The sequence below is a fragment of the Saccopteryx bilineata genome, chromosome 1, assembly GCF_036850765.1.
Source record: "Saccopteryx bilineata isolate mSacBil1 chromosome 1, mSacBil1_pri_phased_curated, whole genome shotgun sequence".
Classification (NCBI taxonomy): domain Eukaryota; kingdom Metazoa; phylum Chordata; class Mammalia; order Chiroptera; family Emballonuridae; genus Saccopteryx; species Saccopteryx bilineata.
The window spans coordinates 398,690,650-398,812,545 of record NC_089490.1 but is presented as its reverse complement, the minus strand read 5'-3'; the positions used below and the strand labels follow the sequence as shown (position 1 = coordinate 398,812,545).

General features: G+C 50.4%; 3 protein-coding genes across 12 annotated transcripts; 1 reads left to right on the top strand and 2 right to left on the bottom strand.

Annotated features, from left to right (window-relative positions):
- Nucleotides 1–484: 484 nt before the first annotated feature.
- RCOR2 (REST corepressor 2) lies at nt 485–8,171 on the top strand. 2 transcript variants are annotated; one of them, XM_066251837.1, is made up of 12 exons: nt 485–1,264; nt 2,006–2,062; nt 2,369–2,449; nt 2,655–2,707; nt 2,795–2,956; nt 3,063–3,187; nt 3,282–3,351; nt 3,436–3,651; nt 4,027–4,104; nt 5,114–5,171; nt 5,317–5,546; nt 5,657–8,171. In XM_066251837.1, the coding sequence occupies exons 1-12, from the start codon at nt 1,138–1,140 to the stop codon at nt 5,969–5,971; spliced, it is 1,572 nt and encodes a 523-aa protein (XP_066107934.1). In that variant the 5' UTR covers nt 485–1,137; the 3' UTR covers nt 5,972–8,171. The 2 variants fall into 2 exon arrangements, with proteins under 2 accessions (XP_066107934.1, XP_066107935.1); XM_066251838.1 differs by lacking the exon at nt 3,436–3,651.
- Nucleotides 6,815–71,753, bottom strand: MARK2 (microtubule affinity regulating kinase 2). Of its 9 annotated transcripts, XM_066251829.1 has the most exons (20): nt 71,092–71,753; nt 38,702–38,833; nt 22,136–22,315; nt 21,829–21,882; nt 18,763–18,811; nt 18,380–18,445; nt 18,224–18,294; nt 17,968–18,024; nt 17,181–17,417; nt 16,616–16,735; nt 16,412–16,511; nt 16,223–16,335; nt 15,156–15,288; nt 14,727–14,908; nt 14,341–14,438; nt 13,364–13,525; nt 12,481–12,738; nt 11,413–11,439; nt 9,391–9,435; nt 6,815–8,865 (listed from the first exon to the last, which is right to left on the bottom strand). In XM_066251829.1, exons 2-20 carry the CDS (start codon nt 38,735–38,737, stop codon nt 8,505–8,507), a joined length of 2,349 nt encoding a protein of 782 aa, XP_066107926.1. In that variant the 5' UTR covers nt 38,738–38,833; nt 71,092–71,753; the 3' UTR covers nt 6,815–8,504. The 9 variants fall into 9 exon arrangements, with proteins under 9 accessions (XP_066107926.1, XP_066107924.1, XP_066107925.1 ...); XM_066251827.1 differs by lacking the exon at nt 38,702–38,833; XM_066251828.1 differs by lacking the exon at nt 38,702–38,833 and having other exon boundaries at nt 14,727–14,905; nt 71,092–71,750.
- An 11,600-nt stretch (nt 71,754–83,353) lies between these two features.
- Nucleotides 83,354–98,485, bottom strand: SPINDOC (spindlin interactor and repressor of chromatin binding). The gene is given in 8 exon segments (XM_066251826.1): nt 83,354–83,969; nt 83,972–84,066; nt 84,068–84,116; nt 89,329–89,526; nt 89,699–89,854; nt 90,008–90,157; nt 90,242–90,574; nt 98,124–98,485. Coding segments are annotated over 8 exon segments (1,167 nt in total). The 5' UTR covers nt 98,251–98,485; the 3' UTR covers nt 83,354–83,910.
- Between the last annotated feature and the right edge of the window lie 23,411 nt (nt 98,486–121,896).

Below are 121,896 nucleotides of genomic sequence, written 5' to 3'. Positions count from 1 at the left end.
GGCCCCCAAGGGCGCCTGAAGTGTGGGGGGGTCCCCTGCGGAAGGGGGGGGCGGGGAGTTCCTTGGCAGGAAGGGAAATGGAAGGAAAAGCTGGGCTCCACCCGGGCGGGCGGGCAGGCGGCCTCAGGGCCCCCGGGGCAGACGGCAGTAACCCGAGCCCACTGGTGTGCGCGTGGGTGGGACTGACCCCCAGCTACTGCTGGGGGACAGAGAGGTCTCCCCCAGGGGCAAGCCTGGGAGCCCTGGGGGCCCGCAGAGGGAAGCGCTCACCACTCCGGGGCTGACCCCACCCCCTGGAGGTCTAGCCCCGGCCCCCAGGCCCCGCCCCCCGGGCCCTGCCTCCCACCCCAGGGCCAGATGTTCAGCTGGCGGAGGCATCGGCTGGGGGAGGGGTGCTGAGGCCGCAGCCGGCACTACTTCCCTGCCAGCAGCTTCATTGTGTGCGCGAGGAGCTAGCGGCGGCGGAGAGCGAGCGGGCGGGCAGGCGAGCAGCAGCCCGAGCGCGCCGGGGCGAGGGAGAACGAGCGCGCCGGGGAGCGTGCGAGGCGGCGCCCGCGGCTGCGCTCCGCCCGCCTCCCGGCAACTCTGCCCCAGCGTCGCGCGCCGTGCGTGCCGTCCCGCCGCCTCCTCCGTAGCCCCGCCGGCTGCCGTTGCAGACAGGGGTCGACGTCGGGACAGGGGGACCAACCCGGGCATTGGGGCATCCCGGTGCAGCCGAGAGGCGCGGAGCCCGCGGGGGCGCCAGTTGCGCCGCAGCGCCCGCCTACTGTACTGCGTGGGCGGGCGGGCGGCGGGGCTCTGGGGCGCCCCGAGGGCAGGGCACCCTGACTTCTCCCAGGGAGCCCCAATTCCGGGGAGCGCACGGAGCGGACGCGCCCCGCAGCCGCACCGGACCTCGCGCTCATTACCCTGCGTACCCCACTTCTTCACAAACTTTTCCGACGTCCTCGCCCGTGGGGGTCGCGGAGAGCGCTGGGCTCCCGCTCCGCCAGACCCTAGCCACGCTGACCTCCTGCCTCTTGTAGCCTCAGTGGCGACCTCTCCAGGCCGGGCCGAGCACGGCACTCGAGGCGAGCGCGGCAACCCCCGATTGCTCTCCGAAGGCTCCCGCGTCCCCCGGGGCAGCTGGGCGGGGTAATGCCCTCGGTGATGGAGAAGCCGAGCGCGGGCTCCGGGATCCTGTCCCGCAGCCGAGCCAAGACGGCGCCCAACGGCGGACAGCCCCACTCGGAGGATGACAGCAGCGAGGAGGAGCACTCGCACGGTGAGCCCCGCGGCCTAGGGTTAAAGGCGCACCCCTCCCCCCGGGGGCGCGGAGTTGGGGACAGGGGCAGGGAGGCTGAGAGTTGCTGACCACGAGCGTATTATATTGATGGTTCCTGCCACCCCTGGATTGGAGCTTCTGCCTTGCTTCTCTTCAAAGCCTGGGGCTGTGGGCACAGGGAATCTGGAGCCTGGGCCCCTAGCTGCCGGGGAAATAGATGGTCCTGCCTGCTCGTGTCCTGCCTTCAGCCCCTGAGGGACGAGGGTGTCCTTCTCTTTTACGGATCGGGCCCCTCATACCTTGCCACCTTGCAGGGGACTGAGGTCTGGCTGGGGCAGGGGCTGGGAAGACACCTCCACAAGCTGCGAAGCTCATGTGGTGGGGAGGAGCCTTGGATTCCCTGCAGGGCTGTGGTCTAGGTCCAGGGGCAGCCCTTCAACCTCCCCCCACCCCCCAGCCAGAACAAAGAGCTCTGCCTGGTCTGGCCTCTGAAACTGGCCCCATGTCCTTTGCCCCCACCCCTCAGCCCCCCTTAGGCAATGATTAGGCAGGGTCTCTTCCTTTTCCAGTTGCTTCTATGGCTGAGGGTAGCTGAGGGGAAAGATGAGGGAAGAGTGAGCCTCCTGGAAGGTGGGGGCCCTGGGTGCTCAGGAAGAACTCCTGGCTGGCCACCTCCCCTGTCACCTCCTCCCATCCTCCCTCCATCCCTGGAGTCCTGACTGCCTCCCCCTGGCTCCACAGACAGTATGATCCGCGTTGGAACCAATTACCAGGCTGTAATTCCGGAGTGCAAGCCCGGTGAGTGGCAGGACAGGCTGCGCAGGGAGGGGAGTGGAGGGCCACGACTTGGCCCCGCGCCCCACCTGGGGGAGCCTTTTGGCTGGCGCCCACTGGAAGGACAAGCCAGGGGGTGGGCGGAGGTGGGTGGCCCCGTGGCATGGTTAGTTTTCCTGCTCTGCCTTCCTGTCTGGGTCTCTGCCCCTCCCTCCCTCTGGGCCTCATCTCACCTCCCAGGCCCTACTCCTCTGCGCCCTCTGGCCATGGGTTCAGGCTAGCGCCACCAGGCTAACCCGAGTGCCTTCCCTCCGCTCCTCTGCCTCTCAGAGAGCCCTGCACGCTATAGCAACAAGGAGCTGAAGGGAATGCTGGTGTGGTCGCCCAACCACTGTGTGTCAGATGCCAAGCGTGAGTGGGTGGGACCCTGGGTTCGGTCATGTCCCTGGGAACTGGGACCTGGGGTTCCCGAGTCTGCCTCAGAGTGGGCTGGAGGCTGAGGTGTGAGTTCAACCCTGCCCTGGGGCACAGGCTTGGGGGGTTTACCTCTGTCTGGGGGGCCTGGCCTAGGGGTTATAACCCCTCATCCAAGACCTGGCCCCTTCTGTCCCTGCAGTTGACAAGTACATTGCAATGGCCAAAGAAAAACATGGCTACAATATTGAGCAGGTGAGCCTTGGACCCACTGGGATTTGGGGTGGGTCCCAAGACAGTGCTGGGGATGGCTAAGCCTGATTGTCCCCTGTCCCGGGCCAGGCACTGGGCATGCTCTTGTGGCATAAGCACGATGTGGAGAAGTCGCTAGCTGACCTGGCCAACTTCACCCCATTCCCTGATGAGTGGACGGTAGAGGACAAGGTGCTGTTTGAACAGGCCTTTGGCTTCCATGGCAAGTGCTTCCAGCGGATCCAGCAGATGGTAAAGCCCTCTACCCCTGCCATCGCTCCTCAGCCCTTCCTTTCTGATGAGCCTGCCTGGGGCCCAGACTCTTGGGTGGCCCCAGACTCTGGCGTTGCCCCTCCAGCTGCCTGACAAGCTGATCCCCAGCCTGGTGAAGTATTATTATTCTTGGAAGAAGACCCGCAGCAGGACCAGTGTGATGGACAGACAGGCTCGGCGGCTGGGGGGCAGAAAGGACAAAGAAGAGAGGTGGGGTCCAGCGGTGAGCCAAGGGGGTGGGGGCAAGCTGAGCGCGTGGGGGCCCTACCCTGCCTCACTCCTTCCCTGGCCCCTGTGTCAGCAGTGATGAGCTTGAAGAGGGACGAGGAGGTGTGAGTGAGGGAGAGCCAGATGTTGGAGACACCAAGAGAGAGGTGAGGTCCCCGAGCAGGGCTGGGCCAGCTGTTTGCCCTCTCCATGGGCTCTTCACCACCTTCCCCCTCTCCTTCCTCTGGCAGCCTCTGCCCTCTCGGCCCCTGAATGCCCGCCCAGGTCCCGGGAAGAAGGAGACCCAGGGGTCTCAGTATCGCCACCACCCACTGAGAACCCGGCGGCGCCCACCCAAGGGCATGTACCTGAGCCCAGAGGGTCTTACTGCTGTGTCAGGAAGCCCGGACCTTGCCAACCTCACGCTTCGAGGCCTTGACTCCCAGCTCATCTCCCTCAAGCGCCAGGTGGGGGCCCCAGAAGAGGCCATGATGCAGAGGGAGCCGTTGGCAGCTGGGAATTATGACCAGGGCCGCTGAGGTGTAAGGGTGATGGTGCAGGTACCAAGCCTGCCTCTTGCCCCTGCCCTGCCTTCTAGGCTTCTGGGTAACTTGGCTTTTTATCTGAGCCTTTAAAAAAAATTTTTTGCTCTGTGAAAAGGATTGAAGCGCAGTAACTCCCCTACTGAGTGGTTGTGAAGGCGGAATGAGTTAGATGGTGGGCGGCAGAGAGCTGTTGGGAAGCGGCACTGGTGTCTGCAGAAGTAGGGCCCCAGCGAGGGCTGGTGTAGACAGGCTCCCTGGCACGAGGCTTGGTGTTCGTTCATTTCCTGGCTTTCCTAGGTGCAAAGCATGAAGCAGACCAATAGCAGCCTCCGCCAAGCCCTGGAAGGTGGCATCGATCCGCTCCGTCCCCCTGAGGTAAGGCTGCTCTCTGAGTTGGGGGTGCAGAAAGGGGTTCTTTTTTTTGTGTGGCAGAGACAAGAGTCAGAGAGAAGGACAGATAGAGATAGACAGGAAGGGAGAGAGATGAGAAACATCAATTCTTTTATTTATTTTTTACAGAGACAGAGAGGGGGATAGACAGGGACAGACAGATAGGAACACAGAGAGATGAGAAGCATCAATCATCAGTTTTTTGTTGCGATACCTTAGTTGTTCATTGATTGCTTTCTCATATGTGCCTTGACCACGAGCCTTCAACAGACTGAGTAACCCCTTGCTCGAGCCAGCGTCCTTGGGTCCAAGCTGGTGAACTTTATTCAAACCAGATGAGCCTGTGCTCAAGCTGGCGACCTTGGGGTCTCAAACCTGGGTCCTCTGCATCCCAGTCCAACGCTCTATCTACTGCGCCACCGCCTGGTCAGGCGAGAAACATCAGTTCTTCTTTGCGGCTCCTTAGTTGTTCATTGATTGATTTCTCATATGTGCCTTGATGGGGGGGGGTGTACTACAGCAGATGGAGTGACCCTTTGCTCAAGCCAGCGACCTTGGGCTCAAGCTGGTGAGCTTTGCTCAAACCAGATGAGCCCATGCTCAAGCTGGCGACCTTGGGGTCTCAAACCTGGGTCCTCTGCATCCCAGTCTGACGTTCTATCCACTGCGCCACTGCCTGGTCAGGCAGGAAGGGGTTCTTTCTGGAGGCAGAACAGAAAGGGCATTCTTGGCCTGACCTGTGGTGGCGCAGTGGATAAAGCGTCGACCTAGAAATGCTGAGGTCGCCGGTTCAAAACCCTGGGCTTGCCTGGTCAAGGCACATATGGGAGTTGATGCTTCCTGCTCCTCCCCCCTTCTCTCTCTCTCTCTCTCTCTCCTTTCTAAAATGAATAAAAAATAAAAAAATAAAAAAAACAGAAAGGGCATTCTGCTTGGAGAACAGGGCATCCATTTTTGTTTTCAAGTGTAAAAGGATATATTCCTTGCTCTCCAGGCCAACACCAAGTTCAATTCCCGCTGGACCACGGATGAGCAGCTTCTGGCGGTACAAGGTGAGTTAGACTAGAAGGAAAACAGAGGGCCCCAGGAATCTTCCCCACCCCCCAAGCAGCTGGGGCAGAGGGGAGGAATCAGGAAGTGACTAGTTCTAAGGGGTATTCACACTCTGCTGCTCTGCTGCCCTTTTGACCCTTGCAGCCATCCGTAGGTATGGCAAAGACTTTGGGGCTATTGCAGAGGTGATTGGGAACAAGACTCTGACCCAGGTGAAGACCTTCTTTGTGAGCTACCGGCGCCGCTTCAATCTGGAGGAGGTGCTTCAGGAATGGGAGGCCGAGCAGGATGGAGCTCCTGGGGCCCCTGTCCCCATGGAGGAGGCTAGGAGAGGGGCTCCCTTGCCAGCCCCAGCCCTAGAGGAAGATGATGAGGTGAGGAGCGAGAAACCCTTCTGAGAAGAGGGGAGGGGAATGGCCTCCATCCTTAGGCTGGGCTGAGGGTGCGCTGGGGCCTGGTTTCTCACGCCTTTCTCTTCTCTCAGGTCCAGATTACTTCTGTCTCAACATCTGCGCCTCGAACAGTGCCCCCGGCCCCGCCCCCGCCCCCGCCTCCCACCTCGCTGTCTCAGCCGCCCCCACTGCTGAGGCCACCTTTGCCCACGGCTCCTACCCTGCTTCGCCAGCCACCCCCCCTACAGCAGGGCCGCTTCCTCCAGCCCCGGTTGACACCCAACCAGCCCCCACCGCCTCTGATCCGCCCTGCCCTAGCTGCCTCCCGCCACAGTGCCCGCCCCGGTCCTCAGCCCCCACCCACTCTGATTGGAGCCCCCCTGGAGCCTCCAGCACCCTCACTCTGAACCCCGAAGCCCTCCACTAACCAGAGGCTCCAGAACACCTTTGCTGGATGTGTTTGGGTACCTCTGGCTTCACTGAGGACAGAAGGGACTAGAGCTCTTGTCAGGTCTTTCAAAGACCTAGAGCTGCTGACGGTCTTGGGCTGAAGACCAACTGTTCTGATCTGTTTCTGGCAGCTGAGCCCATCTCTTCTACCACCCCAGCCAGGGCTGGGACTCAGGGCCTTCTGAGCTGGCTTGAGGGCCCTTGCTCTTCCTGGATGGGATTGGAATGGCTGCCTCCTAGTCTGCTAGGGTTTGGCCTTTGGGCCTTAACCTTTGTGTAGAGGGGGTAGTGATTGTAGCTTGGTGGGTGGGGGAGAGGACATTTTGGCTGTTCTTCCTTCCTCTTTCCCTTTTAGCAATAAGTCAGGTGAGGTAGGGAGGGGACTGGAGACAGGAGGTGGGCAGAGGTGTCCCCTGGGGCTTGACAGCAGCCAAGGCTTAAGGTGCAGCACTCCCATCTTTTGGCCTTCCGGGAGGTGCTGAGGACCTCTGAGGGTTCCCACTGTGCCCACCACCCAAAGGCTTAGAGAAAGGAACATATGCAGACATGGGTTTATTTTTCAATGTTTTTAAAAAATAAATAAAATAAAACCTTCCAAGCTTGCTGAGTCCTCCTTCCCTTTTGGTGTAAGGACCCTGGGCTTTGCTTCCCGACCACCAGAGGATGAGAGGATGGAGGGCATGCAGGCCAGCCGCCAGCCCCAGACAGGAACCCATTCTCCTGCAAGGAGGGTGGCTGGGCTACATCTTGCCCACAGGGACTGAGTCCCTGCCCAGCTGGGAGGAAAAAGAGGAGGTAGCTCAGATTCCAAACATTCTCTTTATTACGTGTTTGATCCAGAGGAGAAACTAAGTGCAGGAGGGGGACGGTGGGAGGAGCCACCTTGCCTGGGAGCCCCCCAGCAACCACTCCCCCTGTGGGAGCCAAGCCACGCCCTCCCAGCCCCTCGAAGCACCCGGGCTGTTCCACAGGGCAGGAGGGGGGAGGGGAGAAAAGGGGGGGGGAGCCCTTGGTCGGAGCCGAGCCCAAAGTTGGGCTTGGGGCAGGAGGACTGAGGTTGGCAAGGCCCCTTCTTGGGACCCAAGGGCTCAACTTGCCATGAAGCCTGGCCTGGGAATGGGGGTGATGAGAAGGGGTGGAGTCATCATAAATCAAAAAAAAAAAAATAATAAAAAATAAAACCCATCACAAAAATAATGTACAACTCAGGTGAGGGCAGGGGTGGCCTGTGTGCAGGACCCCTTCCCCCAATTTCTCAAGAACAGAAACGGCAGAGAAATAAATTAAGGGATGCAGCGGCCGCCACCAGCCAAGCGCCCATAACCAGCCACTCCCACACTGGCACGGAGGTTAGCAAGCTGGGAGTCACCTGGTGGAGGGCAGAGGCTCCCGGCCCTGCTGCCCTGTCCAGCCTCCTGCCAGGTGGCCATGGAGGCTCTGGGCAGTGTCTCCTGAGAGGAGGGGCGACAGTGTCAGGAAGAAAAGGCAAGGCCGAGAGATGAGTGGTGAGGGAAGTCACTGCTATGGAACTAGCTGGTGCCCAGATTAATGCCAACAACAGGAGCAGTGTGTGGGGGGAAGGGCGAGGGGGCTGTGCTTTCAGACAAAGGCTCTCCCATAATGGAGATGCCCAGCGTCCCTGTTCAAAGACTAGCAGCCCAGGCAGCCCCCTGGGGGCCCAGGAGCCCATCTGCCTTGCAGTCGCCTCCCCTCTCCCAGCCCCAGGGTCAGCTCTGCCTTCTACCCAGGAGGGGTGGGAGAAGATGGCACAGACTTTTGAGGGGGAACAAAAGTTCCCACAGCAGCTTGTGGAGGGAAATGCCCAGCTCTGGGGAAGGAGGGCAGAGGGTACAGTGTGGAGGGAGGCCCGAGCCGCGCCTCACTGCCAGCCCACCCGCCCCAGCCCCGGCCCCCAGGCTCCCGCCCGGGGGGCTCTGAGGTCAGGGGAAGGCCACCTCTGGTGGTTTGCTTGGAGGGGAAAGGGGGGAAGGACAGGGGATGAGCCCAAAGTGGGCCTGGCGGAGGGCCTGACGGGGACCCCACCACTCTAGCCTGAGTGTTTCCAGCCCTGAGCCACCCTCCCATGACACCCCACAGATCCAGTCTCGACTGTCCCAATGGGGCAGGGAGGAAAGGTGGCCGCTGGGATTTTTTTTTTCTTTTTTCTTTTTGGTAATAAAAAATTTCTTGGTTTAGGCGAAATACTCTGTGCAACCGCAGTACCGAGGGGAGCCCTGCCCCCCGACCCCTCCTCCCCTCCTTTGCCTCCAGTGGGAGAGAGGGGAAGGGGAATGTCTGGGCGGGATAAACGCAGGAGGGGACGAATTGTCTCCCACCCCACAAACATGGAAGAGAAACAGCAGGGCAGGGAGGGAGAAGTGCCAGCAGGGGGAGACACCCAGTCCGTCTCTGCGGTCAGCACGGCGGGCGGAGCAGCGCCCAGCAGCTAGGTCCAAGGCCGCCCCCGTCGCCCCCCGCTCCGGCAGCCTGTTAAAGCTTCAGCTCATTGGCTATTTTGGAGGCAATGTTTTTGAAGGCCATGGAGGTGCCCGATATCCGCTTAAAGCGCACGCCGTTGAGAGACAGCCGAGGCAGCTTGCACACCTCCATCTCCCACTGCACGAAGTTCTCGTGGCCTGGCGTGCCATGCATGCACAGCAGCATGTACTTCTCGTGCAGCTCGTTCTGGCAGCTGTTCGCGTCCAGCACCTTGCGGATCTCCCGCATCATCTCGTTGGGCTCCATGGAGCTCGTCGTCTTCATGCTCCACGTGAAGCGGAGGGAGCGCGGCTTGGCCTCCCGGAACTCCTCCTTGTCCTTGTCGTTGCCTCCGCCGCCCACCACGTGAGGTCTGCAGAGAGGGCAGAGGCGGGTCAGCAGGGAGCCGAGCCACCCCACCCACGGGGACCCTGAGAGCAGAGAGGAAAGCAGGGGGGCGCCCAGGAGGCAACCGGGCTGGCAGAGGGTACATCAGCCCTGGTCCAGGGAGCAGAGGGCGGGGGAGAGGTGTGGGCAGTCCTGCCTGTCTCCGCAGGGAAGGTGAGGAGAAGTGGGCCCTGGGGGCAGGGGGGGGACAGTTCCCTGCTCTCCTCTGAAGAAGGGAGGGTCAGGGGAGGGGAGCACGTGCTCCGAAGCCCTGAGAAGTTCAGAGACTGGATGGAGGAAGCAGCGGAGGCAGTCAGGTGCCCAGAACTCTTCCTCCCAGAACACATCAGGTCTGAGAAGGGCCCACACCTGAGATGGGGTGTGGGTACTCTCTGAGGACAGGGGAGGCCCCACGAGGGTGGCGACAGGGCTGGCAGGAGGAGAGGAGCAGGAGGCAGGCGCGGCAAGCCTGGTGGCCTGGGTAGGGCCGGTGCTGGCTCCAGCCTCTCACCTTAGTGTCTCCACTCGTTCTTTGCTTTCAGGTTCATTCAGGTTCCTCAAAAAACAGAGCAAGGGAGAGTTTAGTGCTGGAACCTCTCACTCCTTCCACCGCGGCAGACCCAAGTGAGGGCAGTTCAAGGAGGTGCCCCCAGCAGACAGGCAGGACCCAAGACCAAAGGCCACTTTCCCCATCACCTGGCAGACCAACGTGGCTCTGCAGCACCTCACACTGGCAGCTCAACTGTCCCCTTCCAGCAGGGAGCCCGGCACATGGGGGCTGTCCCTCCCCACGCTCCCCCAGAGGTGTGCTGGGAGGAGCCTCCGCTGGGGGGAGGAGGGGCGTGGAGGCGCAGGCACACACACTGAGCACACAGTCACAGCACGAGGCTGAGTCCCCACCGGCCCACAGCCAGGGCTCCTGCTGTAAGTGGGTCTTCTGTTCCACTGTACTGGGTCTCAGAACTGCAGTCCTCTTGGAAGGAGGGGGCTGGGGGTAAACAGAGGCCTCTCTCAGGGAGCTCAAGGGGCCAGGCTCTGGGACTGCTGTCAGATGCTGAGATGGGGGGGGGGGGGAAGGTGCCCAGACAAGCCCCCTCCCCCATTCTTCGATAACACCCCTGCCTGTCAGGCTGCCAAGCCATCTGATTACACTGAAGGGAGGACGAGGGGCAGGGCAGGGCAGACACTTTGGGTAGGGAGGGGTGGGGAAAGAGGTCTGGCCCCGCTGAGCGGCTTATCCAGCTCCTGGCTGAAGATGGGTGCCCAGAGCTGGGAAATGGGGGATTGCAGAGGTGGGCAGGGGTAGGAGAAGAGAGAGAGCAGCAGCAGCACATGGAAAAGAAACACAAAGACATCACAGACACAAATGCAGACAAGCGCACTACCAGCCGGGCGCCTGGGCCGCGCAAGGGAAGCCTGGCTGCTCTCTCCAGCCCCACCTGACTCCTGCCCTGTCGGAGGTGCCCTGCAGGGCAGGCCCCCGCTGGGGCCCCGGGAGTCAGGAGCCAGCCATGCAGTGAAGAGCTGGGTGGGGACTGGTGGACAGAAGGGGAAAGCCTGAAGACCCTGTGATGGCTGTTTCTCTGTCAGTTGGGCCACCAATGTCCCAGCCTTAGCACAGGGCCAGGTTGATAACCTTAGGGAATCAGGGCTCTCAATCTGGCCCTTGATCTTCAATTTGGTATTTGACCTATCTGGTCCTCCAGAGAAGGTGGTGGCAGAGCCAGGATCCGGCCTAGGAAGGAAGATGCCTGAGTGAGGGAGGGGGTGTCTCCCATTGTTTCGCCAGGGCTCTAGAACATCCCAGCTCCTGGCTTTTTGGAAGCCACAGGCCATATCTGGGGAACACAGGAGGTGGCTTGGTTCATCCAGATATTGCTGGAGTCAGGAGGTGTGCCTGGGGTGGGGGTCGGCCTAGTTCTGCAGGAGCTGCCAGAAGAGGGTGCTGTCCCCCACCTGTGAGGCAAATGCTCCTCGGGCCTGGAGGCAGCAGACTGAAGCCTGGGGCCCCAGTGGCCCCTGCAGTAGTACCTCTAAAGTCCTGCCATCCCATAGGATAGGGGCCAGAGGTCACAGAGCCCTGAAGTTTTGCGGACCAAAGGGGAAGCCAGGAGGCCCAGAATGAGATACCATCCCAGATGCACTTTTTGACCTTGGCGGGGGAGCCTCTTCAGAGCGCATGCACAGACTGGGGGCCAGAAAAGAAACCCAATGTTTGTGACCAAAGACCAAAAACCCAGAGGTGGGGGAAGGGGCTGAGGCAGGGGAGGAGACAATCTTAAAGGGAGAATTCCCTGAGAAGATTCCCCTTCCTTGGGGATAGGCCCATAATCTTCAAAGCCATTTGGCCTGAGTGGACAAATGTGGCCTCATATGACTGCCTGGTCAGAGCAGTCTTCATCCCTTTAAGATGGCAGAGAAGGCCACACAGATGTGGTTAGCAGACAGAGGAGAAAGCAAAAGCCAGGAAAGGGGAGTTAGTGACAGAGGCAGGACACAGGACAGACACACACATAGCGGGCTCAACGCCTACCTTCTGGCAAACCTGAAAGACAGATTTCTAAAAAAAACAAACAAAAAAAAGACAAAATAAAAAAAGAAATAAAAAAACCCAACAAGACAGTATGTGGATAAGCAGGTAGGGAGTGGGCTCACAGGTTCCAGGGCCACCCCGTCCGTGGAAGAGCCGCTCAGCGAGACCAGAGTCCCAGACAGCTGGGTCTGCTCCGCCCACCCACAGCCCTGCACCTGCACTCTGGCCTGGGAGGGGCACAGTGGGGGTCCATTCCAGCTGAGCGGGGTGGCGCGGGAGGGAGGGCAGGCACACCTGCTCGCCCCAAGCCTCCTGCTGGCTCCTGAGCTACACTAAGGTAGGAGGACAGGGTGGGACAGAGACGGAACAGCCCAAGAGGCTGCACTGTTGGATGCTCCTCAAGAATCCAAACTCTCCCTTTGGGGTGGCGGGGAGCCAGGTATGAGAAACCTCATGAAGAGAATCCCCACTCTGGTTCCCACATAGGAAAGAAAACCAGTGCATCAGGCTGCAAGGGAGGAGACCGCCCTGCACCCCCACCAGCTGTTGCCTCTATGGCCTCCATCCTGACCACCCTGGGCCGAGGAACATGGCTGTCACAGAGGGGAGTGGCTGCAGCCAGAACCAACCCACTGGGTTGCGGGAAAGGAGGTCAGAGGTAGAGACAAGAGGCCAGGAAAAACTCTCCTTTTGCTGGCCTAGCCTGGCTCAGGCCTCATGACTTTGCAGCTGCATCACCAAATATAAGTTTCCATGGGAACCCAGGAGAAGAAGGGGCTTTTATTTTAGCATCTGAGTTCACACTCTCCTAGAGAGGAGGCGGTATCAGCATCCATCGGCCATCTGCTCAGGCCAGAGAGTGAGGGGTGTGTATAAGGAGTTGGGGAGACCTGAGAGGACAGGGAGGGTCTGGACACCTGAGGTGCTGACAAAAACCCAATTTCTCAGTCTTCCCAAAGCCTCTTCTAACTCCAGGACCCAAGTCCAGTTCTAGGTATCCCTGTCCCCACCCCCAGGCAGGAGAGAAGGCCTGGCCACATACTCTGCCACCCTAAGGCCCCTACTCACCTTCGTACAAACTTGGAGGTGAATTTGCTGAAAATGCTGCCTGACGCCCCCCGCCGTCCCTGGCTGTTGCCAGAGGGAGAGGCAGGGGTTACACCGTAGGGCAGATTCTGCTGGTCCCGCACCTGCCGGAGCTGCCCAGCGTGGAAGGTGCTTCGACTGGACACACCCCGGGGGAAATTGGTTCTGTCTGGGGCTCCACCACTGCTGCTGATGTTGTGGGCGGAGGGGGAGGCAACAGGGACACGCTGGGGGGCTGTGCTGTGGGAAAAGAGGTGGGGGTGGGGACAATGCATCAGGGGACAAGAAGCCATCACCAAGCACCTAGAGCTGGGGGTGGGAAGAGGGGAGGGACGCTAGGGCAGAGGCAGCCATCACAGAGGACACAGAAGGAAGGGCGTGACCATTGAAGACACCGGTGAAGAGGACATCCGGGAATGAGAGGAGAGGGTTTGGGAGGGAGGGAGGGAGGCAGGAGGGTCCCTGTGTGCAGAGCAGTACAGGCTGGAGAGAAGTGGCTCCTTGGGAGCGAGGCAGACTGGAACCTCAAGGGGACAATGTTGACCAACCCTCAAGGATTGAGTCCCTGTGATGCTGACTGTCCCTGGGGTCCTAAGGAAGTCCAGGAAGGCTCAGAACAAAAAAGCTTCCTTCTGGAGCCTCGGGACGGCTTCTGGCATATCTGTTCTGAGAGGGAACACTGGAGGAAAAGAGGGGCATTAAGCTACTTTTTGTTCCTTCCACTTCCTGGCTGCAGGGGACAAAGCCATTTCTTGTGGCTAAGATGACAAGAACAGAGCAGGACCCAGGTGGAAAGAGACTGCTGGGGGCAGGGGGTGGGACAGGCAGAGGGCAGCAGGTGCCCCAGCTGTCCCAGCACACTTGCCTGGGCCGCGGCACCTCACAGTTACTGTCCGTGGGGGGCAGCCCAGTGGCCTTGTTGGGGTGCACGGAGGCCGACATGGATTTCTGGTGCTGGCGGGGCCGGGCCGCAGAAACCGCGGCGGAAGCAGAAGCCGTGGAGGCCCGGGACCCTGGCATGGTTAGGCTAGGAGACAAAAGCAGCGGAGAGGCCTGGGTTAGGGGTGGGTGGGGGCAGGAGGCTCAGGTTAGGAAGCAAGGGCAGGGTAGGAAGGGCCAGAGCTGGGAGCCGGTAGGATGCAGACCAGCCCCAGGCAGCAGAAGAAGGGAGAGCAGTCGGAGCTGAGGAAGGCCGAGCTGGGAAGCAGAGCACAGGGTGTGGAGGGTGAGGTGGGCCACAGCCAGGGGAAGAAATCACACATGCAGGAAAGCCAACAGGAGCAACTGCCTCCAGGCTGCACTGGTCTCCTAGGAGTTCTAAGAACAAGGATGTTTCCTTGCCAGAAAGAGCCCGGTGTTGCTAAGGGGAATTTACATGAAGCTCAGAAGAGGTGGAGCTAGGAATGCAATGCAATAAGAGATGCTGATGGTCCAGGACGGGGGTGCTCTGCTCTCCTGGGCCCAGCTGGAGTCCCCTTAGTGTGTCTGCTCCTCAGGCGGGCACCTCAGTTCTGCCCTGCCCTGAGGGTGGGGCCTAGGAGGAAGCCCAGCACTGATGCCTCGAGGAGTGCAGCCGCCATGCCCTGGGGCAGGCAAGATGCGGAAGGCAGATGACCAGAGAGTCACACCTGGCACACCGCACACCGCAAGGAGCGCCACAGGAGCCAGGGAAAAGGAGGTGGGGTGGGGTGGGGAGTGGGGGAGGGCTGGGGTAGGGAAAGCTGGACTGGACAGAGCCAGGATGGAACTCTGGGGAACGGGGAGGGGAAGTGGTGCTGCTGACAGATGTCACTGCTGAGAGGTGGCTCCCAGAGAGCATGGCAGGGGCCCAGGCCTGCTCACCTGTCCTTGCCATTCTGGATGGAGGCCTGGCCAAGGCTGGCCCTCTCCAAAAGTGGGGAATTCCTGCTTCGATTTGTGCTGGTGGAGAGGACGCTATTCTGTGGGGAATAAAGGACAAGGTTGTGTCACAGAAAGCCAGAATGTTCTATACCAGCAGGATCATAACTCCTGTCCCCTCTACCTTCTACATGAACAGGCACAGGTAGGGAAAAGACAGGGTTTTGCTCTCACTTTAGGGGTTGGGATTCTGAGGATGCAAAAGCGGCCCCAAAGGGAAGGTCAGGGCCGCAGCCAATGGGAGTGTGTCTAAACCAAGAGAAGAGCTGCCTGGAGAGGGCAGGCCCTGCTGCAGGAGGGGATGGGGAGGGGAATGGGGCGGGGCTCACCGTGGAGGGGGTGGGCGTGGTCTTCTTCCTCTCCAGGCCAGGCAGGGGGCTGGCAGGCACTTTGGCTGTGCTGCTGGCCTTCCGCCCTGACTCCCGCTCCTCCTCAGGCCGCTTATTTTCTGCGTTGTTACTCTGAGTCTTCTTAGAGTAGGAATTTGAGGTGGGAATGGCAGGACCGGCTGCTGGGCCAGAGGCACAGTGGGGATGGGTAAGAACAGGGGTCCATGGAGTGCCCACACCACACACCGGGTTCTCCCACAGTCAGGCCGGCCACCCAGCACTCTACCTCACAGACCCGGAGGCAAGGGATTTGCCCAAGGCCATGCTACTAGTAAGTGGCTGAACAGGGAGTAAAACTCAAGCCCTTGGAACTTATGACCTCTCAGCAGAGGGGTGACCCCAACACCTGCAACTCCCAGAAGCACTCACCCTGGTCACTGAAGCGCCGCTGCTTGGGGTTGGCTGAGACGCTGCGCTGTACCTTGTGGGAGGGGGAGGGAGCGCTGCTATTGGTCATGTCAGCTGAAGGCCGGGGCTTCAAGGTGATGGCATCGCCCTCCAGCTATAAGAACAGAAAAGGGAGGGCAGAAATGAGGCAGAGATGCCGACAGACAACCACCCTGCCCAGTGCCCCCCTTCCCAGGCTCATGAGACCAGGCCCCACAAGACCAATGTGCAGTTGAACACTTGTGGAAACACATGTGCCCCAGCACAGACCCTAAAAGACACAGAGACACACCCCCTCCCACGAAGCCCCGCACTGAGGGACACACATGCCCATGGGAACACATATCTAGGTGCAAAGACCTCCTGTAACCCTCGGGAGCAGGCGAAGGCCAGAACCAAGAGAGGGAGCCCAATACCACCAGGGGAAAGCGGGGTAAAGAGGTCATGAGTACGCATGGGGACACACAGATGGTGACCAAGAACCCCATCCCGCAGATACCCAGGGCTCAGACATAAAACCTGATGACCCAGACGGACAGAATACCCATGAAGCCTCCAGATAAAGAGAGAATGGACAGACACACATATAGCTACACATACCCAGATACAAGCACTGGCAGAAGCAACACACAGACTTGAGACTCTCATAAGAAAAACACAGGGACCCATGCACCCACACAACCAGAGACTCCATTTCCAAAAACAGAGAAAGACGGACATGGAAACAAAAGTTCCAGATCAACACAGACCGACCCAGCCTGACTGACTGAGACCCAGTCTAACCAGCGCAGACTGAGCCAGATCTGCTCACTTACATGGGAACCCAGACCCAGGCTCAAGACCCTACCAGCTTCCCTACTCAGTCACTGACGGAGGTCAGTGAGAGCAAGACCAGAGGACCTTGGGCACCAGAGCTGAGGCTTAACATTCACCAGCAGAGATAGCACATCTCCTCCGAGATGAGTTTCCGCCCTCGGTGGGGGAGAGATGTGCGGGGTGCCACCACCAGCAGGGGTGGCCAGACCGGGGAACAGAGCAGGGGCACACACCTCAGAGCTCTTGTAGCCGAGGAGCAGATAGGTGGCCATCACCTCGTTGTACCTCTGGCCCACCAGTGAGTCCTGGATCTCTTCCCGTGTGTAACCCATGGACACCATCAACTCTGCACAGGGGGACACATAGTTAAGGCTGGTCCCAAGTCCCGGGCAGACTCGACCTCTCGGCCAGCCTGGCCTCACCTGTCCGCCGCGGGTCCTTATAGTCAGGGAGTGGCTCCACGTAAGGCTTTAATTCATCATCTTCATGACCCACATTCATCCATCGATCTTTCATGATTTGCTGAGGAGCAGAGCGAAGGGAAAGGGCAGAGGGGAGGGAGATTCAGCTGGAAGGGTTCCTCGGGAACCCAGGACCTTCCAGCTAGCTGAGCTCTCGGTGCTCACCTCTAAAGTGCCTCTCTTGCTGGGGTTGAGAATGAGAAATTTCTTAAGCAGGTTTTCACAGTCCGTGGACATGTAGAATGGAATGCGGTATTTTCCCCTTAGTACTCGCTCCCGCAGCTCCTGCAGGAGGAAAACTGAAATCACCCCAAGGCAAGAAGAAACCTAATATTCAGGCTCCTGAGTGCTTAAGACTGGCCAGGCAGAGATAAGTGAAATAGAGTAGGAGACAAGGAGCAAGGGACCCCCTGCCCCAGAGAAGCAGAGAAAAATACCGTGGGTCCTCTGGCCTGATCAAGCCCAAGGCCGGCGGCCCTGAGTGCCCCGAGGGATGAATGGACACACAACTCAAGAAAAAAACTGAGGTTATTACACTGGGTGCAGAAACCCTTCAACTGCTACCTTTCTACCTTTTCCAAGCCCTTCTATGAAGCTTTGGCATGGGAGAAATGCAGAGAGGTGGCAAAGGTGAGAGGTCGGGGGTAGGCCTGGAGGCTGAGAGGAAGTGAGAAGTAATAAAAAGGATCTCAAAAAAAAAAAAAGGATCTCAGCCTGCACTTCACTCCACCTTGAGGTTCTGTCCATCGAAAGGCAGGGATCCGCTGACCAGTGTGTACAGGATGACTCCCAGGCTCCACACATCCACCTCGGGCCCGTCGTACTTTTTGCCCTGGAAGAGCTCTGGGGCGGCGTACGGGGGACTGCCACAGAAGGTATCCAGCTTGTTCCCGAAGGTGAACTCGTTGCTGAAGCCAAAGTCTGCGATCTTGATATTCATATCAGCATCCAAGAGCAGGTTTTCTGCCTGTGAGGTAAGATGGAAAATGTCAGGGGAGCAAGCAGACCACACTGAGGCCTGGATAGGAGGGAGCTGACGGGGCTGGGACACAAACAGGAAACCGTCTCCAGTCTCAGCCCTCGCCGCAAGCTCAGGGCAGGCCTTCACTCAGTGTGCACAGGCTGGGCTGGACAAGGGCAGGGCAGGCCAGTCCGCACACAGGCGGCCGTGGGAGAGCTGCAATCTGAAGGCCCAGACACAATTGGAGCTGCCGACGCTTCTGTGTCAGGCCCGGTTTAATCGTGGTCATGTCTGTGAGGACTTGGGGGCCAGGAGACCATAGGCAGCCTCACACTCTAACATCTCAGTGCACGTGCACATCTGCAAAGCAGTGGCGCTGCAGCTGTGAGAGCAGTCAGTGTTCTCCCCTCAGTCAGCGCCAGTGTCTGAAGGCCCACCGAGCCCGCAGCGCCGCTTTGCACCCAGCGTCTCCTTGGATGCTCAAACCTGATGGTTACGTAATGGTGAGTCCCCTGGCCCTGGCTCCAAGGTGCAGGGAGGGAAGAGCATGCCTTACCTTCAAGTCTCTATGGACAATAAACTTCTGGTGGCAGTATTGCACAGCAGACACTATCTGAAAGGAAGGAAGAAGGGTCGGCCCAAAGTCACCTGGGGTGGGCCATAGGGGCTGGCAGAGCTGTGACCCTGTGACCTCGGTCTAAGCTGCCACATAAGTTCAAAGGACCCTTAGAAAGATAGAAAGCCCCTCCCTGTGTGCCAGACCCGAAAAGGCCAAGATTGGGCCCACACTCCAGGGAGGATGTCACACCCACCTGGCGGAATTTGGCTCGAGCCTCTTTCTCTTTCATCCTGCCATGAGCCACTAGGTAATCAAATACCTCCCCTGCGAGAGACAGGGACGGGTTAGGTCAGAGCTGGCTGGGGCTGGGCGGTGGGCACACAGTAGAAAGAGGCAGTTCCCTACCTACCTCCACTGGCATATTCCATGACAAGGTAGAGAGTTTTTTCGGTCTCGATCACTTCAAATAATTTAACTGTAGGAGAAAAGACCAAGCCATGAGTCAAAAAAGCAGGAGGGACCACAAGGCAAGACCCAACATGTACAGAGGCATACCAGGGACGCAAGCTCCCCCTTGCACACCCCACCTCCCCAGGCCAGGCTCCGCTCAGAGCAGCCACACTACGGAGGCCAGCCCTGTGTGCGCCGGAAGCAGAGCCGTTCGAGCTGGGCTTCCCAGAGGCGTTCCTGAAGCTGCGGCCACCCGAAGGCAGGGGTCTGGGGGACGGGACTAGTGGGGGAAGTGGAGCCCTGATGTGGGGGGGAAAGAAAGCAATGACAATGGGTTCTCACCTATGTTGGGATGATTCAAAACCTTCATTATTCTTACTTCCCGGAATAGCTGAAAAATCAAATACCAGGGGGTCATGTTTGCTTAATTTGTTCTCCTCGGGTCCCTGCCAGCAAAACCCCTGCTAGGGCTCTTTTTCCAAAAAGGAAAACAAGCAAGAAAAGGAAGAGGGCAGTTGTCTGCATTCTGCACGCTGTCTCTCACGGCTGAGGAGTGAGGGGAGGAGAGCAGGAGGGGACAGCGGGAGGAAAGCAGGGCTCTGGGGCTTGTCCCCCGATGTGCACTGGCCGCACCCTCTTCTGTGGCCTCCCCAAATCCTACCTCCGCAGAGCAGATTCTGGTAGGGTGTCTCTGAAGGAGGAATTGTGAGCCCATGTACATGAATATTCAGAACTAAAGTTCAGTAACAAGAGACTCCAGCTTGGTCTGTGTGAAGGGGTGGGGCTATGCTGAAGGGGGACCCCCCCCACCCATCCCCCCACCCACCCCATCACAGAAGTCAAGAGGGCTCTGCACTAGCAGCAGCCTTTCTCTCCTGGGCCCCTGGGGTGGGGACAGAAGAAGCCACTCCTATATATAGCTGATGCCAATTTTAATCAAATCCACCTCCTCACACTCATGCTCTCTTTGTGAAACAAAACCAGGGACTCTAAACCATACTTCCACAAAGGAAGATGACAGAGGTGAACTCCATTCCCTCTGCGGGGGCCTGAGAACTGGAGGTGGAGTTTTTGTAACTTCCAGGCTTCACCACCTGCACATAGAGCAAAGCTTGTTTTCTTGGGGAGTAGGGCTGGGGGTGAGGTCTGGAGTCTAGTTTATGAAATAAAGTAAACACATTTTTTTTTTCCTTTAATGAAATCTCAACCCTTTCATGAGCTGGAAAAAAGACAGGCTTTTCAATCATCGGGAACTTGATTCTGACCATGGTTCCCCTTTTTTGCTGGAGCCCCGGGTCCTCCGCTTTCTTCCTTGGCCTGGTAGTGTCTCGGATGAAGAAGCAAAAACTCCCAGATCCCACCCCAGGCAGTGATGGGAAGCAGCACCAAAAAGGGGGCCTTACAGGCAGCCGCAAGGGCTCCTCCCGAGTCCCCCCACCCCCTGTGCATTCATTCTCCTGGCAGAGAACTCTCCTGGAGTTTTCTGGGCTTGTCTAGTACCCTGAGGGGCTAGCTTCTTCAACATTCGTCCTGTAGGGATCATTCCTGGGATAAACGGAAACAGTAAAAAAAAAAACCCAAAAAACAAAAAAAAGGAAATAGTCACTGGGCCAGAATCAGTCTGGCCTTGGTAACAAGAGGATGTAAAAGGTTTTTTTTTTTTTTCATTTTTCTGAAGCTGGAAACGGGGAGAGACAGTCAGACAGACTCCCGCATGCGCCCGACCGGGATCCACCCGGCACGCCCACCAGGGGCGATGCTCTGCCCACCAGGGGGCGATACTCTGCTCATCCTGGGCGTCGCCATGTTGCGACCAGAGCCACTCTAGCACCTGAGGCAGAGGCCACAGAGCCATCCCCAGCGCCCGGGCCATCTTTGCTCCAATGGAGCCTTGGCTGCGGGAGGGGAAGAGAGAGACAGAGAGGAAAGCGAGGCGGAGGGGTGGAGAAGCAAATGGGCGCTTCTCCTGTGTGCCCTGGCCGGGAATCGAACCCGGGTCCTCCGCATGCTAGGCCGACGCTCTACCGCTGAGCCAACCGGCCAGGGCTCTGTAAAAGGTTTTGAAATGGCCCTGGTGGTGCCTTCCAGCCAGTTAGGAGGAGGCAGGGAGAAAAATGAGGTGGGAAATAAGGTCGCCTGGCCGACTCTGGCAATGTCAGTGGTGGCGGACTGGACTGCTCCAAAGATCAAATGGCCCACAGCAAGCTGGCTTCTACACTGTGGGGTCTGAGCCAACAAGTCAAGAGCAGCCCTCTTTCCCTTCTTTCTGGAAAGCTCCAAGCAGGGAAGCCCTGGTGATGACAGCAATGTTTCCTTTGAATCAAAGAACTTTGAAGGGATCCCACAGATAACAAAAAATAGGAAACACTTGGGTTTTGGCTGTCGGCATGTCAGGGCACCTCAACCCACACTCTTTGATTCTGAGAGCGTCTTTCTTAACGGCAGCCCCCAACTCCTAGTCTCAAGCTTCCCAATGTCACTGCAGCTGACTGTTAGCAAAAGGTTGTTATGCCCTCTCCTAACTCACCACAATGTACTTATGAAAAGAAAAATTCAATCTACCATGAGATGAAAAGGACTAGGTTAATCCAGGTCAGAAATCAGAACCAGGGTAGGCTGGAATGGGAGGGCACAAGGGCAATCTGACTTGACCTGGTCAGGGGCAGCTTTCTGGAGCCGTCTGGGAGAGTTCCTCTTTCTCCTAACCGTTGGAGCCCAGGCCATGAGGCGAGGGCACAGAGTCTCCAGTTCTCTAACAACCAGACACTGGCAAGCTGTCTCCCTTCTGCAAATGAAAACCTCCTTTTCTGCCTACCAACTTTTCATAATTTCTTGAGAAAGGGGTATATGTTCCCACAACCAGCTGAGTGAGATCTTAGTGCGAGAAGAACGGAGAACTTGTCCTTAGTCTGTACTCGCTGTCATAGGTGTGCAGCAACTTCAGCTACTGAACCCCGGTCTTCAATCCTCAGTCTCTACAATGCAGCTGGCATGGAATCCCGTGGCGGGTTCCTGCCTCCTCTCATCCCTGTACTTCCAGAGCGACTCACATTTCATCATTCCAGATCTTGGAATGTGTTTCTAGTAATGGCTACAAACATGTGTTTTTGCACAGGGCTGGCCACAGGCCAGAAGATAACAAGATGCAGGAAGTAGGTCAGATAGGTAGGCCAAGTGGCTGGGAAGGAGCAGAAAGACTTGTAAAGAGCCAGCGCCTGTGGCCAGGAAGCCCAATCAGGAGGATCCACACAGAGGATGCAGCCAAAGCCCTAAAGGTAGCAGACGCATGGTGAGGGAGAGTAGGGACAGGGACACGACCAGAGTTTAAACTAGAGATTCAAGAGAAGATCCAAATGGGGCCAACAGATCACTGACCCCTGAAGAGAGAGGGTAGAAAGAGAGGCTTACTTTCTGGAGGCTGGAGGAGTTCAGTTGTGTCTTGTCAATAATCTTCACAGCTACCTGAACATGAGACAAAAAGCCCAAGATTACTACTACCTCTTTGACTAAGCTAACCCAGGACACAGAACTCCCTCCTCCTTTCTCTTTCCATGTCCTTTGCGTCCCATCCTTCCTGGCGCTCCTGTTTGTTCAGATCAATTTCTGTCTGGTAAACAAGCGAGGGCTGTGGTAGCAATCCCACCACCACCTACAGGGCTGCCGACAGCTGGGAGGTGTTGCCACGCCCCCCCCCCCCCCCCCCCCCAGCGCTTACCTCTTTCCCAGTCAGGATATGCCGAGCCAGCTTCACCTTGGCAAAGTTACCCTTGCCAATGGTCTTGAGGAGTCGATAGTTGCCAATATGGGGCTGCTCGTCAGCAGAGGTGGCCGAATTGCGGCCCCGCAGCATGTTGGACTTACTGCTGGGCTTGGAGTCGAGGTGTCCCAGGGTGGGCTGTGGGGTAGAACACACACGTCCATAAGTCCAGCCCGGGGAGCTCCCTATACCCACCCTGCTGCCTGTTCACACTGTGAGAGGCTTCATCTCAAAGGCAGGAGTAGCGTCAGAACTACTTCTACACACTCGCTGCCACCAATACTTTACATTTACTTGTATTATTTCTCACGCTGCATTGATTTGTTGTCTAACCCAATGGAATGGAAGCTCGAGAAGCACGTATCATTTACTCATTGTTACATCCCAGCAACTAGACAGACTGGATTATGGTAGATGCTCATTGAATACTTGTGCAATGAATGAAGTGAATGACAGGGTCTGAGCAAGGCAACAGTCTGCCTTTCTTAGACACCCTATCACTCAAATAAGGGAGTAAGGAAGCAGAAATAATGGCAACGGCACTGAACAGGTTTATAAACGTAATGCAAAGAAGGTATGGTCCAGATGAAAACGAACAAAAACCCACATTCCTCAAAAGGCTAACTCGCCTCAGGCGGTAGTGCAGTAGATAGAGCGTTGGGCTGGGATGCGAAGGACCCAGGTTCGAGACCCCAAGGTCGCCAGCTTGAGCACAGGCTCATCTGGTTTGAACAAAAGCTCACCAGCTTGGACCCAAGGTCGCTGGCTCAAGTAAGGGGTCACTCGGTCTGCTGAAGGCCCGCAGTCAAGGCACATATGAGAAAGCAATCAATGAACTAAGGTGTCGCAACAAAAACCTGATGATTGATGCTTCTCATCTCTTTCTGTTCCTGTCTGTCTGTTCCTATGTATCCCCCCTCTGTCCTTGTATTAAAAAAAAAAAAAAGAAATGAAGGCTACACGAACTGAAAGACTAATTTTAAAAAAATAAATAAAAAACCTGTATACACATGTGCATTCATAATATCTCATATTCATAATAGGCAGAAAGTAGAAAGGACACCAATGTCCATCAACTGGTGAAAAGATACACAAACTGAGATAGCCACACAGTGATATATTCCTTGGCAATTAAAAAAAAGTTCTGACACAGGCAACAACATGAGTGAACTTTGAAAACATGATACTCTACATTAATAGAGCTAGTCACAAAGGCCTACCTACTGTATGATTCCATTTCTTTATTGACTTTATTGATTTGAGAGGAAGGGGGAGAGAGAAAGAAGGGGACAGGAAAGTAGATCTGTTCCTGTATGTTTCCTGATCAGGGATCAAACCAGGCCTCTGTGCTTCAGGATGACGCTCTAGCCCAGTGGTCCCCAACCTTTTTTGGGCCACGGACCGGTTTAATGTCAGAAAATATTTTCACTGACCGGCCTTTAGGGTGGGCCGGATAAATGTATCACATGACCGAGACAAGCGTCAAGAGTGAGTCTTAGATGGATGTAACAGAGGGAATCTGGTTATTTAAAAAAAATAAAACATCGCTCAGACTTAAATATAAATAAAATGAAAATAATGTAAGTTATTTATTCTTTCTCTGATGACTGGTACCAAATGGCCCATGGACCAGTACTGGTCTGCAGCCTGGGGGTTGGGGACCACTGCTCTAGCCAACTGAGCCATCCAGCCAGGGCTGGATAATTCCATTTCTATGAAATGTCCAGAATAGGCAAATCCATAAAGAAAGATTTATCCAGAGCGAAGGAGGGTGGGGGGACTGTGGTAACGGATACACACAGCTCTGTGAATTTACTAAAAAAGACTTAATTGTATGGGATGTGAATTATATCTCAGTAAAACTGTTCAAGAGTCTGGTTAAGATCAATCTCGCCTGATTTATCTCTTGAAGAACAGCTGATGCCATCACCCCAGCAGGCTGGAACAAAGCTGCTGCCAGAGCCTCATCCCAGAACCATCCACAGCTGCCTTAAAAAACTTCAAGGGGACAGATTAGATGGTAGCAGGGTGACCAGAGGAGTGTGAGTCAAAGTTCTTCCTTTCACAGCCCCTTCTGGCTGTAAGTGAAGCAAGCCCACAGAAACCACAGAGGAAAGGAATGACTTGCTGCCACCAAGGAACTGTCCAGGGTTCCTGAGCTTCCCCAACCAGATGCTTCTCAGGCAGAAAAACAACACAACGTGTCTGCTACTGATGTTTCCCCTTCTTCATTTTGTCAACGGAGGGCCTTCCATTCTCTCCACATGAAGCTGCTGGCTAGTTAGTTTGGGGTAAGCGGTTTAATTCAGAGCCCAGAAGCACATGGTGTTGAACCTTCGAGGAGAGAAGAGCTCCTGTGTATGAAAGACTCTGAAGGAGAGTCCTTCTCAGCAGAAAACCTTTTAACTTTCCAAATCCTCCAAGTTTGGACTAGGGATTTAGCACCTACCTGGGGATCTGGGCCCTTTGGCCCTCTGAAGCCAAATACTGGGGCAGTACAACCACTCTGCTCTGCCCATCCCTCTTGGTGTTTCTGGCCCCAGGGGCTGCTCTGCACGGTACATCAGGACATTTCCTGCCTAGCTCAGCTGCATACTGGGCTTCAACACAGAGGCTTAAGAGTATAGATGCCAGAGACAAACTGCCAAGATTCAAATCCTAAATCTGCCAGGCACTTGACACTTGTTAACTTTATTATTATCAACACCATCCTTAAGAGGGAGAAGAGATCATTACAAAGGGGGAAGGAAACCATCTAAAAGATGAATGGTGTGCAGTGATCCCATACATCTGTGCCAGGAGATAGTTCACATGTCAAAGAGCTCTGTGCCACAGAACTCACCCCACCCCCACACCCTCCAATGTTAGCTTCCTTACCTAGGAAGTGGTACCCTACTCCACATTAGGCCGGTGAGGGAATACACATAATCAGTCAAGAGCCATTCCTGCTATTACTTTTAGTTCCCAAATACTACTATCAGCAAAGCCAGAAGTCTTCTTGTCAACATGACTTCCATATCTCAGTCGAGTCCTCCTGAGCCAGCTGCAGCCCACATGGAGGCCGACAAGAGATGCTATGGCCCTTCCCACTGGAGAGAGGTCCAGGCTGTTGCCACCGTTCTGTCTGGGCCCTGGTGCTGGCCTATACCAGCACCCCTAGTCTCCACAGGAGGGGGCTGGACGGGCAGCTGAGTGTTCAGGACAGTGAAAGAGTGAAAATTCTGCTTGTCCAGGACGCACAGAAGCAGAGAGCACCAGCATGTGCTCGTTGACCCCCTGCCCGAAGTCACCCACTTCCCTCTCAGGACTGAACCACCCCACTCGCAGGACTCAAAGTATGCAGTCCTCTCATCCTCCGCGGCTGCTTCTAAGTTGTAGTTTGTCCCCACAGCAGGGATGTGGGGACAGGGTGAGGAGAGCCCATGGGGAGGAAGTAGACATGAGAAAAGCCTAAAAAAAAAAGTTTCCTGGACCAAGACCCAATGTGAGAGGCTTCTGGGAAGGCCAGAGAGAGGCAAGAGAGTCTGTTCCATGGCTCTGACTAGGCCCATTCAGCCTGGACCCAGATGTTAGCAACAGAGGGGGCATGTGGAGGACTAGCTGCTCTTGCAGGCCAACTGACCAGAATCTGGCTAAGTCCCCGCTCTCCTCTCCGCCTCCATCCTGACTGCTTATAGGAAGGTTCAAAACACCAGACATTCCCAAAGCTTTGGCCAACATCACACCCAGGCAGGCCCCAAGGCTGTGAGGAAGTTTGTTGGAAGCAGACCCCACGGCTCTCAGGTAACCTTTAGAAAGAACAAAGGGGCCATCTTTCAAGGAAGTATTTGGAACCAATGGCAGACCATGCAGATTACTAAGTGGCCTGCTTCTGAAGTAGGGCCTAAACGGCCCCGGAGTCCTCAACAGACAGGAGAGAAGGCTGCGTCTGGGGATGGAAGGAAAAGCATTCCATCTAGTGGGTCCTTCAAGCTGGGATCTCTGAACTTAGCCTAGGCGGCTGCCAGGCTCACCCAGAAGACAGCCTCCACTCCGAGAGGCCGGCGCTGACTCAGGTGGGCAGGGCCCTTCCCTAAAGCTGGAAGCTCCTACCACCAGGTCTTCCCTGGGAAGGTTCTGCTTTGGGGCTCTGCATTCAGGCTTGGCCTCAAGTATGCTGAGACCTCCCCAGGGCTGGGAAGGGGCCAAACTGGGAGGGGTGACAAGCAGGCACTCCCTGGCCAGGGGCAGAGTAAGCCTGGGCACTGTGGAGAGGAGGGAGAAAAGTGTCCCTTGGGCACTGGCCCTGGACGACCACCTTGGACCCCAGCTTCCCCTCACCGTAGTGGCCGAGAGCCGTCCTGGGCCTCTGCCTGTCACCCCTCCCTCTCACCAGGCTGGAGCCAGCCCTCTGGTCTAAAGGGAGACTCCTCTGCTGCTGGTTGTTCTGCCTTCCCTAGCCAATGCCTCTCCACCCTTCCCGTGAATTCTACTACCCGTTTCTTATGCCTGGCTCCATTTAGCAATTATTTAAAGATCTTGTGTTTGGGTGAGAGGGGAGAAAAAAGGGCAATCTCAGAGAGAAAAAGGGGGTAGGAGGGGGGACATACCTGGCCGTAGAAAAGGACAAGGACTACCAGCAACTTCCATTCAGCAGAGCCATAGCAGAACCTGTCAGGCAGCAAGGGCAAAGTACAGAGGCCGGGAAAGCCAGGCCCAGGGCGGGGGCTGCAGCTCCACCAGCCACCCTTACTCAGCCGAGCAGGCGACACCTTCTACCACCTCCTCAGTGAAAAGTAGTGAAGGCGCCAGGCCCAGCGGCTCCTGCATGGGAACCTGGACTGTGTCGCAACCGAAACCAGTAGTAGCAGAGAGACACCGGGCTGGGCGAAGAGAGCAACAGGGACAAAGCCCACAGCTTCTTGCCGGCCAGGCCCTGGTAGCCAGGAAATACATGCAGTTCAGGACACTACACCAGGAGCAAGGTGGGAAGAAAGGGGCAGGAGGGGAACAGGAAGGGAGGAAGACTGAGAGAGAAAGAGGCGGGTTTAAATCAACTTCCTTCTTCCTCCCCCTCCCCCTCCCCGGAAATGGGCTGCCCCACCCTCCCCAAGGTGCACTGCTGGGTAACAGCTGGAGAGAGTGAGGAGAGCACTCCAGCCAGGGCTGTCATAAAGTCCTTATCTCACCTGCAGCAGGTGGAACCTGAGTAAAGGCTCAAATCAGCGACAGGGTGGGGAGGAGTACCGCATGAATCAGAAGTGCTCACCCAGAGAGGGGCAAGACCAAACAGTAATCCACCCACCAACAGCATGGGGAGGGGGAAGCCGAAACCAGCCATCCAACAGTGGCAGATGGACCTCCTGCTCCACAAAACAGTGTTTAACCTTGGAAAAATGCATATCTGACTTACACTCACGATATTTTGGACATAATTTCAGGGAGTTTGGGGACCCAGTGAAGCCAGTTAGAGGTGTATGGGTTCTAGATTAAGAACCTTTGTCACTGATAGAGAATGAGATGGTTTTTTTTTTTTGTTTGTTTTTTTCTTTCATTTTTCTGAAGCTGGAAACAGGGAGAGACAGTCAGACAGACTCCCGTATGCGCCCGACCAGGATCCACCCGGCACGCCCACCAGGGGCGATGCTCTGCCCACCAGGGGGCGATGCTCTGCCCATCCTGGGCGTTGCCATGTTGCGACCAGAGCCACTCTAGCGCCTGAGGCAGAAGCCACAGAGCCATCCCCAGCGCCCGGGCCATCTTTGCTCCAATGGAGCCTTGGCTGCGGGAGGGGAAGAGAGAGACAGAGAGGAAAGCGCGGCGGAGGGGTGGAGAAGCAAATGGGCGCTTCTCCTGTGTGCCCTGGCCGGGAATTGAACCCGGGTCCTCCGCACGCTAGGCCGACGCTCTACCGCTGAGCCAACCGGCCAGGGCAAGAGAATGAGATGTTTTAATCCTTAATTTTGCCCAAAGCCTGGGAAACAAATGTCCCTCTAAATCCTTTTCATCCCCGATGCTGAGAGTCTGTCCCCAGGTTCCCGCCTAACTCCAGTGTCCATCAACCCTCACCGCTGTTCTCTTTAGAAATTCTGAGGACCTGGGGCAGCAGAGGCAGCCATTCATCACATCTGCCTCCTGCAAAGCCCCTGAGGACCTCATCTGTGCTGTGTTCTGGTCCTGGCCTTTCTCTGGTTCCATGGCCTCCTTCCCACTCGTTCCCTACTTCAGACTAGGCTCTTTCCCACAAAGCCACTCTTTAAAGCTGTAATACTTTTCAGGGAAGGGCAAAGCCCTTCCAGCACCTGAGCACAGACACATGGAGATCATGCCTTACATGGGAGATTCGGCATTTCCGAGCCACCGCCTGCCAGCGTGCACTGCTGGTGTTCACCACACCAGGGGTCAATGAAGCCGGGAGCATCCTCATCTTACAGATGAGAAACTGAAGCACAGAGGTGAGGAGATTTGCCCAAGGTCCCACAGCTTCCCATGCAGAGCTGGGACTGGAGCCCAGGGCTTTTGTGCCCACTTAAGTACTCTGATGTCCCCTTTACCAGGTCATCAACTCTTCTTGATGCATAATCTGCTCTTCTCCCAAAAGAAGGTAAGTCCCTGGTTCTTCCTCCAGACTAGAAGGGTCAAGATGTGAAGACACAGGAAAGGTGCCTGAAATCACAGGAGTGCCAATGTCCGGCTAAGGTCAGTAGTGGAGGGCTATTTTAAAGGCCATCCGAGGTTCCTGTAGAGATTGTCCCTCCCACTCCTTCCCAGAGTGGGCCTTGATCTCAGCGGAAGAGGTCCAGATTTATTCTGGACACTGGGCTCAGGATGGCCTGGGACTGTCCACATCTACTCAGAAGCCAGAGCAGGATCCAAGGGCTTGATTCTTCCAGGCCATAAGGCTCTGGAGTGCAACTGAAAAGACTGTTTCTTCCATCCTACTTACAGGAGGCAGTAAGGGGTTTTCTACACTGAGGAAGTACTAAGTACTGACCTCAGAGAGAGGCTGGGAGAGCTGGGCTAGAATTGAACTGCAGTCACATGACCCTGGCAAGACACTAGTTCTTTAACCCTTCACATCCTTTCTTTGAATCCTTTGATCCTGAGTAACTGTCACTCTCAACTGCCAAGAGGCAATAAAACAGTGGAGCATTCTGGGTAGGAGAGATCTTGCAAAGCTGTGGCAAGCACCGGCCAGTGGAGATGTTAGATGTACCCCCTGACACCCCTAAGATTAACTGATGGCTCCACCTGGGGACCCCACCTTTCCTTAATACCTGGTTGCAGAAAGCAGGTAGAACTGTGACAAACTGTCAAAGGGCTATTTCCTTTTTCCAGCCAGGGTAGGTGCCTCACTGACAGTGAAGACCAGCAGAGACTGCAACTAAAGCGCAAAGTCAAAATCAAGAGCAGGGGCTTTATTTACCTTTTAGCTGTCTGAGCTACAAACCTCACCCCAAGGCAGTGTGACCAGCACTGCAGCTTGGGCCATGACGAGAGCAGCCTGTGGGCCTCAAAGCAGCCAGTATACAAGCCAGAGCCTGCCTGGAAGACCAGCAGGCGAGCACTGACCTGGCCCGTGAGCAGGACTGAGCCACCCAGCCCCCGCCCTGGAGTGTACTGAGCTACAACATCACTCTCCTGTCGGCAGAGTCACTCGAAATGCAGAGCTCCTCTGCAAACACGGGCTTCTGCTAGCAACCAGGGCTTCAGAAGCTTTCAGCACTTCACCCTGAGACTCTGCTCGCTGGGTCTGGTCTCCATCTCATTGCCCAGCTACTGCTGTCGATTCGCAAGCCTCTGTTGAGTGCCTGCCTCTGGAGTCAGGGCCATCTGCAAAGTTCTGAGAGATCTGGTTCCTGCTTTCTAGAAACTCAGGAGGAGAACTGTACATGAGACTCACTACAGGATCTCTGCATGCTGTGTCAGGGGAGGAGGGCCCTGGAGGCAGAAGGATTTAAGCCAGAGCCCTACGTTTGCTCCTTACTAGATGACTGAGCAACATTTCCTGACTTAAGTCTCAGTTTCTTTACTTGGGACATGAGGACATTAGCTGTCCCCACTTCACAGGATCGGTGTGATGATGACACGAAGAAACCCATAAGGTGCTAACCATAGTGTCTGGTGAGTAGTAAGGTCTCGACAGCGTTTCATATGATTTCACTTTCAGATAAGAACCTCTTTGTCATCTAAAGGGTTCTCTGAGCCCTAAGAAGAGCTATAATCGCTAAGATCCTGACTACAAGTCAGGAATACAACGCTGTATTCCTCCCAGAATCAAGAAGAGTCAAATTTCTACCATGGCTAGGTTGTCATGCAAAAAAGACCCTGTCTAACATAAAACCACTCCTACTAAGAGGAGTGCGTGAATGTGAAGGCAGCCATGCCTCTGCCCTCTGAGTAGCCCAGAGGAAGAAGGTGTGCCTGTTCTTAACTCCTTCCTCCCAGAAAAGGTCCAAGAAACAGCCAACATACCCGTACCACACGGTGCCAAGGACTGGGGGAGGCTCTCTCTGCCAGCCTCACCCTCCATTCAGCTCCTTCCATACCAGTGAGTTACTGTAACCATGGAGACCAACAAGTTCCTCCATACCACAGGAGAGCCAGCCTGCCAGCAGCCCAGGGCTCTGGGGGAGGCAGAAGGCAGCCTGCAGCAGAAAGTTTTGGCTCATTTTACAGAGGACTGTGGGGAGCTGACGGAGACTAACCAGTTTAGTTGAGATGCCTGGGCCTCCCTCTACCTCTCTTTTCTTCACAAGCAATTAGTTTTTAGCACACTGTCTGGCTGTATTTGGTGTGGAAGTTAAGGACATCCCCTGGAGTTAGACCTGTGGTGGGACCCCAGCCCTGCCGCTCTGGCCGCAGTGTAAAGAAGGGATCAGAACTGTGGTATGAAGAGCTACAACAAATCCACATGCAAAAAAGCACAGCGCCAGCTATCACATAACGTCTTCTTTTAGGCGATCCAGGTAAGTAGACCCTCTCATCCCTTTTATTCAAAGAATGACCCAGACACCTTCTTAGTCGAGTGATGATCTCTCCCTGCTCTGGGCTGTCTGTCACACCACCCTATCTGTATCCCCTTCCCTGCTCCGACCATGTTTCCATGAGCTCTGAGCGATCAGAGATAACGACTCACTCACTTCTGTATGCCTTAGTACCTAACAGTGCCTGCACCTAGCTGGCCCACATTACAATACTTACAGAATCAAAGTGGTACAACTTTGAGTGCTTGTCCTACCACTCTACCCACCCTGGTCAGGAGTGGGGCAGAGGAAAAAAAACCCAAACCTCTTGCCATGAGACCCCCCCCTTTCCCTCTTTCAAGATATTTGTTGTCTTTTGAAGTTGGTTGCTGTTTTCACTTCTCACTAGATGATACTACAAAGGGAAGGCCTGTGGTCTGTCTTACTCATGACGCCTACAATGCCTAAGCACAGAGCAAAAGTATTCAATAGGGAACTGAACAAACAAATGTGCATAAGTGAGTAACTGAGAAAATGTGTTGGAGAATCTTCAAGACAGTCACGGGGATTCACAGCAATAACCCTCACCAGCATACCCCGCAGACAGCATCAAGGGGCAGTGGCTACGAGACCCTCTCCCCGTCTCTCCCCCAGGACGGATGACATCTACAGCGCAGCAGGCGGGGATAAGGCCCTTGGGGCTCCCTCCTGACACAGAGCTCAAGGAAAAGGTAGTGAGCAAGGTGAACTGGAGACAGATCTGGAGACAGGCCCAGCCCAGGGCCAGCCCCCCCACAGACCCCTGTCTGGGGCCCACTCGACCAAGCACTCCTTTCATCAGAGTGAGAACCCTTTGCTCCAGACTTCCTGCTGTCCAAGCACCAGGCCCTCCCACTTGACAGTTCTCACAGCTTCTCTGCAGTCAATCCTTCCACTGCTTTGCTATCAAAACCACTGTCTCATTGTGACAATACAGTGCTGCTGGAGCCATTATAAAAGGTACTGATTTGAGGAAGCGACAGTGACTTGTAGGAAACATTTATTTACTGTTTGCCACACTGAGAGCTCTGCTTTAATATTTCTTCCTTGAACCAATGTACTGATTATAAGGTTCTGTACTGACTATAAAGCCCCAGAGAGCCAAAAAGTCACCTATACACACCTGCCTCCTGTCCTGCTGCACGGATCAGCAATCCCACCACGCCCCTCCCTCTCCCCAAACTGCCGCCCAGTTCAGAAAAGCAAAGGGACTAAAAACAGCAGTTGGGGAGCTCAGTTGACTCACCCAGCATAATCATCCCCTCCCAGAATCTCCCTTCTTCTCTTAGGGTTTTTGCCAACACAAAGTAAAAAAGAAGCATGAGATCTCAAAAACAAAACAAAACACCCCTCTTCAGCATTTATGCAACAGCCGTTCTACCTGGCTGCAGATTTAACCCTTTCCAGTGTGGTAAACCACCTTCAGGCCGAGGAGCAGACCTAGCCCTGCATGGGACAGGCCCTTCTGCCCCCTCCCAGGCCAGCCCTACATTGGGAAGTGCTGAGTAAAGCATGTGCCTCTTTCCACTGCATCTTCCTCTGGAAATGGAAAAAATATTGCTGTTCTACTCCTCCAGTTTCGAAGACGGAGTTGAAGGAGGAGGAAATTTCAGAAAAAACACCGGGACAAAGTTTGTTACCCCAAAAGTCACCATGGCCAGGGGTCAGAGCTCAAACAGGAGAACAGACACCACCTGGGGCCATCACCGCCCCTCTCACCTCAGGACTGTCCCCACCTAGCCTGGCTGCTCCACTCGGGTGACCAGTACAAAGCCAGCCCGCTGCTCCTGCTCACAGGCAGAGGGGTGCCCTCCCTCCCATGGCGGACTGTCCAAAACCAAGCAGGTGTGGCGACTTGTTTCCAGTGCTACCTGACAATGGGTCATATCTCAGCCAAAATTGAGAATTCAGTGTCACTTGTCCCTCAGAACAATCATGGGAGTTGAGTACTGCTCTCTAGCAACCTTTCTGGGTAGGAAGTGGTGTATTGCTTTGCATCATTGTCTTTGGCATCCAGAAGAACAACTTTTGGGATTGATGGTGCTATGACTACAAAGTAATGAGAACACTTCCACAAGCACATGCAAATCTTTTGCAGCATGTAAGAAATCCCCAAATTACCAGAAGTTCTGCTCTGAGAAGGAACTATCTATCCATAGAAACATGTAACAAATGGAGGTTGTGTTCTCAGGCCAGCCCATGATGGCCCACTACTGTGTCTCAAGTAGTATTTTACATATTAACCATACTTAAGATCTTGCCTGGCCTGTGGTTGCACAGTGGATGGAGCCTTGACCTGGAATGCTAAGGTCAGCTTGCCGGGTCAAGGCACATACAACAAGCAATCAATGAACAACTAAAGTGAAGCAACTGTGAGTTGATACTTCTAGTTCCTCCTCTCACCCTTCTCGTCTCTCTCTGTAAAATTTGATAAATAAAAAACAAAGTTTTTTCCTTAGCAAGAGAGACAGACAGAGACATTGAGAGGGACAGACAGGCAGGAAGGGAGAGAGATGAGAAGCATCAGTTCTTCACTGTGGTTCCTTAGTTGTTCATTGATTGCTTTCTCATATGTGCCTTGACTGGGGGGCTACAGAGAGTGAGAGAGCCTTGCTCAAACTGGTGACCTCGGGAATTTGAACCTGGGTTCTCTGCATCCCAGGCTGACACTCGATCCACTGCGCCACCGCCTGGCCAGGCAATAAATAAAATCTTGAATAAAAAAGATCTTTTTTTTTTTTTAACAGAGACAGAGAGAGAGAGTCAGAGAGAGGGATAGATAGGGACAGACAGACAGGAACGAAGAGAGATGAGAAGCATCAATCATCAGTTTTTCGTTGCAACACTTTAGTTGTTCATTGATTGCTTTCTCATATGTGCCTTGACCATGGGCCTTCAGTAGACTGAGTGACCCCCTTGCTTGAACCAGCGACCTTGGGGTCTCAAACCTGGGTCCTCCGCATCCCAGTCCAACGCTCTATCCACTGCGCCACCGCCTGGCCAGGCAATAAATAAAATCTTAAATAAAAAAGATCTTAACCATAGTCCAAGACACTAAAGTGAATTCAGTGTTCCCACATGGAACCTAGGAACATATCTTTATTCTGCAAGCAGCATGGGCAGCAGAAACAGGGGCACCCTATCCTTCAAACCCTGGGTGATAGCTTGAAACAAGAGGACCTGAGGTGAGAGGGGGACTTGAAAGCATTTGGGGTGGCTGAAGAGGATGAAAGGTCTAAGGAGATAAGAATCCAAGTGGAGATGAGGAAAGAGACCGGAGAAAAGGGATTTCGAGTGGGTGTGCCTTCCAGGAGAGAAGGGCTAAGGAAGGCCGGGTAGAACGTCCAGCTAGATAGAGCAAGAAGAAAGGGAGCCCGGGACACTGCCCTGATGTGTCAGGGGCACATGCTCTTTAGAACAGTCTCCCCTGCTTGGCAGCTGAAGTGGGGATCTGCTTCATGTCCTCCTCACTGGGTCTGTTGCTGTGACTGCAGTCTCGACCCCAGGCTGAGGGCAGAGCCTGTGGGATCCTTGTCACTAAGTGGCTATGATATGGACAGGTGCCTCAGCTAGCTTGCCAGATAAACGGAGGAGGGCTCATTGGTCAGAAGTCAGGTGGAGAAGATTGGAAAACAAGCTTCTCAGCGAGACTGAGCACATGTCAGTTCCGACTTTAGGCCTAGGTTGCCCCTGAAACCAAACACTGCTAGTTTTTTCTGATGGCAATGACAGTTCTACTCCAGGGTCACCAAGGTGTTCATGCCCTTGGCTTAGGAGCAGAGTGCAGAAAATGAGATAATAGCCGTTTTCCATTATAAGTGCCTTCTTAACTTTTTAAATAGTTAATGCCTCTTTTCAGGGAGAGTCCTTGGAAGAATCTCAGAGGGGAGTGGCCCAGAAGAGGCCAGTTTATCCCTGGCCAGGGTGGCAGGGAGATGTGGGCTGGAGGCTCTGAGGTTCCTTATCACTGTGACATGAACCTGGGAGCAGGGCTCTCAGGTACAAATTAGCTCACATGTTGGTGAAAGCCCTCAGGAACTAGAACCAGAAATTAACAGGTGGTGTTGGGGAGGAAGGAGGCCACTTTGGGCACTGTTAGATGTACTGGTACATAGACTGAAGACAAGAGAATGCTGATTATTTTGAAGGAGACAAGCAACCAACTGTAGGTCTTCACCTCAGAAGAGGGTAGGGAGAAGGGTGGCTACAACAGGAATACAGGTCCTTCCCAACAGACCCTGAAGGGCCGCTCTGACTGCTAACAGGCGTGGTGGCTTTAATAAAAACCTAAAAATTAAGAAGAAAAACCACCCACGAAACCTCTGGTTAGAAGAATCTAGCTGGGCGGCAGGAGGCCACCGCTGTGCATTTGGTTGGTCTGTCTAGTCATACAACCACCAAAGGACAGAGGCCCCCATAGGCATAAAGGGGTTGCTACCAAGAAGATGTAAAGTTGAAATTACTGAATATACCACCAAAAACACCTAGAATGATGCCTGGGATATACTAAGTGCTCACTGTGCCAGCTATTATTATTATAATTCCATATGCTTTCCTAAAGTTATTTTGTAGGTTGCCAGAAAGCTATGGTGGGGTGTAGGGGATTAAAATAAAAAATATAGGGCTTTGGGCTTTAACTTATTTACCTAATGATCACTGCAAACAATGCTCTATATCTGCAAAAAGAGGTGGATTTTTCCAAACTGACTTAGAAGAGCTCTAGAGTCAAAGGCTAAATTCTGGTCATCTCACCCAGCTTGAACTTGAACTTGGACTTCTTGAAGAACCAAAAAAGTCTCCAGCAGCTCAAATGTTTTACACCCTCCATAAAAGGCCAGTCTACTCTACCCTGATGAAAAGCACTTTAAACATATATTATACATTCCACCCTAGGAAAATCCGAATATACAACCCAGCCCTGGAGATATAAAATGCCAGCAACCGCGCCAAGATTTTCTAGATAGATGAACCTGGAAACTTAGCAAACCAATAGTCATAATGGGCAATCAATGTGACTAGCATTTAAGAAACACACACATCTGACCAGGGGGTGGCGCAGTGGATAGAGCGTCGAACTGGGATGAGGAGGGCCCAGGTTCGAGATCCTGAGCTTGCCAGCTTGAGCACAGGCTCATTTGGCTTGAGCAAAAAGCTCACCAGCTTGGACCCAAGGTTGCTGGCTAGAGCAAGGGGTTACTCGGTCTGCTGAAGGACCACAGTCTGCTGAACAACTAAGGTGTTGCAACAAAAAACTAATGATTGATGCTTCTCATCTCTCTCCGTTCCTGTCTGTCCCCATCTATCCCTCTCTGACTCTCTCTCTTTCTCTGAAAAACAAAAACAAAGAAAAGAAACACACACACACAACGTGGCTCAAGTCCCTGTTGTTATACACTGAAGTGCTAGCACTGTCTCTTCAGTTATGAGTAGAAGGAAACCTATGTGTGGGGTGTGGGTGTGGGTGGGGGTGGGGTGAAAACTGAGCTGCACTTCCAGCTCCTGACTGTTTCTGACTGGAGACTCAGCAGCCTTGTGCGGCAGCCGGGCTCCCAGTACCAGCTGTCCTTCACACAACACGACAAGATCACTGTTTGGGAAGATGGGATTTTTGGTGTTGGATTTTGAACCCCATGAACTAGCATGCATCTGTCTCAGGGCAGTTTCCTGAAGCAGCTGCATGTCCTGGGCCCCTGCAGACAGGATGTGGGAGACAGGACAAAGATAAATGAGATGCCAGGAGTAGGAATGCAGGGATAAAAGGCAAGGAGGAACGAAACTGTCAAGCTGTCTTCTTCTCAGTCCTGTCGCAGGGAGCTGACTTTTCCTACCTGGTCCTCTCTAAAGATCACCTCCACTCGCATTCACCTTCCTTGGCAGCCCCAGACTTCCTCCTGGTGTCTCCACCTCTCAACCCTGACAGCTTTACCACATCAAGTGACTGTAGAATCTAAAATTGATGCTGGTTACCCCACGAAGAGATAACCAAGGTCATGTGAGCTGGCCTGACACGTACTGCTGTACTTGTTTATAGGCAAGAGGATTAAAACAACCTGTCAGGGGAGGTAAGGAGCAAACTCTGTACACAGGGCAAGCACTGGGAACACAGCATGGAGGCCTCCCACCAAGAAATCTTTTGCTCAAATATAAAGCATGAATCCCTCAACCAAACACCAAACCAGATAACTATGCCAAATACCACCTATGACCCAGTGACCTGGAGGCACCGCTCAATTTTTCCAATTTTCTTTGTGAGAGAGGTTTGGGTTTGGTAGGGGATGGGGGAGACTGCACAGATGAGTAACACAGGACCCCATAAAGAGCACCAAATCAGCCTGACCTGTGGTGGTGCAGCAGATAAGAGTAATGACCTGGAATTCTGAGGTCGCCGGTTCAAAACCCTGGGCTTGCCTGGTCAAGGCTCACAGGACAAGCAATTAATGAACACCCAGAGTGAAGCAACTACTTTCCCCCCTCAATAAAATCAGTAAATAAAATCTCTAAAAAAGAGAGGGAGAGAGCACCCCAAATCAAATGCATACTCAAGTACAGCCTTCCTGGTCCACTAAGAAATGTGTAGAGCTTCAGAGAGACGGAGTTTTCAACGGTACGTTTGCGTAAAGAAAGCACTCAGTTCTCAGATGCCTAAACGCCCAGTCAGAAGTCCGACTCCAAAACAAGAACTTTCTATGACCATTTTTTGCCCTACTCAAAGTCAGAATTAGGAGACAAATTAGGTCCAGTCCCAGGGCAGAGGGGCTCAGTCAGCAGGGGGTCCAGACCAGTCAGGTAGTCCTCTTTAACCAGAGGGTCAACCTGCAATGACAGCACTAGCCACAAGACACAGGGAAAGGGGAAGGCGGTTAGCACCTGAGCCCATGGCTCCAGGCAGTCTGGCCTCTCCACAGCACTGTTACAGATGCTGGCCCCTGGCTCTGCGAAATTAGATTCTTTCTCTCCTGCTCATCTGCAAAATCACTTGTCACAGCCCCTAAAGAACCAATCCTCCCCTCTCAGCAAGCCCGGACTACTCTGGTCTGTGCCTTAGGCACTGAAGCCTTAGCAACAAGAGGATGTTTCCGTGTGGGTTTCCTGTGGCGGGCTGAAGAGGTCAGCAGGAGAAGGCTATGGTGGTGCCCTTCTCCAGCCTGCCAGAAAGAGAACAAGACACACCCGCTGGCCACCTGTGGTCCCCTCTACAACATCTCCTTTCTAGCAAAGGAGCAGCTACCATTTTCCTAATCTTCCTAAGAAAACTGAAGGAAGTCCAGTCTAGGAACTAAAGCAACCGGCTTAGGAAAAAAGGGATACTGTGCCCTGGAGATCCCAAAAATAAACTCCCTGACCACCCACCAAGCTCTTCTGAAGAGCAAGGGTGTTTAAAAGTGCTTTCCATTTCTCCATACAAGGTGGCTTTAGGCAGATACACACAACCTGGCTGGGTCACTGTCTCCCCTAAAGATCCCCGGTGTCCCTAACATCAGAGTAAGTCCACACCTGCCAGAGGAGCAGGCCAGCACGCCAACGTGCTCCACATACTCACAAGCCCATTAATCTTCCTCCAGATCGCTGCTGTCATGCAGAGCAGTGAGGGCAGTGAGAGCACGGAGGTGGGCTGCGTCTGGCTCAGAGGCTCCGCGGCTCAGAGCCAGTCACTCCAGTTTGCTTGGCAGTGCTTGGGGGAGGGGGAGCAGAGGGGAAAGAGGAGGAGGAAGGGAGATTATGATTCTCTATTTTCAAGCCCCGCCCCTAAGCCAGGGAGGGAAGCAGCTGGGTTCCCATTTCCGGACAGCTCCAATCGCTGGGCACCTCAGAGCTAACCAACTGCATAGGAACTCCGGGGACCGTGCACATCAAACAGGCTGGGAAGAGGAGGGGAAACAACCTGGGTAGCAGTGGGCTGGTCTTCTGCCAGGAACTTCCAATGGCACTCCTATCAGAAACAGAACAGAGCAGGAGGTGGGCAGGTTAACGGTCTCTGGGGACAGGCAGGAGGGAAAACAGTGAAAGCCAGACTAGCATGGGAACAAAACTCACTCCCTGGCAGGAGAGAGGACAGCCCAGCTGTCTACAGGGCAACATCCATATGTAGTCAGAAGTGAAACACTGCCTCATCTTGCCTGAAGCAGACAGTCCACTCTCTAACCTCAGGTTAATTTTCACACTCTGCTGCTGCACCCTGAACCCTGCAGTTCCGAGCACGGTCATTTCTACAACCCTCTAAATTAAGGTCTGTCTCTCAAGCATGTGCCCCTGAGTGCCAGTGACAGAAGGGAAGGGGGACTCTCACTCTCACTGATTATGTTGTGCAATCCTGCCTGTGACCAAGGGCAGAGCAGAAGCCACAGGTGGCCCCTCCCACATAGAGGGGAGTACCTCCTTTGTCAGAGCAGAGCCCAAGGCTGCCACAGAGAGGTGCTGTTTAGCGACAGAAATATCTGTCAGGAGCAGCAAAGGGACAGCCCAGGTACTTCCTCGTTCTCACCACTCGCCACAGTGAGATTGCTGCACAGGCTGCCTCTGAAAAGCCTGCAGAACCTTCAAGGCAGCAACGGGTGTGAGTCACTCCCCCTAAGAAGAGGGAGATCGGGGCGTAGCCCTGGGCCTGAGGAAGCCGCACAGTGCTCTCCGCCAGCCCTCTCCACAGCTAACACCAGTCCTCCTGCCAGGACAGACACCCAGAACTGCCGACTTGCCACCCACCCCACACCCAGTCCCTTTTACTGGACAACAGTGTTTTTCAACCTTTTTCATCTCATGGCACACATGAACTAATTACTAAAATTCTGCTGTCTGGCCTGTGATGGCGCAGCACATAAAGTGTTAACCTGGAATGCTAAGGTCACTGGTTTGAAACCTTGGGTTTGTCCAGTCAAGGCACATAGGCACATACGACAAGCAATTACTATGAATTGATACTACCCCCTCCCCATTTCTCTCTCCAAAATCAATCAATTAAAAAAAAGTCTTTAAAATTCTGTAGCACACAAAATATACTTTTTGCTGATCTTACAAAAAAATACATATAATTTTGATTCATTCACACCAATGACTATTGCTGTTGTTGGCTGTTGTCTTTTTTTTTTTTTTTTCCCCCAAAGTGAAAGCAGGGGGTGGCAGACAGACTCCAGCATGCGCCCGACCAGGATCCAGCTGGCATCCCCAACTGGGGGCGATGCTCCGTTGTGGCTGGAGCCATTTTAGCGCTGAGGCTGAGGCCATGGAGCCTTTCTCAGCGCCCCAGCCAACTTTGCTTCAATGGAGCCTTGGCTGTGGAAGAGGAAGAGAGAGAGAGAGAGAGAAAGAGAGAGAAAAGAGAGGGGCAAGGGTGGAGAAGCAGATGGGCACTTCTCCTGTGTGCCCTGGCTGGAAATCGACCCGGGACTTCCACACGCCAGGCCAATGCTCTACCTGAGCCAACCGGCCAGGTCCGGCTGTTGTCATTTTTGTATTTGACAGTCAGAAAAGAGGTCAGGGTCCTGACTAAATAGTCAGGTGTTGCATGTTTAACAATCACTGCTCTTCACACAATCTGGGGGAGAGGAGAGGGCGCCGCCAGTCGCCTCGGCAGAGCATCCAGTACTGCGAACACGAAGCGATGGCTTCACAGTCAAAGCACCACTTCAGTGTGCACACACGGTTTACAAGGATCTCCATGTATATGCATACACACACAGGCATGTTCTATGGTTTTCACACCCACATGGCTCCTGGAACTTTCTTGTGGCTGCATTAAGAACTGGCTGGCTCCCCTCCCCTCACTTTAGTTCTAGCCTCTTTCTCCCCTCCCGGAATCTTTCTCTGGGCTCCCACCACCTGCCTTCAAACATACAAAGTTCTCTCAGACCTTCAGGCCTTCGCTATAGCCTCCTACTGTCTAGAACACTCTTCCACCTGGTTAGCTTCAGCTCAGATATCACTTCCTACAGGAAGCTTCCCAGCTCCACCCCTCTGATTTCACAGAGCCACTGCCATGGGTCTCTAGGTATCTGCAGGTCAGCCCTTCTTGCACTAGGACTTCAGTGTTGCTGAATGGCCTGTCTTGTTCACAGATCTCCGTGGCTGTCTTGTTCACCATCACATAAGACTGAGAGCAGCCGAGAGGTAATTTCTAGGACTTAAGTCATCTCTGTGTCCTCAGTGCCTTGTACCTAACAGGTTCTGAAGAAAAGACTTTCTTTCTTAATTCATGAGGGAAAGTCATGGTCAGGGTCTTCCTGTTTTTCTTTTTTATTTATTTATTTTATTATTTTTTTTACAGAGACAGAGAGAGAGAGTCAGAGAGGGGGATAGATAGGGACAGACAGACAGGAACGGAGAGATGAGAAGCATCAATCATTAGTTTTTCACTGAGTGGTGCAACACCTTAGTTGTTCATTGATTGCTTTCTCATATGTGCCTTGACCGCGGGCCTTCAGCAGACCAAGTAACCCCTTGCTGGAGCCAGCGACCTTGGGTTCAAGCTGGTGGGCTTTTCCTCAAACCAGATGAGCCCGCACTCAAGCTGGTAACCTCGGGGTCTTGAACCCGGGTCCTCTGCATCCCAGTCCAACGCTCTATCCACTGCGCCACCACCTGGTCAGGCTCTGCTTTTCTTGAAGTGACATCTCAATCACTCTTAGCACAACTCTGTCCCACATGATCCCTCCAACCCAGGTCAGAGCTAGAATGCAATGCCCACTGCTTTAAATCTGTGCCCGAGGGCCTTCTGGCAACAGCAGGACTTCAGAACTCATCTCCAGTGTCCAGAGCTGAGCCTGCTGCCCTTCCACTTGTCCCTCTGCAGCTACCCTCTGCCATGAGGTCTGCAGGCAGCTCCCACACAGGCCTTCTAAGCAACAGGAATGCCTCTGAAGTAGAAGCAATGGGGGGCGGGAGTTACAGTGCCAAGGTCCCCAAGAGAGTGGAACAGAAGCTCCAGCTCTGCCCAAACAAGTTACAGAGCATTAAGCAAGTCATTCATCCTCCTGGGACCTGTATATCTCTACTTGTAAAACGGGGGTTGGAGATGAGCGGAGAGAGGGTCTGTCCTGTGTGGATGTGAGCGCTCTCGGTGCCTCTGTGCTCACAAGCCTTCCGGCCTTGAACCTGAGACCAGAGCAGGGAGTGGGCACACAGTCTGCATGTCCCAAAGACAACACCCTGACCTGGCTTGTATCGATCGGGTCAACCTGTCAAAACATCTGACCCACAGGTAAGCCTCATCTAACATGCCTTGGACGCCAGGCTCACACACTGGAAAATCTCTTCTGCCTAGGGCTGAAAAATTAAAATTAACCTATGTGACAACTCCAGGCTTAGCAACATTACAATTCTGAACCCAGTGTGCCCTCGGGAATGACTCTTTTCATCCCTAGACTTCATTTAGCCACAGTTTTAGAGGCTTCTCACCCTTCCCGCTTTCTGTGCACCATGAATGTGGCCATAAGGCGCAGGGAAAGGCACCATGACAGAGTCTATTTCCAGCAGGCCCCAAGGCTCTGCAGCCGCAGACTGAGCTGCTCTGAGTAGGCACAGAGCCCACTAGGGTTGGTGGCACACCTAGGACCTGCCCCACCCGCTGCCTCCTCAGAAGGCTCCTGGGAGGGGAGCTGAGGCCTGCCTGCCATGGGGAGGTGATCCAGAATAAGAAACTGACTCGGCCAAGCCCAGCAGCATCAGTTTCAGTCTCCCTATGAGTGGGGGGCGGGGGAGGCGGGTCCAAGCAGACCAGTCCAACAGGTCCTTTTTCCACCACCCTACACAGTTGGTGCCTTTGGCACTGCTCCAAACACAGGAGATTCACAAGTCAGGTGGAGCTTTCATACGAGTCACAAAGACCAAGAAATCAAGAAGAAAAAAGAAAATGATCATCTTTCTTACTCTTTTTTTTTTTTTTAATTTTTCTGAAGTTGGAAACGGGGAAGCAGTCAGACTCCAGCATGCGCCCGACCGGGATCCACCCGACATGCCCACCAGGGGGCGATGCTCTGCCCATCTGGGGTGTTGCTCTGTTGCAACCAGAGCCATTCTAGCGCCTGAGGCAGAGGCCACAGAACCATCCTCAGCACCCAGGCCAACTTTGCTCCAATGGAGTCTTGGCAGCGGGAGGGGAAGAGAGAGACAGAGAGGAAGGAGAGGGGGAGGGGTGGAGAAACAGATGGGCACTTCTCCTGTGTGCCCTGGCCGGGAATTGAACCGGGACTCCTGAATGCCAGGCCGACGCTCTACCACTGAGCCAACCGGCCAGGGCCTCATCTTTCTTATTCTTGCCCTCGTCAAGACATGATCCCTGATCTCCTCACAGATGTTGGTCAATTCAGAAAAGCAAATGGTCTCCCGAGACATGCTCAAAGACAAACCTGGCTCCTCCCCATCAGCAGGTGCTGGCATAGTATGAACTCAGTTTTTCCTGTCCTGTGCTCCTAAACTTTCCTCTCGCTATAAAAGACTCCAGTCTTGCCTGACCAGGTGGTGGCGCAGTGGATAGAGCATCAGACTGGAATGCGGAAGACCCAGGTTCGAGACCCAGAGGTCGCCAGCTTGAGTGCAGGCTCATCTGGCTTGAGCAAAAAGCTTGCCAGCTTGGACCCAAGGTTGCTGGCTCAAGCAAGGGGTTACTTGGTCTGCTGCAGCCCCACAGTCAAGGTACATATGAGGAAGCAATCAATGAACAACTAAGGTGTAGCAATGAAAAACAGATGATTGATGCTTCTCAACTCTCTCCGTTCCTGTCTGTCTGTCCCTATCTATCCCTCTCTCTGTCACTGTAAGAAAAAAAAAAAGACTCCAGTCTTTTCATACAGGCCACATGCTCTCTTCAACGGCACACAAAATTCCCACTACTCAGTGTACCTCCATTCACCCCTCGTAACAGAGGCCAATTTAACACGAAACAACAATGCCGCCAGAGGTGCTATAGGTCAGGCGAGAACAGAACTCAGAACCAGGTGAGCTTGGCTCTGGTCCCTACTTTGAAAGCCAGACAGGGTTTCCTCAGCAGTGCATTCTCCCCCTGTGTTTTCCTCTGAGCTCTTAACATAATCCAGTAATAGTATAAACTAGGCATGGCCAACATAAGGCCTGCGGGCTGAATCCGGCCCGCATAATGAGTTTAAGCGGCCCACAATTAAATTTTTAATATTCTCCGCTACTTTAAAATCTCAGCTACTCAGAATCGGAAGCATCTTTGATTACTGGAAATCAAGATATTTAAGAAGATAAGTGATACGCAGAAAAGAATTCCACGTGTGACTAATCTAGGGTTAATTTCCAATAATGGGTTAAATGGATTCATAATACTTCTTTCTTTTTTAAAAAAATTTCATTACGGCCTGACCTGTGGTGGCGCAGTGGATAAAGATTCAACCTGGAAACGCTGAGGTTGCCGGTTCAAAACCCTGGACTTGCCTAGTCAAGGCACATATGGGAGTTGATGCTTCCTGCTCCCCGCCCCCACTCCCGTCTCTCTCTCTCTCTCTCTCTCTCTCTCTCTCTCCTCTCTAAAATGAATAAATAAAATCTGTAAAAAAAAAAATTAAAAAAATTTCATTATGGCCTGACCTGTGGTGGCGCAGTGGATAGTGTCAACCTGGAAATGCTGAGGTCGCCGGTTCGAAACCCTGGGCTTGCCTGGTCAAGGCACATATGGGAGTTGATGCTTCTAGCTCCTCTCCCCTTCTCTCTCTCTGTCTCTCCTCTCTCTCTCTCTGTCTCTCCCTCTCCTCTCTAAAATGAATAAAATAAAAATAAAAAATTTTAATTATAAAGATTTACAACTTTTGTATTTGTACTCAATATGAACTGTTTGAGTTTAGCAGTGACGTGAAACCCACCTTCTGTTAGGCGGAGTTTGCCAGTGCGCACCCAAGGTCAAACAATTCGTTATTTTTGTGGTCAAGTGTGCTGAATCAAGTGGCATTGTAGCATAGACAATAGCTGCAGTTGATAACTGAAAACGTGTCCAAGCTGTTTGTAAAACAAAATAATTGTTTTATTTGTAATATAAACCCTTCAAGCTCATTCTATTAATTAAATATTGTTTCAACTGATTGTGATACAGTTTGTATATTTATACTGTATGTAATTATATTTTTGTTAAAATATATTTTATTAAAATATTATATATTAGGCCCTGGCCGGTTGGCTCAGCGGTAGAGCGTCGGCCTAGCGTGCGGAGGACCCGGGTTCGATTCCCGGCCAGGGCACACAGGAGAAGCGCCCATTTGCTTCTCCACCCCTCTGCCGCGCTCTCCTCTCTGTCTCTCTCTTCCCCTCCTGCAGCCAAGGCTCCATTGGAGCAAAGATGGCCCGGGCGCTGGGGATGGCTCTGTGGCCTCTACCTCAGGCGCTAGAGTGGCTCTGGTCGCAACATGGCGACGCCCAGGATGGGCAGAGCATCGCCCCCTGGTGGGCAGAGCCTCGCCCCTGGTGGGCGTGCAGGGTGGATCCCGGTCGGGCGCATGCGGGAGTCTGTCTGACTGTCTCTCCCCGTTTCCAGCTTCAGAAAAATGAAAAAAAAAAAAAAAATTATATATTAAAATTTTTTCATTCACATTTATTCATAAACAAATTACATAAAATTTTGTTTACTTAAATGAATCATTTTTGTATTTAACATACTTTTAATTTTAATATTTCATTCGGCCTGTGAAAAAAGTTTTCTTTCTAATCTGGCCCAGGCACAAAAACTGTTGGCCACGCCTGGTATAAACCTTCCCTCTCATCCTGAAAAAACTGTTCTTTTTAGACATTATTATACCTATTAAGACACTGATTAAGACTTGTGACCTGGCCCTGGCCAGCTGGCTCAGTGGATAGAGTGTCGGCCTGGCATATGGATGTCCTGGGATCTACTCCTGGTCAAGGCACACAGAAAAAGCCACCATCTGCTTCTCTTCCCCTCCCCCTTTCTCTCCCTCTTCCCCTCTTGCAGCCAGTGGCTCAACTGGTTAGAGCAGCGGCCCTGGTTGCTGAAGATAGCTTAGTTGCGAACATCAGCCCCAGACAGGGGTTGTTGCCGGGTGGAATCTGGTCAGGGCACATGGGGGTGCCTGTTTCACTACTCCCATGTTCTCACTTAAAAAAAGAAAAAAACACCTGTGACTTCTATGGTCAAAAACTGGATAAATGTCTGATTTACAAATCAATATAAACCCACTTCCCCAAGGGTGGTTGCAAGTGGAGAATAATGACCATGTTATCATTTTTCTTATTTCACAAACAACTGGGAGATGACCACACACAAAGCACTCTGAAGACTCTGGGGGAGGAAGGGATCTAGAGAAGGATAAAATATACAGCCCAGTCTTCAGAAGAGCTGACTTCTAGTTGGAGATATAAAGCACAAATCACACAGTACAGTATAGGACCAAATTCAGGAACTAAAATAACAGTTTATCTTCCCCAATTTGCTAGAAGTCTGTGGCTTTTGTTATTTTTCAGAAGAACCATGGGCTGAGAGACCTGAAGATCCCTGGTCTCACTTCTAGCTCTGAGTGCTGCCAGGCTCTATCCAAACACTGAGGCTTAAGTGAATGGTGATGCCCGCCCACTGAGTCAACCATGGTGAGAGTCATGCAATGTTGACATAAGAGGAAGTCAACCCAAGGAGACACACAGAAGAAGCGATCATTTTAGCTTTCCTCATCTCACCCCAATCTGCAAACTAGGGGCAGGCCCAATAGGCAAGCCAAGATGACACGAGAAGGCACAGTCAGAAAAACTGCTCGGGACTTAGGTCATGGAAATGAAGTCAGAAAAAAGCTTCTAGCAACAGAACAGAAGATTTGGAAGGAATTCTTGAAACTCTGCATCTGAAACCACCATATCTCAGTGCTGATTGTGACCAGGGAGCCATGTTTATATAGTGTTCCTTTTTATTTCCTAGTTTGTTGGCTGTCGAGCCTGGTCTCCTTCCTTAATTCCCACTCACTCAGCGCTATGGCGCAGTGCACACCGAGATCAGTTCCCATACTGTGCCCTTATCAGCACTGTCAGAGCTCTTCTAGAAGGTAGTGGGGAGGAATTAATACTCATTCCTGAAAGTACCTGGAAATACATACAATCCTCTAGACAAATAGAGATGAGGCTATGCCATCTAAAAAGAAAAAGTGTCAAGTTAACTCAGAGCCCAGGGATAAAGATGAAGGCCCATGTCCTCCTCGGTTGGGGAAAACAATTCTGAAGCTAGACCTATTTTAAAAATGGGAAAAGTTGGAGATAGGCTTGTCATCCAAATATCAACTCTAAAGGAAACCACTTCCTGAAGTTAAAAAAAAAATAGGCAAGGGGAAATGGGAATTGATTTGTTTAAAATCTTTTCTGTACAGTCAGTAACAGATTAGCTTCACAAGATTCTTTTGGAATAGTTTACCATGAACAACTTTATAATGTAAGCATTCTGAATGTGAAACCGAAAGCTCGGCACCTTCACATTTATTATTGAGAAAAACCCTTGCACCACAATCTTAACGAATGCTTACTTACCATCAGTGTTTGACGTTTTGTCATTAAGGGATTGGTTTTAACAGTGTGGATATGGCAACTTGCCCTACCGGCTGTTTCACAAGCAGTGTCTGTGGTTTAAGAAAGGCAGGGTGTTTGCTTTTAAACAGTATCTGAAAAATATATTCCAGAATAGGGTTCAAGCAGTTCAGCCATTCCAAGGCAGAAAGAAGGGAAGAATGAAAACCAAACCAAATAAAAGAATCTGGTGCTACCAAACAGAAAAGAACACACTAGATGCGCCAGGGAGGGAAAGAAAAATGCCCATGTTATTCATCACCTGCACCAAAATGGCAACAAAAGCTAACTGTATGCTTCTTACTACCAAGTTAGAAAATAAGGACATAGAAATGGCACTAAAGACCTGAGACTAGTAAAGGGAAGTCCTCATACAGATCTTCATCTCCCCAAAATCAGTTTACCTGGTTCAAATCTATTTGTTTATTTAAAAACAGAACAACCCCAACAGTTCCATGTGAATGCAAAAGGCTGTCATCTAATCAATTAGTAGCCACACCTCTTTGCCAGCGTGATGTGGTAATTAAGGTAGAGATTTTTCTCCCTGGGAATACAAGTACAGAAGGGCAGAGCCCCTATGGACCTAACCTATTATGACAGCCTTTTCATTAGCAAGAAAATGCTGCTGCGCACTCTCCAAGGAAGCAGTGGCCCGCATCTCTAAAGAATACCTGTGTGAACAGTAGCTACCTCTGTTGAGATAAAAATGTGCCAAGAGGGGAAGTGGGGAGGGGGAGAATCACGCATGAGAAAGCTGTGCTTGTCAAAGAAATATAGGTGGACCTTGGTTTTTCCACTATAACAAAAAGAGGGGTTCTAAAGTAATTTAGAAATGGCAAATAACCGTGATCTTGGGGAAATGAATCAAGTTTGAACACAAATACAATCATAGGTCGGACTCCCTCTCTCTCTCTGGTCAGGCAGCAGAGGGGTACGAGTGATAAATAATGCTCAAATCAAGGGCGGCACCTCACCTCTTTAGCCTCATCCCATGCTGGTATCTGAAAATGGGCTCAAAATTTTAGGACTTTGCCAATAAAAATGAAAACCTCGAAGAGGCTAAAGGAAAAGAGACTAATGCCAAGGAGACAAGCAAGTCAAACAAAGCATAAACTCAGTTAACTGAAATTGCACAGAGGCGCACACAGCAATCACTCTCACTAAGAAACAGTATTGATACCCAGGAGGACCACGTGCGTAGTTACAGAAACTAGCTTCAGGAGAAAGAAGTGAGCCAGAAATAAAGACCAAACAAATATGAACGAACTGGTGGCATATTATACTAGCAACAGATAAAAACACACGACAAACCCTGTCTGGGTAGCTCAGTTGGTTAGAGTGTGGTCCTGATACGCCAAGGTTGCAGGTTTGATCCCTGGTCAGGGCACATACAGGAAGCAACCAGCAAATGCACAAATAAGTGGAACAACAAATCGATGTTTCTCTCTAGAAGTAATACATATACAAATTTTTAAAAAAGAGAGAGAGACTCAGCAATATAGACAGAGTTCAACTCCCAGGACTGAACTGGCAGGTCTCAAAAGCACACAGAGACCTGCTTGGGGTTACCAGCTTTGGTGCTCAGTGCCCTTGGCGGGCAAGGCTAAAATCCAGTAGCTCTGGGCCTCTGCATGTTTAAGTGGCACAGAGGATTGTTAGGAGAAACTTAGTTCACAAGGATAAAAAGTATACAGTTAAGTCCACACACAAAAGCTTTCTCCTTTTTTCTTTTTGGTGGGAGCAGGGGAGTGTGTATGTATGTGTGTATCATATATATGTTCTAGAATCCCAACATTTCTTTCTTTCTTTTTTTTTTTTAGATTTTTTATTTGTTGATTGGGGGATTGGGGTAGAAGCAGGAAGCATCAACTCATAGTAGTATAGTAGTTGCTTCCTATATGTGCCTTGACCGGGCAAGCCCAAGGTTTCGAACTGGCAACCTCAGCATTCCAGGACAACGCTCTGTCCACTACGCCGCCACAGGTCAGGCGAATCCCAGCATTTCAAGGGAGCCACAGTGAAGGAGAGTCAAATCCAGGAATCCAAACTGTTCTATGCTGTGGGGTACTTACTTGCTGGTTACCAATTTTTGGTCTCAGTAATCTGGTTTTCTTCTGAAGGGGCTCTTGAAATTCCAGAAAATGAGAAGAGATAAAGAGAATAAGATACCAGGATTAAATGAACCTTTTTTTTTAGTTTCCCACAGCTCTTGTATGGCGCAGTCAAGACCAGGGAGGTAAGCCAGGGAGCAGCACCCACTGTACCTCTACCACCTGTGCCACTTTGACAAGAGGCCACCGAGAGCAGAAATAAACAGTCGGGCAGAGGGGCCTCTGCCTAACTCTAAAGCCAACTTGGGAGACGCATTTTACCTGACACTGGCTGGAAGCTAACCCTAAAGGATCAATCTCTTCTACTGTCCAGACAGCACTGAGCAACTTTGGTTCTGACACCAACACACACGCCAGACCACTTGGGTTTGTTACTTTAAATAAGTTACTCAACATTTCTGGGCCTGGTTTCCTCATTCGTATAGTGGGGGAAATAGTACGACCTACTATCTCACAGAAATCAAACGAGTTAATGAAGTAAAACGGCTGAACAAGTACCTGGGACAAAGTGGTCAATAAACACTGGCTGTATGTCTACCGCTGAAGACACGAGCCTCAAGGCACACTACGCCCCATGAGAGAGAATGAGCACTGTCTACCCTTCAAGTACTCTGCCCATTCTCTTTAAGAGTTTCCCAACCACTTAGGGAATGTCGGGCCATTCAGGAGGCACCACTACTGAGTCACTCACTGCCTTAGCTAACAGAGTGAACAAATTCCCTTTGAAAGCAAGTCTATCTTTCATACAGAGCAGTGGCTGAAAGGAGAAAAAAGGCACATTAAGTTCAATTCTGGAATTGAAATAAAAGCCACCTGACCTGTGGTGGCAGAGTGGATACAGCCTTTGACCTGGAACGCTGAGGTCACCAGTTCAAATCCCTGAGCTTGCCAGGTCAAGGCACATACAGAAAGCAACTACTGGCCCTGGCCGGTTGGCTCAGTGGTAGAGAGTCGGCCTGGCGTGCAGGAGTCCTGGGTTTGATTCCTGGCCAGGGCACACAGGAGAAGCGCCCATCTGCTTCTCCACCCCTCCCCCTCTCCTTCCTCTCTGTCTTTCTCTTCCCCTCCCGCAGCCGAGGCTCCACTGGAGCAAAGTTGGCCCAGGTGCTGAGGATGGCTCCATGGCCTCTGCCTCAGGCGCTAGAATGGCTCTGGTTGCAACAGCGCAATGCCCCAGATGGGCAGAGCATTGCCCCTGGTGGGCGTGCCGGGTGGATCCCGGTCGGGCGCATGCGGGAGTCTGTCTGACTGCCTCCCCGTTTCTAACTTCAGAAAAATACAAAAAAAAAAAAACAAAACAAAAAAAAACCCACCTGCAACTACAACTTGACACTTCCCGCTCCTCCCTCAACCTCTCTCTCTCTCTCACCCTTCTCTATAAAATCAATAAATAAAATCTTAAAAAAACAAAAAAGAAATGAAAGCCACATGTGAATCTGAAAAGAAGTATGATTTGTACAAAAAGTACAGGATTATGGGGAAAATAGAGCTATAATCCTGCAAGTGAATATGTAGACTTAAATTGATATAAGTTAGGCACTTGGTTAAACAGTATTTTAATGATTCCAATGAGAAGTGATTCTGAGCAAATTAGACTGATTTTAAAAGATCTGCTTAACGCTGGTCCAAGTGACTATAAGAGGAGGCCTTTTAAAAGTTAGAAGTGCTATGCAAATCAGAGGATGAGTATAAGCAAAAGAGCAAAGTCAAGAATAAGATAGTTGCCTGACCTGGGGTGGCGCAGTGGATAAAGTGTCGACCTGGAAATGCTGAGGTCGCCGGTTCGAAACCCTGGGCTTGCCTGGTCAAGGTACATATGGGAATTGATGCTTCCAGCTCCTCCCCTTCTCTCTCTCTCTCTCTCTCTCTCTCTCTCTCTCTCTATCCTCTCTCTCTCCCTCTCTCTTTCTCTCCCTTTCTCGCTCCTCTCTAAAAAAAAAAAAAAAGAATAAGAGAGTTTAGGACTATGTATCCAGTGCAGTTTTACCTGTCTCTTAAAGACTCATCAAACAGAGATAAGTTCACATGCTGATATATATACACCGAAATCTGCTTGCCTCTTACAGAAGAAAATGTGTAGTGACTGACACGTGTGGGATTTGTCAGGCATTAAGAAACAGGGCACAGCCTGACCAGGCAGTGGCACAGTGGATAGAGCGTCGGACTTGAAAGCGGAAGACCCAGGTTCGAGACCCCAAGGTCACCAGCTTGAGCGCGGGCTCATCTGGTTTGAGCAAAAAGCTCACCAGCTTGGACCCAAGGTCGCTGGCTCGAGCAAGGGGTTACTCAGTCTGCTGAAGGCCCACGGTCAAGGCACATATGAGAAAGCAATCAATGAACAACTAAGGTGTTGCAATGAAAAACTGATGATTAATGCTTCTCATCTCTCTCCGTTCCTGTCTGTCTGTTCCTATCTATCCCTCTCTCTGTCTCTGGGAAAAACAAAAAAACAAAAACAAAAAAAGGGCTAACAAAGAGTTAAGTACAGAAGAAACAGGAAAGTGTATAGGCTCTACAGCCACCCAGGGAACAGACTGGTAGGCGTTCTGGCCTTGGTGAGTGACTGGAGCCTATCAATCTTCAGCTATAATAGGCACCAAGGTTCTTCAAGGTTAGAGGTTACGCAAGCTTTGCAGTTTTCAAATTTGGAATTGACCAATGGCCAACTTATAAGCTTTAAAAAAATCTACAGTCATAATGAAATCCAAGTAAGCCAAATGCTCTTTTTAATGAAAAAAAAAAAAAAAAAAAAAGCCAATGCTCTGTATTCGAAGTCTGAGGAAACAAGCCAACTTTGGTCAAAGTCCCTCGGGTCACTGAGAACCAGCTTCCTCAGCTAGAACGACTGCAAACCAAGGCAGCAAGTGCCTTCCTGCAGCCCAGCCAAGACTATGGGAATTGAAAATCAAAGGCTCATTATGAGGTCACAGAAAGTAACCAACCAATCAAGGACAGGGATATCAATCCCATACTTGTCTATAAAAGTGATTCTCATACTTCTGCCTGGAAACCCTTTACTTTACACTCTTAATTATAAGGATCTCAAATAGCTTGTTTATGTGGATTATAACTACTGTATTATAATTAAAACTGAGAAAATGTTAACTAATTCATTTAAAATAATAGTACTAAATCCATAACTACGTCTTAATAATTATTTTCCAACATATCAACTTAATACATATCAAAATAAAACCCAAGTTCTTTTAAAATAGAATTAAAGCTACAACAAGGGAGAACCTTAAAAACATTACATTAGGCCCTGGCCGGTTGGCTCAGTGGTAGAGCGTCAGCCTGACGTGCAGAAGTCCCCGGTTCGATTCCCAGCCAGGGCACACAGGAGAGGCGCCCATCTGCTTCTCCACCCCTCTCCCTCTCCTTCCTCTCTGTCTCTCTCTTCCCCTCCCACAGCTGAGGCTCCATTGGAGCAAAGATGGCCCAGGCGCTGGGGATGGCTCCTTGGCCTCTGCCTCAGGCGCTAGAGTGGCTCTGGTCCCGACAGAGCGACGCCCCGGATGGGCAGAGCATCGCCCCCTGGTGGGCGTGCGGGTGGATCCAGGTCGGGCGCATGCGGGAGTCTGTCTGACTGCCTCCCAGTTTTCAGCTTCAGAAAAATACAAAAAAAACCAAAAAAACAAAACATTACATTAAGTGAACTGAGCCAGACACAAAACAACAAACACTGCATGACTTCATTTACATGTGGTATCTAGAAAAGGAAAATTCACACATACATAAAGTAGAATAGAGGCTACCAGAGATAGGGGGTAGGGGAGACGGGGAATTATTGTTTCATTGATAAAAAGTTTTTGCTTGGAATGATGAAAAATTCTAGAAATAGTGATGATGGTTATATAGCATTCTAAATATACTTAATACCACTGGGCTATATACTTAAAAACTTTTTAAATGTAAATTTTGTTATGTGTATTTTACCACAATGTTAAAAAAATGAAATTAAAGCATAAGGCCATGAGAAAATTTCAGATTACCATGACTGAGGAAGGTTCTATAAAACTGATCAATATTCTTCAAAACTGTCAGCATTATCAAGACACAGAAAAACTAAGAAATAGTAAGACATGGTCACAGATTTGAGAGGACCCAAAGACATGACAACTAAATACAATGTATTAGGGATCCTGGACTGGACCCTGGAACAGAAAAAGTCCATCAGTAGAAAAACTGATTAATTCTAAATGAGTTCTGTACTTTGGTTAATAGTATTATACCAAGATTAATTCTTAGTTTTGATACATGCTCTATGATTACATAAGATGTTAACATAGGAGGAGCTAGGTGAAGACTATTCAGGTACTCTATGGACTATTTTCGCAACTCTTCTAAGTTTAAAATTATCTTAAAGTTTACAAAACAAAATGTAACTGTTTAAAAAAAACTCACAAGGCCAATGATATGTATTCAAAAGAAGCAATGAGCCAACTTCGGTCAAAGTCCCTCAGGTTACTGAGAACCAGCTTCCTCAGCTGGGATGACAACAAACCAAGGCAGCAAGTGACTTCCTGAGGCCCAGCAAGGACTAAACAAGAGCTGGGAATTGCAAAATAATTTTTTATAAAATTACCAAGAAATGGACCAATCAAAGACAGGGAGAATTAACCCAAGTTTTGTCTACAACGGTGATTCTTACACTTTCTGGTTTCAGGAAACCCTTTGTAGTATTAAAAATGACTGAGTCCCCCAAAAGCTTCCATTTATATGTATTATATCTATCAATCATTTAATACATTAGAATTTTTTTTAGAGAGAGGGGAGAGGGAGAGAGGGAGAGAGACAGAATGGGAGAAAGGGAGAGAGAGAGAGAGAGAAAGAGAGAGAAAGTGGGGGGGGGGAGCGGGAAGCATCAACTTGTAGCAGTTGCTTCTTGTATGTGCCTTCACCGAGCAAGCCCAGGGATTTGAACTGGACCTCAGCGTTCCAGGTTGACACCTTAACCACCACAGGTCAGGCTACACTAGAAATTAATATGAGAAAAGCTTTAAACATGCATTCATTGGTTTAAAAGAGCACCTAATAACCCATTACATGTAAACATAGGTTATTTATTTTTTGTGAAAAAACTGAATTTTCCAAACCACAACTTCACACACACCAAAAGAAGTCTACCTGATAAACCAAACTTAAAATTCAATCGAAACATATGCCAACATGGCCTGTGGCAGCACAGCACATAGAGCATCAACCTGGAATGCTAAGGCTGCCAGTTCAAAACCCCAGGCTTGCCTGGTCAAGGCACATATGACAAGCAATCAATGAACAACTAAAGTGAGCAACTACACCTCTCGCTATGCCTCTCTATAAAATCAATCAATCAAAAACTAAAACAAAAACTCCACAGGGCACAGCAAGAAAATAAAATCACATATTAATAAACTACAGAAACAAAAAAGAAAAAATGGAAAATTTGAACAAAAAATGAGAAAAAGTATAATAAAAAGAGAAAGTAAGAAAAAAATCCAGGAATAAAGAAAAAAGAAGAGGCAAAGAAACAAACAAACCACAATAATACAACAAAATCAAACACCTCACAAGGTCAATGCTATATGTATTAAAAAAAGGATATATGAGGTCCTGGCCAGTTGGCTCAGTGGTAGAGCATCGGCCTGGCGTGCAGGAGTCCCGGGTTCGATTCCCAGCCAGGGCACACAGGAGAGGCACCCATCTGCTTCTCCACCCCTCTCCCTCTCCTTCCTCTCTGTCTCTCTCTTCCCCTCCCACAGCCGAGGCTCCATTGGAGCAAAGTTGGCCCGGGTGCTGGGGATGGCTCCATGGCCTCTGCCTCAGGCGCTAGAATGGCTCTGGTCGCAACAGAGCGACGCCCCAGATGGGCAGAGCATCGCCCCCTGGTGAGCATGCCGGGTGGATCCCGGTTGGGCGCATGCGGGAGTCTGACTGCCTCCCTGTTTCCAACTTCAGAAAAAAATTAAAATTAAAAAAAAGGGAAAAAAAAGGAAATATGAGTCAAAGTCTCTCAGGCTTAAGCAGAAATTATACAGGGGCTGGGAATTGCAAACTAGAGCTCTTTATGAAGGCATTAAGTAACTAACCCAAGAGGGACCATCAAATCAAGTTTTGTCTAAAACATAAGTTTTCTTGCTTTTTGGTCTGAAAAAGTCTTTACATTGAGGGCCCTGGCCGGTTGGCTCAGTGGTAGAGCGTCAGCCTGGCGTGCAGGAGTCCCGGGTTCGATTCCCGGCCAGGGCACACAGGAGAAGTGCCCATCTGCTTCTCCACCCCTCCCCCTCTCCTTCCTCTCTGTCTCTCTCCTCCCCTCCCGCAACCAAGGCTCCAATGGAGCAAAAGACGGCCTGGGCACTGAGGATGGCTCCATGGCCTCTGCCTCAGGTGCTAGAATGGCTCTGGTCACAACAGAGCAACACCCCAGATAGACAGAGCATCGCCCCCTGGTGAGCATGCCGGGTGGATCCTGGTCGGGCGCATGCCTCTGTCTGATTGCCTCCCCATTTCCAACTTCAGAAAAATACAAAAATAAAATAATAATTAAAAATAAAATCATTGAGGCCCTGGCCGGTTGGCTCAGCGGTACAGCGTCGGCCTAGCGTGCGGAGGACCCAGGTTCGATTCTCGGCCAGGGCACACAGGAGAAGCGCCCATTTGCTTCTCCACCCCTCTGCCGTGCTTTCCTCTCTGTCTCTCTCTTTCCCTCCCGCAGCCAAGGCTCCTTTGGAGCAAGGATGGCCCGGGCGCTGGGGATGGCTCTGTGGCCTCTGCCTCAGGCGCTAGAGTGGCTCTGGTCGCAACATGGCGACGCCCAGGATGGGCAGAGCATCGCCCCCTGGTGGGCAGAGCCTCGCCCCTGGTGGGCGTGCCGGGTGGATCCCGGTCGGGCACATGCGGGAGTCTGTCTGTCTCTCCCTGTTTCCAGCTTCAGAAAAAAAAGAAAAAAAAAAATCATTGAGGACTTCAAAGATCTTTTGTTTATATAGATCAGTGATAGTCAACCTGGTCCCTACCACCCACTAGTGGGCGTTCCAGCTTTCATGGTGGGCGGTAGTGGAGCAACCAAAGTATAAATAAAAAGATTTAACTATAGTAAGTTGTTTTATAAAGATTTATTCTGCCAAACTTAGCGAAAATCCAACATAAAGTACTTGGTAAATAATTATTATTATATGCTTTAACTTGCTGTAACTCTGCTTTATAAATTTTATAAAGTTACTTCCCTACTTTATAAATCACCATTACTGTGGAACCGGTGGGCGGTTAGAAAATTTTACTACTAACAGAGATACAAAAGTGGGTGGTAGGTATAAAAAGGTTAACTACCGCCTGACCTGTGGTGGCGCAGTGGATAAAGCGTCAACCTGGAAATGCTGAGGTTGCCGGTTCAAAACCCTGGGCTTGCCTGGTCAAGGCACATTATGGGAGTTGATGCTTTCTGCTCCTCCCCCCTTCTCTCTCTCTCTCTCTTCCCTCTCTATAATGAATAAATAAAATCTTTTAAAAAAAAAAAAAAGGTTAACTACCCTGATATAGATTGTAACTATCAAGAGTTAGCTTATTAAAAATTAACACTGATTTTAAAAAATATTTTTATTCATTCAAAGTAACAATAAACCTATTACATGTTTACATAACTTTTTTTTTTAAAAGAGAGAGAAATTGAAAGGGAGAGAGGTAAGCATCAACTTATAGTTGCAAGGGGACTCCAGCTGAGCCAGTGACCCCTTGCTCAAACCAGTGACCTTAGGATCAAGCCAGCAACCTTGGGAACACAATGATCCCACGCTTAAACTGGTGATCCTGTGCTCAGCTGGTGAGCCTGCACTCAAGCCAGCAACTTCGGGGTTTTGAACCTGGGTCTCAGCGTCACAGGTCAATGCTCTATCCACTGCACCACCACAGGTCAGACACAAATAACCTATTCTTAATGAAGAAACTCTATTATCTAAGACAAAATGAAATTCATGACAAGAGTTACACTGTTTTACATTCTTGTATATCTCTTTAAGCTCTGGATTAATAGGAGAGACCTGACTTTTCATATCTCCTTTGGTATTCAGTGTTTTGATCTGTTGCTTTGGTTCAAAGATACGAAGAAAATCTCATTTCATACAGACCTATGGTTGGAAAATGAAGTTTAATAGCTGTTTAGATATTGCGGATTTTATTCTTTGATACTAGACCCAAACTCACCAAGTGGTAGTTTTTAAAGGCTACTTGCAACGTGTAATTTGAAATTTTAGCAATAAAATCTTTGTGTACTTTCATATTAAAATTCATTGGTCATCTTGCACGCTGAATGGCTTTTTACCCATTGGCCATCTGGCAAATATTCCTTCACTGACTCAGGCAGAAATTTCCAAATATTGGCATTTCACACAACAGCAAAAAATCACAATCCATTAATTTTACCACTGATCTCATCAAAAAGTCTCTGACAAATACAAATATTCCAAAATTCCGATTTTCCCTTGAAAAACTGAGTTTTATATGGCAATGGTGACAGACTCCTTTTGTTCCATTTCAAGAAAATGTCCACGGAATACTCAAGTATGAATAACTCTAGTTCATCCATCAGTTGTTCTTTCAAGTAAAAATGATGACCCACACAGCTGGTTCCGTTCCAACATGCCAGCACCCTTTCTCAAGCCAGTCTTCCTACCATGGTGCCCAGCGGCAGTGCTCGGAGTACTCCGCACTGCTCACTCAAATGTTAAAGAAACCTTTGCGAGAGGGTTGAGGTTTCATAAAATGAGGAATTTCTAGTGCTTTATCCAGGACAGTAAGTGAAAAAGTTAAAAATAACACAAACCTAAGTGTGCAGCAGGAACGCAGTGCATGACGCCGGCCCCGCAGTTTGGCTGCGGCTGCCTGGACAGCTCACGGGCCAGCAGTGCTCACGGTGGCTGCTGCTGCTCCGGCAGGGAAATGGAAACGCAGTTGTTCCAGGAGAAACCATCGGTCAGAAAAGTTCTCCAACCCTCTGCGTATTTATCACCACTGTGTCTGCTGCTGAGCATTCATATAAAATATTTTCTGAAGTTCAGTTGGTGCCAACACAAGCTGAGCCACATCTGTAAATGTGCTCATTTGTAGGTGAAAATTAAATTTTGTACACAAAATATTAATTCAGTCTTCATGTTTGCAGCTGTATCTTTAATTTGCCACATCACGGTAACATAAAATGGCGCTGCCCTGAATTTTACTAACTTTCCATCCAGTGGGCATTCAGGAATGTCAGCTGTTCAAGCCTTCACTGGTCTCTCAGCTCCTGGGTATAGTTTCTCAGCCAAAGTAATGGGATAACTTATCCTGTAAGAAACTTCAGTGACTTTTTCATTTCTAGGTTGAAGAGCTGGAACAAATTTTGGCTTTGAAAGAGTTCATGGTGTGTCTAGTTAAAATATTCAATTCCTTTTTCTTTAAACTCTGAACGATGGGGTCTTGAAATAATACCGCAACTTAATTGGCACTATACTACAAAAATGTTCTGTTGTGTAAATCACTATAAGGTACACTGTTAATATCTAGAAAGCTGGGAAGAAGAAACCTTTCACTCTGATTTCATTTCTTTTCCTCTCTTTTTGCATCTCTTATTTACAGTTCTGTTCAGTTTCTCTGGAATGGATGCCTCTCTTTCACTTGCTGATGTGTCCATTTCAGTAAATAACGGTCACAGCTATATGTTGAGAAAGCAAGTCTTCTAATCTCCCTTTTTAAAGCCACAATCCATCCTTAAATATAAGAGAAATATTATAAATTTTCTTCTGTTAGAATATACTAGAATTAAATGCTAAAAGAAGTTGTAAAGAAAATTTTTAGTTATGTTTTCCCAAAAGTCTTAAGTTTTACAAGTTGTACTTACTTCCTGTTGTGTTTCCTCAAAGATGTCAGGAAAATGCTGGGATTTCAAAATAATGATTTATTGAACAATAATGAGGTTTACAAAGATTACAGCAGACACAACTAAAGAAAGCTAGTAAAGGCACAGTAGTACCAAAAATAAACTGAGTTCATCATTGGAAATTTCCACATTTGTACCGCAAAGCAGTGTTTTTTGATCGCCAGTCCACAGACCAGTCTGCCAGAAATTCTGAGCCTGTTCGCAAGAGTTAACCCCCACTAAAGTTGTATGAAGATTATAGAACTAATGATCTCAGTCGAATTTGATTATGCTCAGGGTGGTTTCTGCCTTAGCTGTCCCCGAAATAATTCTCCTCTTTTCACCGGTCCTCGGGTGTAAAAAGGTTGAAAACCATTGCTAATGTATTACCTTAAAAATTCTAGAAAACACAAGAATACAGAAACATACTTCATTAGCCAAGAGTGCTGATGTCAACACACATCATTCAACCTCTGGAAAACTCCACTATATACAGGTGAGATAAAGAGCGTTAAAAAAAAAAAAGCAAATATTACATTGTTATGACAAAAATAATTTTGACTCATGTACCACCCTGGGGTTCCCCAGACCATACCTTGAGAACCAAGTTCAATATTGCGCTACCAATTCCTCAGATTTCTCCCAAGACAGGGTCTAGAGTTATGGCATTCCTGATAGGCCAAAGGACACAGCTTAGACCTGTCACCAGGGAAACTGGGATGCCGTCCCTAATAAGTTGTCAGGTTGCCAAGCCTGGCTTTACTAAGGAAGGTGGCTCCAGAGACATAAAAAGAAAATGTTTTCTAAAGCAGTGAATCCTTAACTTTCCAGAAATCAGAGAAATAGGAGAAAGAAAGGACTGGGTGGTGCTGGGATTCTATACATCAAGGAGATCTCAAGACTATCAAAATTCCTCGCCTGAGCCATGCCACAAAGAGGCACAGAAAGAGGTAGGGCAGAGTGGGGCGTGGAGATGAAAACCCGAGATGAACAGTGATAATGAAGAAACAGAGTTCAAAGAAACAAAACAGAAAAATTAAAAAGGAAGTGAGTGATACAAGTCAGCAGAAGGGTCAAAAGGAAGAGGAAAATACAGTGAAAGAAATATTCCCTGATGAGCTCTGAGGCAACACTGTTACCTTTTTCCCTGGCCACAGCTGCAATGTGAAAAAACTAAGCAACTTACTTGCTGTTCTGACAAGGCATTCAGGCTCTAGTAGTGGCAAGAGATGAAGATAAACAAGGGCCCAGCTGAGACCAAAATCTCAGCCCCAGATTCTAAGTCCACAAACGAACAGAAGCAGTCCAGAAATGGCTGTGACCCTTCTGGGCCTCACAAAGGGGAGGCTTTCTTCTTACTTCAGAGGAGCCAACAGAGGTAACAAGAACCTACCCCTGAAGGCCCCTCTGCTCGTGAAAAAGGAACCCAAATCATTAGCTGCTAAATTCCCATGTGGTCTTTAAGAGAAACAGAAAGCGTTCTCCTTTTGCCAAAGGGTAAAGACTGCACTTGAAGAAAGGCAGGCGATGAAAGAAATCTCCGCACTTGGTGGGGCTTCCTCTAACACTCAGAAAAGCTTATGCCCTGGTGACTCTGGTTGGCTTTGCATCCATTGACACGGTTGCATATCCACCACCAACACCAACCTTCACAACACAGAAATATGGGCCAGCAGATGGTAGGGTGTATTTTTTTTTCTTTAATCAATAAAATTGCCTAATATATATATATATATATATTTTTTGTATTTTTCTGAAGCTGGAAACAGGGAGGCAGTCAGACTCCCGCATGCGCCCGCCCGGGATCCACCCGGCATGCCCACCAGGGGGCGATGCTCTGCCCATCCGGGGTGTCGCTCTGTTGCGACCAGAGCCACTCTAGCGCCTGAGGCAGAAGCCATGGAGCCATCCCCAGCGCCCGGGCCATCTTTGCTCCAATGGAGCTTTGGCTGCGGGAGGGGAAGAGAGAGACAGAGAGGAGGAGAGGGGGAGGGGTGGAGAAGCAGATGGGCGCCTCTCCTGTGTGCCCTGGCCGGGAATCGAACCCAGGACTTCCGCACGCCAGGCCGACGCTCTACCACTGAGCCAACCGGCCAGGGCCAAAAATTGCCTAATATTGATACTTGAAAATAAATGAACTCTTGCCCTGGCCAGGTAGCTCAGTTGGTTAGAGTATCATCCCGATGCATCAAGGTTGTGGGTTCAATCCCTGGTTAGGGCACATACAAGAGTCAACCAACGAATGCGTGAATAAGCGAGACAACAAATCTATGTTTTTGTCTCTCTTTCTCAAATAATTTATTTTAAAGAGTTTATTTAGAGAGAGAGAGAGAGAGATACAGGGGTGGGGGTGGGGAGGAGTGTGTGTGCTTTGACCAGGCACGCCCAGGCTTTCAAACTGGTGACCTCAGCATTCCAGGTCAACGCTTTATCCACTGCGCCACCACAAGTCAGGCTCTCAAATCTATTTTTAAAAATAAAAATAAATAAATGAGCTCTTTTTTTTTTAAGTGCTCTCAAAAGAACATATACCTTTCCAACAACATTCTATCTTCTTTCAGGTAGCTGACTAGTAAAAAGTAATAATAATAATACAAAAATAGATAAACAGCCTGACCGGGTGATGGCACAGTGGATAGAGAGTCGGACTGGGATGCTGAGGACCCAGGTTCGAGACCCCGAGGTCGCCAGCATGAGTGCGGGCTCATCTGGTTTGAGCAAAGGCTCACCAGCTTGGACCCAGGGTCGCTAACTCGAGCAAGGGGTTACTCGGTTTGCTGAAGGCCCGCGGTCAAGGCACATATGAGAAATCAATCAATGAACAACTAAGGTGTTGCAATGAAAAACTGATGATTGATACTTCTCATCTCTCTCCGTTCCTGTCTATCCCTCTCTCTGACTCTTTCTCTGTCCCTGTAAAAAAAAAAAAAAAAGAAATACACACACACACACACACACACACACACAAAACTCCCAGAAATGCTAGAAAAAGTACCTCTGGGACCCCAATGGCTAGAAGAGACCAAGATTCTTTTGATCAATTACAGAGAAATTCCAATGTATATCTCCAATACCCACCTGGAGTTAAGTGGTACTCAGAGAAAATCCACTAAATTGCTCATCTGAACAGTGATGATGATTACACCCTGCCAAGCACTATTCTGAGTGCTTTGCTTGTATTTATTAACTCTTTTAATACCCACAACAACTACACCTATAAGATAGGCACTATTATCACTCCTTTTTCACAAAGGAGCAAACAGACCCAGTGATATTAAGCCCAAGGTCACAGGTGGGGCTGAACCAAGATTCCACCACCAGGACTCAAGCAGCAGAGCCTGCCTGCTCTCTAACCACAAAAAAAACCACTTACTGAAGTCCAAAAGCGCCGGGATCTCCTTTTAACTCTGCCAGAAGCTCAACTCAATCAGAAGCCAAGCTAGACCTAGAGGGCCTAAGGGGCCCCACTTCCTGTGACTAAAGAACCAGTAATTCAAACTCTTGAGGGCAAAAACAAAGCAACAGTCCACAAGTGCTTCAAATAATACATGCAGAAACAGTCAAATGATGGCCATCTGTGGAGGCGAGGCAGGGAAGTGACTGGCTAAGGGAAGGCCGAGCGTCCATTAGGTCTAAAATAGAGGAAAGGGGGCCACCCTGCATACAGGATTATTAGTAACCGAAACAACCACCTCAGTGAAATGCTGCCTGGGAGAAGCAGTGAGCAGATCATTGTAGTGGCAACAGGAGCAGCCTGCCCCCAAGGACACGGGCACAGGCGATGGGTGTTTGCAGGCAGCCTCACTCATTCATTACCGCCCTTTCAGACTTGGGTGGTTTCTGCATGGTGGGAGACTGGGAAAACAATCCCGCTACATTAGCAGCACTGATGATCACAGGAGCCTCGGAATGTTGCATTGCCTTTTCCCTACTGCTGTTTAGGAAGTGCCAGCATGTGGTGACTAATGGCTCACCTTCCCACAGGTATCTTGATCAAACTCAAACTGTTCCCCTTGGCTGAAGTAACTGCTACCAAAGACCAAAAACTGTTCTCCTTTTTTCCTTCCCCAGCAGGCCTGCAAAGACAGTGCCACTGCACGGACCCAAGAGGTCTGGGGTCTCACTGGATTTAGCAGCCAGATCACGACAGCCAGAAGTCAGGAGTCCAGATCCCCTTCCAGATACAAATGGATAGCCAATCACAGACCCAGTCCCTCCCTACTGGCCAGGCTGAGGGCCTTTTGCTAAGCTGTGAATTGCATAGGGGGCTCCAGAAAAGAAGCTGTCTCTGAGCTTCTGGTGAAAGGTGTGTAAGACAACATTGCCTTGAGGTACATGGGGTGTAGAGAAAGCCAACTCACGTGGACTCCCCCCATTCAGTATTAGGGTGTTTACAGACATAGGCCAAACTCACGCCTCAATGAACAGAGCCCCAGAGGAGGCAGCGCTTTGTATCGCCAACTTCCCAAAGAACACAGAGGAAAATAGGCCGAGGCTGCTCAAAACCAGCTTGACTGGTTTCACAGAGAAGCCTCTGGTCAGCTCCGCCTTCCTTAAGAAGAAAAAAATGGCTAGGAGCCAGTCATTGAACACACCCCTTCACCAATCCACCCCCCTCCTCCATTGTCCCACAGAATTCACCTAGCCACCAGTATCAGTGTCCACCTCACCCTCTCTCCTACCAAACCTTGTGATTTTACAGCATTTAAGTCAAAAAGTAATCATTTGGTGCAAAAACAGAAATACATGGAAGTATGGGAAACGAGCGGCACCCCAAAGACAGGTATCTGCAGAAAGAATGCCCCACAGGGACCAAGAAGCCTCAAACGCTCTAGACGGAAACAGACAATCTGGATGAAGGGATCATTCCCCCAAAAGGAGGCCCAGGTCTAGTGGTCCAGTGGGTAAGAGAAGAAATTGGGCACCCTCCTCCTCTGAGAGGACTGGAAACTAAGAGGCAGATTCTCTCTTGGTGTGGCTTCAGAATCAGACGTACCCTCTCAAAGTCTGAAAGACGGCGGTGACCTTCAACAAGCTGTGGTAGGGTAGTGACAGTCCGCTCTGAGAGCTAGAACTTTCAGAGTTGACATGGGAATAGATGGCCTTGTCCGTGCCAGTGTGGGAAATGGGTGACTTCCTCCCCCCCCCACGTGTGTAAGGCTTACTCTTCCTTGGCTGAGACGGAAGGGAAGATGCATAAATAACACTTCAAGGACTCACTTGTGTTTGAGGAAAGCTGGAAGAAAGCCTGGAGAATCCAAGCCTCAAGTGCAAAATATACAAATATTTGAATCTCCCACCAAGAGAGGAAAAAACTCAGCCACCTAACTGGTTTGTCATTTTCCTGAACTTCTGCCGAAGGAGGAAGGACCATGACCATGCTTACCTCACCCACCCTGTCCACATCCCTCTATTTCTCCTCCGACAGGAAAGGTGCAAACCTGGCAGCACCCCCACAGCTAAGAGAAAATGAGAGCCTTCCCATACCTCCTCTCAGAGCAGAAGCCTGGTAGGCACAGTCTACAGCTGAACCAAGCAGAGGGACTTGGGGCTGGACCTGGCTGCTACAGGAAGCCTCATCAGAAGTCTCAGGGAAGGCAGAACAATCACCTTCCTCACCCTTTCCATCTGCTGAGGTTACTTCATCCCAATCCATTAATGGGCTTCAAAGTGCTGCTGGGGGGAGTCCATTTAGCAGAGACACAATCATCAGGCCAGTGGTGGCGCCCAGCCCCCACCCTGCTTGTCAATAATGGGCCACAAAGTCTGAGGCTTGGCTGCACTCTACGCATAAAATATTCATTTGAGTCGACATAATATATATGTAGGAAAGTCATGGAAGCTCCTGGGAGGAGAGAGATGCCAGTCAGGTGGCTAAGTGCTCAATGGGAAAGAGTTCATGACGGCATGGGTTAGCCCTGGTCAAATGCCTACTGAGAATTGGGTTGTTCTGTCCAAAGGGGAAGCAGTCTAGTCTGAGCAGCTTTTGACTCCCAAGAGATCTAACCATACAAACCTCTCAGGCAAACAAATTCTCAATCTGCCCTGGCAGGATATCTTGACTGGTTAGAGCATCATCCTGATATGCAAAGGTTGCAGGGTCGATCCCTGGTCAGGGCACATACAGGAACAGATCAATGTTTCTGCCTTTTTCTCTCTCCCTTCCTCTCTCTCTAAAATCAGTAAATATAGCCTGACCTGTGGTGGCGCAGTGGATAAAGCGTCGACCTGGAATGCTGAGGTCACCAGTTCAAAACCCTGGGCTTGCCTGGTCAAGGCACATATGGGAATTGATGATTCCTGCTCCTCCCTCTCCCTTCTCTCTCTCTCTCTCTCCTCTCTAAAAATTAATAAAATCAGTAAATATATATATTTTTAATTCTCAGTCTTTCCCTACTTCATAGGCATCAGCTCTGCTTAAGACAATTACACTTAAAAATATTGTGGGCCCAGTCTTTGGTCACCATTGGAAAGACTCGGTTACCCCGCTGCAAACTTGACTCTAACCTGAAGCAGGTCACATTGCAATGACTGCCTTGTATCCATCTGTTTAGCTACTTCCCCAGATCAACAGATTAGAGGGAAATTATTACAATTTACTAATAGTTACCTTTACTGGGTTCACAGGTTATGGTATGGCAAATCTATGAACTCTAGGGACTCCTAGAGCCCTTGCTCTAACAATACCTCATTCCTGATTTCTACTGCCAAGCAGAAGAGAGAATCTTGACATTTGCCCATATCTCTGACTAGAAGGAAGCACCATCAAAGAGCCCCTGGCCAGAGTCAAAGGGCAGAATTTCAGAGCCAGCACCCACAACACTGTGCTATACAACTTGCAGAACATGAAGTCAAATGAGGTCTGACCAAGCTCTCTACTAGATGACACTAACAAAATTACTCAATGCAACATTAAGCCAGAACCAATCCTGGGATCCAAGGGATACACCTGGTACCCCAGGATATACCTGGCTTGAAGCAGCTCAGTTGTTTTTTTGTTTGTTTTTTTTCTCCAGCTCAGTTGTTTTTAACAGGATCCTATATGTTAAATATGCTCCCTTCACCCAGACTTTAAACTCCTCTTCCCAGAACTATCGGAAAGAATGAACAATGTCACTAGCTCCCTAGAAGAATGACTGTATCCCACTCCCTTGCCCACCACAGCAGAAGTGGGGTGGGGAGTGAAAAGCTCCTGGTTTCTCTCAGGAGCCCTCCCATGCCTCGTTAGGCTCAGAGGTCAGGCAGGTCTGAAGCCATGCAGCCCCGCTACCAGGTGTTATAGAAAGCTCTAGCCAGCCGCAGGTGAACTCTGGAAGTTGGGCCCCTCTCCACACTTGCCTATTATTGCTGCTGCTGGCTGGAAGACAGACAGTCATCTTGCTGATTACTTTCCCCACTGCCAAGCCTCTAGGCCAGAAGAGCCATTTGGAAAAATGAACAGAAAGCTCAGTTCACAGATTCAGAATTCCCAAAACTACTAGCTCCAGGTCACAACCCTCCTCCAAAAGGAAGAAGAGTCTACAACTATGAAAAAGCACATCCACAATCAGGTGTCACAACAAACATGTTAAAGACAGGACTTGACTTTCTTTTATCTTCTACTTTTACTGTCAGAAGCAGAGCTGACAGCAAACAGGTAACCTACCTGCAACACAAGGTTTATTTTTATGCTTCAATGTTTTCTCTGTGTGTTTATGTGTTTAATTCAGATGTGATCAAAGAGCTCCTGGAAACAGCCTCTCATCAGCCACGTTTTAAAGACAGGGGAAGAGGAAGAGCAAGAAGAGAGGAACGTTTTAAGACATCCAGTGAAGCCTGACCAGGCGTTGGTAGAGCGTTGGACTGGGATGTGGAAGGACCCAGGTTCGAGACCCCAAGGTCACCTGCTTGAGCGCAGGCTCATCTGGTTTGAGCAAAAGCTCACCAACTTGGACCCAAGGTCGCTGGCTCGAGCAAGGGGTTACTCGGTCTGCTGAAGGCCCACAGTCAAGGCACATATGAGAAAGCAATCAGTGAACAACTAAGGTGTCGCAACGAGAAAAAGACATCCAGTGGAGTTTATTATTATTTTCTAGGGAAACCAGTTTAAATCATTTAAATCTTTTTTTCTTAATGTTTATTTTATTGATTTTAGAGAGCAGGACAGAGACAGGAACATATCTGTTCCTATATGCACCCTGACTGAGGATCGAACCAGCAAACTCTGCTCTTTGGGACAATGCTCCAACCAACTGAGCTACCCCGGCCAGGGCTAAATAATTTAAATCTAAATAAGGTGATGAAGACCTGGGGGGGAATCAACCCAACCAAATCCCTTGCTTTTTTGCTTTTTGTTTCATAGTATTAAGGCTTGTTGCAATGACTGAGCTTCTATGACTAGCTAGAACGAGCACAGGACCAAGAAAACCTTTCTTGCTCTTACCTGGTGGCATGATTTATTATTATTCTACAAGAGGCCAACACTTCCGGCATCCCTGACTTTATGATCAAAGGAGCTGCTACTGATCTTTCTTCTTGTTTTAAAAAAATACAGGCAGCTGCCTGTAATAGGTGTATCCAAGGTTTTGCAAAGTCTGTGCTTTTATTAGGATGAGACTTCATATCAAACTAGTAGTGAGACTGGCTACCATGAGAACAGCAGAAACTATGAAATACTTCAGGGGAACCTAAGGCCATAATGAATAGAAATGAGATGAGTAATTCTTAATTTGGAACAGGATGACAATGTGTGCAGCCACTGCTCTGGTCAAAGTCATCCAAGAGTGGCTTACATTCCCAAATGGTTCACTGATTACTGCTATCATAAAATCAATGGGTGTGCACCAAGTTCCCACTCTGTGCTCAGGAGTATGCTAGGCATGTAGAGAAGAAATCAACACATACATCACAAGTAAAAGTCCATGGTGAGACTACATTTACATTTAGTAAACAGCACAAAGAAACCACACTTAGCCTGACCAGGTGGATAGAGCGTTGGACTGGGATGCGGAGGACCCAGGTTCAAGACCCCAAGGTCGCCAGCTTGAGTGCAGGCTCATCTGGTTTGAGGAAAGCCCACCAGCTTGGACCCGAGGTCGCGGGCTCGAGCAAGGAGTTACACGGTCTGCTGAAGGCCCACGGTCAAGGCACATATGAGAAAGCAATTAATGAACAACTAAGGTGTTGCAACGAAAAACTAATGATTGATGCTTCTCATCTCTCTCTGTTCCTGTCTGTCTGTCCCTATCTATCCCTCTCTCTGGCTCTCTCTCTGGCTCTGTAAAAAAAAAAAGAAACCACACTGAAGCAGCCAGTTACTCTACTTTGCTGGACACAATGCCCCCCACAGCCTCACTGAGAGAGTAGGCACTCCACTGCCACTCCCCAAATGCCTGAGGGTGCCAGTCAGTCACTTGGCCTCCTCCTCCCAGCTAGCTCATAATCAACAGTCTGGGAAAGTTCTCTGGTTAAGCAGGGTTTACCTGCTAAAAGCAAAGGTTGTGATAGGTAAAGGAATGGAATAGGCAACCTCAAGGGGGCCTCGAGAAAGGAGTTCCCAGAACGAAGAGAAACAGTGAGAAAGTGAGGGAGTCTGTGAGGTGCAGACCATGCTCCTGTTCCCAAAGACCTCAGTCCCATGCAGAACCAGCTGCCAAACCCGGTGAATAAATGGAAATCAACTATCTCTCCCTCTCAACCCCTGCTTCACTCCCAGAAGCAATCAGTCTGTCAGTAATAACAGGGTCAATCTCTGCACAGAAAAACTCAGTCCTGAACTCTTTGTGAGCTCCTGACTGCCCAGGTGACAAAAAGCAAGGTGGTAACGAGAAAAATGTAGGAACAATGAAAAGAGGGAAGAGTTTTCAGAGAAGGATGTTAACATGCAAGAGAATATAGCGAGTCCCACTGGACTACAAAGAAGAAAGGGAACAAGAGGAAAACATAAAGGATGTAATGAGGCAAAAAGATGTAAAATGCACTGAGGCCCCAGGGGAGAAGGACTCCTTTTTCAAGTCCAGTTTGGCCTGGTAAAGTTCTCTAGCAAGAAGGGTGTGACAGGCAGGGAACACTCCACAGTGTAGTCAGCAAGGGACAATGAAGATGGTGAAAGAAAGGGGAGGGGCGGAAAGTGGATGCCTCTCAGTTCAGAGGTGAGATGACACAGAAAAGGCGAAGGCTAGGGTGACAAACCATAGCAGTGATTGTCGGGATGAGAGGGAGAGCAAGTAGCTTAAAACTAGCATGCCAAACGCCTGGACAAAAAGTTACAAAGACTGGTCAAGAGGGAGGGGATGGACAGAAGCATGTGTGGGGAAAGGAAATATGAAAAGAAGGCAGAAGACTAATATGGAGATGAAAGGCAATCCTGATCAAGAGGCACAGGAAGAAAGACAGGGTGAGAGTAGAGAAGCCGGAAGGCAAAAAGCAAGGAGAAAGATACTATGAAAAGTGACAGAGCCAAGAGTGAAGAGACAGGCAAGCATCGTGGTCTGTGTTACAGTGTAAGACAGAAAGACAAGGGCACTGCTGTAGTAGGGCCCAGGGAAAGGACTGAGCAACAGGTCGTGCTAATGGAGCAGGCTGAAATAGTAGCATCCTTCCCTTGGTAAGAAGAGCCCAAGGAGAAGGCTGACAAAGCACTCAGTGAGAAACAGGAGTCCGAGAGACTTAAAAGCCAAACCCCACGGGAAGAAAATAGGAGGGACCCAAAGACTCAGGGAATGATGACTGGAACCCCAAAGACAACCTGTGGGAAAACTATGCGCATGACAGCTGTCTGAGAAACACGGAAGCAACAAATGCCAGCTCGAGGCACCAGGGAGATCCTGGAGAAAAGAAGGGAAAGTGATGAGCAAAGAGTAGGCGAAGGATTTGGAAAGGTGATGAGGGTGGAGCTGGTGGGTTGCAAGCAAGAGGGAGAGCACAGTTTGGAGAAGGAAGAAGCAGGGTGAAAATGCTGGGGAACTGTAAGGGAAACGGGACCGAGAACACATTCCCGGGCACGGATCCTGAGGGTGATCACCAGGGACTGGGAGAACCGGTGCGAGCGGAGGGGAAACAAGGCTGGAAAGACGGAGGAAGGGGTGGACAACGATCTGGAGCAAATCGCTGGGTGCTCTTCGAGGAGCAGAGGAGGGTGGCTGCTCTAAGCGTGGGTGGAGGAAGACCAGAAAGGCCCCTGAGAAAAAAAAAGGGAAGAGAAGGGGAAGCTGGGAGGTAACACGGAAGAGCGCAGGAGGGCGGTGAGGAGAGCAGGGCTCAGCAAAAGGACAAGTGTGCAGCTGGGAGTCAGGACCAGGTGGGTCCCAGGACAGGACTCGGAGGGGGACGTGCGGGGCCCAAAGACAAATGACAGGGCAGCTGAGGTTTGCAGGATGGCAGCAGGAGCACGAGGAGAGCAGAGGAGGGAGAAGGCTCTGCAAGATGCAGGGGCCCAGCCAGAGAATTCGGGGAGCCCTCGGGGCTCCTTACCTGCTCCGTGTCCCTCTCGTTCAGCGTGGGTAGGGGGGTCCGGGCGCTGGACATGGCGCCGGTATCTCAAGGGAGGGAACCGAGAAGCTTGGAGGAAGGGAGGGAAGGGAAGGCGCGGAGCCCGGCCGGGCGGGGCTTCTCACAGCAGGGGCACCCGCCGCATGAGCCCCGGCCGGGGGTGCGGGGAGGCCGGGCAGCCGTTCACGCCAGCCCGGGGATGCGCCGCTCGGGCTAGGCCGCGCCGGCTCCGAGCGGCCCCGAACCGCACCCCCCCGACCCCCGGCTGGGCTGTGCCGCCTTTCGGCCGGGCTGCGCCGCTCCGCCTACTCTCTGCCGCCGCAGCCGGCCGCCCGCCTCGCTCCTCCCCTGCCCTCAGCGGCACTGCTCCGCGCCCGGCACACAGGCAGCCGCCGCCGGACCTGCTGCTCCCAACATGGCCGCCACCACCGCCGGCCCTCGGCTCTTTCCGCCGGCAGTAGCCGGAAACATCCGAAGCGGCCAGGAACCGGAGGGCGGCTCGCCTCCTTCTCCCGGCCACCAACTACGGGTGAATTCCGGAAACACCCGAAGACGGTAAACCCCGGGGACGCGCGCGCCTCCTTGATTCCGAAGATCAAGCTTCGGCTCTGTTTTCGGAAATCCACGAAGCGACTCCAGGTAGTTTAGCCACGCCCACAGATCTTTCCTCGCCTACTTCAGTTGGCTCTCGACAGTTTCCGGAAACACCCGAAGCCTTTCGCGTGCAGAGAACCGGCCACGCCCATGCCCCGCCCGGCAGCCGACTGCGGTCGTCGTCGGCCATTTCCGGCAACACCCGAGGCTCGCCGTTCCTTCGGGTGGTACCGATTCTAACTCTTCGCTTCTTTCCGTCAGTTTTCGGGTATTTTCAAACCTTTAACGGGGAGCGTGGATCACCTGTGCGTGTTATTATTTGACTAAAGAGAAAATAAGACTGTTAGGCGTCCCTACGATTGGCATCCTTTACTTCTAAAACAACTTTCCATCTGCGTGTGTCTGTTCGTTGTGGGTCAGCTCATAAAATCCATCTCGTTTATCATCCAACCTATCAACACGCCTATCACCTGTCAAATGCAGCATTAGTCTATTACCTGTCTACCTACCATTTATCACCTGCCATCGCCAATCTTGCTTCCTCGTCTAGGTCCCACCCAAGCACCAGGTCTGCGTCCCTATAGCTCCCAGCTGTGAAAGAAAGACCGCAGAGATCCGCCCAGCCCCGCATTTCATTTCGGCTCCAGCTCTGTGGAGTGAACATGCTGTGTGATCTTGAAAAAAATCACATAGCCTATGTGGGTTTAGCCCCTTCGACGTCCCTATACTGAAAGAATCCATGCCTTTGCTCCAGTGATAACATTCTAAATAACATCTTTGGATTTCAGGTACCCTCTCCCCCTCCCCCCAAAAAAGTCTTTTAATTGTTCAAAATACCACAAAACAACATCACCCTATAGTAATATTATCGTGCAAGTTACCTTTTAAAATACTTCTGCAAAGTAAGGCAGGAGGGACATTCTCATCTTAATTTACATTTCAGTTATCCCTTCTAAGACAAAGAAACTCATGGAAAAGAGAAGAGAAACTGGTTGGAAATGAGAATTTCCACAGGATGGCACAAAGGATGGGCACCTAGAGAAGTTCTTTTCCTTCCCTGGGCCTCAGTTTCCCCACTAATAAAGTGAAGTCATTGGATTCATGAACTCTGAGGTCTCTCTGATCTTTGGAGAGCCCCTGATTCTAACAGGAAGTCTGGGGCAACCTGGATCCACTCTTCACTTCCCCCTGCACTGTCTCATCGGGGAGAGACAATAGGCTAGTCTGATTCCTCTGGCTCCAAGCTACCCGCCCCCATAATACTCCAGACATGTTAGAACTTGCACCCCTCCCACCAGGCTTAACAGCAGCTTAAGGTGGGCAGAAGCCAGAATCTCCATAGGAGCCAGAGACCAGGTTCAACCATGTCCCCAAAGTACAGAAGCAGAGTGGCCCCAGGGATTATGCAGAAAAGCGCTGGCTGGACCTCTGACACTTGACTTCCAACTCCCAGCTACAGTATCTTGAGCAGAGCCCCAGGTCAAGAGAAACAGGCAGTGGGACAGATGCAATGAGAGGATGGATTGAAAATGCTTCCGAAGGCAACAGTTCTTATCTGCAGTTCTAGCAAATGCACCAGCCTCCAGGACACCCCACACCCCATACCCCACCTCAGCTCCACTCCAGCACCCAACCACTGAGGAAGAAGTTGCTGAAGAAATGTGGGAGGTGAGGGGGAAAGAAAGGAAGAAGTGAGGACAGAGGTATTCCACTCCCCCTACCCCAAATTGAGCCAGGAAAATCTGTGAAAATGATCTGCCCTCTGGTGGCCAGGGGGAGACGCACCGCTGAGTCCTATGCCAGAGCTCCCTTCTGATGCCTGGGTCAGGAAAGAAGGGAAAAGAGGAAGGGACTGGAGAAGCAAAAGCAGGCGCACTCAGGAGTCTTCCCAGGCCCATGCTCTTGTCTAAGTCAATTCTACTTCTGCCATGCTTCTAGTTCTCAAGAACTCAAGGTCTCACACCCTTGCTCTATGCCCCTTAGCCCCACCCCTTATCCCGTCCCACCTGTCCCCTCTTCTTCCTCAGTCTCTCTCCACACAAGGTTGCCTGACGGGTCTTCCTGCCTAGATTCTGTCCAACCCATCCCACCAGACATGCTAGAATAATCTTCCTAAAGTCCAGCTCCAATGACATCTCTATTCTGCTAAGGCTCTTGCAGCTCTCTCAGGGGAGAGGTAGGGCTGGTTCCATGGGCCTATACCCTCTACAGTCACACAAAGCCCTACTCTGAGAAGGGCCTTGAGCTTGGTTTAATGCTCTGCTGTCATTCTCTTGAAATGTTTACCAAGGGGCCCCTACGTTTTCATTGTGCACTGGGCCCCACAAATTTTGTTTCCAGTACTGGTGGTAGGAAAAGCCTTTAGTCTGCAGTCAAAGCTTTGCAGAATCTGGCCTCAACTTATCTTGCTAATATCCTCTCCAACTAGTTGTCACTGGTTGACATCTCCCCCCCAACTCCTGTTCTGCCACCAAGCTCTCCCACTTCCACACTTTCGTTCAGGCTGATCAATTGCCAGTCACTGACCTCAGTTTCTACAGGCACTTCAGATCCAGTTCAAATATTACCTTCTCAAATCCCTAAAACCCACCTACTTCTCAAATATTAATTATAGATCGCCACATATACCCCTCTCTAATTTTCAAATTCATTCATCCACAAATCTTAATTGAGTACCTATTATGTGTAAGGCACTGTTCTAGGCTCTTCAGGTATATCAATGAACAAAATAAATAAAGATCTCTGCTGTCAGGGAACTTACATCTCAATTGGCATAAGACATAAAACAAACATAATGGTAAGAATTAAATGCCATGGAGGAAAAATAGAGCTAGTGCCCTGGCCGGATAGCGGATAGTGTGGTTTGGTTACAGTATCATCAATATATGAAGGTTGTGGGTTCGAGTCCCAGTCAGGGCATATACAGAAACAGATCCATGTTTCTGTATGTCTCTCTCCCTTCCTCTCTCCCCAAAATCATTAATAAAAATCTAAAAAGAAAGAGAAAACAAGAGCTAACTAGAAGGGAGATTAGAATCGCAGGGGTGAAGAGTGGAAAATGAATTGCAGTACTAAGATGGTTGGTGTAGGCCTTACAGAGAAGGTGACAACTTGAGTAAAAACTTGAAAGAGGTGAGGGAATGAGCTCTGCAGATATTGGGGAAGAGTTTTCCAGGAAGGATACAGATGGTGCAAAGGCCCTGAGGCAGGAGCAGGCCTGGCTATTTAAAGAATAAGGAGGCTAGCCTGACCAGGCGGTGGCGCAGTGGATAGAGCATCAGACTGCAAAGCAGAGGACCCAGATTTAAAACCCCGAGGTTGCTGGCTTGAGCGTGGGCTCATCTGGTTTGAGCAAGGCTCACCAGGTTGAGCCCAAGGTCGCTGGCTCCAGCAAGGAGTCACTCGGTCTGCTGTAGCCCCCCGGTCAAGGCACATATAAGAAATCAATCAATGGACAACTAAGGAACCGCAACGAAGAATTGATGCTTCTCATCTCTCTCCCTTCCTGTCTGTCCCTATCTGTCCCTCTCTCTGACTCTCTGTCTCTGTCAATAAATAAATAAACAAACAAAGCAGATAAAATAAATGACATTAAAAAAAAAAGAATAAGAAGGTCAGCCTGACCTGTGGTGGCACAGTGGAGAAGGTGTCAACCTGGAATGCTGAAGTTGCTGGTTTTAAGACCCTGGGCTTGCCCGGTCAATGCACATATGAGAAACAACTACTACTAGAATCTATGTAAACACAATTAATTAAATAAAGTAAAAAAACCCCAAAAACTACAAGTTGATGCTTCTGCTCCTCTCTGTCACCTTTCTCTCTATCTCTCTCCTCTTTGTAAAATCAATAAATAAAATCTTTAATCTGGCTTGTGGTAGAGCAGTGGATGGAGCGCCAACCTGGAATGCTGAGGTGGCTGGTTAGAAACCCTGGGCTTGCCCGGTCAAGGCACATATGGGAAGCAACTACTACAAGTTGATGCTTCCTGCTCCTCCCCCATGCTCCTTTCTTTCTCTCCCTCCCTCTCTCTCTCTCTCTCCCTGCTCTAAAAAATAAATAAATAAAATTTTTTTAAAAAGAAAAAATCCTGACCAGGCGGTGGCGCAGTGGATAGAGCATCGGACTGGGATGTAGAGGACCCAGGTTCAAGACCCCGTGGTCACCAGCTTGAGCGTGGGCTCATCTGGTTTGAGCAAAAAGCCCATCAGCTTGGACCCAAGGTCGCTGGCTCGAGCAAGGGGTTACTCAGTCTGCTGAAGGCCCACAGTCAAGGCACATATGAGGAAGCAATCAATGAACAACTAAGGTGTTGCAACGCGCAATGAAAAATTAATGATTAATGCTTCTCATCTCTCTCCGTTCATGTCTGTCTATCCCTGTCTATCCCTCTCTCTGACTCACTCTCTGTCTCTGTAAAAAAAAAAAAAAAAAAAAAAAAGTTAAAAAAAAAAAGAAAAAGAAGGTAGGGCCTTTGGGAAGTGATTATATTAGGTCATAAGGCTCCATGTGACTTAAAGGGCATAATGGGATTCGTGCCCTTAGAAAAGCAACCTCATCCTAACCTGTGGGGACCCAGTGGATAAAGACTTGTCCTGGAGCTCTGAGGTTGCTGGTTCAAAACCCCGGGTCAAGGCACAAACAAGTATCAACTATGAGTTGATGCTTCCTGCTCCTACTTCCTCCCTTTCTCTCTTTCTCCTCTCTCTAAAATCAATAAATAAAATCTTAAAAAAAAAAAAGAAGCAACTTCACAGAGCTCCCTTGCTCTTTTCACCACGTGAGGACACAGCGAGAAGACTGCCTTCTATAAACCAGGAAGAGGGCTCTCACCTGACACTGACTCTGCCAGGGCTCTGGTCTTGGACTCGCCAGCCTCCCGACTATGAGAAATAAATCTCTGTTGTTTATAAGCCCCGAGCCTATGGTATTTTGTGACAGCAGCCTGAATGGACTAAGACACTCTCTAAAACCCTAACCCAGCAACAACATTCATCTTACCCTTCCTCTCCCGTGACCTGGACCCATGCCTGGACTAGAGGGGACAATGTCCCAGCCAGCCTTGCTCATACGTTTTCCGCAGTAGAAATGTCCGGCTGCTCACAGAGGCAATTCATACCATTCTGAGGGAAGGGGTGAGGAGAGGAAGGAATACCAGGAAAGGAGGACACCTTCACAGTCTGCGTGCCTGGGAGGAGGCGCCCTTTGGACCAACCCACACTCCCACACTGGGCAACACTGTCTACGGGCAGTGTCTGCCGCCTCCATGGCTGAGAAGGCCCAACTACGAACATCCTGGATGGGGAGCCAGGATGGAGTTGGCAGAGGCCCTGTGAGAAACAAAGGAGACAGCAGAAGTGGGACGTTTCTAATGGGGCTCAGAGTGGAATGCCCAAAACAAATGGCCTGTGGTCTGTGGGAGCACAGGAGTTGGATGGAGCAGCAAGGAAGTTTTTAAGAGGAGGTGACCCTGAATCTGACCCCAAGGATGAGCAAAGGGCTGCAAGGAAAAACTGGCACGAATGGGGGCAGCCCCTGGAAGCATGAAAAAGACCAGCCCTGCCCTGGTTGGGTAGCTCGCTTGGTTAGTGCCTCATCCTGATGCACCGATGTTGCCATTTTGATCGCTGTTCGGGGCACATATAGGACCAGATTGATGTTTCTGTCTCTCTCCTTTCCTCTCTCAATAAAAAAATCAATAAACCAGCCCTCAGGGAGTTCCCATCTGGGGGTCGAGGGATGTCAGACAGGCCAATAGCTGCCTCGGACTTGGAATTGGCAGAGGAGAGTTAGTACCGGCTGGTGTCCAGGGCTCTCACTGGCTTCCTGAAGGAGGTGCGGTCAGGCCAGGCAATGCCTCACCAGTGTGCCGAGACAATTTCCCCCTGTACCCAAAGCTGTACAGTAGCAGGCAGGGTGTCTGTGGGGGGACACTCCTGAGGTCTCCAGTCCCAAGGAGAGCAGGGACATTTTCTGGGTCCCAGCTGTGTCCCTGGTGCCTCAGTGTCTGACACATGTAGTAGTAGGCTGTGAATCCCTGGAGAATGAAAGGCACAGGGTGTTTTTGGTCCTTTTTGTCCCGGTGCCTGGAATCCCTTTCCCTATTTGACTGCATGGCTCTCTCTGCGCTGAGAGGTCTCCTGAGGGAGCCCTCTGTAGCCCCATCTTTTTATTTTTTTATTTTATTAAAAAAAAATTTTTTTTACAGAGACAGAGAGAGAGTCAGAGTGAGGGATAGACAGGGACAGACAGACAGGAATGAAGAGATGAGAAGCATTAATCATTAGTTTTCCATTGTGCACTGCGACACCTTAGTTGTTCATTGATTGCTTTCTCATATGTGCCTTGACCGTGGGCCTTCAGCAGACCGAGTAACCCTTTGCTTGAGTCAGCGACCTTGGTCCAAGCCGGTGAGCTATTGCTCAAACCAGATGAGCCCACGCTCAAGCCGGCGATCTTGGGGTCTCAAACCCAGGTCCTCAGCATCCTAGTCCGACGCTCTATCCACTGCGCCACCGCCTGGTCAGGCTGTAGCCCCATCTTAACACTGCTCTCCTCCATAGATGAATGTGCTGACCCACACCAGGGGTATATGATCAGCCAAGTCCAGAATGGAGGCAGTTCTGTCCACACAACACATCACTGTGTTCTTAAACAAGGAAAAAGAAAAGAAGGGGAAAAAAGAGGAAAGAAAGGCTGTTTTAGGTTAAAACATATCAACCCAATGCAATGTGTGGAAAAAGACATTCATGAAGAGTTCTAGAGACTGATTGCACAATGTGAACATACTTACTGTGTACTGATCTGTACACTTCAGAGTGGTTAAGACAGTAAATGTCATGTTATGTGTATTTCACCACAATTTTAAAAACTTTTTAGCCTGACCTGTGGTGGTACAGTGGATAAAGCGTCGACCTGGAATGCTGAGGTTGCCAGTTCAAAACCCTGGGCTTGCCTGGTCAAGACACATATGATAGTTGATGCTTCCTGCTCCTCCCCCCTTCTCTCTCTCTCTCTCTCTCTCCCCTCTCTAAAATCAATAAATAAAACCTAAAAATACCCAAAAGCCTTTTTAAAGATATTCATGGACAATTGGGGAATGTGAACATTGACTATATATTAGGTGACATTAAAGGATTATTAATTTTTAAAGTGTGATCATGATATAAACAGAGTCTTAATCTCTTAGAGATACAGACCTATGTACAGATAAAATAATGTCAGGTTTGCTTTAAAATGATCCAGCAAGAAGGGGGCTGTGAGGAGAAAAGATAAACCAAACTGGCCATAGCTGTTCAAGCCGGGTCCGTGGGCATTCTCTGTGCCAGGCTCTTTCTTCTGTTGGGTGTGTCTGAAAATGTCCAGGATCAAAATAAAAAGAAAAAAGAACAAAAGAAGAAGAAGAAATCGCACTCCTCCACAATGCCTGGTTCCCAGCACTCATTCCTGCAGGACAGCTGAGAACCTTGTTTGCTGCGGCTTCCCTGGAGCGGGGGTGCTGTGGGAGCAAGACTGTCTTTATTGCTCTTTGTGAAGTGTATTTATTGATTTTGGAGAGAAAGGAAAGGAAAGAGAGAAACGTCGATTTGTTGTTCTATTTATTTATGCATTCATTGGCTGATCTTGTATGTGCCCTGACTGGGGATTGAACCTGCAACCTTGGTATATCAGGATGATTTCTCTTTTTTTTTTTAAAGATTTTTTTATTGATTGACTTTATAGAGAAGACACAGAGAGAGAAAGGATGGAGGGGGGCAGGAAGCATCAACTTGTTTCTTGTATGTGCCTTGACCAGGTAAGCCCAGGGGTTCGAACTGGTGACCTTAGCATTCCAGGTCGATGCTTTTTCCACTGCACCACCACAGGTCAGGCTGGATGATTTCTAACACAGTGGTTTTCAACCTTTTTATACTTGGGGACTGGTGAAAATAGGAGAATTATTTTGGGGACAGCTAAGGCAGAAATCACCCAAGGCATAAGTGGATTCGACTAAGATCACTGGGTCTGTAATCTTCATACAACATCAGCGTGGCTGATTCTCTCACAGACAGGCTGGCAGACTGGCAGTTGGAAATCACTGCTCTCACTGAGCTACCTGGCCAGGGTGGGGCTGTCTCTCTTGTTCATGGCTGTATGTTCACGGCTGGGTTCCCAGCACCTGGAGCGGCACATGCATCTCACCTAGCTCCCAGCTGTGGGCCTGGGTCTTTGTGGACTCCGGAGCCTCAGCTCTGAACTGCTGTCTGCATACAAATGTCCTGACCAGTTTTGACCTTGGAGGACCATGGGCGAGTCTTTCAGAGGCAAACTACTCACCTACCAAGATTTGGGTACCATGGTGGGCAAGAGGACTTGCCCCAGGTGAGGGAGAGGGAGTGAGGGGATAGGGCAGGGTCTGGATAAGAGAAGCAACCTGCCACCTCAATGCCCTGCACCCTAGAGTGGCCCAAGTTCACGTGGACATCATTGTGCCAGTCACTGCTTTTGTAGCCTCCAAATACCAAGGTCACAGGATGTTGAGTGAGACGGGGGACAGCATGTACCCAGAGGTCCAGGAGCCAACTTCAGGAGAAAAAAGGCGGGTGGGGAGCAGGTCTGCCTCCACCCTCAAAGCCCTCAGCCTGGTTCCCAGCCAGTCCCCTGGGACAGGTGAGATGAGCACCCTTCCACATGTGCAGTGAGCTTCTCCAGTAGGCACTGCCAGGCACAGGGCATGATCCCAGCAGGTGCCAGGACGAGGGCACCAGGCACCACTCTGAGAGTGCTGGAGCAGGGGGAGGGTGGGAGCTGCTGTCATGTATTTGTCATTACATGTACCCATCCTGTCTCCCGCCTGCGTCCACCCGCCCTGCCCCCTGAACCTCCAGGTGCCTGCGCTCTCACGGGAAGATGTCACAATCTTCCTAAGGCAAAACAGGCCATACAGTGCAGAAGACACCGGTTCTGGAGTCAAACCTGGGCTCAGCCTGGCTCTGCCCCTAGACCAGCTCTGGAATGTTGGGCAAGTCACCTGGTTCATCTCGCAGTGCCTCCGTTTCCTCACCGGTGTAGCGGGCACAATGTGGGGTGACTCACAGGGGAGGCAGGGCAGGTATCCTATCTGGACTCTGCGGTTCCTAGAACAGGACCTGCCCCATGGGCTCTTCGTTTGTGTTTGTGGAAGCTGAGCGCACGGGGTGGGTGGCCCCTTACCCCCTTGCTGTTCCTGCTTCCCGGGCCTGCTAGGCGTGGGCCTGAGGAGGTCTGCAGCACTGACACTGGTGTTGGGGAGGCCGAAGCCCTGCTCTCTTCCTCCTTTGGAGGCTGGAGTATCCTGTGTGCTCTTTCCTCTAGGGGAGAAAGGGACTGACCAGATTCCCTGTGAAGGCTCTGGGCTCGGGCACCTGGCTGGATCCAAAGAGGTGAGAAAACGGACACCTCACCTGTCACACCTGCAGGCAGCAGCCCTCTCGCTGCTTGTGCTGCCTCGGAGAGGTCAGCTGGGCACTCCCTTCCCAATGGACAGAGAGGCTGCGGTCCCCTACCCGGCCCCCTCTCACAACCCCCTCAGGCCTATAGAGGACGCTGCAGTTTACCAAGGCCCAGAATGCCATCTCAAGTGAGCCCCACAGCAGCCCAGCCATGGGGGGGTGAGGGAGGTCAGATAGAGCCATGGAGCCCGGCTCAGGGTAGTGACGCAACTGGGATGCTGCCCAGCTCCAGGCAGGGGCCCCTCCCAGCCACAGCCTCCATGCTGGCCTCTCTTCAGGGAGGGAGGGGCTGCTCCTTCCCTTGTCCCAGACTGGCTTTGCCCACAGGTCATCCCTGGGCCCAGAAAGATCTTGATCTGGACCCTGAGGAGGGACACTGGGAGGGGCAGGAGGTGGCCTGCCTTAGAGCACAGAGTAGCACTGGGGTCTAGGGGCATGGGTGTCAGGGGTCGGGCAGTGGCACCCTCTTTCCCCACCCTTTCACTCCAAGTTGTGGTTGGTGCTCATCTCAATGAGATGAGATGTCTGCCCTGGGGAGACATTGATACTTGAGCGGGAAGTCACCATGGCAGCCACCCTATGCAGAGAACTGTACTCCAAGAACCAGCTCATATTGAAAAATGTCACATAGGAATACACAGCCAGAGGGCACTTGACAAACATTTATTGAACACCTACTATGTGCTAAGCCCAATGCACGGCTCTAGGAGAACGGAGTCACTGCAACCTAGTCCCTGCCCGGAAGGAGCTCACAGTCTAGTGGGTCAAACCATTCATCATATTTACAACAGTGAAGGTGCATTTAGCTTCATTTTACATTGAGCTTGTATATATGTACGTTTTCTCAATTGTGAACATCCAGCAAGACAGCCACGTTGTTTAAAAGCACATCAGCGTAAATGTAAACACAGTCATACGATCGAAAGGATGAATAGTGATCAACTGCAGTAATTCATATTCCTGTTTCAGAGCCAGATTTGCAGCCTTTATTCCTTCCTATTAGGGAGGGTACAAGTTTTGCCAACCTGCGCAAATGGGGGCAGACACGGGAGAGTTCCACGGCCCAGCTGACATCACACAGCAGGGCCTGAAGCTTCACCAGCTGCCTTCTCCACACAACACAGCACTAATCTAATCTCCCCTGGGCAAGGGCCCCACACATCCCTGGGCTCCAAGTGAGTCAGAGAGGGAGAGAGGCGCATGTCCCATGAGTCAACCACACTGTGAGATCACTGACACCTGGTTTGGCTCATGCTAGCCCATGGGTGACACCAGCTCAGATAAGCACAGCGCCCTCAGGCCCAGATCCTTCTAAATCAGATCCTCCCTGACTTAGAGATTGGCTTTCTGGATTGTCTCAGGACTTGGCCGAGTCAGTGTCGTACTCGAGTATGTGCCTGTCCCTGAATACTTAGTGTGGATCAGGCGCGGATGGGCACTGGCCTGTTTATCCCATTTGCCCCTGGATTTTACACGGACAGTGCTGTGTGCCCTGAGAGGGAGCACCCTGTGCCCTCTTCAGAGTTCCGTACTACCAAGAGGGGAAAGACAACCCTCACAATGATCTGGCCTGCGATGGTGGTAAGGGAAAGGAATCTGGTGAAAAGACCCAAAGTGGGCCACCTCCTGGTCTGGGGGCGGGAGACCAGGCAGAGGCTCCGGTTTAATTACACCAAGGAGAGGGCAGGACCAAGTGCTCAGCTGAGTACACAGAGCTGCAGTGTCGAGGGTGGCTTCCTCAGGACCCATCTGCCCACCTCCCCATCATGGGCCGGGGGAGGGGAAGCATCTCTCTGGTTGCAGGCTGGCCACAACCATTTCACTTTAGAAAGTTCAGGTTAAATCCCCACTCTTAGGGCGTGAGAGCCCCAGGGCACCCACCTCTGTGGCCTCTCAGACATGGATGGTCAAGTGAGTCAGAAAGTACAATACGCTAACTATGTGTTTCTACCCCATTTCCAGGGCTGAGGCAGCGGAAGGGATGAGGTGTTTCTCTGTGACTGACACAAGTCAGCCCCAGGCATCTGACGCAACAGAGCCTCGCCCGGCCCTGCTCTGCCCTCTGGGGTGGGGGCTCTTTGACCCAGGACAACCTTTCAGCTCTCCTGCCCTCAAGGTCGCCCCGGGCGGCCAGGTATTCTGCTAGCGAGTCCCTTCCCCCAATGATGGCCCAGACGGAACTCTCTTAATAAAAAAAAATAATTTATTGTCAACAAAGGAGATATATACAGCAGGAAAACAGGGGAAACGAGAGGGTGAATGAAGCCCCCAGGTGGGCTGCTTGGGCCTCCTGTGGGGATGGAGTGGAAAGAGGTAATGGAGACCTCCTGGTTGAGGAGCCTGAACAGGTGGGGGAGGAGAGGTGTCCCCTGAGGTAGTGGGACTCAGCTCAAACTCCGTGATGACCACCTCTTTCTTGGGTAAGGCACTGTGCCAAGGGAGAATGGTAAGGGCTAAGAGAGGGTGGGGGATGAAGAGGGCTGGGTCAACAGCCGGACAGGGGTGGGTGTTCTCCACAGGCCAGTGCCCTACCACACAATAGCCTCAGTCACCCTCGCCCACCTCGCTGGGTAGTTCTCTGTGCCCCCAACCAACAGTGAATGCTGCCTCTTCCTCTCCTCCATCCTGCCTTGGCACCTACCTTGTTTTACTCTAAATCAGGTGGCAGAACGGGCAGCTCTGAGTGAGAAGCCGAAAGGGGACCCTGCCTCTTCCACCCCCTCCCCTGGAGAGCAAAATCCTACCTACTCCCTGCCTCTCGCGCCCCCCACACAGTGGTGCTGGACTCCGCCAGAACCTCGGCCAGACTGGGGTGTCACCTGCTCCCACACCCCTGGTACCCTGGGGATGCTCGGACCAGTCTTGCAGCAGGCTGACTGCCAGGGGTGCCTCCATCCACACGGACAACCTGGAGATCCAGCGTCCCGCGGAGCCCCGGAGGGGGAGCTGGGCAGGAACGGGAGCAGAGAGCAGAGTCAGGGCCCTCAACACCCCGCCACGAGGATGTTCCTCCAGGGCTCTGCCAACCGCACCCCCGTTTCCAAGCCCAGTGCCTGGTGCGAAGGGAAGCCCAACTGAGCAAACTCTGCCTGCCTCTTGGCACGGCAGGCTGGCGTCTGAGTGGGTGTAGTGGGAACGCACAGGGGCTGCTGCTTCCTGGTCTGCCCCCGATAAACTGTACATTGAGGGCAGGCTGAATCCCTTACTGGGCAACAATAACTTACTGGGCTACTCCACTGTGACCAACACTGCTAGTCGCTAGGGGCACAGCAAGTGGCTTTTTTGGAATTTCCATTCCAGGCGTGAGAGCCAATCAACAAGAAGAAACAAAAGGTGGAATATGATACATATGGACAGAAGCAAAGGAAAAAATATGCCAGGAAAGCGGTTCGGGAGGGTCTCACGAGGCTGACACATGAGCAAAGACGGACCGGAAGTGAGGAGTCAGCTATATAGACAGCCGGGGGAAGAGACCTCCAGGCGGAGGGGAGGACCGTGCAGGGGCCACGGCAGAGCGCACCTGCTGCGGTCGGAACAGCAAGGCCGGTCCCTACAGTGTGGGTGGGGGGCAGAGGGAGAAAGAGCCTGGGGTGAGGGTCATATCACATGAGGACTCTCACTTTTACCTGCAGAGTGACGGGAATGGAATGGAAGCACTCTGAGCAGGGCAGGCACAGGGTCAGCCTCGGGTTCTCAATGCGAACACTGGTGGCTATATGAGACCAGACCAGAGGCAAAGGTAAGAAGCCAGCAACTAGCTAGAAGGGTGTTTCATGAACCAGAGACAGCTTAGACTAGGGTAGCCACAGGGTAGGTGGTGACAGGAGAGAGAATCCTGAACACATTTGGAGGTGGGGCTAACAGATTTACTGATGGATTAATGTGGGGGTTAAGAGGGACAAGAGGATGACGCTGAAGACTTGGTCCCAGTGAACAGAAGAAAGATGTGGCCAGTTTCCTCCGAAAGAGAAGACTGGGGAAGAGTCAATTGGCTGTGGGCGAGAGGAAGAGACTTTGGGTTCCATTTGGATACGTCAAGTTTGAGAGAACCTTTAGATCACCCGGTAGAGATGTCACACAGGCAACTGGAAGAGGGGTTGAGATGGAGGGGAGAGGTCTGGGCGGGAGGGTTAAGGCAGGAGTAGTGAACACATGAATGGTACTTAAGTCTGTGATTCTGGGTGGGGCCACCCAGGGGGTGAGTACAGACTTTGACCCAGGCTCGGGGCACTAAATCATTAATTCATTCATTCACCAAATACAGTACCTATTCTATGCTGGGCACTGGGGATATCACCAAAAATGAAACAGGCAAACATCCTGACCAGAAGGAAATTATATCCCAGAAAGAGGAAGACAAGAAGCTCCAGCCTGGACCGGGGAACAAGCAGGAGAAAGAGCAGCCCGCGAGGCCGCAGGAAAGCAGGCAAGCTGCTGAGAAGCGAAGGGAAGACAGTGCCCCAGGAAAGAGGGAGGCTGGCTTCCGGTTACTGCAAGGTCAGAGAAGACGAGAACTGAGCACTAGATTTACTTTTATGGAAGTCAGTGGTGAGCCTGCCAAAAAAAAAGACTTTTAATGGCAGGAGGAGTGAAGATGAGAGTTTGACTGAAGTTCTTCCAAAGAGACTGGAGGCAGTTAGCACAGAAAATGGGACAGGGGCTAAGGAGGGATGGGGGTCAAGAAGGGAGAAAGAGCCCCTTGTGGCTGCTGGGCAAGACCCCGAGGAAAAAGGGACGGGTGTGACGCAGAACTGCTGCAGGGGAGGAGATGGGCTCGAGCAATGGGTAGAGGAGGGTCAGCCTTTGCAGAGCAGCTCAGTTACAGTGGCGGGAGCGAAGAGAGAAGATACGGCCTGGATGCAGGAGGGAAGGTGGGAGCCAGTGGGAGTGCCTCTTGGCACTGCAGGCTGGCGTCTGAGTGGGTGTAGTGGGAACGCACATGGGCTGCTGCTTCCTGGGCGAGGGGCCCCGAGCACAGCGCCGTAACTCCCAAGGCCAGCTTCTATAACATGGGAATCAGGGCCCTCCAGACATCCCATGGGGATGTTCCCCGAAGGAAACCAACCCCCCCGCACAATGGTTGTGTAGACTTAGAGTCTAGTACACAGTACAGCTCACTGAATTAGAGACTTCTCAAAACAATGTAATTAAGGGCCAATTGTTTCTGGTAGTGAGGCCAGAGGGGTGGGGGTAGAGATGGGGGTAGGGAGGGAAGGAGAGGGTCAGGAGAGTGGGGCCTGAGATGTGAGGTCTCCTTTCAGAAACTGTGAGTGATCAGAGCCCCAGGGCCACATAAGAGCAAGCCAGGAGGATGTATCAGTCAAGCTGAGCCCCTTTAGCACTCAACCCCCTTTAACACAACCGCCCCCTTCCTTCCTCGCCTTCTTCTTCACTTGTGCATGTGTGACATGTGCATGCCTGCTCCAGAGGGGAGGGCCTGGGCCCACTTCTCCTTTCCCATCAAGGCCTTTCTCTGAGTAGAGACCCTGGAAATGTTACCACCAGGATGACCAGTGAAGGCCGAGCCCATCCATTCATCTGTCAATAAATCCTTCCTAGGGGCTTTCGCTGTGCCAGGCACTGTCCTAGGTGCTGAGAACAGGAGTGAACCAAGACCCTGCCCCCCATGAAGCTCACACGCTCTTCCTCACATGCGCGCAGCTGCGGACACACACTCTTCTTTCTCCTCGGCCAGCCTGGAACCCTCTGGTCCAACCAAGGCATCCTGCCCAGAGCTCTAGAACCTACTCAAGTTCATCACCAGCGGGACAAAGGGGCTCTTCTCTCTGCTAGTTGTGAACGGGCCCCCAGGACCACCTTTCTCTTTTCTTCTGGCCTGGTATCCTCCCCACCTCATCCTGCAAGGTCCTTGGAAAGTCCCAGAAAGTCTCTTCTGACTGCTTCAGTCGTATCCATCAGCTCAGCTGACCTGACCACAGCAAACTTTTCCAACTTCTAAATCCTTGATTTTTAAACTTTGAAAAGTGGTAGTATCTATATTCAAATAAAATCTTCAGAGAGCTTTAGTATATAAAACAACTCAACGTGTAGACATTCCAGTTGAAGGCTCACAGGTTTCTGAGAAATCCATCCAGCTCTGAGATCCTAAATCAGCTTGAGACCGTCAGCCCGAAGCCTTCACCCCGCGCAGGACCAGCGCGGGCGTCCAGCCATGCTCTCTCTGCTTCACCGCCTCCGACCTGGATCCCCGGACAGACTGTGAGCTTCCTGGGAACGAAGGCTGCCTCACCCATGTCATTTCCCAGAGTGCTTCGCTTGAGGGCTAGGCTGCAGGAACACTTGCTGTGGCATTGTTTAGTATCTTCTGTGGCTCCTGGGCCATGTCCTACCTGCAGAGGTCCTGCCACTGCCGAGGACATCCGTCAGTCCCCTCCATCCCTGTCATGTCATTCAATCAGTTGGTTGAATCCTAAAGTTTCCAGCTTTTCCCACTCACCCCAAAGGGACTTGAGATCTCAGGGGCTCCCTTCTCGGCTATTCACCACTCCAGACCAGTGGAATTTGGGCACAGGGTGCCCCAGAGCTCAGAATGAAGGCTCTCTTTCAAGAATGAAAGCAGAAGACCCACTGAACAGCGGAAGAGGTCAGTCATTTACAGCAGCGGTCCACCGAAGACAAGGAGGAGACTCGGAAACGCTCAAGTCCAAGCAGAGCAGTCTCGGGGAGGCAGGTCTGGAATGTGACTCAAGCTGAAACTTGAGACACTTAAAACCGTGATCTACGTGAAGGGACGAGGCCTGCCTTGAGATCAGAAAAAGCGGAGCCCATTTTGGTAAACAAAGAATAACAATAATAACAATAAAGGAGGTGCACACGTGAACGTCCACGCACACACACGCAGAGCTTTGGGAAAGGTCTGGAGGATACAGTGCAAACTGTAAGAGTGGTCACCACTGGTGAGTGGTGTGGGCTGGAGAAGTGGCACGCTTGCTTTTTTCTCTTGCATGCCATCTTTCTCTAAATCCAAATGCACATCTCAGACAGGCCAAGACAAGGCACACCCTGTGCCACTCAGTCCCCGCCTCCAGGACTATTTCCTGAGCCCAAGAAGTTGCGAGCAGTGCCTGGCATGGTGGGACAAAGAGAGGAACCAGGCCCGGCCTCCGCCCGACTGGAATGTGCTCCAGTCTCATCTGAACTCGGCCACTGCTTGGTTATGTGACTGTGGCAGACAGAACACTAGTACCCCAAAGATGTCCCTGTCCTAGTCCTAGGACCTGTGACTATGGTATGTTCCACCACAGGGGAGAATTAAGGCTACAGATGGAATTATTGGTGCCAGACAGCTGACTTAAAACAGAGATTCATCTGGATGAGCTGGGTGGGCTCAGTGTGGTCATGAGGGTCCGTAAGTGGGGAAGAGGGAGGCAGAAGAGTCGGGCAGAAGCTGGCCACGTGGGCTCTGAAGACAGAAGAAGAGCACGGAGCAAGGAATGCAGGAGCCTCCGAAGCTGGAAAGGCAAGACAATGGGCTTCCTCCAGAGCCTCCAGAAGGAACACAGCCCTGCCAACACCTGGATTTTTTAGCCCAGGGAGACCTCTGAACTCCAGAACTGAAAGGTTCTTGTGTTGTAAGCCACTAAGTTTGTGGTGACTTGTCATAGCTGCCATGGGAACGAACACAAGCACCATGGGAAGAAGGAACTCTCTCTGGTAATCTCCTCTGGAAAAGACACTTTTGTAAGGACCAACTGAACTACATAGAAGTTTCCTAAAATCAGCAGGCCGTGCTACAGAAGCGCACGCTTATTGCTATCACCTGGAAACTCACTAAGCTGCTCTCCCCACAGAGGTGTGTGCTGAGGGTGCACCACTGCTCTGTCTCCTGGTGACAGTCCCAGATGGGTCCCTGCTCCACCAGACCAAGGTGGACACCTCTCAGGCTCCAGCTGAAAGCAAAGTTTGGGTGTCAAACTTGGGGAACACTGGCTCAGTCCAACCTGACAACCAACTCTAGGAGACGCCCAAGGACCCAGCAGGAAAGCCCAGGCTGCAGCCAGCATCCACCTGTCACGACCACCTGCCCCACACTCCAGGGGCTCGAAGCACCAGCCACCTCAAGGGGCAGTCTCAAGGAGCCCAGAGCCCAGGGGTGTGGCCTGCCTGACCCCCGTGTCTCCCCCGCTCAGGAGCTCACCTGGAGAGGGGCTTTCCAGCTGGGGAAGGCCTTCGGCCGCGCTCCCCTCTCTGGGCACGTCCTTGCTGTCCGAGGTCCTCAGCTGGGTGTGGGAAAAGAGCTGCAGGACGAAGCCAGGCGGGAAGCTGCCATCAGTGAAGTGTCGGACCTCGGTGGGAGCTGCGAAAGTCTCTGTGGGCGAGTCAGGTGACGGGGGATCTGGAACGGAGGACAGAACGGGACCGTGAGTCCAAAGAGGCTGGGCAGCCCAGCGCACTGAGGCCTGCGTCTAAGGGCCCGAGCGCCACTCAGGGGAGTGCGGTGACCCAGGCCCTGTCCCCCCATGGCGCAGCCAGAACACCCCTGGCCCCACCTTGGGCCCTCCCGTCACCTGGGTCAGGGTCAGGGTCAGGGTCCAGGTCCAGGTCCAGGTCCAGGTTTTTGGTCATGGATCTGCTTCTCTTCTTTCTGACCGGCTCTTCCTCAGGGGTCTCCTTCCATCTCTGACCACGCAGCTTTTTACTTCCCGGCTCTGTGGCAGGGGCAGCTGCAAAAAGAAAAGGCCTCAACCCTTTCCAAGGGAACACGCCGGAACCCTGTCAGCTCAGGGCTGCTGCAGCCTCTGCCCAGTAGCCTCCCCCTACAACACAGGCCTGTGCCCCCGCCCCCCACTCAGCCTCCCTGCCTCCTCATGACTGACCGAGAAGCTCGAGGGGGCGGAGTCCCCTGGGCCGGCTCCTTCTAGGGAGGGAGGGGTTGTCCTCAGAGTCAAGGAGAACGACAATCTCTGCTGGCACTCTGGCAGGGTCTGGGGCAGAGTCAGGGTCTGCACTGGTATCCTGGCCGGAGTCTGAGGGCACAAAAGCCCTGTGAGCGCCCCACATGTGCCCTCACAGGTCCGCGTTTCTCCTGTCCCCACCCCAGGCCCAACTACCTGAGTTGGGTGGGGACGGCTGCTCAGTGCTGACATCTTGCAAAAGTGCCACCCCCTCGCTCCAGGCTTCCAAGATGTTGCTCTTTTCAGAAGGGCTCAGGTCCAGGGTGTGAGGATGTTGCTCCAAGATGTGGGTGCGCGCCGTGTCCGCCGAGGGGAATGGGATCTCGGCCCCACACACCATGCACAGCGCGCGCCCGCCGCCTCCCGGGCTGCTCCCCACCAGGAACTCCTGCTCCCAAGACACGTGCTGCTGCTTGGGCTCCTCACAGCCATCGGCGCCTGCTCCCAGCAGGCTGGGCCTCGGTGGCAGGGTCTTCTCCTGCTGGGTCACTATGGAAAGGAGGGGGCGGCGTTATCAGCAAAGGTGCTCATGCCCAGGGCCAACACTAGTTAGAACAAGTCCCCAAACTTGGCACGTGGTGTAGGGGAAGGAGCATTACCACTGTAAAAATAATGGTTAAATGGAGTGGGAGCTGCTGTCCCAGAGAAACTGTCTCACAGCACATCTTATGCCGCAAACCTGTGGAATGTTAAAAGGTCCAAATAACCTTTGGACTGGGCCTAAAGCAACACTGTCCTAAAAAACTGTTTGCAAGGATAACAAGAAACCAGACACGATGACTACCGGACTGAACATTAAAAACATTCTTTAGCCTGACTGGTGGTGGCACATAGAGCATGGATCTGGAACCCTGAGGTCCCAGGTTCAAAACCCTGAGATCACTGGGTTGACCGCGGGCTCATCCAGCTTGAGCACGGGATTACTGACATGAGCTTGAGCCCGTCAAGACACGTAGGAGAAGCAATCAATGAACAACCAAAGTGATACAACTATGAGTTGATGCTTCTCATCTCTCTTCCTTCCTGTCTGTCTCTAAAAACAAAATAAAACAAAAAATAAACAAAACAAAAAACACTCTAGAATTAGCATCACTAGCCTGACCAGGCGGTGGCGCAGTAGATAAAGGGTCGGACTGGGATGCGGAGGACCCAGGTTCGAGACCCTGAGGTCACCAGCTTGAGCGTGGGCTCATCTGGTTTGAGCAAAGCTCACCAGCTTGGATTCAAGGTCACTGGTTCAAGCAAGGGGTTACTCGGTCTGCTGAAGGCCCACGGTCAAGGCACATATGAGAAAGCAATCAATGAACAACTAAGGTGTCGCAACAAAAAACTAATGATTGATGCTTCGCATCTCTGTTTCTGTCTGTCCCTATCTATCCCTCTCTCTGACTCTCACTCTGTCTCTGTTAAAAAAAAAAAAAGTTAGCATCACTATAGCTTATCTGCACCAATAGTAATGTCTTCCAACCTGACCAGACGGTGGCACAGTGGACAGATAGTCGACTTGGGACGCTGAGGGCCCAGGTCTGAAACCCCAAGGTTGCTGGCTTAGTGTGGGCTCACCAGCTTGAGTGCAGGATCATAGACATGACTCCATGGTCGCTGGCTTGAGCAAGGGGTTGCTGGATGAACTAGAGACCCCTGTCAAGGCACATATGAAAAAGCAATCAATGAATAACTAAAGTGCCGCAACTATGAGTTGATGCTTCTCATCTCTCCCCCTTCCTACCTGTCCTTCTTTCACTGAAAACAGAAAAAAAGTCTTCCATCTGTTGATGTAATTGTCCCCTTCCCTTTCTCATATAGATTCCTTGCCTTTGTCTCCTAATTGGAACACTACAGAGGTGGGCAAAAGCAGGTTAATAATAATACAAGAATAAATTGTGTTTCCAAGACTCACATCTGTAAACCTACTTTTGCCTACCCTGGTATTTGGGTTTCTGCCTGACTCAATGATTCCTGAATAGCTATTCTTTTTTTTTTTTTTTAATTTTTTTTTTAATTTATTTATTTTAGAGAGGAGAGACAGAGAGAGAGAGAAGAGGGGGAGGAGCTGGAAGCATCAACTCCCATATGTGCCTTGACCAGGCAAGCCCAGGGTTTCAAACCGGCGACCTCAGCATTTCCAGGTCGACGCTTTATCCACTGCGCCACCACAGGTCAGGCCTGAATAGCTATTCTGTGTGTGTGTGTGTGTGTGTGTGTGTGTGTCTGTAAAAGAGAGACACAGATAGGGACAGACAGACAGGAAGGGAAAGAGATGAGAAGCATTAATTCTTTGTTGCGGCACCTTAGTTGTTCATTGATTGCTTTCTCATATGTGCCTTGACTGGGGCTCCAGCCAGCGACCTTGGGCTCAAGCTGATGAGCCCTGCTCAAACCAGATGAGTCTGCGCTCAAGTTGGCAACCTCAGGGCCTTAAACCTGGGTCCTCTGCGTCCCAGTCCGATGCTCTATCCACTGTGCCACTGACTGGTCAGGCAGCTATTCTTTTTGATGTAAAAAAAAAAATGTTGTCTTTCATTCAGGACTTTTATTTTTATTTTACTTTTAAATTTATTGGGATGACATGGTTCGCCATACCATACAGGTTTCAGGTGTACAACTCAATACAACACCATCTATACACCGCATCATGCACGCCCCCAAGCAATGTCTTTTCTACTCCCATTTCCCCCTTGCTGTTGTATCTGTGTTATGTATACATGTTTGTTCTTTTTAAAATTTTTTTTTTTAATTTTTCTGAAGTTGGAAACGGGAAGGCAGTCAGACAGACTCCCACATGTGCCCCACTGGGATCCACTGGGCATGCCCACCAGAGGGCAATGCTCTGCCCATCTGGGGCATTGCTGTGTTGCAACCAGTGCCATTCTAGTGCCTGAGGCAGAGGCCACAGAGCCATCCTCAGCGCCCGGGCCAACTTTGCTCCAATGGAGCCTTGGCTGCGGGAGGGGAAGAGAAAGACAGAGAGGAAGGAGAGGGGGAGGGGTGGAGAAGCAGATGGGCGCTTCTCCTGTGTGCCCTGGCCGGGAATCAAACCCTGGACTCCTGCACACCAGGCCGACGCTCTATCACTGAGCCAATCGGCCAGGGCCTGTGTTATGTATACATATTTATTGGCTAATCCTTTCACCTTCTTTGATCCAGTCCCCTGTTCCCCATGTCCATTCCTGTTTTTATCTTGTTTCTCAGTTCACTTTGTTCATTAGATTCCACATATAAGTGAGATCATATGGTCTTTGTCTTTCTCTGACTGACTTATTTCACTTAGCAACATAATCTCCCAGGTCCATCTATGCTGTTATAAAAGGTAAAATTTTCTTTATTACAGCCATGTCATGGTACAGGGGGTCCTCAGGTGACACAGTTCCATTCCTATGACAGTGATATAACCCGAATTTTGGTGTTTTTTTTTAATATATCTTTTTAATTTTATTTATTCATTTTTAGAGAGGAGAGAGAGAGGGAGAGAGACAGAGAGAGAGAAGGGGGTGAGGAGCTGGAAGCATCAACTCCCATATGTGCCCTGACCAGGCAAGCCCAGGGTTTCGAACCAGCGACCTCAGCATTTCCAGGTCAACGCTTTATCCACTGCGCCACCACAGGTCAGGCGGAATTTTGGTGTTTAAGTAGAAAAATACCCCAGCCTAACACAAACAAAACACTTGCACTTTTAACAATCCAAAATGGTAAGTGTACTGAGGGACACCAACTCCGCCACTCCCATGCTGTCATTGCAGGTTCTTCTGCCCCACACAACCAGTCGTTCACCACGTAGGGAAGTACATGCGAACGGCATAAGCTGAAATACTAACGTCTCGATTTTTTAAGGTTTTTATGGGAGTGAGAGTCGTAAACTGGAAATATCGTATGCCGACTATCATAACCTGAGGACCCTGTATTCCATTGTGTATATGTACCACAGCTTTTCTTTTTTTTAATTTTTATTTATTTATTTTTTTACAGAGACAGAGAGTGAGTCAGAGAGAGGGATAGACAGGGACAGACAGGAATGGAGAGAGATGAGAAGCATCAATCATTAGTTTTTCATTGCGCGTTGCAACACCTTAGTTGTTCATCAATTGCTTTCTCACATGTGCCTTGACTGCGGGCCTTCAGCAGACCGAATAACCCCTTGCTGGAGCCAGCGACCTTGGGTTCAAGCTGGTGGGCTTTTCCTCAAACCAGATGAGTCTGCACTCAAGCTGGCGACCTCGGGGTCTCGAACCTGGATCTTCTGCATCCCAGTCCGATGCTCTATCCACTGCGCCACCGCCTGGTCAGGCTATACCACAGCTTTTTATCCATTCATCCACTGATGGACACTTGGGCTGTTTCAGATCTTGGCTATTGTTAATAATGCTGCAATGAACATGGTGGTGCATATCTTCTTGGGGAGGGCTTTTATTTTTAGCTCAATACTACTCAGTCTTTTTCTCCCTTTCCTTAGAGCCCATGAAGTGCTAGAAACATTAAACACAGCCGCCATGCCTTGGCATCACCCTAGAGCAGGGGTCCCCAAACTTTTTACACAGGGGGCCAGTTCACTGTCCCTCAGACCGTTGGAGGGCCGGACTATAAAAAAAACTATGAACAAATCCCTATGCACACTGCACATATCTTATTTTAAAGTAAAAAAACAAAAACAAAATGGGAACAAATACAATATTTAAAATAAAGAACAAGTAAGTTTAAATCAACAAACTGATCAGTATTTCAATGGGAACTATGCTCCTCACTGACCATCAATGAAAGAGGTGCCCCTTCCGGAAGTGCGGCAGGGGCTGTAGTTTGGGGACCCCTGCCCTAGAGCACCTCCACGCCTTCTTTGAATCTAGCCTCACACCACAGGTCCACGTATGTTTTCCAACAGGCTGTGATGTTCCCGTATGTCTTCAGCCTTGGCACACCGCCCAGATTACCCAGTTAGTCTGGCAAATTCCTACATTTCCTTAATAGACCTGCTCAAATTCTCACTCCTGGGAAGTCTCTCTGACCTCCCAGCCCTGGCAGGTGATTATACACATGTCTGACTTTCAGGCCACAGTGCACTCTTTCTTGAAGGCAAAGATGGTAATGTTATCATCTTACTGTTCCCCCAGGGCCTGGCACATAGGAGAGGTGCTCAGTGAGCCTTCGGTCAGTGAATGATGTGCCTGCTTCTCCACCTGTTGAGAGCCCTTCATCAGGCCAGCCATGCCATCAAAACTAGCCTCTCCCTACAGTGCTCCCAAAGCATTTGCAGCTGTAACCTTGTCCCCATTGGTCTGCCTGGCACCTGCCCTCTGTGCACATGGACCTAAGCTGCCCGGGCAGGAACTCTGTAGCTCAGCAAAGGCGGGCAGCTCAGGGCTATGCAGAGCGCCTCTGATCCCTCAGGGGTACGCCTCTTTCCCACCGGAGAGGAAGGGATTCAACATAAACATGGAGGTCCTAGCAGGGACAGTACAGAGGAGGTGGCATTTGAAATGGATAGGAGAACTGGCCTGGACTCGGAAGATCCACATCCACAGCTGGGCTGTACCTCTCTCCCAAGCTGGGCTGTACCTATCTCCCAAGCTGGGCTGTACCTATCTCCCAAGCTGGGCTGTACCTATCTCCAAAGCTGGGCTGTACCTCTCTCCCAAGTGACCCTGGACAAGGACCTTGCCCCTCAGTCGCAATCAGGCGTTCCTTCCCACTACCTGTCCGAGGCAGCCCTCGTCAAGGTCACCAATGCTAAACCCAGAAGTTAGTTCTTAAACCTCATCTTTTGACTGATCACTTCCACCTTGATTTCTGTCAGTTTCCAGGGTCCCACCTTCTGTTGGTCCTTACTTCCCTAGGGCTCTTTTTCAGTCACTTATATATCAATTCCTCTTTCCCTCCTTCATCATCTCTTCCAGGTACTGGCCTGGTTCCCTCGCCACATCCAGGTCGCTGCTAAAGAGCCGCCTTCTCACCATGGCCTTCTCTGCCACGCCACAGAAAGCTCCACACGCCCTACCTGAGCACTCCAGTCCCCTTCGCCATTTCATTTCCCCCACAGCACACATCACCACCTGACACAGTACGTGCTGTATGTTCCCTGTCTCCCAGTACACTGTACTCCATGACAGCACGGATTTCCAATCCTTCATACCTGTATTTCCAGCATCAAGAATAGTGCCCGCTATGTAACAGTGCTCAGAAATGTCTAAAGAAGGACTGACTCCATCTCCAACCTAGAATCACTGGAGAATGCCGTGACTGTCCTCGAGCCCCCTTCCTCTCACAGTCTTGTCCCACTTCCCACTGCCTGCCTGCTGACAATTCCTGAATGTATCCGTCCAGCCAGACTCTCCCATGAACTCTAGACCTGTGTCTACCTTTCCACCTGACCTCTCCACCTGAATGTGTCACGGGCATCTCAAACTTACCATATTCCCTCCTGAACACCCCCCACCCCCAGCCACACTGTATGCTTCCCACCCACCTCAGGAGGTGCGAACCCACCATTCTAGTTAATTCATCCTTTTTCTCTCCTACCCCAAACCTGTCAAGAAGCTTCTTGCTTCAGGACCTTTGTAATTGCAAGTCTGGCTTTCCCTCCACTTATCTACCAGGTTCACTCCCATACTTCCTTTGGGTCTGTGCTCAAACTTCACCTTATTGGAGAAGCCTTTCCGGATCACTCAATATTCCAAATACAACTTACCCCACTCTTTTCTCTTTACTTTAGTGTTCTCTGAACCCACTCATTGCCACCTGACATACTATTCGTTTATTCATGTTTGCCTGCCTTTGATCCTTCGTGTGAGTCTGTATATGTACATGTATATACATATGTGTTCTAGAAGGGCTGAGTTCCATCTTTGTTTATAGCCACTAGCATGCCCAGACTTAAAATAGTGCCTGGCATATAGTAGGTGTCCCATAATTACCTTCTTTGGACTTCTACAATAGTTCCCCATCCATAGCAGTGGGGAGAAAGGCCTCTCTTGCAGGTTAAGGATACTGAGCCAGCCTAGCAGGAGCACTCAACAAACCCTGCTCAAGTAAGGGAAAATCTCTTCGTTGGACTGAAAGCTGAGAAGCATAACGCCTTTATTTCCCTCATTCATTTTCCAATCCTCCTGATTCCAAAAAGATGAAGAGGCAGCGCAGGCCCACACGAGGTCCGCTGAGGGAAACGGAAATGGCCTTCCTCTCCACCTCTTCTGGGCACTTTCCCTCCAAAGAGAAGGGGTATCTGGGAATGAAAGGATATTTGCACTTCCATGACCAGTACTTCTTCCATTAAGGTGGCTCTTTGTTTCCTCAATGTCCGCGAGGTCCCGGGGACTGAAGAAAGTGGTGGGAGGGGAGGGAGAGCAAGCCCCCCCCGCCGCCACGCCCGGCTCTCTATTGGGCCGCGAAGGGTCCCTCTAGCAAGCGCTGCTTCTCCAAAACCAGGTGCTGTAGGCAATCCCTCTCGCCCCCGAAGCTCTAGAATCTGCCACCTGTGGCTTGTGCGAGTGGAAGGCCCAGAAACGGAAGAGGGGGGGCTGGAAGCTTCATCCACGGAGGACCCTGAAAATCCTCATGGTGGGAGGCGGCAGCGCCCGCCTCCATCCTCCGAGCCCTCCGGACAGCAGACTGCCGCGCCCAGTCTCGGGCCCGGAGGCCCTGCCGCCCCTCGGCCTACAGCGCAGCCTCGACCCTGGGCCTGCCTCGGCCCGCGCGGGCGGGAGGCCGCGGCTGCAGACGCCCGGCGCCTCCGGGGATCAGGCCGCCCGTGCGGGCCCCGGGCGAGGGGGCCAAGGGGAGAGGGGCTCGGGGGCCCCGGCCGATCCAGAGCGCAGGCGGGCGCGGATCGAAGGCTCCAGACCCTGGGCGGGGGAGGGGGAATTCGCGGAGGCCTGAGATTCCAACCCCGGGTGGGGGCGGAGCGAGAGCGCACCAGGGCCGGGCCCGCACCGAAGGGGGCGGCGAAGTCCCACACCCGAGAGGGGCCCGGGGCGCCTCGGCCCCTGGCCGGGCGGGGGCAAGCCCGAGCCCCGTACCGTGACGTGGGTCCGGGATGCCCTCCCATCCTCACCTCTGAGCATCGGCTCGGGCCGCGGAATGACGGCCACCACTACGGCCTCCTCCTCGTCCTCCCCTTCCTCACATTTGAGCGTCACCTCGAAGCAGTCGAGTGCGGCGCCTTCGGCCTTCAGGGCCATGGTGCGGCCGGGGATGTCGCGGTCTCCGGACCCCGGAGGACAGGCGCGCAGGCCTGGGCACTCAGCCAGCGGCGGCCGCCGACGCCGCCCCTCCCCGCCGCCCGCCGGGCCTGCGACGGGCGCGTCCGGGCCTCCCCGAGACCTGGAGCGTCGGGACCCCAGGCGGGGAGGAATCAATCCGGAACCCCAGACCCCCGCCGCTCCCTTTTATGGAGCCTCATTGTCGGCGCCCGCCCGCCCGGCCCTCTGAGGGCCCGCCCCCGAACCCGGCGCGGCCAATCGCACGTGGCTCCGCCCCGCGCACGCGGCTCCGTTAGAATCCCGGGACCCGCCAGGCCTCGGTAAGGGCCCCGCGGGCTCCAAGCAGCCTTCCACCGCCGAGGCGGGCTAGGCGGCCCGTGAGGGAGGACCCTAGGCTTGCCCAGGAGGGGTCGTCCTGAGCCAGCCGGCCAAAACCACTGGGTCACTGTCCGGTGAGATGCTAATCTGGCATATTTTGCTGGCGTGAGAGCTTTTGATCGGGGTCGCTCTGCCTTTCCCTGACCAAGTCTTCCGCCGCTAGAAGATGCCCCCGGCGGGAAAAGAACCGGTGGGGGACTGGAAAGGGCCTTGGCGAGGAAGAGTGGAGTTGGAATTAGTTCCAGTCCGCCAGCTCTGTGATCTTGGGCACATTATCAGTTTTCTTAGACTATTTAATAATAAAAAAACATCGTGGAGCCTTCTAGGGAAGGGACATGCAAAGATGAAAAGCCAAGTGGAATGTGGACGTATGCAAACCATCTGTAAAGTTTATGATTTATAGTTTTTATTTATTATTTTTAATTTTAATAATACAGCAATTTATTTGATCCAGAGAATACACCCGGAAGCAAGATCTGAAGTGACTAAGATAAATGCTTCCTATGATTTAAAGTTTTTAACCGTGAGTCCAGAGACTGTGAACCTCCCCAAGGTCACACAGGAGTCCTTGGGAGCCCAAGACCAGGGTCCAGTTGCCCCGACACCGCAGCATTTCAATCCTGTGTGTCATAGATGAGCCTCTCCGGCTGCTGTAGAAGGCTTCCTGAGATTTTAGTGGAGAAAATGTTGGACACTGAAAATCCATTTTAAAATGCCACTATATCGTCGGCCCTGGCCGGTTGGCTCAGTAGTAGAGCATTGGCCTGGCGTGCAGGAGTCCAGGGTTTGATTCCCGGCCAAGGCACACAGGAGAGGCGCCCATCTGCTTCTCCACCCTTCCCCCTCTCCTTCCTCTCTGTCTCTCTCTTCCCCTCTGCAGCTGAGGGTCCATTGGAGCAAAGTTGGCCCGGGCACTGAGGATGGCTCCACGGCCTCTGCCTCAGTATCTAGAATGGCTCTGGTTGCAATAGAACAACTCCCCAGATGGGCAGAGCATTGCCCCCTGGTGGGCATGCCGGGTGGATCCTGGTCAGGTGCATGCGGGAGTCTGTCTGACTGCCTCCCGGTTTCCAACTTCAGAAAAAAAAAATGCCACTGTATCAGACCAAGCACAGTAGTAATTCAGAATAATGTACAGTCTTGCCCACATATGACAGTGGTCCCGGTAAAATGATAATGGGGCTGAAAAATTCCTATGGCCTACTGACCTCACAGTGATAGGCTTTCTGAAAGTGGTGACCCCCTCCTCAAGAAGAGCCTAAGGCAGGTCCTTCAGGAGACGCTCCAGAAGAAGGCTTTGTTAGCATAGGAGATGGCAACTCCTTGTCTGTTACTGGCCTTAAAGAATTTCTAGTGAGGAAAATAAGTCCAGGTGGAAGACAGTGCAGGATAGGGTTAGGCTAATGTGTGTGTGTGTGTCTGTGTGAGTGTGTGTCCTAGTTTGTAACCGAAAAGTTTAAAAAGTGAAAAAAATTAAAAGCTTACAGAAAGATATAAAGAAAATACTTTTGTGTGGCTGTATGATGTGCCTGTGTTTTAAACTAAGTATTATTACAAAAGAGTAAAAAAGTTTTAAAAATTTAAAGTTTATAAAGTGAAAAAGTAAGCTAACGTTAATTTATTATTAAAGAAAAAAAATATATACTTTATTTAGTGAGAGGAAGGGAGGCAGAGACAGACTCCCGCGTGCACAGGACGGGATCCACCCTGCAAGCCCACCAGGAGGTGATGCTCTGCCCATCTAGGGCATTGCTCCGCTGTGGCTGGAGCCATTCTAGCACCTGAGGTGGAGGCCATGGAGCCATCCTCAGCACCCGGGCCAACTTTGCTCCAGTGGAGCCTTGGCTGCAGGAGGGGAAAAGAGAGATAGAGAGAAAGGAGAGAGGGAAAGGTGGAGAAGTAGATGGGCTCTTCTCCTGTGTGCTCTGATTAGAATCGAACCCAGGACTTCCATGCACGGGGCCGACGCTCTATCGCTGAGCCAACTGGCCAGGGTCTGAAAAATATTTTTTATAAATTTAGTGTACCTAAATGTGCAGCATTTATAAAGTCTGCAGTAGTGTACAGCAATATCCTGGGGCTTCATACCCCTCACCCTCCTCACTGAATCGCCTAGAGCAACTGCTGGTCCTGCAGTTCCGTTCGTAGTAAGTGCCCTATACTGGTGTACCATTTTTATCTTTTATATTGTATTTTTACTGTACCCTTAATTTTTTTATTTATTGATTGATTTAGAGAGAGAGGAAGGGAAAAAGAGAGAAACGTTTGTTCTTCCATTTCTTTATGCATTCACTGGTTTATTCTTGCATGTGCCCCGACCAGGGATTGAACCCAAAACCTTGGTGTATTGGGACGATGCTCTAATCAATTGAACTACTGGCCAGGGCTTTACTGTACCTTTTCTACATGTAGATACACAAACACCACTGTCTTACAGCTGCCTACAGGTTTCAGTACAGTAACATGCTGTATAGATTTGTAGCCTAGGAACAATGGGCTAGCTAGACCATCAAGGTCTGTGTAAGGGCACTCTGATGTTCGCATAACAATGAAATCACCTAACGACACATTTCTCAGAACGTGTCCCTGTGGTTAAGCAACACATGACTGTAGTAGTTTGGGGTTGGGGGAGAGGAGATATGAACTAGTCTATATAGATTACAGTATGTTTTAGGTGAATAATTTTGTTACTTTCAAGGATATCAGGCTTGTTTTTTTTTACAGAGACAGAGTGAGACGGAGAGAGAGACAGATAGAGACAGACAGACAGGAAGGGGGAGAGATGAGAAGCATCAGTTCTTCATTGCGGCCCCTTAGTTGTTCATTAACTGCTTTCTCATATGTGCCTTGACCAGGGGCTACAGCAGAGCAAGTGACCCCTTGCTCAAGCCAGTGACCTTGGGCTAAAGACAGTGACTTTGGGCTTCAATATAGTGATCTTTGGGCTCAAGCCAGCAACCATGGGGTCATGTCTATGATCCCACACTCAAGCCAGTGGACCCTTGCTCAAGCTGGTAAGCCGTGTTCAAGCCGGATGAGCCAGTGCTCAAGCCACCGACCTCGGGATTTTGGTGATCTAGTGAGTAAATGGGTCTTCCTGAGTTCTGTGAGTCATTCTAGCAAAGTAATTGAACCCAAGGAAGGAGTCATGTAAACCTCTGATTTCTAGCTAGTCAGCCAGAAGTATAACCAGACTTGCAGTTAACATCCTGAGCTGGAGGCAGTTGTTAGAGCCTCCAATTTGTAGCCCGACTGGCATCTGAAGTGAAGAGTGGTCTTCTGGGATGGCGCCTTTCACCTGTGGATTCTGCTTCTATCTCTGGGTAGATAATGTCATAATAAGCTGATACCCTGCTGGTGTAGGAGAATTGTTTGTCGGTATATGGAAGCTAACACACACAGACACAGACACACAGACATACACAGACACACATACACACTCTAGAGTTGGGTCTGGGAAGGATCCCATTCAGACATTGATGTGATGAGACATAGATGAGGCCACTTTGTGACCACAAAAATGACTTTGCTTGTTTCTGAGTGATTGCTGCTTTTTTTTTTCCAGCAAGAGAGAGAGACAGTCCTGGCCGGTTGGCTCAGCGGTAGAGCATTGGCCCGGCATGTGGAGGTCCCAGGTTCAATTCCCAGCCAGGGAACACAGAAGAAGCACCCATCTGCTTCTCCACCCTTCCCCCTCTCCTTTCTCTCTATCTCTCTCTTCCCCTCCTGCAGCCAAAGCTCCATTGGAGCAAAGTTGGCCCGGGCGCTGAGGATGGCTCCATGGCCTCTGCCTCAGGCACTAGAATGGCTCAGGTTGCAGTGGAGCAACGCCCTAGAGGGGCCGAGCATCGCCCCCTGGTGGGCATGCTGGGTGGATCCCAGTCAGTCACAGATGGAGTCTGTCTGTCTGCCTCCCCTGCTTCTCACTTTGGGGGGAAAAAAAAGAGACAGACAGGGAAGGAAGAGAGATGAGGAGCATCAACTCATAGTTGCAGATCTTAGCTGTTCATTGATTCCCTTCTCATATGTGCCTTGACGGGGGGGTGGGGTAGGGGTAGGGGGGCTCCAGCTGAGCCAGTGACCTCTTACTTAAGCCAGCAACCTTGGGCTCAAGCCAACAACCTTGGCGCTTCAACCTGGGTCCTCAGTGTCCCAGGCTTATGCTCTATCCACTGTGCCACCGCCTGGTCGGGCATGGTTGCTGTTTTTTTTACCAAAAGATCCCTCTAGCCCTGCCTGCACCTTCCTGCCTCCTGACTAACGTTACAGAGATACCCAGTCTCTGAATTGCTTCTGCTCGACAGCATTCAGTCCATAACTGGTCCCCACTTCCCTAACCCTCTATAGTCTGTGGAACAAAAGCCCAAATTAAGCAGACACACGAGGGGTTCCTAGAGTGCACCCTCCTTTACCGCAGCAAGTTAAGTAAACCTGTTTTTTAGTATAGATGTGGTTTGTTTTTTGTTTTTGTTTTTTTGTATTTTTCTGAAGTGAGAAGCGGGGAGACAGAGAGACAGACTCCCGCATGCGCCCGACTGGGACCACCCCCCGGCATGCCCACTAAGGGGCAATGCTTTGCCCATCTGCGGTGTTGCTCCATTGCAACTGGAGCCATTCTAGTGCCTGAGGTGGAGGCCATGGAGCCATCCTCAGCGCTTGGGCCAACTTTGCTCCAATGAAGCTTTGGCTGCGGGAGGGGAAGAGAGAGACAGAGAGAAAGGAGAGGGGGAAGGGTGGAGAAGCAGATGGGCACTTCTCCTGTGTGTCCTGGCCAGAAATCAAACCTGGGACTTCCACATGCCAGGCCAATGCTCTACCGCTGAGCCAACCAGCCAGGGCCTAGATGTGTTTTTGATGGTCTTTGTTCAGTGAGCTTTGACAGCCTTAACCAACTTATATTGCTTACATTCTCATTTCTATGTATATGAGGAGGGCTGTGTAATAAAAATCTATGTCAAAATATCAGTAAGTCACCCTGGTTGGTTGGCTCAGTGGTAGAACATTGTCTCCAGCATGTGAAAGTCCTGGGTTTGATTCCCCGTCAGGGCACACAGGAGAAGCGTCCATCTTCTTCTCCCCCCTTACCCCCTTTATCTCTTTCTCTCTCTTCCCCTCCCACAGCCATGGCTCGAATGATTTAAGCAAAGTTGGCCCTGGGCGCTAAGGATCGTTCCATGGCCTCAGCCTCAGGTGCTAATATAGCTTGGAACTGCGGCCTCAGATGGGCAGAGCATCGCCTTGTAGGGCCTTGCCGGGTGGATCCCAGTTGTGGTACGTGTGGGAGTCTGCCTGCCTGTCTCTCTCTAAATTAAAAAATATATATATATACGTATATATGTATATATATATGTATATATATGTATATATATATATGTCAGTAAGTCTAACAGAGCTCTTTTAATAATTATAAAATACAATTCCAAGACATAAGAAATTCTTGAGTTGGAATTTGGCAGCATTTTTGTCTTAGGGGTACATAAAATAATGATTCATCTTGCAGTCCATGATGTCCTAGATTTATTTATTTTGAAAAATTTTTTCCATTGATTTGAGAGAGAGAAGCATCAACTCGTTGTGCCAATTAGTTGTTCCAATTAGTTGTGCACTCATCAGCTGCTTCTGATGTGTGCTCTGACTGGGGATCAAAGCCGCAATCAAACCTGCGACCTCTGGTGCACCGGGTTGAGGCTCCATCCACTGGCCCACCCGGCCAGGGCCGGGGGTGTCTTAGATTTAGTGAAATGTGGTTAGTTGTAAAAGCAAGACTGATCTCTGGTTCTTTCTGTCCCTTGTCCTTGCTCTTTCCACTACAGCACCACACTGCCCATCAGTGAGCTTTAAGTAGTTAAATGAATGAAAGGGTAGATATTAGCTCCAAAATATTTACAAAGAAACTGAATCTGAGAGAAATAAGTCATCTGAGATCAAAGGACTTGCAAGTCGCAGAGCGATCGTGCGCCACTGTGAAGAGGGGCTCCTTCTCCCGCCCGGCTGCTGAGTGAGCCCTGTGCGCCAAGCCTGCGAAGGGAGCTGGGCTTAGCGGTTCCCCTCTGCTAGGTACTTGTCACTGTGAAATGAGCAATTGTGGAAGAAATTAGAATCATTTTATTTTTTAAGAGTTTATTTATTGGCCTGACCTGTGGTGCATTGGATAAAGTATAACCAGGAATGCCGAGGTCACCGGTTCAAAACTGACCCAGTTCAAAACTGGGCTTGCCTGGTCAAGGCACATATGGGAGTTGATGCTTCCTGCTCCTCCCCCCTTCTCTCTCTCTCTCTCTCTCTCTCTCTACCCCCTCTCTAAAATCAATAAATAAAATCTTTTTTATTCCTACTTTAAAAAAAATTATTTATTGATCTTAGAGAGTGGGGAGAGAGAGAGAAAAAAAGGTGGGGTGGGGGAGGAGCAGGACGCATCAACTCATAGTTGCTTCTCATATGTGCCTCGACTAGGCAAGCCTGGCGACCTCAGCATTCCAGGTCAACATTCTATCCTCTGTGCCACCACAGGTCAGGCATGAATTAGAATCTTTTTTTTTCTTTCTTTTATTCATTTTTCCGAAGCTGGAAACGGGGGAGGCAGTCAGACAGACTCCCACATGCACCTGACCGGGATCCACCCGGCATGCCCAGCAGGGGCGATGCTCTGCCCCTCTGGGGCATCGCTCTGTTGCATCCAGAGCCATTTTAGCACCTGAGGCAGAGGCCAGAGAGCCATCCTCAGCGCCCGGGCCATCTTTGCTCCAATGGAGCCTCGGCTGCGGGAGGGGAAGAGAGAGACAGAGAGGAAGGAGAGGGGGAGGGGTGGAGAAGCAGATGGGTGCTTCTCCTGTGTGCCCTGGCCAGGAATCGAACCCGGGACTCCTACACGCCAGGTCAATGCTCTACCGCTGAGCCAACTGGCCAGGGCCATGAATTAGAATCTTAATCGTTGAGATAGCCGCATGTAGAGGAAAGAGGGTACAGACTGGCCCTGGGATATGAGATTCCTAAAACAGGAAGGATGGACTGGGAGATAGGAGAGGTGGGAATGAATGGCCTCTGTTCCAGCAGTAAGTGGCTCAAGACCACCCTCTATAACGTCCCCTGTGCCGGAGCCCCAGCTGGGATGAAGCATTGCCTTTGGTATAGCTCTTACTGTCCGCAGCATTGTAGGGCCTCCGTGAGGAGACAGGACAGGCAGTAGGCTGCTGCAGGAAGTAAGTCTAGACAGAGCTCTAAGTGGAGAGAGGGCCGTTTGAAGGCTAAGGATATATGTGTAGGGGTGTAGCTTCACTCCTAACTTCCTTGGTATTCTGTAGAAATCTACAAAAGCCATGATAAATATATGTCCATGCTCTCTAGCTCAGTAATCCTATTTCTAAGACTTACTCTAAACTCATCCAAAAGATGAGAAATGACCTGACAAAGATGTTTTAGTAGTGTTCACTGCTTGAACTCAGTAGATTCCCACTCCTCGGGGATATTTTATTCATTTCCATATAGTCAGTGGTCCCCTTCTCTTGAACTAGCTGGAATACCTCTGCTATGAACTTGGCACAACCTGCTATAATGATTTGTTTAAATTCTTGTCCATTTTTCTAGCTCTAGCACTGGCCCAGAAGCTGTGGTGTTAGCACCAGCTCAGTGCCTACACTTCAGGGCTCTTGTTCAAACAAAGTGGGGGGTTTATTGGCTTATGAACTTCAAGAAAGGGCTTTTTGCCTAAATGTGGGAAGGACAGGGATACAGGCAGGCTTAGGAATAACCGGCCCAGGATGCTAATGCCACCGGGTGTCCTTTCCATCTCAGTCTCTGCCTCTTTCTGTGTATCAGCCTTGTTCTCTCCTAGATGGCCTTTCCCGTATAGCAGATGCGACCACTATTTCCCCTGGACTGGGTCTAGCTCTATAAGTTTCATACCTTGTTTCTCCTCCACTGCCCACGTGTGTCTCTGGTGCCAGGCACTGTGGGGCACACTCATACCATCAAATGACTCCTGCCCCTGCACTTTGGCATTGCAAAATGAGCTGAATCAGCTTAGTGGCCACAGAATTTCCCAAAGTCATTCCTACTCAGGCCAGCTATCAATAATTTTATAGGGAAATGGCTATGAGCTATATAAATCTATACCAGTAAACTACAACCACTAAACTACCACTGAACTCAACGGTTGGAAAATGCCAAAGGCCATCCCATCTCTACTTGGCATGAGGATAGAAAAGAAGGCAGAAAAAGCCTGACCTGTGGTGGCACAGTGGATAAAGTGTCGACCTAGAATGCTGAGGTTGACAGTTCAAAACCCTGGGTTTGCCTGGTCAAGGCACATACTGGAGTTGAGGCTTCCTGCTCCTTCCCCATCCTTCTCTCTCTCTCTAAAGTGAATAAAAAATAAGTAAAAGAAGGCAGAAAAACTCAATCAAGTGCAATAAGTATTTTTGGAAATAACCACATACTAGAAATAACAACAATGTCCCAACAAGAAGAATTGGCTAATTAAATGATGGTGTGTTAGCACCAAAAAGAATAGCTATCTGGATTGTAACAACATGAGAAACAATTTATAAATAACGTGTGCAAACCTACAAACATATGCTATGATTGTGTTGAGGCAAAAAATGGAATAACAATGTAGGTCAGAAGTAAACATAAAAAATGGGAATATGTTATGATGCAATATTGTTGAAAAATTTATTCAAACATTAAAAATAATAATGTTCTATATTTTTATATGGAAAGGTATTCATAAAATTTTAACTGACCACAGAGATTACAAAACAGTATATAAAATACTGGTCATGTTAAAAATAATAGCAATACAGTTACATATAGAAGAAATTGTAAAAGAATGAATATCAAGCTGTTAACATCAGTTAGCCCTGAATTACCGCTTTTACATTTCACAGTTTTCTGTATTGTCTGATGTTTTTACTAGTATTACTAGAATTTAAAATACAGTAATTTCTATTAAAGAAAAAAAAAAGATCTTGATGCAGCAGACATTAGACAGATGTCTTACAGAGCAGGAATGGCAAGCACGTGGCCTGGTAGCTGTGGTGGATGAGCTGGTTCCCAACCACAGATGCTCCTAGACTTCCAGTGGGGTTACTTCCCAATAAACCTGTCATGAGTTGGAAATGCATTTAACACACCTAACCATCAGCGCTTAGCCTAGACTACCTTGATGTGCTCAGAACACACATTAGCTTACAGTTGGGCAGTTGAGTTTCATTTCAAGATTCATTGCCTTCCCCTTCTCAGAAAGTTGAGCACACAGATGGACATTTTGTGGACATCATGGGATGTGAAAACACAGAGCACAGTATCCAAAAAACTCTGGGAACGTAGTTCACTGTAGCTTACGAGGTGTTTACTCTCGTGATCGTGTGGCTGACTGGGAGCCCTGACTTACCGCCGCTGTCCAGCATCAGGAGGGGGATCGTACTGCATATCTCAGGCCCGGGAAAAGGCCAAAATTCAACGTGAGAGTTCTACTGAGTGAGTATTGCTTTCACACCGTTGTTAAGTCTGGAACTGGTTGTATTCCACTGCTCCCGCTGAGATTCATGCCCAGCCCCATTACCTCGAGACTTCAGTGCCTCTCATTAGGCAGTGACTGTTTTCCCAACCACTGACTTGGGGCTTGGCAGTGCAACCTGTTGGCCAATGGAATGTGAGCAGCTATAAAGTAAGCCAGTGGTTCTCAAAGTGTGCACCAGGGCGCACTGGTACACCCTAGGAGATTTCCAGGTGCACTCTAGAACAGTGGTTCCCAACCTTTTTTGGGCCACGGACTGGTTTAATGTCAGAAAATATTTTCACAGACCAGCCTTTAGGGTGGGACGGATAAATGTATCACGTGACCGAGACAAGCGTCAAGCGTGAGTCTTAGATGGATGTAACAGAGGGAATCTGGTCATTTTTATTTTTTATTTATTTTTATTTTTTATTTTTTGTATTTTTCTGAAGTTGGAAATGGGGAGGCAGCCAGACAGACTCCCGCATGCGCCCGACCGGGACCCACCTGGCATGCCCACCAGGGGGCGATGCTCTGCCCATCTGTGGCATCGCTCTGTTGCAACCAGAGCCATTCTAGCGCCTGAGGCAGAGGCCACAGAGCCATCCTCAGCGCCCGGGCCAACTTTGCTCCAATGGAGCCTTGGCTGCGGGAGGGGAAGAGAGAGACAGAAAGGAAGGAAAGGGGGAGGGGTGGAGAAGCAGATGGGCGCTTCTCCTGTGTGCCCTGGCTGGGAATCGAACCCGGGACTCCTGCACACCAGGCCGACGCTCTACCACTGAGCCGGGAATCTGGTCATTTAAAAAAAATAAAACATTGTTCAGACTTAAATATAAATAAAACAAATATAATGTAAGTTATTTATCCTTTCTCTGTGGACCGGTAGGCCCATGGACCAATACTGGTCCACAGCTGGGGGTTGGAAATCTAGAAGATTTCCAGGTGCACCCTATGGTATTCCAGAGAAATATGTGCCTGTTGGGGACCAGAAAAACCACAGGGTTTTTGGAGTTTAGATTTTGGGGGACAGAGGTGTGGGGAATTGGCTGTAAACTGACAGTCTGGCCAACCCCCCACCTTACTTGCCTGATTAGGTTGCAAAAGGCTGTTAAGCTGTGGTGCTGGATGGTTTACACTACCCCCCATGTTTCCCAGAAAGACTGGTGGCAAGTTTCTTCTATACTTTGTTTGGTGTAAAGTTAAGATGATATGTATGGTTGGGGGATTTCTGCACTCAAGACAAGAGTAAAAAGAGAGGACTTCTTCAATGTACTGATGAGGAAATAAGAGTTTGCCTTTCAAATATCTGTCCAAACATTGAAGAAATAGCTAGGACACATCAGGCTCATGTTTCTCATAAACACAAGAATGAAAAAACTTAACACATTCGCGCCGGGGCCTGCCAAATTTACTAAATCTTACTAATAATGTATATATATATAAAAAGATAACTTTTTTGTCTTTTTTTATTTTTTAACCCCTCTTTTATACAAATTCTAAAAAGCATAACTCAAAAAATGTAACATAAAAATGTTTTTTTAATGTCAGAATAAATTTAATTTTGTCATATTTATTTCATTTAATTACCATAAAAGCACGCTTGGACTTTGTATTTTTTTCTTTAATATTTGACTTACGCCCTGGCCGGTTGGCTCAGTGGTAGAGCGTCGGCCTGGCGTGCAGGGGACCCGGGTTCAATTCCGGCCAGGGCATATAGGAGAAGCACCCATTTGCTTCTCCACTCCCTTCCCTTCCTTCCTCTCTGTCTCTCTCTTCCCCTCCCGCAGCCAAGGCTCCATTGGAGGAAAGATGGCCCGGGCCCTGGGGATGGCTCCTTGGCCTCTACCCCAGGCGCTAGAGTGGCTCTGGTCACGGCAGAGCAATGCCCTGGAGGGGCAGAGCATTGCCCCCTGGTGGGCAGAGCTTCACCCCTGGTGGGCGTGCCGGGTGGATCTCTGTCGGGCGCATGCGGGAGTCTGTCTGACTGTCTCTCCCCATTTCTGGCTTCAGAAAAATACACACAAAAAAAATTGACTTAATTATTATACGATATTTCTCAGAATTTTGTATGTAGTGTGCCTACAGTTATTTGTAGGATTTTAAATACGCCCCGACTTCAAAAAGTTTGAGAACCACTGAAGTGAGCTATATCCTGGCGGAGGCTTTATGCACACTTGCACGGTATAGCTTGGACGCTTCTGCCGGTGACATCCGTGAGAGGAGAGCACGCCCAGGAAATGCTGCATTAGCCTAGGTCCTAGAGTTGAGGCAGGGTGGTAAGACGCTAGGAAAGTTCCTTGACAAGTGGAATATGGGAAACTGAGACAAACAGTTAAACAAGGCCAAACAATATGAGCAATTTACAGCCAGCTAATGAATCACAAAGTTTGATCTTCCCTAACCAAGAACACTTAGGAGAAAATAGTTTACACATCATAGAATGCCCCAGAGCAGACTGGCCTTGATCCTGAGCCCTCTTTGATGATGTTCCTTAAAACTGAAACTAACCAGAAAATAACCCTGATACCTCTTAATGCACAGTTTGATGAATCAGTGTATTGAATGACACAACTAGAAAGCTAATGGATATTTTCTTAAGACGTTCCCCTAAGACCCTCCCTAGGATTCCCACTGCCTCAAGTCAAAGGACCCAGTGTAATGCTCTCTGGAGCAGTGGCTTTCAACGTGTTTACACTGGGGGACCAGTGACCTATCTGGCTAGAAATAGAAACAATGCAACAAATAAAGTTTCTTTCTTACCTTGCATTAACGGAGCAACGTGTATAGCTGGTGCTTGGATTCCTAACTCCATATGTACAATGTATTAAATACTGCTACTTAAGTTTTTCTGAATGTTTTTTTGTCTATCCTGCATGATTTGTAAATGCTCTGCATGGTGCCAAAGATTGTTTGAACAAGCCTACAATTTACAAAAGATGTCTAAGACAACCTCGAGTATTTTTTTTTTAATTATTTATTTTAGAGAAGAGAGAAAGAGAGAGAAGGGGGAGGAGCAAGAAGCATCAACTTCCATATGTGCCTTGACCGGGCAAGCCCAGGGTTTCGAACTGGCAACCTCAGTGTTCCAGGTCGACACTTTATCCACTGCACCACCACAGGTCAGGCAATAGTATTACCATCAATGGTACAGGCTGATGAGTGGCAAGCACCCTGAGCATAAGCAAATGCAATTAGGTCATTGGGTCTATAATATTCATACAATATCGGGGTGGTTAACTCTTCTGAGGACTGGCATGAAATTTCTGGTGGAAGGGCACTGGCCTGTGGACCAGCGGTTGAAAAGCACTACTCAGGGATGCCTCTACCTTTCTCTCCTACTCTAAGGGCCTCCAGGAGACTTGCAACCAGGGAAGGCTGTAGCAGCTTCTCCCTTGGAGACTCCCTGAACCTGTCTCCAAAGCCCCCTCTTCTTCTGACTTTCCAGAGAGCCAAAGCAGCCCCACCGAGGCCCTCTCCTGTTGCTTCTTCTATCCTAAGCCCTTCCTTCATTGCACTGTAATAAATGTACTCTCCCCAAATCACCAGGACTCGTGCTGTGAAATCTTTCCTGCATGTAGTCAAGAACTCACACGCTACCAGTGCGCCCGAGACAGACCCACTCCAGGCCCAGTCACCGCCTGGTAACAGAATGTGAGATGCAGACACCCAAGTCCAGCTGATCCCAGCTGGCCCAGTAGAGGCACAATTGACCCACAGACCTGTGAGCAAGAAATAAATGTTTGCTTTGTAAATGACTACGTTTCGGGGCCAATTGTTGTGCAGTGTTGTCACAGAAAAACATTGACATTCCTGATCCTGCCTTTTTTTCCCTAACACCTTTGTTCCTTCTTTGAAAAATTGTATATGAATGAGGGTGGAATTAGGGGGACCAACCCTCCTGGTTTGCCTGAGTGATTGGGGGTTCCCTGGGACACAGGACTTCCAGATGTTCAAAAATAGATTTATTAAGATATAATTTACATTCTATACAATTCACTCATTTAAAGTGTATAATTCAAAGTTCTTTAGTATAGCTGTAGAGTTGTACAGCCATTATCACAATTTAATTGTAGAACATTTTCATCTTTCCTAAGAGAAACCCCCATACCCATCCCACTCTGCTTCCATAGCAACCACCAATCTACTTTCTGTCTCTATAAACTTGCATATTCTGGACATTTTTTTTTTGTATTTTTCTGAAGTTGGAAATGGGGAGGCAGCCAGACAGACTCCTGCATGCGCCCGACCGGGATCCACCCGGCATGCCCACCAGGGGGCGATGCTCTGCCCATCTGGGGCTTCGCTCTGTTGCAACCAGAGCCATTCTAGCAACTGAGGCAGAGACCATGGAGCCATCCTCAGTGCCTGGGCCAACTTTGCTCTAATGGAGCCTCGGTTGCAGGAGAGGAAGAGGGAGACAGAGAGGAAGGAGAGGGGGAGGGGTGGAGAAGCAGATGGGTGCTTCTCCTGTGTGCCCTGGCCGGGAATCGAACCCAGGACTCCTGCATGCCAGGCCGACGCTCTACCACTGAGCTAACTGGCCAGGGCCTATTCTGGACATTTTATATAAATGGAATCATACAGTATAGCCTTTGGTGACTGGCTTCTCTTAAGACAGTTTTATTTATTTATTTTATTTATTTTTTTAACAGAGACAGAGAGAGAGTCAGAGAGAGGGATACATAGGAACAGACAGATAGGAACGAAGAGAGATGAGAAGCATCAATCATCAGTTTTTCGTGGCGACACCTTAGTTGTTCATTGATTGCTTTCTCATATGTGCCTTGACCACGGGTCTTCAACAGACCGAGGAACCCCTTGCTACAGCCAGCAAACTTGGGTCCAAGCTGATTAGCCTTGCTCAAACCAGATATGCCCATGCTCAAGCTGGCGACCTCGGGGTCTCGAACCTGAGTCCTTCTGCATCCCAGTCCAATGCTCTATCCACTGCACCACCGCCTGGTCAGGCTGGCTTCTCTTAATTAGCACAATGTTTCCCAGGTTCATCCTTATTGTAACAAGTATAAATACCTCATTTCTTTAAAAATTAAAAAAAAAAATTGTTGGTTTTAGAGAGACAGGAAGGGAGAAAGACAGACCTACTTGTTCCTGTATGTGGCCTGACTGGTGATCAAATCCGCAACCTTGGTGTACTGGGACATCGCTTTAACTAAGCGAGCTATCTGGTCAGCACAGTACTTCATTTCTTTTTATTGCTGGACACTATTCAGTTGTATGTGTGTGCCACATATTGTTTATTCATTTGTTAATGATGGCCATTTGGGTTGTTTCTACCTTTTGGCTACTGTGAATAGTGCTGCTATGAACATTTATGTATAAGTCTTTGTTTGGACACCTGTTTGCCATTATTTTGGGTATATGTCTTGGAGCGGAATTGCTGAGTGATATCATAGTTTTATGCTTAGCTGATTGATGAACTGCCAAACTGTTTTCCACAGCTGCTGCACTGTACATTCCCACCAGAGGAAGAGGGATTCAATTTCTCCATATACTTGCCAACACTTGTTATTGTTCATCTCTTATGTTACAGTCATCCTAGTGGGGGCACAGTGGTATCTCACAGTGCTTCTGACTTGCATTTTCCTAATCACTAATGATATTGAACTTTTTCTCATGTGTTCATTCACCATCTGTAGATCTTCTTTGGAAAAACATCTATTTGATCTTTGTTCATTTTTATTTTATTTTATTTTTTTACAGAGACAGTCGGAGAGAGGGATAGACAGGGACAGACAGACAGGAACAGAGAGATGAGAAGCATCAATCATTAGTTTTTTGTTGCGACACCTTAGTTGTTCATTGATTGCTTTCTTATATGTGCCTTGACCGTGGGGCTACAGCAAACCCAGTAACCCCTTGTTTGAGCCAGCGACCTTGGGTCCAAGCTGGTGAGCTTCGCTCAAACCAGACGAGCTCGCGCTCAAGCTGGCGACCTCGAGGTCTTGAATCTGGGTCCTCCGCATCCCAGTCCAACGTTCTATCCACTGTGCCACCGCCTGGTCAGGCGATCTTTGTTCATTTTTAAATTAGGTTATTAGTCTTTGTATTGTTGAGTTGTAAAAGTTCATTATAGATACTAGACTCTTAGGCCATAGACAATTTGCAAATATTTTCTCCTGTTCTGTGGATTGTCTCTTTACTCTTAATGGTGTCATTTGCAGTACAAAAATTTTACACTTTGAATACAGTCCAATTTGTCTACTTTTCTTTAGTCACTTGTGCTTTTGGTGGTGTGTATTGACCCGCCTCCTTGGTCACGGCAGACATCTCTAAGCAGTTATGGCATCTTTCCCTCTTTTTTTTTTTTTTTTTTTTTGTGTTTTTCTGAAGTTGGAAACAGGGAGGCAGTCAGACAGATTCCCGCATGTGCCCAACCTGGATCCACCCGGCATGCCCACCAGGGGGCGATGCTCTGCCCATCTGGGGCATTGCGCTGTTGCAACCAGAGCCATTCTAGCAACTGAGGCAGAGGCCATGGAGCCATCCTTAGCACTCGGGCCAACTCTGCTCCAATGGAGACTTGGCTGCAGGAGGGGAAGAGAGAGACAGAGAGGAAGGAGAGGGGGAGGGGTGGAGAAGCAGATGGGCGCTTCTCCTGTGTGCCCTGGCCGGGAATCAAACCCAGGACTCCTGCACGCCAGGCCTACACTCTATCATTGAGCCAACCGGCCAGGGCCAGGGCATCTTTTTCATTGAACCTGGATACCTGTTACACTGACGTTTTCCTCAGTGCTGTACTGTAGACATTGTAGTTGTTAAAAAGCCCAAGCTCTGGAGATAGACTGTATGGGTTCAGATCCCTACTAGTGGTACCACTTAATGGTGGTGTCTTCTTAACTCAGGATCACTTACCAGATGAACAAAATGTGGGGTGTAGGTGAAAGAAATCCTGAATGGAGATAGAGGAGGAAGATAATGAACACAGCTTACTCCACTAATCATCTTGGAATGGACTGGAATTAATAGAGGGCGTGAGCAGACCTGAGAGTTCAAGAAGTAAGCTGTACAGGGACCCTGTGGTGCATTACGTCACCTTCTCTCAGCCCTGCCTCACAGGCACTGCTGCCGCAGCCAGTGCTGTGCTGGCTCAGCTGGCTTTGTGTCGGGGCAGCTTGCCTGCACCTTGCCCACAGCTTGTACCTCTTGCTTCTTGTTCTGGGGTTTCTCTGATACCTCAGCTTGGGTCATCTGTGGGAGTCTACTCAGCACTAACACGTGTGCACCCTAGAAATGTGTGGGACCGATGCCTGTGGGGCCATCATTGGCCAACAAGGACAGGAGCTAACAAATAAATGCTTTTGTATTTTCTCTCCCACTTTGCTTCCCCTAAGTAAGGATTCCAAAAGAAGGGGTGAAGGATGCTGAACCAGTATGAACCACAGCTGTCCACATTTCTACTAGATCAGAATCTACAGAAGAATCCCAGGAATCTATATTTGTAACAAGTCCTATAGGCTATTCCTGTGCACACTAAAAGGTTTGCAAAATGCTGAATGGGTATTTTCAGAAGGAATTTCCATTCTAAGAGGAGCAGAGATGACAATTCTGGCTCACGTGAACATCCCCTTGTATCCCACAGAAAAACACCGTCTGAGCTGCGTCTTCTCCCTGCCTTCATGGATACTCTTCCTCTTCGGACTTGGCTCTCTGGTCCTCAGTTTCACCCTGCGTGTGTACAGGAACTTCCTTCTTAGTCTCTAAGTAAGACAACTTCTCTCTTAAGGAAGATTCCACCCTTTTCCACGAGAAGAGAGGTATTGCTTCTGGGTTCCTTCCTGTATCCTGTTATCTAACGCTGGGTCCTGGGCCTCAGCCGGAAGCACACTGAGGTTCACTTCCTGCCAGCCCAGCAAGCTCTGGGTGATGAATGGCCTCAAGGGTGAGTGTGGTGGACCCACCGATTTGAACTCAGTTGGAAGAATGAAAGCTGCAGGACACGCTGGTTCCCTTATTAGGTTTCTTTTTAAGTAAGTATGTCTTTCAAAAACCACAAAAATGTTTCTGGAAGTAATAAGAGTAATGTGTGCTTCCCCCTGTCTTTTTTTTTTTTTTTTTTTTGAGAGCTTGCTGAAGGGGAAGAGAGAGAGAGAAGCATCATCTCGTTGTTGCACAGAAATGTGCACCCATTGATTGCTTCTCACATGTGCCCTGACCAGGGCTTGAACCGGTGACCTCGGGAACAGGCCAGTGCCCTGAGGATTGGCAACCCCAGGATTTGTGACTCCAGGATCAAGCCAGCGACCCCAGATCAAGCCAGCAACCTCGGCAACCTGGGATGATACTCTATCCACTTTGCCACTGGCCGGGGCAACTCATCTTTTCAAATAGTACTATTTCTTCCTGCACTGCCTGGATCTTGGGGGCATCATAAATGCATACCCACTTTCAGTAGGTGCTTGGTTTCTTACCCAAGAAGTAATACTAGTTTTCATTAAATTCTTTTGAGCCTGACCAGGTGGTGGCGCAGTGGATAGAGCTTCGGACTGGGATGCAGAGGACCCAGGTTCGAGACCCCGAGGTTGCCAGCTTGAGCGCGGGCTCATCTTGTTTGAGCAAAGCTCACCAGCTTGAGCCCAAGGTCGCTGGCTCGAGCAAGGGGTTACTCGGTCTGCTCAGGGCCCACGGTCAAGGCACATATGAGAAAGCAATCAATGAACAACTAAGGTGTCACAACGAAAAACTAATGATTGATGCTTCTCATCTCTCTGTTCCTGTCTGTCTGTCCCTAACTATCCCTCTCTCTGACTCTCTCTCTGTGTCTGTAAAAAAAAAAAAAAATTCTTTTGATTTGGAGTCTCCCTCTGATCAAGTTGATTGTGGCAGTGTTGAGGGATTTGGTAATTCTTCCTGCTTTAAACAGTTTAACAGCCTGACCAGGCAGTGGCGCAGTGGATAGAGTATCAGACCAGGATGCAGAGGAGCCAGGTTCAAAACGCTGAGGTCGCCAGCCTAAGCAGGGGTCTCTGGCTTGAGCATGGGATCATAGACATGACCCCATGGGTGCTGGCTTGAGCCCAAAGATTGCTGGCTTGAGCAAGGGGTCACTCGCTCTGCTGTAGCCCCCCGTCAAGGCACATATGAGAAGGCAATCAATAAACAACTAAGGAGCTGCAATGAAGAATTGATGCTTCTCATCTCTCTCCCTTTCTGTCTGTCTATCCCTATCTGTCCCTCTTTCTGTCTCTGTCACAGAACAAAATAAAACAGTTTAACATGTGGTGGATCTGGGCAGAAGGATGAGTTCCCCAGTTTCTACAATGGGAACCATGTCTCATATACCTGCTCATGTCTTTCCCTTGTTTCAAACCCATCCAAGGTTCCCAGTTACAGCAGAATGAAGTCCAAACTTATTAGCATCACATTGAAACCTTTCATGATCTAGCCCCTGCCTGTCTGTATTACTTAGGACTCTTCAACTGCAGGTGATAGAAACAAAATGCAAAGTAAGCCGAGTGAAAAAGAGAAAGTACTAGCCCATGCATTTGCAAAGTTCTGCAGGCGCCGCAGGACTGTATTCAGGAGCACACACGGTCCTTTCAGGAACATCACTTCTCCTCTCCTGGCTCTGTTCCCACGTTGGCTTCCACTGCAGGCACAATCCACAACATGGTGGCAAAGGTGAACACCTAAGCGACCTCAGGTTTATTACCTGGTAGGTTAGCAAGCTCAACAGAGACTGACTGCAGCTTGTCCAGTAAATTCCAGAGTAGTTCAGAGAAAGTCTCTTAGTAGTGAGGTTAGGTCGTGTGCCCATCTTTGAAACATTATTGTGACTCTTATTGTCTACTCCTGATGCATGGTGGTGGTGGTGGGGTCACTCCATTTGAACTAGTGTTTTGAGAGTGATGTCCTGGAAATGCTGAGGTCGCCGGTTTGAAACCCTGGGCTTGCCTGGTCAAGGCACATATGGGAGTTGATGCTTCCAGCTTCTCCCCCCTGTCTCTCTCTCCTCTCTCTCTCTGTCTCTCTCTCTCTCCCTCTCTCTCTCCTCTCTAAAATGAATAAATAAAATAAAAATTTAAAAAAAAAGCCTGACCTCTGGTGGCGCAGTGGATAAAGCATCGACTTGGAAATGCTGAGGTTGCCGGTTCAAAACCCTGGGCTTGCCTGGTCAAGGCACATATGGGAGTTGATGCTTCCAGCTCCTCTCCCCTTCTCTCTCTCTGTCTTTCCTCTCTCTCTCTTTCTCTGTCTTTCCCTCTCCTCTCTAAAATGAATAAATTAAAAAAAAATTAGAGAGTGATGTATAGGAGTTTCCTGAGGCTATCTGGGATGACAGTATTGAAAAAGGAGGATGTGGCATTGACATCACCTCCTGAGTAGCTATGTCCTTCTTCTTCCCTGCCAACAGAGCTCAAATTTTGTTGAGTTAAGGGAAGGAGAGCCCCTTCCTTAGCCTCAGGGGATGAACTGTAACAGTTCTAAACCAAGATCCAAATCCCACATTTTTGTAGGGTTTGGTTTCTGGGTCTGCATGTGGCCGGCTCCAGTCCCAGAGACTCTGAGGGGCTGTGTGCTGGAGGGGTCCTGGGGAGGGTTTTCCTCCCCGAGAAAACAAGGGAGACCATCAGGGAAAAGCCTTTTCCTTTTGGTGGATATTGTCATGTGAAGATGAGAAGCCTAAAATGTGGTGGCTATCTTGAATCCAGGAAAGGAAAACATTCTTGAACACACCTCTTAGTGGATGTGCACACTTATTTTTGTTGAGCAGCCACCCATTAATGGACTTGTCGGGCCGTAGGGTATAGGTATTTTTAGTTTTACTGGGGCCGTCTAAACATTTTTTCAAAGTGGTTGTATTAATTTACACACTTACCAGCAATATAAGAGGGTTCCACTTGTCCACCCTTACCAACACTTTTTTATTGGCAGTTGTTTTAATTTGAGCCATTCTGGTGAGTATGCAGTGATATCTCATTGTGCTTTTATTTCTATTTCTTTGGTGACTAACAATGCTGAACACATTTAAAAACTATTTCTTGGTCATTTGACTCCTTTTTTTAATGAACCTATTCTTTTGCCCATTTTTAGTGAGCAGTCTTCTCAGCGAGCATTCATCTGGAGCAAAATGTCTTCATAAGTTGTGCTGCCGCAGAGAGGTCCATCTACCTATTTCTTTCTCAGACCTCTTTGCTCCCAATTTTCCTTTTTGTTCTTTTCTTTTCTCTTCTTTTTTAAAATTTAAGAGAGAGGAGGGGAGATAGACAGACTCCCACATATGCACCAACCAGGATCCACCCAGCAACCCCCATCTGGGACCGATGCTCACAACCAAGCTATTTTTAATGCCTGAGGTGGAGGCTCCATGGAGCCATTCTCAGCGCTCTGGGATGGTTGTTTTTCTTTTCCTAGTTTCCTAAGGTGGAAACTTAGACTATTGATTTTAGATCATTCTTCTTTTCTAAGATATGCATTCAATGCTCTAAATTTCCCTCTATGCACTGTTTTTGCTGCCTTCCATAAATTTTGATTAGTTATGCTTTAATTTTCACTTAGTTCAAAGTATTTTAAAATTTCTTTTGAGGTTTCTTCTCTGAGGCCTGTGTTATTTAGAAGTGTGTTATTTAATCTCCATGTATTCTGCAATATTTCCAGTTACTTCCTTTATTAACTTCTAGTTTAATTTCATTGTGGTCTGAGAGTAGACATTGTATCAGTATATGATTTCTATTATTCTAAATTTGTTAAGGTGTGTTTTATGAACCAGAATGTGGTCTATCTTGGTGAATGTCCCATGTGAGCCTGAGAAGAATGTGTACTCTGCTATTAGATAAAGTGATCTTTAGATGTCAGTTATATCCAGTTGACTGATATTAAAATTTTAGGAATTTTTTTTGAGCAAAATTAATTGGAATCATGTAGTGCCAAACCGGAAGTGGTGAGAAGTGCTTCACTGAAAGGAGCTGGGAAAAATTGTTATATAGAGAAAAGGCAAGGCCCTGGCCGGTTGGCTCAGTAGTAGAGCATCGGCCTGGCGTGCAGGAGTCCCGGGTTTGATTCCCGGCCAGGGCACACAAGAGAAGCGCCCATCTGCTTCTCCACCCCTCCCCCTCTCCTTCCTCTCTGTCTCTCTCTTCCCCTCCCGCAGCCAAGGCTCCATTGGAGCTAAGTTGGCCCGGGCACTGAGGATGGCTCCATGACCGCTGCCTCAGGTGCTAGAATGGCTCTAGTTGCAACAGAGCAATGGCCCAGATGGGCAGAGCATCGCCCCCTGGTGGGCATGCCAGGTGGATCCCGGTCGGGCACATGCGGGAGTCTGTCTGACTGCCTCCCCGTTTCCAACTTCAGAAAATTACAAAAAAAAAAAAAAAAGAGAGAGAGAAAAGGCAAAACAAAGTAAGGAAATCATCATCATTGTCATCATCATCATCATTTTAAAGCCAGAGTTTATTTCTACAATGTGTCCATAAAGTCAGGGTGCACTTTTGACCGGCCACAGGAAAGCAACAAAAGATGATAGAAATGTGAAATCTGCACCAAATAAAAGGAAAACCCTTCCAGTTTCTGTAGGATGATGTGGCAGCATGTGCGCATGTGCAGATGATGACATAACACCGTGTATACAGCAGAGCAGCCCATGGTCATGCCAGTCGAGATGTGAATGGTACAGAGGAAAGTTAAGTGTGCTCTGTGGCTCGCTAAATTCAAATCTGTGACCAAAGCGCAACGTGAATATCGGCGCGTTTATAACGAAGCGCCATCACATAGGAATAACATTACTCGGTGGGATAAGCAGTTGAAGGAAACCGGCAGTTTGGTGGAGAAACCGCGTTCTGGTAGGCCATCAGTCAGTGACGAGTCTGGAGAGGCTATACGGGATAGCTACCTAAGGAGCCCTAAAAAGTCTGTGCGTGAGCCAATATCAAACTGCACTGAATAGGTATGAAACTGGGAGAGTTTTCCTTTTATTTGGTGCAGATTTCACATTTCTATTGTCTTTTGTTGCTTTCCTGTGACCGGTCAAAAGTGCACCATGACTTTATGGACACACTGTATTTTTATTATTTTTTTATTTTTTGTATTTTTCTGAAGCTGGAAACGGGGAGAGACAGTCAGACAGACTCCCGCATGCGCCCGACCGGGATCCACCCGGCACGCCCACCAGGGGCGACGCTCTGCCCACCAGGGGGCGATGCTCTGCCCCTCTGGGGCGTCGCTCTGTTGCAACCAGAGCCACTCTAGCGCCTGGGCAGAGGCCAAGGAGCCATCCCCAGCACCTGGGCCATCTTTGCTCCAATGGAGCCTTGGCTGCGGGAGGGGAAGAGAGAGACAGAGAGGAAGGGGGGGTGGAGAAGCAAATGGGCGCTTCTCCTATGTGCCCTGGCCGGGAATCGAACCCGGTTCCCCCGCACGCCAGGCCGACGCTCTACTGCTGAGCCAACCAGCCAGGGCCTGGACACACTGTATTTAAAATTGCTCAAGAGTCTTTAAAATGTCCAAAGACCCCAGGATATCTGGGTTTAAGATGATATTACAAGGCCCTGGCCGGTTGGCTCAGTGGTAGAGCGTCGGCTTGGCGTGCAGAAGTCCCAGGTTCGATTCCCGGCCAGGGCACACAGGAGAAGTGCCCATCTGCTTCTCCACCCCTCCCCCTCTCCTTCCTCTCTGTCTCTCTCTTCCCCTCCCGCAGCGAGGCTCCATTGGAGCAAAGATGCCCCGGGCGCTGGGGATAGCTCCTTGGCCTCTGCCCCAGGCGCTAGAGTGGCTCTGGTTGCAACAGAGCGACGGCC

Excerpts from the sequence above, each read along its gene's own strand:
- MARK2 (XM_066251827.1), bottom strand. The coding sequence starts at position 71,145 with ATGTCCAGCGCCCGGACCCCCCTACCCACGCTGAACGAGAGGGACACG. Across the intron at positions 22,316-71,091 it reads ACGAGAGGGACACGGAGCAG|CCCACCCTGGGACACCTCGA; the intron begins GTAAGGAGCCCC and ends TCTACCCCACAG. Across the intron at positions 18,446-18,762 it reads TTTGAATCATCCCAACATAG|TTAAATTATTTGAAGTGATC; the intron begins GTGAGAACCCAT and ends TTTCTCCTACAG.
- RCOR2 (XM_066251837.1), top strand. The coding sequence starts at position 1,138 with ATGCCCTCGGTGATGGAGAAGCCGAGCGCGGGCTCCGGGATCCTGTCC. Across the intron at positions 2,957-3,062 it reads TCCAGCGGATCCAGCAGATG|CTGCCTGACAAGCTGATCCC; the intron begins GTAAAGCCCTCT and ends TTGCCCCTCCAG. Across the intron at positions 3,352-3,435 it reads TTGGAGACACCAAGAGAGAG|CCTCTGCCCTCTCGGCCCCT; the intron begins GTGAGGTCCCCG and ends TTCCTCTGGCAG.